Source organism: Brachyhypopomus gauderio, unplaced genomic scaffold, assembly GCF_052324685.1.
Source record: "Brachyhypopomus gauderio isolate BG-103 unplaced genomic scaffold, BGAUD_0.2 sc61, whole genome shotgun sequence".
Taxonomy (NCBI): domain Eukaryota; kingdom Metazoa; phylum Chordata; class Actinopteri; order Gymnotiformes; family Hypopomidae; genus Brachyhypopomus; species Brachyhypopomus gauderio.
Window position 1 is genome coordinate 1,944,527 of NW_027506882.1, and position 144,179 is coordinate 2,088,705.

Consider the following 144,179-nt stretch of genomic DNA (forward strand, 5'->3'; position numbering starts at 1 on the left):
AGATTTACCATTAATTAAATAAAGTGAATATTTCCCACTCACAATAATTCCTCAGACAGTATTTTATTGTAGGTGTTGTGTGTTAGAATATAAATGGGCAACAGCATTAAGGATGGAACAGAATGCAGGGAAAGCAGAACAGGGCGCGCGCTACTTCACAGCCTGCTGGCCATGTTTCCCCTTCATACCAGTTTCACCAAAATCCCCGGTTATATTCTTTTCCTCCCTTTGTGGACACTTCACTTGTTTGATGTTTAAATTTGGTCTCGGTGGCCCTAATTCCTTAGTTGCTAGTTTATCTTGATTATTCCGACGACAGAATGGCACTTCTCTTAATGAAACGACTGAGTTGTTGTGAGGTGAAGGAACGCTGTCCGTGTTCAAAGAGCCGGCTCTTTTAAGTGAACGACGAGTGCTGGTTCCCCTCTAAGACCGAGCCGGTTCCCCTCTAAGACCCCCCCCCCCCCCCCCCCCGGTCAACCAAAGTACGTTCGCCACCCCCCCCCCCTCCCCCGGTCAACAAATTACGTTCGCCACCCCCTCAAATAAGGAGCCATTTGGGAGCCGAAAGAGCCGGCTCTTTATGAGGAGCTGAGCCAAAAGATCCGGCTCCCTAAAAAGAGCCGAAATTCTTCTAGCTGCCGTTATTCTCTCTACGTTACGTCTGATATCTATCTATCTATACTTGTAATGTTTAATAAATAAAGAATTACACAAGCATTTCCCTACCTTGCAATGTAAAGTGAATAATGTCAGCTATATCAATCCACTGACTAACAGTGTATCATAATGAAAAATACATCTTAATCATTAAAACAACCCTGTTCTCTGCAAAATGTTTTCAAGACTACAATTTATTTAGGGACACAATATGATATGGGGGAATATTTCATGTCATATTTAATTAAAGACACATTACTTCTGTTTCTGTTAAGAAAAAGTTGTGGATTTAGGCCCTGGTTGCCCACTAGATGTCACTGTAGCGTGTGCTGATTCGAACGTTTCACACGATTGAATCATTTTCCGAATTAATTGGTTCATTTGATTCGATCTCCCAAAAGCCCCACTTTTACCATCACTACTCTAAAACATTAGAGAAAATGTTGGTAAATACCTTTATTTGCTTGCTCACTTTATTGCAATAAATTGTGTAATCCTCTCCTCTGCTGAGAACAACAAACAATTCTCGACCACTCAGCGACATTGCAACGTTATGTTATGTCATCTTTTCTCAAATTGCAAAGCTGCATCTGTTCTGGTTTAAAATTTGTTGTTTTTATTGGTCTGGAAGGAGGTAGTGACTTTGAATGACAGCTTTTCTCACCTCTGCCTTGCGAGGTGTGAAAGGGGGAGTGGTAGTGGGTCAATCTAGAAGCCTCGACACCGACCAGCTGACGCCAGAGAAGATGCTCAACACCCACTGATGTTTATGAAACACAGATTTCTAACAAGGCATGACATGCAAGAGATATGCAACGACATACTAAATATGACTGCTTTAATGTATCTATCATTGCCATTTATCCAAAATAATATGGTGCCTTGAAATGAGGGGGAACTGGGTTAAAAAGAGTTCTAATTTCAACATAGTGAAACCGAAATGTAAGTCTGGAATGTGTACTTTACTTACATCTGATTTGTTTGAGATCATTTGAACTGTGGAGCAACAACTACAGAAGGTCTTCAACTTCTTCAACAAGAGTGGTGCATCAAACCATCAGATGTTCATGGTATAATGCAGGATGTATTTAAATAAATACTACAGCATCTACAGCACAAACCATCAGATGTTGATGGTATAATGCCTGGATGTATTTAAATAAATACTACAGCATCTATAGCACAAACCATCAGATGTTCATGGTATAATGCCTGGATGTATTTAAATAAATACTACAGCATCTATAGCACAAACCATCAGATGTTCATGATATAATGCCTGGATGTATTTAAATAAATACTACAGCATCTATAGCACAAACCATCAGATGTTCAAGGTATAATGCCTGGATGTATTTAAATAAATACTACTGCATCTATAGCACAAACCATCAGATGTTCATGGTATAATGCCTGGATGTATTTAAATAAATACTACAGCATCTATAGCAATATATTGCATCTATGGCACATGGCCAATTGCCATGAACAATCATTTAAACGATTTCCTGTTGTGACAGGCAGGGTGAGCGAAACAAAATGGAAGCGATCACGCCAAGTCTCATGGAAAATGTATGGTTTAATATAAAAGTGCGCAAACCAAAAACCCGTGACTTGATCCAAATTAAGCATATAATAACCAGCAACTGGTACAAAGACAAGACATATATAGGCAAACAAACGACCCTCAGGTGAGATGGATCGCGGGCTCTACCCACCTGAGGGACGAACACAACAACAAAAACAACGACAACTGCCACTGTGGACGGAGGCGACCGGTAGGGGGCTGCCGTACCGTGACACCTGTAATTATAAAAAGCACTTATAAAATCCAAGTAAAATCCTTGGATAATCAAGTTATTACAAGAAAGTACAGGAAAGCAGATCAAAACTACTTAGTAGCCCAACAGTAATACAATATATGCTTCTTTAAACAACTAAGCAAACAATGTCAATTTATAGTATGGCAGTTAACTTACCAAAATTGTTTGAACTTTAGCCCAGGACAATCAGCAGGGAGACAACATTTATGCAGATCTGTTAAATATGCAAGATAATACCAATCATTAGGTAACATTAGAAATACTGAGATCATCAATATTAATCTGTATATGTTTGGAGTGTAGTCACAAAAATATTACTTACTAACAATATATTTTAACATTATGTTTAGGAAGGCTTGTTCATGTTCTATCTCTCCATCTGTAACCCTTATTCCCTAATAAATAAGATATTAACTGATTTTAAATAAGAACCCTGATTACAAAATGCAAAACAAAATGTACATTTCCTCTGACATGTTATGAAGGTGCAGTTGGTGCAGTGAGATTGCTGTTTATCCATTTCTATTCTTATTGTGCATTATTTCAGACCAACATGCTGTCACTAAGTGGATACTAACGCAATGGGGTGTTATAGAATTGACAAAATATAATTGCTCAAAAAACTTGTTTTACGTGTAATAAAAATTCAAGTTTCTCGCCCGTTCACTTACATGGGAATGGGCGGGGTTAAAAGTTGTACTGCAGCCAGCCACTAGAGGGCAGCTGACACACGGAGTCTTCACTTTTCACTCGTGTCGGTCAGTCGTCCACTTGTATATACGGTCTCTGGATATGACACAAATGACATGGTGTGTGTAAAAATTGCATTTATTGAACAGCACAAAACAACATAGTGCCTTACACGTCAATTTACATTGATGTAGAAACTGAAATGTTTATTAATGTGCACTGTCCCTGATAAATAAATAAATAAATAAATAAATAAATAAAAAATAAAGCACTCTGCCTCATACGGATCACGACCTTGGCGAAAGCACGGGAATTTTTTCTCTTCGCACGCCAGAGAGCATTTTTGCTCGCGCGAATAAGCACTCGCGATTTTTGAATTGGATTTGACGTCATATCTCACCCTCTGTGACATCGATGATGCCGGGGGCAGGGCTTGTACACCGGGTACCGCTGTATGGAGACGCTGGAAGTCGTCATCGCAGCACCTATGAATATCGGGCACCCTGCTTGACCAAATTTTCATGTAGTCTATATTTTATAACGTGTATCAGTAACAGTTGCCTCGGAAATGTCTCTTTTATTGAAACAGGATTGTTAATTGTTAGTAATAAATCAGCGTTTTTTTGTGCAGTTTCACAACTCGCCAACGTATGAACCGAGGTAAGTTTACTCTGTTCACTCTACAAAAAAATTTCAGGTACGAGATGCCCACACGTAGACTAATATCGTAAAGTAAATATATTTCACACGTTAACGACAACGCACCCTAAAGTTCATTGCAGTAAGGAACTGTATAAGAGATGTTACGTGTAAAGCTGTTTGGTGGCTGACAAGTGGGAACCATGGGAACGAATACCTGAGTCTGTGTTTTACCTTTACATAAATGCTTGAATGACTCATTCCAAAATCATCTGTAATTTCCATTTTAAATAGGCATATTTGGCATAGTTTGGCGTTTCTTCAACGGAGTTAAAATGAAAACGGCCTCTGAGGTGAATATATTAATAGCACGCCCTTAAGCTCAGACTCGTGCGCAAGTTGCAGACCAACTTATTTGCATCGACGGTAAAATATTATCTGTTCTGTATAATTGTGTTAACAGTCTGTTTTATTTCTTATCATGCACGCGCATGTGCAGGCAGTTTAAACTACGACAGGACATGATATTTTTTAAATAAGGATTTTCCCAAAACATTCGGAATCCCCATTAGCCTAGTACATGTCGATTACGTGTAAAAGTATAAAAGAAGGAATTTAAGTCTCGACATACCTGCTTCCTCGAGTTCAAAATGTACACGCGACACATTTGCATTGACGAACTAGCACATAGAGCAAATAATACGTATTGATGGTGTGCAAAAAACGTGGGTGTTCTTTTTTTAATTATGTTTTCAGTAATTCTGTTATACGTAATTCTAAATTTGAAGCCTTGTTTCCAAAAATACATAGAGGGGTACATTTTGCAGACAAAAGGGGGAGGGGAGGTCTCAGGCCAGAATGTCCTGATTATCAGGAGAGATTTCACTTCCTCCTTCCTTGTGGCCGTGACCCTCCATATTTTGTATTGATTATATGTAAGGCCAGAGGTAAGGGCCAGGACAAATGATGATTTCAACTGTTTATCTTTGTCCTATGGCTTAGTGTTTGGTGTATTTGTTCTCAAAGTGGCAATTGAATATATCAATTTACTAAAACAGGAAAGAGCAGTTATTTAGAAAACTGATTCAAAATGTACTGCCGTAAACAAAAAGGCAGGGCTCCCAAATTGCAACTTCCCAGGAGGAAATCAAGAATGTAGCATGATTTCACTGAACACTACTTACTCCTTGGAGAAGTAGATTATCCTGTTAGTACTTACATACTTTCAATAAGTCAGACTCAAAGGGTCTGTTTAGTGTATCCTAACTGATATTTGAATTTGTAATTGTGTAATGTTTTTCATTTCTGTTCCTGGCATCACACACATGATTGCACTTACATTTGTTTTTGTAAACCATACACAAGAGAGCGTTCGGGTTAGAGATATAGGGATATAGTTATAAACTATATGCTACATTAGGACAAGCATGTCTTGCATAGTCCAATGTAGCGAGAGTGTCTGGCCAGTTTCACTGTCTTCTGATAATGTAGTACAGGTCTGAATGTGATTGTATTTTAATTGCATGTGGAAGTATCTGGATAAAGTCAGGTCATAAAAGTCACTCGGTTTACCTGGTATTCTGTGTCTGTCTCTTTCTTTTTTTACTTACTTGCTGAATAGTAGCAATTCCAGTTCCCCCCAAACCCTGTGTGTGCCTTTGCTGTAGGGGCACACAGTTGGCCTGCCAAGATGGTTGAATGAGAACCAACATACCTCAGTAAAGGCCCTATAATAATTTCCCAGGTCCCCTTTACTGTGTGTGTGTTTGTGTGTGTGTGTGTGTGTGTGTGTGTGTGTGTGTGTGTGTGTGTGTGTGTGTGTGTGTGTGTGTGTGTGTGTGATTGTGTGTGTGCATGCACATGCACATGCAGTATTGTTTACTCTCATTTCATGCTGACTAACAATGTGAAACAAACATGAAATGGTCTCGACAAAGGCTCTCATGTTTCATCTAACTGCATTTTAAGGAATATCAACAGTTTATTATTTTCATTAATTGAGGTGGAGCCAAATTTAAATGTTTTCTTTCATGTTGTGTTGCTCTTAACAGAAGGGTCAACAGCTTTTACACAATGTCTGATTAAAGAATAATCTTTTTCTAAGCCTCAGCCTGAACACTGTAATTGTTCAGTAACTCTGAACAATTTAACTCTGTCTCTCTTTTTTCTGTTTAACTCTTTTTGTCTCTTATTCTCTCCTATTCTCTCTTATTCTCTGCTTGTTTATCTAACCTCCTGGATTTTTCACCTGTGCTAGTAATATTGATCACATGCTGCATCATCATGCAGAAATAATGAGATGGTTGGGCTGGAGAACTAGAGTGTGTGCACAGAGCGGTATGTGAGTGGCTATCGTATAGAGTTACATCCAGGTGTCAACAGATACGTTTTACTAAAAAGGTACTCTGAGGTAAAAATATCAATGTGACAATAAACAGCCTTTTTAATTCCTATTTATTTAGACTTAATCTTACTGTTTACTAGTATCCAATTAGGAAATTTATCTAAAAGGAGATGGGGCTGCTCTGCATGTTAGTTATTTTGAACCTACATGGGCTGCACTAAGGCAGGGTCTGTGAAGATACCTAACTGGTGGTTAGTGAGACCTGCCGACATCTCGGACACTGCAGGCAATCTGTAGAGTGATGCATAATGTCCTGAAGCAAATTATGATGTTTTCAAACAGGTACGCAAAATGGGACAAGCCAGACCTTTCAATATCAGGTATCTTTAAAGTATGTTTAAAATTGGCATTGTGGTGCCTGAATGTTACATCAGACATTTAATCATTTGCAGTGATCCAGCTACCCAGGTGATTGAGTGAAATACTTCAAATACTGTAATAGGCAAGGCAAGCTTATTTGTATAGTATGTTTCATATGCAGTGGCAATTTGAAGTGTTAATTACTACAGAGATTGTAGTACTGCTTATAATAAGATTATTGTATTGTATACAAAATTATACTTAACAGTATTTTGGTTGTATTGAAACTGATTTAACAGTAGCCAGATATGCTGAGTGTCTGGATCTATTTTGCTTTGGGAATTTGACCTAATTAAAGGGAATGCCATACAACCTGGTGATTCAGCAAATAATATTGAAGCAATGGGTGATCATAGAGAGTGGTTTTAGATACTAAACTGTAAATACTTTTTACCTGGAAAAATACTTTGCCTGTGGCTGTACTAGGCTTGTCACGATACTAAGAATTACAACTTCGATACGATACTTAAAAAAAATTGAAATTCGATACCATTTTCGATACCAAAGTCAGATACGGTGCTAATTTCCGTTTTAAAGCCTTTTTAATTTTTTTTATAAACAAATGAATGTTGCTTTGTGTTTGAAAATGCTTGAAATTGTAACTTCATTTCACAACAAATATCTGTCTGACTGAACAATTATTTTGTGTTAACAAATACGAGCATCTTGTAATTCCAGGATGAAACATGAGAGAACATGAAGACGTTACGATTGGGCGTTTTGAAAATAAACAACCATTAAATAATGTGATAAAAAAGCGAATAATTTCTAGTATATGTATAAATATTTAACTTATCCCAACCAACATGCGACGTCAGAAAGACGTTAAAATCAAGTCTGTATCACGTCGGTCAGTCCAGACCCATTTTTGCATGTCTGGTGGACGTTCAAAACTGGTTCAAAATCTGACAGTGTGACTAGGACCTTAACCTTTTAACTTAACATGAACGTCTATGACGAGTTTTCTATCTGAACGTCTGACTAGGACCTTTATTGGATGTCAGGACGTGCAAAAACTGCAACTGAACGGCAGTAATAAACGTTTAAAAAAGACGTCGCTAAAACTTTCATTCTGGCTTTTCAGTGGACGTCTTTTGAACGTCTGACAAAGTGTCTTTGCTTGTGCTGGGAAATATTGAAATGGACCTTGAAAGTGACATACAAGTGTTTGAATTCCACAAGGTGTATGAACCCTGCAAACATGACTGTTCATCGCGCTGAAGCGCGTCGCATGCGAGGTCGTGCACCTCTCGAATTTTGTAACTTCGCGCGCGCTGCGCCTCAGCGCAATGAACAAAGTTATGTTTGCAGGGTTCAATTCAAGCGCTTGTACCAATATTTCCCAGCACGTTAAACTTAATTAAGTTAAATATTTATACATATACTCGAAATGATTCGAAATATTGCGCTTTTAATCACATTATTTAATGGTTGTTTATTTTCAAAACGCCCAATCTTAACGTCTTCACGTTCTCTCATGTTTCATCCTGGAATTACAAGAGGCTCGTATTTGTTAATGTAATACAAGAAAACTGTTCAGTCAGACAGATATTTGTTGTGAAACGAAGTAGTTACAATTTCAACATTTTCAAGTACTTTAGCCTAAATTGCAGCACTTTTCAAACCTGAAACAAACTGAAACACAAAGCAGCATTAAAATTCGTCAGGTAAGTGTTCATTCCCCTGTTTTGAGGGATGTTTCTTTTATACTACCACATATAGTTTCGGACAACACTGCAAAGCGGAAAGTATAAAGCCTCCACCGCTCGCAGAGGTTCGCGCGAGGTGCGCGCAGAGTCGAGCGCTATGGTCACTCAACCAGGCTTTAGCGCCCTTCGTTGAAATGTTCCAAAAGCACCGCTTGCAAACGGGCTTGTTCATGTCCTTCGGTTTTCCATCTGTATCTGCTTCAAATCCAACAGCATTGCACTTGCTTTAGCTGCCATATTAGCATTACAAACTGTCCTGTGCATTACGGCAGCTTGGGTGGGTCAAACGAAAGCGCATTTTATGTAAAAAGAATTGATACTTAAGGGAAACGAGTATTGTACCGTTTCAGAATGTTCAGTATCGATACGTATCGATATATCGATTTTTTTGACAACACTAGGCTGTACAAGAAGCAAAAGTTCTTTTGTGCCTAACCAAACTAACCAAAAGTGCTTTTGTGAATCTTCCCACTGTTTATAGTGAAATTCAGCCCTGGTTTCTGCTGCACCCCTTTTGTTCTTTTGAGTACTATTTGCATTCTCTCTCTTTCTCCCTCTCTCTCCTCTCCTCATCCATGGTCCTAGTTGAATGTCATGTTTTGTTTTTGGTGAATAGACATTTGTCCTCTCTGTGCTTTCTTAACCAGTCTCTGTGTGTGGAAGGCATACTGGCACACTGCAGTTGCACATGGCCTGTGTTTAACTAAAACGTGTATGGTTAAGCAGGTATTTTTGCAGACATACAAACTCCTCTCTGTCCCTTTCTACTAATAAGTGTGCTTCCTTTGCAGAATAGAGTATTATGATCTGATGGAGCTGAGCAGACAAGAAGTGCCTTTTTATGTAAGTATCAGAGATGTTTTTAGTTATTTTGCTTACATCTATTTCACTCTCTCTTGTATGGGAGACAGTTAGTAATTTTTAAAGATATGTAAATAAATAAAAAAGAGGACTATCTAAACACGGTAGGTGACAATGAAGTTAGTAAAAAAAATGTCTATGGCATCCAAATCTTCTTAAATTGTCTCTGTTTGTGCTCTCTCTATCTCTCGGTGAGTGTGTCTCTCTGTCTCACGTGAAATTGTATCCTTTTCATTCTTTTGTTCCTTTGTTCTCCTGGGATCTGTCCTTTCATTCTGTCAGCTTGCCAAATGACAGTACTCATTTGAGGCCTTGCCTGTTCCTTCCCTGTGTGTTTGTATATATCAAGGACATTAAGAGAGTTTCATTTTCTCAGATCCACTTTTTCCACCTCTGCAATCACTGGTAATAAAATTCTGATCTGTGCATTCTAACAGATTAGTATTCAAATGGAATGGAAAAGACCTATATAATAAAGACCTATATAATAAAGACCTATATAATAAAGACCTATATAATAAAGACCTATATAATAAAGACCTATATAATACGTTTTTGCCCAATTAGCCCAAATAATCTTACTGCTAGCATTCAAAGCAGGATGAAACCAGACGAAAACTAGCAACCTTTATTTGCTGACATTAAAGTAGACTAGTGTTTGCATAATTTTGGCAATGCTAATTGGTAGTCATGAGCTTGCATTACTTATTAGCAATATTAGCCTTGTAACTTGAGTACCAAACATATTTTGGTTAATCTCCTACATTAGAGGGAAGTAAAATAATTTTTATATAAATACTTTTATAGTATTCCTTTAAATACTGTAAAAATAAACATGCAAATATGTAAATCTTGTGGACCTGAACTAATATAACTGAACAGAAGACTTCACTGGCTGTTTAGATACATTTTGGTGTTTGCATTTTACATTGAACACTTTTATTTGTAATCATATTTAAGGCTGAGCAAGAAAATGTGCAGAAGAGTATATGGCCTGTGGTTGTCCTTCAGTGTGTGACCAGTTATTCCAACTGGGTTTGTTTAGGGTTTATGGTGCACTCACATTACATAAGCTTAAAAGCTCTGGCTCAATAGACACATGGACTCATTCATGTGGAGCTAAAAGCACTTTTGTGTTTGTGTTTGTGTGTGTGTGTGTGTGTGTGTGTGTGTGTGTGTGCGTGTGCGTGTGTGTGCGTGTGTGCCTATGGGAGTGTGAATAATAGTCAGCCTATGTCGTGTTAAATGTTTTCAGGTGTCCTTGAGTGTTCACCAGGTCAAGTGTTCTTTTTTAGGACTACATGGTTAGGTTGTGCTACTTTGTGTAAACAAAGAATCAAGCAGTAATTGAAACTATTCATTAATTACGTTATTGCACTACTTGAAGTATAACTATATGTACAATTGGCATAGCTAAATGATGTTAGTGTTTTGAAGTTTTCATTTTCACATGGATCCATTTGCTTGGCTGGGCAGCATTATTAAAATGTTCTTCTTACTAAATGTCATGCCTGAAACTGTAACCCCTATTCCAAAGGCCTGCTGAACTGAATATTGAACATGTTAACAAAGCTATTAATTAAACACCATTTTTCTTTTCTTTTTATAAAATTACATCCTTTTGGCTGAATTCTGTGTTAAAGTTTGTTGGTTTATTTACCATAGTTGTTTGTAATGGCTAAGCAAAGAAGTCTGGCTGGAAAAAAAAAGTGTATTAGTCATCATTAAATAATTCTTCATTAATATTCTTTAATACACTGGCACTATTTTGCCATTTGTCACGTTACTGTTTGCAAGCTGTGTAGCTTCATATTTAGGCAAGAAGTTTGAAATTTTCAAGTCTTTTCAATGTAAATGTTGTTTGACATGAACAAATACCACAAAGGAAATAGAGTAGTATGCATTTCTCCATGGGCAGAGAAACTTTGTGTTTGGCTGCATACACAAACAGCTCAGCTTTGGTCAAGATAAAGTCAAACTGATTAGATGTGTAAGCATTGCAAATTGTTTTAGGGTGTATAAGCTGTATGATAAAGGTGGTTAGTTACTTTTCCATTTTAACATCTTTTAAAATATGCTTTGAATCTTTAAAAAATCTTTTAAAAGGTTAATAAAATGTGTTGTTGATTTCAATAGTTCATTTACCTCAGGACAACATGGGCAGATTATTTTCCCTTCAAAACAGAGCTAATGCTGCAGTGTGGTAACACCAACCTTAGCCAAAATACCAGACACCTCAAAACTTAGGCAAACACAGAGAGAAAGCCTGGGGCATCGGGCCGTTTCAGCCATTAGCTCCCTTAGCCAGATATTGTTCCTGGACTTCCCTGAAATGGTGTGACTTGTGGGAAATATCTGAAACATCTCTTTATGCATCACTGTGATGACAGGAGCTTACTAACACATTTCCCTGTTTGAACTCCTGGGAGTCAGTTTCTCAATGTTATTTAGCAGTATCTCCTTACTAGATTCAAGCATTTCTTTTGCTGATTAAGCAGTAAGAACCCAGCAAGCTTACTGTTTTGGAAACTTAGCAATGTTTTTGGCTGGTTAATTGTTTAGATCAAGAGCTACCTGTAATCCTGAGAGACCTGGTGTAACAAGTCACTCAATCTAATAATTCATTTTGGTCCAGGAATGCCTGAAACCTGAAGCCTAAAGTGATTCCATGCTTGGGAAAAAGCACAAAATGTAATTTCCACAGGATATAATGGAATATTTACACTACTAAACAGGTGTAATTAATAAACAGGCCATCCAGTTTACATTATGTAAATTATGCAGTTCTATTATGAAGTGAATGCAAACTATGTAATACATCTCAACAGTGATAGACATTAATGTCAGGTTCAATGAGATCTTGTGAAATTCTCAGTGTTCAGTGCAGCTGCAAGTTCTACTTATGACCTAGCTGGAGCAGTCATACTGCAGAGTGACAGTGAGTTTTGAAGGTACTTTGTGCCTAAGGACTAATAATTCCACTCTGTAATTGTTCCCATTTTTCATCCAAGTGCATGGTGCTGTATGACAATTGGTTATCAATCAATCAATCAAATGTTATTTATATAGCGCTTTTTACAACAGTTGTTGTCACAAAGCAGCTTTACAAGTGCCGAGTCCTAGCCCCCAGTGAGCAAGCCAAGGGCGACAGTGGCAAGGAAAAACTCCCTAGTTTTTTGCATGAGGAAGAAACCTTGAGAGGAACCAAGACTCAGGGGGGGAACACATCCTCCTCTGGCCGACATCAGCCACCATGACAACAACAACAATTTAAACAGAAAGAAATAAAGAAAAGGAAAAGATGTAGTAATGTCCATCATGGTGTAGGCTCATCCGGTCAGGCAGTAGGTGGCTGGCACTGGATGAATCGCTTGAGTCTCCTCATCTCATTTTTCCTCGAGCAGGCGGGCAGCCATGTGGAAAAAACAAAACAGGGAAAATTAGCTCTATATGAGGACATATACAGGACAGATGAAATTAAACACATTTCTGGAGTGTGGCAGCAACTCCGGCATTAGTTAAACTATTACAGCCTAGCTAAAAAAGGCAGAACCAGAAGGTAACATAGGCTTGGGGGCATTCTGAGACAATGGCATCCATCCACTGCACTGTCAACAAACTTGAGTGACCACGAGCAGTGACAGGACGACAGCACCAGCGCCCCAGTCTACCATAAAACCCTTCGTCAATGAACCCCTGGATCTGTACCTTTATCTAAGGGGGGATGTTAATTATCAAACGCTAAACTAAATAAGTGGGTTTTCAACCTAGACTTAAAGATTGTGACTGTGTCAGAGTCCCGGACGCATTTAGGAAGATTATTCCAAAGCTGGGGGGCCTTACAAGAAAAGGCTCTTCCCCCTGCTGTTACCTTATTAATTTGTGGAACTAATAAAAGACCAGCACCCTGTGATCTTAGTTGACGTGGGGGTTCATAGTAGGAAATTAGTTCCTGGAGGTATTCAGGAGCAAGCCCGTGCAGTGCTTTATATGTTAATAATAGAATTTTAAAATCAATACGGAATTTAATTGGGAGCCAATGCAGGGCTGCTAGGACTGGTCTAATATGCTGAAATTTTCTAGTTCTGGTCAGAACTCTGGCTGCGGCATTTTGAACTATTTGAAGTTTATTTAGATTCCTATTTGAACATCCTGACAGTAGTGAATTGCAGTAGTCTAATCTAACAAAGGCATGCACCAATTTTTCTGCATCATCCTGTGATAATGCATTTCTTAACTTGGCAATGTTGCGGAGATGTAGAAAAACTATCCTAGTAGTATTATCTATATATTTATCAAATGATAGGTCGGAGTCGAGTATGACACCTAGGTTTTTGGCTACTGTGCCAGGTGTAATGGGGTAGCCTGCAAGATTAAGCATTAGATCTGGAATTTTTTGTTTTGCGGCCTTAGGGCCCACAAGGAGAACTTCTGTTTTGTCCTCATTTAGTTGGAGGAAGTTTAGAGACATCCAGCATTTAATATCTCTTACACAGGCCTGATTTTTTCCTAAACTGAGTTTGTCATCAGGTTTGATGTAAAGTTGAGTGTCATCTGCATAGCAGTGAAAATTGACACCATGTTTGTTTATAACTGTGCCCAATGGTAGCATATATAATGTAAATAATAGTGGTCCTAAGATGGAGCCTTGCGGGACCCCATATTTAACTATTGTACGTTTGGATGGAATATTATTGAGCTCTACAAACTGATGGCGATTTGTCAAGTAAGAATAAAACCATGAAAGGGCTGTGCCTGAGACTCCAACCCAACGTTCTAACCACTTTAGCAATATCCTATGATCAATTGTGTCAAAAGCTGCACTAAGATCGAGAAGCACTAACAGTGATACATAGCCTTGATCTGAAGCAAGGAGGAGATCATTTGTTACCTTGACTAATGCTGTTTCAGTACTGTGATGGGGCCTAAAGCCAGATTGGAACTTTTCAAATATGTGATGCCTATGCAGATATAGGCATAATTGCTGGGCAACAGCTTTTTCTATGATCTTAGATATAAATTATGTGTTTGAAATGGGTCTATAATTAGATAGGACAGTAAGATCAAGATTTGTTTTCTTGATCAGAGGTTTAATAACTGCTAATTTACATGATTTGGGCATGTGACCTATTGTAATGGATGAGTTAACTATAGTTAGAAGAGGTTCAGTTACAGCTGGTAATACTTCTTTTAATAACTTTGAGGGAACTGAGTCTAATGTGCAGGTAGTACAATTTAAGGAAGAAATTATTTTCTCTAATTCTGATTATGGGAGTGGATGAAAAGCATCAAGTTTTTCTCCCAGTTTGTAATTTAAATCAATATCAAGCAAACTAGATGACATACCAGTTTTATTGCTAATAAAAGGTTTTATATTTTGTCTAATATTCTCAATTTTATTATCAAAGAAATCTATAAATACATTACTAGTGAGGTTTAGTGGAATCTGAGGTTCTGCGCCTGCTTGATTTTTTGTAAGTTTGAAAATAGTATTAAAAAGAAATCTAGGATTGTTTTTATTTTTCTCTATCAGTGAGGCTAGGTATGCTGAGCGTGCTTTAGCAAGTGCCCATTTGTAGTTAATAATGCTATCCTTCCAGGCACAGTAGAATACTTCCAACTTAGTAGATCACCATTTACGCTCTAATTTACGTGCTATTTGTTTTAAGTTTCTAGTTTGGTCAGTGTACCACGGAGCGAGTTTTTTTAGATCTAGTCTTTTTATATTTGAGTGGAGCTACTATATCTAGAGCTGATCTGCAGGTATTCTCTATGCAGTTGGTTAGACTGTCTAACTCTCCTGGATCAGATGGCGAGTGGGCTAGAGCAGTTAAATCAGGGAGGGCTGCAATAAACTGTGTTACTGTTAAGGAATTTATCGAGCGCTTTATACACTGCCGAGGAGACGGGCGGGTATTTATGTTAAGATGAATCTCAAATTGGACTAAATAGTGATCAGAGATAGCTACGGTTTGCGGGAGTATATTTACATTATCTACGTCGATACCCAACGTTAAGATTAAATCTAGGGTATGATTTTGATAGTGTGTGTGTCCTACTACGTTTTGTGTAATGCCAACAGAGTTCAATATAGAAGTAAAACCCCTTGTCATTGGATCCTCCACATTATCAAAATGTATGTTAAAGTCTCCTACCATTATTATTTTGTCACTACTTACTAATAATAAATAATAATACATTTTATTTAATAGCGCCTTTCTAACACTCAAGGACACTTTACAATTACAACAGCAAAAAATAAATAAACTCATACATAAAATACAAGTAAGAGAAACAATAAAATATGACACAGTAAAACATGGATCAGTTAAACATTAAAAGCAATCTTGTACAGGTGAGTCTTTAATGAGGATCTGAACTGTAGAAGTGAGTTTATGTTCCTTATGTCAGGTGGCAGCGAATTCCAAAGCCGGGGAGCAGAGCGACTAAAAGCTCTACTCCCCATGGTGGTGAGACGGGCAGAGGGGACAGTCAGGTGAACAGAGGAGGAAGATCTGAGAGTGCGAGATGGAATAGCGACAGTGAGAAGATTAGAGAGATAGGGTGGGGCAAGGTTATGGATGGCTTTGAAAGTGAGTAGAAGAATTTTATAGTCTATACGGAATTTGATTGGGAGCCAGTGGAGCTGAGACAGTACAGGAGTGATATGGTGGAATGAAGGGGTTTTTGTGATGATACGGGCAGCTGAGTTTTGAACCAATTGAAGCTTATGGAGAGATTTGTGTGGAAGACCAAAAAGCAGGGAATTGCAATAGTCAAGGCGGGAAGTGACGAGGCTGTGCACAAGGATGGCAGAGGTATGTGGTGTAAGGGCACGACGAAGGCGACTGATATTTGTTACGGAACAGCTCCGGACCCTTCCCTGTGGGCGTGCCGCTATGTTGTCTGCGTGTCGTTATGTCCATGTTTGTACTTCCGTGGGTGTGGGTTGTTTGTGAGCGTGTTCGTGGTTACACCTGTGCCTTGTCTCGAGGTCACGTGGGTCTGTGTACTTCACCTATTTAATGTGCGTTAACGCGGTGTCTTGTGCTCGTCTTTGTCTAAAGTTCATGCCTGTGCAAGCCACCGCAATTTGCGTGCTTGCATCATCTGTGCTGGGCTTTGCGTTTTTGTATTTTCATTAAATGTTCAGTGTGCACCACAAGACGTCTGTCGCGTTTCCTCCTTGCTCCCACACGCCAGCGTCACAGAAAGACGAGCCGAACAAGACGACGTATGCCAGGATACGCCACCCGAGCACCAAGGGGGAAGAGAAGGAGCAGGCGTCACCACGGCTCTTCCCCAGTCCGGCGCCAAGAAGTCCCCATTACCGAGCAGCAGATGAAGCAGGACCCTGTCTGCACGTACCTGCTCTGTGCCGCTCGAGAGACGGAGGATGTCGAGACGGCGGAGTACTTCCGCCGATCCGCGGCACGCGCATGGGAGGAGAGACACCCCCACGCGTCCCTGGAGCTTCCACCCATGGCTGTGAGCAGCAGTAAGAGGGAGGAGGCAAGCGCACCGCTCCTGGTTCTCCCTGAGGAGGAGGAGACCAGTGAGCCGTTCATGGTGGGTGCGGGTACCTTTGCCCTCACCCCTCCCGAAGTCGAGTTCGGCAGCGACGAGTCCGGAGAGGAGGAGAGCCCCCGCTCCTCCGTTCGTTCAGAGGAGAGTGAAGGCGAAACCAGCTGCGCTCCCTCTATTCCCGCAGCTCTCCGGACGGCCGAGGAGGAGAAGGTCAGCCCCCCGTCGTCGTTGTTCTCCGAATCGACGGTCTACTACGGGGAGGGTGACGAGGAGACCAGCTCTCTTCCCTCCAGCCACACATCCTCCACCGAGCGCCACGATGCGGAGGAAGACGTCAGCCCTCCCCCTTCCCTATTCTCGGCTCCTACCGTGTATTATGGGGAGGGGGTGGAAGTCAGTCGCCCTCCGTCCGCCTGTTCATCACCCTTGGGGCGCGAGGAAGAGAGCGAGGGGGTGGACAGCGCCTCTGGGTGTTCGGAGAGCACAGTCCACCTAGGGAAGGAGGTTCCTCAGTCTCCCTCAGCGGCGAGCAGCATGGACTGCTCCCGCTGCCTGACCCCGGAGGAACCCATGTCGCTGGGTCGGAGCGTCTCCGAGAGCGAGGAGGAGATGGAGACGTCGGGGGGCGAGGCGACGGCATCTCCAGGAGCGCAGGGGGGTCCTGGTGTGGTCAGCGGTCCAAGGTGGATGTGTCACGCGCCCTTGGAGCCGCCGCGGACACCAGCCGGCGCGCGGCAGAAAGCCAGGACTCCAGCCGCGCCCAGAGGGAGAACCGAGGCTCCCCTAAGGAAGCCACCGGGAGCGCGGCCAGCGGGAGTTGCGAGCGGCGCAACGCGCGCGAGGAGTCAGAACCCAAAGACCGGAGGGACTCCGCCGCCTGTTCCGCCTGCCGCGCCCGCCCAGCCTGCTTTCCCTGGAGGGATAGCAACACCGTGTGCGCTTTGGCAGGCAGCTGGAGCGGTGCCATGGCTGCCTGTCCCTATATGTTTGTCCATTCCCCTATGTCTCCCTAATCTCCTTTTCCCGTTCGTTCCTCTTGTGTTTCATGTTCCCGTGTGCGTGTTTGTGACTGTGCCATTGTTTAATGTTTTCTCCCCTGTCTTCCCAGGGAGGGTGTGCTAGAGCTGTCCGCGGCGGTCCCCGCCGTCGGGGGTGACTGCTCTCGGAGGCTCGTGATCCCGGGGGCTCCGGACCTGCCCGTTGGTGTTTGTTCGGGGCTCTCCCGCTACGCGGGACGCTCCGGGAGTAGCGAGCCCCTGGCGGGGGGTTCTGTTACGGAACAGCTCCGGACCCTTCCCTGTGGGCGTGCCGCTATGTTGTCTGCGTGTCGTTATGTCCATGTTTGTACTTCCGTGGGTGTGGGTTGTTTGTGAGCGTGTTCGTGGTTACACCTGTGCCTTGTCTCGAGGTCACGTGGGTCTGTGTACTTCACCTATTTAATGTGCGTTAACGCGGTGTCTTGTGCTCGTCTTTGTCTAAAGTTCATGCCTGTGCAAGCCACCGCAATTTGCGTGCTTGCACCATCTGTGCTGGGCTTTGCGTTTTTGTATTTTCATTAAATGTTCAGTGTGCACCACAAGACGTCTGTCGCTTTTCCTCCTTGCTCCCACACGCCAGCGTCACAATATTACGTAGATGAAAGTAGGCGGACTGGGTAATTTAATTGATATGTGATTTAAACGATAAAGAGTTGTCGAGGATGACACCTAGGCTTTTTATCTGAGAGGAAGGGAAAACAGATGTATTATCAATGTCAATGGAGGGACTGTTAATTTTAGAGAGTGTTGATTTAGTGCCAACAAGTAGAACCTCGGTTTTATCACTGTTTAATTTGAGCAGATTTGCAGTGAACCAGGATTTTATTTCCGTCAAACAATCAGTAAGGGTGGAGAGTGGGAGAGTGGGAGTGGGTTTACAGGAAAAATAGAGCTGGGTGTCATCAGCATAACAATGGAAACTAATGTTGTGCTTACGAAAGATATGGCCAAGAGGAAGGAGGTAGATAATGAAAAGAAGGGGCCCCAAAACAGAACCTTGGGGCACACCTGAAGTAACAGGGAAAGGTTGAGAAGTAAATGTATTTATATGAACGAACTGAGTGCGGCAAGAGAGATATGATTTAAACCAGTTTAGGGGAGTTTGAGTGATACCAATGGAAGATAGTCTGTTTAGGAGGGTGGTGTGGCAGATGGTATCGAATGCTGCACTTAAGTCAAGGAGGATAAGGATGGAGAGTAATCCTGAATCTGCCACCATAAGGAGGTCATTGGTGACTTTTATAAGGGCAGTTTCCGTGCTGTGTAGTGGACGAAATCCAGATTGGAACAGTTCATAGAGGTTATTATTTTTTTAAGTGATTATGAAGTTGCGAATCTACTACCTTTTCGAGAATTTTTGATATGAAGGGTAGATTAGAGATGGGCCGTAGGTTATTAAAATCAGTGGGGTCTGCGCCAAGTTTTTTCAGAATCGGAGTTATTACAGCAGTCTTAAGATGAGCAGGAACAGTCCCAGTGGTAAGGGAAGAGTGTGTGATGTTGGTGATGATAGGGACTAGTGAAGGCTGACAGGCTTTCACTAGAACTGAAGGGAGAGGGTCTAGTTTGCAGGTGGATGGCTTCAGCTTCTGGATGATATCAGAGATTTCTGAGGCAGAAGGAAGATGAAAGGCAGACCAAGGATGAGCAGGAGGAGAAAAGTCAGGGAGAAAACTGGGAATGGATTGTAAACTAAGAGAGTGGTGGATTGTATGGATTTTATCAGTGAAGAATGACATGAGTGAGTTACAGAAATCAGTAGAGTACAGGTGAGATGGGATAGAGTCCGGGGCTTGGGTTATATTTTTATATAATGAGAAAAGTGACTTGGCATTTCCTTCATTAGAGCAGATTATATCAGTATAATGATTTGTTTTGGTATGAATAATGTTTTCCTTATATTGTAACATATGATTTTTATACATTTCCTTATGAGCAGAAAGTCCGGTTTTCTTGTAGAGCCGCTCTAGTTTCCGTCCTTTGGCCTTCATAAGCCGAAGTTCGGGTGTAAACCAAGGGGCTGAATTTGTGAAAGTTACAGACTTAGTTTTTAGTGGGGCTAGTGAGTCAAGTACAGAGTGAAGTCCAGTATTATAGTGAGTAGGGCTGAACGATTTTGGAAAATAATCTAATTGCAATTTTTTATCTATAAATTGCGATTGCGATTTAAAATCGCGATTTTTTCCCATTGTTCCACTTCAGGAAACTCTGTTTCGGCATTTTTTATACAGCTCAGATACAGGGTTGCGGGAGGGGGGGGTGTAAACAGAGGCGGTCTTTGCATAGAGGCGTTGCTAGGCAATTGCCTTGGGCCCCTCCCACTGTAGGGCCCCCTTGTCTAGCTAAAGCCAGGTTCACACTACACGACTTTTCAGTCATCAGGTTTTTGTGCCGTTCGCACTACACGACTGGTTGTGCTGTAATCGCAAGTCTTTCAGTTGTTGTGGCTTTCACACTACATGACTGATCGGTGACGTGGGCTCACGAATTAAACGACTGGGGAATCGCCGACTCATCTGGCTGCCGTCCAAAAACACGAGAACACGAAAATGAAACACTCGCGAGAACCAGCAACACCACGAAGAAAATAAAAACAACGTACATGTACTCCACATTTTCGTTATTATTATTATTTTTTTTACCGTTTAACCACCCCATAGTCCCAAATTGCCAGAATTATTTCATCTCTCCGTTGCAGTGAACATAGATATAGTCAATCGCACTATTTCTCCAGTGCTGTCACAATAACTTAAACACAGTCTTGTAGTAAAGTTGTATGAAGCTAGACGCTGCTGTTGACTCACAGTCGCCGACTGGGCTAGATATGAAACATGCTAGATATTAAACATGCTAGATATCTGCCGGTCGTCTGCGATGAGTTGGCGGCCACTCGGCGAGCGTCTTTCAGCAGTTCACACTACACGACTGAGCGAGCGCCGAATGATCCCCGATTTGCGTCCGACCACAGTTTCTGTCGGCGATCTACAAAAACAGTCGGCGACTGAAAAACCATCCTAAAATCTTGTAGTGTGAACCTGAACTTATTTCTCGCATATTAATGTTGATGGGCCCCCTAGCTAAATTCGCCTTGAGCCTCCAAATTGCTAAGTCCGCCACTGGGTGTAAAATGGACTAAATTTAAATATTATTATTATATCGTGATCGATCGATCGCCATGTGGTTGGCGCCAGAGCGAACTACTAATTTTTTAGTCTAAGACGCTCAATGCGTGAGAGTTGGCAGCCCTGCAGGTATAGCAACATGGCTAAAATATGTGCGTGAGGGCATTTGGTAGCGCATATCCAGTGTGTTTAACAAAGCCATGAAGCCGGGCTTGTTCACTATATTAACGGGCATCATGTCTTTCACTATGAACTCCGTTACTGCCCGAGTTATTTCAGCGTGCCGCTTCGAATGACATCCATAAGGAGTTACACTTTCAAACGGTTCGGTCAGTGAACCCTCGGTGCTGGACCGCGGTCAAGCTATTCGCGCTTTCGCGATTCATCCGTGCTTTAAATCTTATTGCGCCTATATGCGTGATTTTACGGTATTTCGCTGCTCACCGCATACTAAAAAGCTGTATAAGCGCAGAGAAACACTTTGGCGTATTTGAAGATGCAGCACTGGTCATTGGCATTTTAGCCTTACAAATATCATACGAGGCTTTGTGGTGTTTTTTTAATGCTGAAGGTTTGTAGTGTTACCTCGCGTCGTAGCATCAGTAGCAAGGCATGTTTTGCAGGGTACCTGACGTTGAGCAGCATCTTTTTAAAAGCCAAAGTAATTTCACACAACTTATGTGCTGCCCCTCTTTGGTATTAGACTTTCAGTTGTGTCAGCTTCTGTCGAGCCTGAAGCCATTGTGCAACAAGTTAAAGTGCGCTGTGTTAACTTCACTTCTCCAACTCCCTGCCTCCTGCTCGGGTTTGCTCCGTTCGTCCTCGGCTCGGCTCGCTCCCAAGTCACGTGACCAGTTTAAATCGCAGCCTGTGCGATTAGACAATCGCGTTTTTAAAAATCGCGAAATTATCGCAAATGCAATTAATCGTTCAGCCCTAATAGTGAGCAACAAGATCGTCGGGGGTGGTTAGGTGATGAGTGTCAGATATGGAGTTAATACTGGAGGAGAGAGAATCCAAATTAATGTCCTTAATATTACGGAAAGAAATGAGACGGGGAAGTTTGGTGACATTTATCGAAAGACTGACATTGAATGAGAGGAGGAAATGGTCGGTTATTGGGAGTTCATCAGTTGTAAGGTCGAGAGGAGAGACACCTGAGCAGCAAATTAAGTCCAGAATGTGACCCTTAGAGTGAGTGGGAGCATCGGTGTACTGCTGAAACCCAAAACCCTCAAGACAGCACATAAAATCTTTGGTGAGAGGGTTATTTATGTTGTCCATATGAATATTAAAGTCACCCAACACGATGTTATTTGGTGACAGGGTTGACAGGTGTGTGAGTAGAGTGGCGAAGTCATTTAAAAATGTACTGTTGGGTTTTGGTGGGTGATGGATGACTGTAAATATGGTCGGGGTAGATCCAGACAGTTTACATACTATCAATTCAAACGAAGAGAAGGTCGGGACAGATACTGGCGAGACTTTCCACTTCTCGCTGTGAATTATCGCAATACCACCTCCTCGACTGGTGTCACGTGGTTAGCAGGTGTAAACAAACCCCGATGGAGTCGATTCATTGAGTTGTGTATAGTCGTTGGTTACTTGCCAGGTTTCTGTTAAACAGAGAAAGTCAAACTTACGGTCCGTGATGAGATCTCGGATGAGATGTCCTTTGTTCGTGAGTGAGCGGATGTTAAGCAGACCGAAGTTGACAGTGGAGTTGGGAAATGATGTAGCTGGGGTGTTCGCCGACCAGGCTAGGCAGGCTAGCACCCTGTGGTCAGCAGTCCGACCTGTGTTGCGTCGGGGTCGGCGAGAGATGGACCAGATAGATTTTATTGCCTTTGATGAGTCTTCAAGAACATTCCGACGAGACCCGCGGTGGATGTATCTCCGCAGAGGAGTGAAGATTATGTCCGGGTGTAGCAGTAGATCCGATGGAGCAGCAGACCGACTGAATCGGTAACGGAGAAGCTCAGCAACAGAATACTGAAGCGAGACCATTACAGGTTTGTGAATAAGTTTGTGAGTAAGTGCCAGCAGAATCCAGACAAACGCTGACTAGGTGTGGATCTTACTAGTTTGCATTGCAGTTAAAAGACCACGGGGTCGCGTTTGACATAGGTGTAAAACTTCTTCTAGAATAGCAATAGCAATAATCCAGCAATAGTCCAGGCAGACAATGTAGGCTTGCTTTAAAATATTTAAAAGATAAGGAGAAAAAACTTTGGACACAACTTAGTTAAGCGTTAATAAAACTAGCAATTTTTGGGTGAGCAGCGGCAGCAAGTCGCGCCAGCGTTCACTCAGCCCTCCAAGGGTCAAGCTGCCTCACAGCTTACAGCTTACATAATTTTGCTCAATTGCATACTGCTAAATTTGCTGTAAAATCGGTGAAATCTTTTAAGAAATCTGAGTAAGGCCCTGGTGGTCTATATACATTTGTTAGGGAAAATGTACTTTTATTTTCAGATGGACTAATTACATTAATAGACTGCATCTCAAATGAATTAGAGATATCTAAGTATTTCTGATGAATTTCTAAACAATCACGATATATTATACATATTCCTCCTCCTCTGCCTGACAATCTAGGTTTATGTATATAACTATATCCCACAGGAGTGGCTTTGTTTAGAGATAAATAGTCACCAGATTGAATCCACGTTTCAGTTAGACATAGAATATCAATTTTCTGGTCAGTTATAAGTTCATTCATAAAAACTGCTTTAGAGTTGAGTGATCGAATATTGATTAATCCAATTTTCAGATCGGTCATATAGGTAATAATTGGATGTGAAGTTTGAATATTAGTCAAAAACTTAGGACGGACTATTTTCTTTTGATTCAGTTTAACCCGGGGCACAGACACAGTCTCAATCCTATGGGAACTTGGTGACGCCTCTAAGCAGCTCGCAGACAGGTTTAGCCCGTTAGTCTGCGGCCTGGTCGCGACTCTGGTTAGTCAGCAGCTCCTAGTGCTACTCTGCTGACTAACTAACAGGCTATGGGCTATGCTGCAAGATAACAAGGCGGCGCCATCCCGGGTGGGGTGGACACCGTCCCTGCCCAAAAGACCAGGCTTGCCCTCGAACTCTTTCCAATTATTAATAAAGCCCACTTGATTTTCTGAGCACCACTTGGACATCCAGCGGTTTAGCGACGTGAGCCTGCTGTATTGCTCATCACCGCGCCGCATTGGGATGGGGCCAGAGCAGATTACGGCATCGGACATCGTCTGGGCTAATTTAACCACCTCTTTAACATTAGCCTTAGTAACCTCTGACTGCCGCAGACGTATATCGTTGGCCCCTACATGAATCACTATCCTAGAAAACCTCCTATGAGCTAACAATCTAAGGTTATGAATGAATACATGATTACATACCATGGTGTATTTGTTGAAGTTGCATTTGTATGTACCTTTTGTCCCTGACTAGAGGAGCTCAGGACACCTTGACCTGTGTTGTGAAGAACTTTGATTTAAAGACCAAATGTTCAATTTGTTATGAAGCTCAACATGGAGGTGTGTGTGTCTCGTGTGAGAGCATGTGTGCATGTGCATGTGTGTATATGTATGTACATCCGTGCATCCACATGTGTGGAGAGGATTGATTTCACTGAAGTTAGGATCAGATCGTTGTGTTATTGTTGAAAGGACCTCACACACATTCATCATACTTGAATAAATCTTAAATCTTAAAACATCCACAAACAAAGATGCATGCACACAATCTGACACTGTCCTCATCTATCCCCTCAGTCATCTCCCTGTAGTGAATCTTTCTATGAATTTAAATTTTCTAACCTGTCACTTGTGCCTTTAGTTTACGATTTTTGTAATAGCTTATGTGTGCATGTCTTTCTGGTTTAAACATATGAATAGCAGGCCATTTACAAGAGTGTAAAAACATAAATCAGGACCGACAATACCCAAGAGGTGGACAGGGATTCTTGTCAAATTTGGATCATTCTTGTTTTATGTCTATATGTCACATGTCAAGATTTAAATGGTTTAAATGGCTCAAAGAATCACAAAATGTACAAATGCATTGTGTTAATGTTTGATTGTTCTTACTCCAGTGTCTAGGAAGTTCTCTCTGAAAGTTCTCCCTAGACAGGATTTATTAAAGAGAACAGCTTAGTCAACAAACACTGTTTGTGTGCATGCCTGTATGTGCGTATAGGAGAGACACAGAGAGAGAGAATGAGAGTGAGAGAGATGAATGTAACAGAGAGGAAATGGTGTAGAAGTGTGTTTTTATTGAAAATTTCACTTGGCTATGTTGATAACAGAATACACATATTCACTGTTTATCCACCACAGTCAGACTCCAGCATAGTAATAATCTGTGCAAACAAAAACATTCTTCCTTCATGGTACTTAATCAAGATTTTCAGCAACCCGGAATGGCCTCTTTGATCATCAGCATGTTCGTTCATGCTGCCATTACATTAGTGAAAAGTACAATGTACAACTTGTGCTTTGCAATGTCAGATATCTGTATTAGACTTTTCTCCACATATAAATCAACTGTGTTAAGACCTAAATCAAAGTACTTGCCAAAAAAACTTTAGTAAGAAATGTGGTTGTGGAATTCAGGCTGTTGTGGAATTCTTTTCAAACAGAGAAACTGGAGCTGAGGCTCTTTGCCATCATATGTTCACTTTATTTAACCCTTCTTGCCCTTTTAAAAGTTGAAAGTGCTCTGCACAAGATTTGAACGCATGTTTTTGTTGTTATTTTTTATTTATTTATTGTCAGAGAAGTCAACGTCGGACTCGAGCTCTGCTTTTCAGCCCCACCCCACACTCACAGCTGCTGCCAGACTCACCGCCATGCCCAACCACACCAGAAAGGTTTGACAGCTATAGGCTGTGTGGGTGTGGGTATGTCTGTATCTGTGTTTGTGCGTGTGTGTATGGGGGGGTGGTGTCTGTATCTGTGTGCATGAGCATCTGGGTGTGACTGTGTGTCTGTGTCTGTGTCTGTCTGGATTTGACTGTGTGTGCGTGTGTCTCTGGCACGTTAATGAGTGAATATCCATTTCAGAACAGCCTCATGTTTAAATGCAGTCTGATGAAATCAAATTTACATGCTCTTTTGTTATAGAAGCGTAACATGCTTCTGGCATGTTTCACCAATCAACATTTTTATATTGCTGGAAAGGCTTTAGGCTATCATTGTGATGTTCACAACAAGCATGTTAAATTTCCATCTATTCCATCATTTATGTTTTTTTCTGGTTTATAGGCCAATGACCTAGACAAGAAATCGCACACTGCCGAAGGGACAGTAGACAGCTCTGGGATGGACATGGGGGACTGGTCTGGCTCAGAGACGGTGACTCTTTTGTCAGGAGTGACGGACGCACCACCACCCATCCAAGAGGAGGAGGAGCTCAAGAAGAAGCAGCCATGGTCTCACCCTTTCTCTCCCAGCTTCTCTCAGTTCTCACCCACCTCCCCTGCCGGGCTAGTGCTGGACAGGTTTCTTTGTACAGCACGGCTTGCGGAACAGGCCTATCACAGCACAGGCTTACCACCAGAGCCCTATGAGCTCAGGTAAATATGGTAACACCTTCACTGCTCAAGTCTACCAATATACTCTAATGATAACAGCAAGAATGGCATACGTGCACATAGCCAAAGCCATTTCCATTCAAACAAAGAGGCAGTGTGAATAAAGACTCCTGGCAGAAAAAAGTGTTTGGATTAGTTGTGCCACAGGGCATGGACACACTTGTCTGTTGATTTTGATTGCAAGTAAGTGCTATTGCATAAACCTCAAAGAGCGCAACTTCTGTTTTGTTCAGTCTTTTAAATAAAATTTCTTATATGTATTTAGGAATGACATTTTTTCCATTCTTATAAGCCCAAGTCTTGTGGCCTTGGAAATGAACAGTGAGGAGGAGGACGATGACTTCCTTATGAAGAAACCCCTCCCCCAAATATCCCTTGATCACAAAAGCAATGGAGAGGATGAAGATAGAATTAAAGGAGCCTCTGACTTCACCTGCATTGGCTCTCACTCCAATGCATTCCCCTTTAACCACACCTCTTTAAAGGTATAGACCAGCTGTCTCCCAGTTCATTCACACCTCATGATTTGGGGCATGTCACTAATTCAGTTTAATAAAATCTGGTTCATGCTCACATAGTGTGACCTCACCCAGATTTATACAGGATTTCTATATATATATATATAGAAATATATATATATTAGGGGTGTCACGATTTCGATATTTAATTGAAATCGATTGAAATTATGTCACGATCTCGAGCCTCGAAGTCAAAAAGAGGACATACACACCCACACTACGCAAAGTAAAGCCTGGTTTATACTTGACGCATCGCAAAAATGACGTAATCGCTGTGGCTCCGCCCATGCGCGAGGGCCTCGCGTGCTGGCGATTCGTGAGGTTGTGCACCTCTCAAATTTTGTAACTTTGTGCGCGCTGCGCTTCAGCACAGTGAACCAAGTCGTGTTTGCTGGGTTCATACACCTTTACAAGGTAGAATTAAAGCACGTGTACGTCACTTTCAAGGTCCATTTAAATAATTCCCAGCACGTTAAACCTAATTAAGTTAAATATTTATACACTGCTCAAAAAAATAAGGGGAACACTTAAACAACACAATGTAACTCCAAGTCATCCACACTTCGTGTTCAGATAGGAAGCAACACTGATTGTGAATCAATTTCAACTGCTCTTGTGCAAATGGAACAGACAACAGGTAGAAATGAGAGATTTTCAACTGATTTCAAAGATTTTTATTAATTGAGATCTATGATAAGTTATTTTAGTGTTCCCTTTATTTTTTGAGCAGTATACATTAAAATTCAAGATTCAAAATAATTCGCTTTGTCATCACATTATTTAATGGTTGTTTATTTTCAAAACGCCCAATCTTAACGTCTTCACGTTCTCTCATGTTTCGTCCTGGAATTACAAGAGGCTCGTATTTGTTAACGTAATACAAGAGAACTGTTCAGTCAGATAGCTATTTGTTGTGAAACAAAGTAGTTACAATTTCAAGCATTTGCAAGTACTTTAGCCTAAATTCCAGCACTTTTCAAACCTGGAACACAATGCAACAGTAAAATTCATCAGGTAAATGTTATTTCCCCTGTTTTTGAGGGGTGTTTCTTTATACTACCACATATAGTTTCGAAGACCACTGTAAAGAATTTGACGCGCCAAGTATAAATGCCTCTGCCGTTCGCGCAGGTTCGCGCGAGGTGTGCGGAGTCGCGCGCTAAGGTCATTCGCGAAAGTATAAGGTCGCATATAACAACTAAAGTGTTACCCTCCATGTATGAAGACACTAAAGAAATTGTTTTTTAAGAAATTTTGTAGGATAGAGTTTAGTTAAGGCTCTATTTGTTCTATTAGTTTGTACATGACTGTTCCTGTATTTTTTTATTATTTATTTTATGTTGCACATTGCTGTTTTAATAGTGCACATTGTTGTTACCAAAAAGCCACTAGATAGCAGGTACCCTCTGTGACCTCATTTTTGTTATTATTTGTTTGTTTTTGTTGTTTTCCACTGAGAACAAGATTGTTACATTTATCTTAATTAAATTATTTAAACTTGACCACTAGTGCCTAATGTGGTGTAAAGTTGTGATCAAATGTATTCAACCCCCAATGCTGTGAAGGGTTTTATGGAATTCAGTTCACATTTGTAATTGTGTTCATAATAAAATCTTACAAGGACTTGTTAAAGAACTAAATGCAACTAAAATAGCATCAGTTGTTTTTATCATAAAGTATTACATGGCCTTTTTGTGATTTCTTCATTGACACAATTATTCAACCCCTTTACGACTACCACTCTTAAGAACAGAGGTTCATTTCAATCAGGTATTAAAAACACCTGTGGATGTCAACGAGCAGCAATCAAGCATAATAAGCACCAATTAGGCAGATTAAAGAGGACTGTGATACTCAGCTCCTTCTAGACATCTACTGGTGTGTTTACAAGCATGGTGAAGGCAAGATAATGGTCCCAGAAGACACGAGAAGAGGTTATTTCTCTTCACAAGTATGGCAATGGATATAAAAAGATTGCGAAGAATATTCTAAGAGACACTACGGAAGTATCATTCGCAAGTTCAAGTTAAAGGGCACAGTGGTAACGGTACCTGGTCGTGGCAGAAAGAAGATCCTGACCATGACTGCTGTGCGCTAACTGAAGTGTAATGTGGAGAAAAATCCTTGCGTGACTGCTAAGGAACTGAGAAAAGACCTGTCAGATGTGGGCACCAAAGTTTTAGCTCAGACAATAAAGCGCGCACTGCATAACGAAGACCTCCATGCCAGAACTCCCAGGCACACCCACTTGCTGTCTCCAAAGAACAAGAAAAGTCGACTAAATGTATGTCAAAAGTCATGTGGACAAGCCACAAATGTTTTGAGACAGTGTACTGTGGTCAGATTAAACTAAATTAGAACTGTTTGGGCCAATGGACAAGCGCTATGTTTGGAGGAGGAAGAACCAGGCTTATGAACAAAAGAACACCTTGCCTACTGTGAAGCACGGCAGGGGGTCAATTATGCCTTGGGGCTGTTTTGATTCTAATTGTACAGGAAAGCTTCAACGTGTGCAGGGTACCATGAATTCTTTTCAGTACCAGGAGATTTATATAGTGCTTTTTACAACAGTTGTGTCCGAGTGTCCGAGTCCTAGCCCCCAGTGAGCAAGCCAAGGGTGACAGTGGCAAGGAAAAACTCCCTGACATAACAACAAAACTCCATGACAACAATTTAAAGAGGGAGAGAGAAAAAAGGAAAAGATGTGAGTGATAAAGTCCATCTTGGTGTAGATTTATAAACATGAGTTCTTTATGTAATTCCTGTACAGTCCCAAACGTCTTGATAGTTGGTAATGTTATACATGAGTCCTTTATGTAATTCCTTTTAGTCCTATCCATCATCCTTTATCCATCATCCACACTGGTTAGTCAGGGCAGTGGGTTGATCCTCCATCATATCTGGTTAGTCAGGGCGGTGGGTTGATCTTCCATCATATCTGGTTAGTCAGGGCGGTGGGTTGATCCTCCATCATATCTGGTTAGTCAGGGCGGCGGGTTGATCCTCCATCATATCTGGTTAGTCAGGGTGGTGGGTTGATCCTCCATCATATCTGGTTAGTCAGGGCAGTGGGTTGATCCTCCATCATATCTGGTTAGTCAGGGCAGTGGGTTGATCCTCCATCATATCTGGTTAGGCAGGAGGTGGCCGACCCAGGATGGATCTTTGGAAAGGCTCGTCTCTCCTCATCTCGGTGTGCCTCGAGTAGGCGGGCAGCCATGTGGAGAAGATATAACAGGGAAAATTAGCTCTGTATAAGGACATATACAGGACAGATGAAATTATAAACATTTCTGGAGTGTGGCAGCAACTCCGGCATTAAGTTAAATTATTACAGCCTAGCTAAAAAGGCAGAACCATAAGTTAACATAGACTTGGGAGCATTCTGAGACATTGGCATCCATCCACTGCACTGTCAACAAACTTGAGTGACCACGAGCAGTGACAGGATGACAGCACCAGCACCCCAGTCTACCATAAAACCCTTCACCTATGAACCCCTGGATCTGTACCTTTATCTAAGGGAGGAAACCTGCGGATTGGGAGAAGTTGGACCTTCCAACAGGACAATGATCCGAAGCATACATCCAAGTCCACTAGAGCATGGTTGAAGATGAAAGACTGGAACATTCTAGACTGGCCATCACAATCACCAGACTTAAATCCAATTGAGAACCTCTGATGGGACCTAAAGAAGGCAGTTGCAGTGCGCAAGCCCAAGAATGTGACTGAACTGGAGGCTTTTGCCCATGAAGAATGGGCTAAGATACATAGCTTGACACAAGTGTCTTGCAGCGACCTTGAAAGATGTCATAACTGGAAAAGGGTGTTCTACTAAGTACTAAAAAATAATGTCACTAGGGGGTTGAATAAAACTGATAATGATGTGAGCACAGAAAATATATTTGTGGTTATTTCATCATAAATATTATGTTATATTTGTCTAATTCACAAGTGCCTCTTTGATATAATTGTAAATAAGATTACTGAAATTATCAAAATCAATGTCAAACTGGCCAAAACACTTTATTTCAGTGGGGGTTGAATAAATTTGATCACAACTGTATTACAGATCACTTGTATCAAACCCACCTTTTGAAATAAGATATTGTAAATTTGATTAATCAAACCAATGACTGACCATAGACTAATCTGATCTGGCATAGGCCTCTCTGCTGTAAATCAGGAATCGAATCGGATCGTGACCCTAAAAATGGAAATACAATTGAATCGAGGATTTAGAGAATCGTGACATCCCTAATATATATATATATATATGCTTGTGTGTGATGTCATCAGTGATCCCTGTTTGTCTCCATCAGGACTCTGGTGATCAGGGAGTTCGCCTCCGTTCGTACTCATATTCAGCCCCCAAAATCAGCCTGTTGCCCCCATGCTTCTGTCGTGATGCCCAACCCCCGCCTAATCACTTCAGCAACGGTCAGCCCCAAACCTTTCACTTTTCCTTTGACTAAACTAAAATGATACCACCTGTCTTAGTATACTGTTTCTATGTTGCTAATAGCTCATAGTGTAATTACATGGCTAACTGGTTAATTAATAACTTCACAGATTCATATCAGAACATTTTGAAATTACAGTAAAGTACACACAGTCCTAATAGAGCTTGCTGTGACTGTATTTGGCCCCTTTCTTGGAGATCTACGACTTCATTTGACCTCTGTGTTCTTGTGGCTCCAGAAACATTAGCTCTGAGAACACAAGCTAGAGGAACAAGCAGATAGCATCACTGACATTTCCTGTCTAGTCTGTCCTTGTATGAGCTTCCCCTGTCAGGCTTCTGAATGATTAGATGCAGCACCAGTTTAAGCAGGCCCAAATGTCAGAACATAGTTGGCTCTGATGTCATTGCTGTTGCCACCAAACTTGTCCAAGAACACACAAGCCCTACAGTGGTAATTTCATGCATTCTGACAATCTGGCTTTAAAGATTTGTTTCCTGTCAGGAACTTATTTGAAACTGTTTGGTAATGTCAAAGTCAAATTTATTTATAAAACGCTTTTCACAACACATGTTGTCACAAAGCAGCTTTACAATCGTATGGGTCCAGATCCCTAATGAACAAGCCAAAGGCGACAGAGAGAAAGCGAGAGAAAGCTCTGCCTCTGGCTTTTTTTCCTCTGCCTCTGGATGTAGTCTTACAGATTTTTGGAACTAGGTGAAATCCAGCATTTTGGGAGCGCAAAGGGCGAGATGGGAGCGCAAAGGGCGAGAGAGTTGTAGTAAGCAATGAGTTCACTCAGATATTGTGGGGCAAGACCATTTAACACCTTATAGGTCAACAGAAGAATTTTAAATTCAGTTCTATATTAAATAGAGTGGGACTAATACAATAGAATTTTCTAGCCTTAGTTAGGACTGTAGTGTCTCAGCTTGGTGATATTTTATGTAAATGGAAAAAGTCATTTTAGTGACATTGCATATATGTCAAATGAAAGATCCGAATCAATAGTAACTCCTAAGCTTTTTGTGGTAGATTTAGGTGTTACTGAAAAACCATCTAGGGTAAAGGGGAATATCAATTGCTTCTAGCAGCTTTAGGCCCAACAATCAGCACCTCAGTCTTATCGGAATTTAGTTGAAGAAAATTAGACGCCATCCAGTTTTTAATGTCCTGGACGCAGTAGAGAGTAGTGGTGATATCATCCGTATTGGATGATATATACAACTGAGTATCATCTCTGTAGCAATGGAAGCTAATACTATGCCTATGAATGATGGTGCCCAGTGGTAGCATGTATAATGAGAATAATATGGGGCCCAGTACAGATCCTTGTGGGACACCATATTTTACCTTAGAATGCTCTGAGCATTCGTTATTTACTAGTACAAATTGGTAACGATCTGTGAGGTAGGACCTGAACCAGGAGAGTACTTGACCTCTTATGCCAATGAGGGTTTCCAGCCTATTACTAGTATACTAGTATAAGGCAGAACATAGCAACAAGCACTAATAGACCATCAACCCTTACATCAGTTACTCAGCCTAACTTTAATATGTCTTATTTCCAAGAAGTTGACATGGTAACACTACTTGATGTGGTTTCGTCACTAAAATCCTCTACATGTGAACTGGACCCTTTACCAACATGCTTTTTCAAGCAGGTTCTGAGCTCATTAGTTAATGACGTTCTAACGATTGTTAATCAGTCTCTGCAACTGGGAAAATTCCTTAATATTCTTAAAATTGCATATTCTTTAACCACTATTAAAGAACAGAAATCTTGATCTCACAATTCTCAATAATTATCTACCTATATCTAACCTTCCCATTCTTAGCAAAATCTTTGAAAAAGTTTTGTCAATCCAGTTGAATGATTATGTCAAAGTAAATAAAATAAATGACACTTTTCAATCTGGTTTCAGAGCTCTCCACAGCACTGAAACAGTCCTAGTTAATGTAATAAATGACTTGAGATTGAATAAGGATGCAGGCAAACTCTCAGTCCTTTTTCTGCTAGAGTTAAGCACCGCTTTTGAAACTGTTGATCATGAAATACTTCTTGATCGACTACAGAGCTGGGTAGGCATTAGAGGCTTAGTCTTAGACTGGTTTAGATCATATCTAACTGGGCGTGATTACTTTGTAGCATTAGGTACATCTTCTTCCACACGTCAAAAAATAACTTGTGGCGTCCTCCAAGGATCAATTCTTGGGCTGTTACTATTCAACCTATATATGCTTCCGCTACAACATATCATTAATAAACATGGTATTACACTGTAAAAAAAAAATCGGTAAACGACTGGCAGCAGTGGCTGCCAAACAAAAAATTTAATTTTAATGTAAAAAACCCTGATTTAAATTAAGTGGAAAAACAATAAATTTACAGGAAAATTCATTAAACATTCTGCAGAGAAATACCATAATTTTACAGATTTTTCCTGGATTATTATGATTTAGTGTGACGGGCAGGGTGAGCAACTCAAAAAGGAAGCGATCACGCCAAGTCTCAGGGAAAGAGGATGGTTTAATAGAAAGTGTGCAAACCAAAAACCCGTGCATTGTTCCAAATGAAGGAAATAATAACCAGCAGTCAACTGGTACAAAGACAAGACATATATAGACGAACAAACGACCCTCAGGTGAGACGGATCACGGGTCCCGCCCACCTGAAGGACGAACATCACGTGACAAAAAACAGGACCGCTGCCGCTGTAACCGGGGGCGACCGTGACATTTAGCACTTTTAATAAAGTGACAGCACTAATATTTTTGCAGAGAAATACCGTTATTTTACAGATTTTTCCTGGATTATTATGATTTAGCACATAATTAGTATGATTTTACAACTTTTCCCTGAATTAGTACAATTAAGCACTTCCAATAAAGTGACAGCACAAAAAGTTCCTGTCCATATTCATCGTGACTTCCAGGACAAACTCAAATGTGGAATGCAAACTGCAAAGTTATTTTATACAAATGAAAAAGTATATTATACCAATGTTGAGCACCTCAATGTCCTCTATCATTACTTTTAATCATTTAAATCCCCAGGAATGTACTCAGTGTCTTTCTCTATCACCAATATCAGTAGCCTGAACACAACTACAAACACATAACACTGATGTGACATGAAAGATACACTCCTTCTCATTTACATGTAGGGCATTTAGCAGACGCTCTTATCCAGAGCGCCTTACGAAGTGCTTTGCCATCTGTTCACAGAATTAATTCTAAATAGTACATAGATAGGTCAGAATTCAAGATACCCTCAAACCAGAATACTACTAAACTACAAAAATCAATGCAAATACCTAGAAGTACACAAAAACATAGGCTGAATATTGCTAAACTACAGAAATTAAAATGGATACCTACAAGAAATGCAAACTCACATAGGTACTATATCATACAACGGAAACAACTATGACAAGTGCTAGAGTTTTAGTCTTTTCTACAGAAGAGTCTTCAGTCATTTGAAGACTGCTAGGGACTCTGCAGTCTGGACAGTCAATGGAAGCTCATTCCACTATCTCGGCGCCAGAACAGGTCTTGAAGTTTGTTTTCCGTGAGACTTTAAGCATGGCGTTTTAAGCCAAGCCGTACTTGAGGTTCAAAGTACTCAAGGTTTGGATGGGGCTTTGACCATGGCCATCATGTAGGGAGGGGTTGGTCCATTTTTGGCTTTGCAAGCAAGCATCGAGGTTTTAGATCTGATGTATGCAGCTACTGGAAGGCAGTAAAGAGAATGCAGCACTGGAGTGACATGTGAACTTGGGGAGATTGAAGACCAGTCATGCTGCTGCATTCTGGATCAGTTTGTACAGGTCTGATGACCCATAGAGAAAGATCCATAAGTAAGCAGTTGCAGTAGTCCAGCTTTGAGATGATGAGAGACTGTACAAGCACCTGGGTAGCTTCCTGTGAAAGAAAGGGTTGTATTCTCCGTATGTTGCAGAGAAGAAATCTGCAGGATCTGGTCATTGGCCTCTCAGAAGTGAAAAGCTGAAGTCTGCCTGTTAAAAAGTTGCAGACAAAATCCAAACTTAGCTGCTGTTAATTTTGTCCCAATAAGATTACAAATATTATAGTTCTTATGAGCTGAAATATTTACCATTTACTTGGTTAGATTCTGAATCTTTGCAGGTAGAAAATTTATTGATATTGAAATTACTACTCAAAGTTCATCCTTGGAAAACAATTGATGTCTAGGGGTACAAGTGTGCAGGTTAACAAAGCTCTTTTTCAGAGAGACAAAAATGTGATATGTTCACCTTATCGGAGTCCCTTTGAAAACCTACAGAGCTTTGTTAAGCTTATACATCTGGACATCAGTTTTCATCCAAGAATGAAAACTGCAAAGCCATTTAAAAAAGGGATGCTCTGTACAGTAAACAAAATGTAGGACAAACTTGGTGCATATTATTTTTTTGCTTTACATATTTAACATATGAGAAAGCATATTTATTCCCTAAGGGTTAAAATGCAATGGACAAAATCTTCACAATGATCCCAATAATGGTGTTTTAATTTTTTACACAAACCATACCTGGTCTCCTTCACCCTTTCTTTCTTCAGTGCAGATCTGCATTAGCTTAACTGAGAAGTGGTCCAGCAGCAACATGAATTTTAATTGCATAGGATTTTCTCCATTAATCTGGAAAGGTTTCGACAAAAAAAATGCTGCAGTTTTAAGTCTATTCATATTCATTACATATTGTAACGGTGTCGAGTCAGAAGGACCAGAATGAGTCATGACACCAATGTTAGCAAACTGTTATTTTATAAGCAACACGCTAAAAGCATAAACAAGTGCCAAATACACTGATTCTAAGGGGAAAAGGGAGGGGGAACACTAACACACACTAACACACATACAACACACATTCAGGGAAACGGGGAACTCACCGCAGGGCCTGCCGGGAGGCCTGTAGACTCCACCCCTCGACGCTGCCCATTGGCGGACGGTACAATATTCAGCCACGCAGAACGTGATGGAGGTGGATTTTTTAAACCCCATTAATGTCTGTCACCCAAAATCAGATCCAGAGTGCTAAAAATGTAGAAATTATGTCAACTACAACATGCGACATGAGTGGCATATGGAGAAAGCTGAACTGTTAAGCACATTGATTTGTACATCATTTAATGTGAATATTAATCATTAGCGATAGAATAGTCGGCAACGTTCCTAGCAAATTAGACTTAACGTTACCTCAGAAAAATACTCAACTATTTCAAGGTTCACCTCGCATTTAAAACCAATTCAAAATGAGACCGAGACCGAATTTGAGTAACTAGCTATGTTGCTAGATTTAGTTATGTCCAATGAACCTTATAACAAAGACTTGATTACCACATAGAGCATTATTTAACCCATTATGTATTTAACAGTGACCGAATTAAAGTATTTTAAAGCATCGGAAAATATTAGATATTAATATTTTATTGTTTTCATCTTTATCGAATGAAACATTCAAGTGAAATAATAATTTGGCAGGCAGATGTACAATAATCCAGGTAGCTATCTAGCCACCACAGCTCATAGGCTGACCCACCGTAATGTCCACCGTCAGCACACTCGCTGAAATTTTCAAACATGACCTGAGAGGCGCGGACAGTTGTCATTGGCCAGTTTCCTGAATGACAGTCAGATTAACCAATTATGGTTAAAAGCAATACGTTGAGCTCAAATCACGTTTATGCCCCTAGCCTAGAGATAACATTTATATTTAAGTGGTTGTTCAACTTGTATTTTTATTCCAGTGTGTAACTATAGGCACACACATTTTTAAGTTTAAAAGCCTGTTCCATTACAATGTACGTCTACCAGTATATCAGTTAATCTGTCTCTCAGTGTGTTACAGGTTATTTCCTTGGTTATGTTCAAGTATAGACCCAGTGTTTAGAAATGTTTCTTTTAAAAGTCCAGCACCCAAACAAACTGCCATTTTCTATTGCCATTGACTGCTCAATAACTAAAATGAGAACAGACATCAATAGAGATGGAACAATCAACAGAAATCTCCTACAGCCATTACTACAGTTACATACTTTAGATATGCCAATGTAAAAATCTAATGTCTGAACTGACATTAGGAAGTCACAATTCATTCTGTAGGCATCATAAAAATGAGCATCTTCAATTGCAGAAATTATTTTCTTTTTCGTCAAATCAATTACCATCACGTTCTGTGGCATATTAATATGTCTGAACCTATATATTTTGTTCTGTGTACATTTTTCTCCTGAACATCAATGGATCCTCTGAATTACGAGGACGCCTAACAATCAAAATATGAGTATTGATACATACATAGCTAATACTATGAAAACCACATTCATTTCTGACATTGAAAATCATGTTTAAACCAGCAGTGCCAAAAGACATAAGATTTTGATTAAAATGACAGAGGAAAAAACTTTTTAGTTCTTACAGACATAAACCTTTATATAATCAACTGAATGTTTAATTGCAGATAATTGCTGTAATTATACATGAATCTGTATATAATTTAAGAAAGCAGAAAAATACTGTATAAATAATACTGTATTATTTCCGTAAAAAAACGAGAAAAGCATGTAACTTGTAATTATTGTCATAATACTTAAAATAAAAGACATTTTGTCAAATTACAAATAATGTCTGTAATTTTACAAAGTTTTGCATACTATTGGAAATTTTTTTTAAATACATTAAATATTTACAGTTATTTTCCATAAAATTAGGATTTTTTTTTACAGTGTAGTTAATATGCAGATGACACTCAACTTTACATTTCTCTAGAACTTAAAGCCCTAAAATCAATTTGCTCACTGTTTGACTGCATAGATGATTTACAGACATGGATGTCTGACAATTTTCTGCGATTAAATAAAGAGAAGACAGAGGTTCTTGTTCTTGGCAGTGATACACAAAGGAATTATGTCTAGACTTATTTAAATCAAATTAATCTGAATGCCAGACAATGTGTTAAGAACCGGGGCGTCACCTTTGATAATGACCTCAGCTTCAAACCACACATCATGACTACATGCAAGACAGCTTATTGTCACCTCCGAAACATCGCTAAGGTCCAAGATATGCTCTCTCCTGCTGATAGTGAAAAACTTGTCCATGCATTTATCACATCAAGGCTAGATTATTGTAACGCTGTTCTATTCCAAAGAGTTCTATTTTCTCACCTACTGCGAGTTCAGAATTCAGAACTGCTGCAAGGGTTCTGACCCGCAGGAGAAAGAGAGATCATATTACACTTCACTGTATTACATTATTTTATTGTTTTGTTTCCTTTTTATCTTTAATTTCTTAATATTTTCTTTTGTCTTTTTATCTTTGCTTCCTTTTAATGTTTAATGTGCCGAATTACGACTTCCCCTTGTTTATCCACATAAAGATGCTACAGATTATATTGTCCATTTACGTTTCTATGCATAAATATGAGCTAGACTTTAATTATCCATCACAGAAAACGGCACGGCATTATCTATGTCCAAAGACTCACTGGCTCAAGGGTGTTAATTATTTTAAATAAAATACACACTGGCTATACCGAAGTTCACCTCTGACCATGACTTCGCAGTATTACAGCAGTATTATGTCTAAATATCTAGTTGGGACAGATATTTAATGTGCCGAATTACGACTTCCCCTTGTTTATTCACATAAAGACGCTACAGATTATATTGTCGATTTACGTTTCTATGCATAAATATGGGTTAGACTTTAATTATCCATCACAGAAAATGGCATGGCATTATCTATGTCCAAAGACTCACTGGCTCAAGGGTGTTAATTATTTTAAATAAAATACACACTGGCTATACCGAAGTTCACCTCTGACCATGACTTCGCAGTATTACAGCAGTATTATGTCTAAATATCTAGTTGGGACAAAACTAGAGTGCTCAATGAATTAAGTTATAATCACTGTAACTCCCGAATATCATCTGTAGTGTCTTTATGCATGTGCAAATGACCCTGATAGCACATATATGTCTCCAATACGTCTGGAAAAGGTCGTAACATCCTAAATGCATCTGTTCCATTTGGATTGATCTTACATTAGTCTTATTATCATGCTGCAGATGTCTACGCATATACAGTGTTTTTTTTTTTTACATTTACACCTGATCTGCAATTTGAAAGCTCAGATTCTGTGACTGTTTAACATTGACATATGATCGCGACACGCAAAAAGTTATGTCCATCCAATAACTGCCTTTCACCATGCCGCTGAGTTTCATATTGTGAGTCGAAATTCGGCACAACACATGTTGGTTTGAAGAAACTTCTCTGTCGTGCCTGCTGCTTGCATGTGCCAAATGAAAATGAGCACTTTCTTCTTTGATTTACAACTTTGTCCTACCACCTGATTAACTTTCTGCTCCGCCCCTGACGGGTGAAGAAAAATCTACAGAAAAGCCGCACCTCTATATAAGCCGCATGGTTCCAATCATGGGGAAAAAAGTAGCGGCTTATAGTTCACAAAATACAGTATATTACATTAAACTAGTTTCTCAGGTAAATTGTAATGCATTTTCCCGTTATTTTCAAATCACCTTGCTAATACAGCTAGTTAAACAATGGATGACAGGGGTGGGGTGGGTTGTAACACAGCTTTAAAGAGTGTTACAACTATTACCTTACATACACCTAAGAAAACTTTCTTGATTTTTTAGAATTTTAAAGAAATCAATCAATCAAATTTTATTTATATAGCGCTTTTTACAACAGTTGTTGTCACAAAGCAGCTTTACAAGTGTCGAGTCCTAGCCCCCAGTGAGCAAGCCAAGGGCGACAGTGGCAAGGAAAAACTCCCTAGTTTTTTGCATGAGGAAGAAACCTTGAGAGGAACCAAGACTGGCACTGGATGGATCGCTTGTCTCTCCTCATCTCATTTTTCCTCGAGCAGGCGGGCAGCCATGTGGAAAAAATAAAACAGGGAAAATTAGCTCTGTATGAGGACATATACAGGACAGATGAAATTAAACACATTTCTGGAGTGTGGCAGCAACTCCGGCATTAAGTTAAACTATTACAGCCTAGCTAAAAAAGGCAGAACCAGAAGGTAACATAGGCTTGGGGGCATTCTGAGACAATGGCATCCATCCACTGCCCTGTCAACAAACTTGAGTGACCACGAGCAGTGACAGGACGACAGCACCAGCGCCCCAGTCTACCATAAAACTCTTCGTCTATGAACCCCTGGATCTGTACCTTTATCTAAGGGGGGATGTTAATTATCAAACGCTAAACCAAATAGGTAGGTTTTCGACCTAGACTTAAAGATTGTGACTGTCACAGTCCTGTACGCATTTTGGGAGGTTGTTCCAGAGCTGGGGGGCCTTATAAGAAAAGGCTCTTCCCCCTGCTGTTACCTTATTAATTTGTGGAACTAATAAAAGACAAGCACCCTGTGATCTTAGTTGACATGGGGGTTCATAGTAGGAAATTAGTTCCTGGAGGTATTCAGGAGCAAGCCCGTGCAGTGCTTTATATGTTAATAATATAATTTTTTAATCAATACGGAATTTAACTGGGAGCCAATGCAGGGCTGATAGGACTGGTCTAATATGCTGAAATTTTCTAGTTCTGGTCAGAACTCTGGCTGCGGCATTTTGAACTATTTGAAGTTTATGTAGATTCCTATTTGAACATCCTGACAGTAGTGCATTGCAGGTGTCTAATCTAGAGCTAACAAAGGCATGCACCAATTTTTCTGCATCATCCTGTGATAATGCATTTCTTAATTTGGCAATGTTGCGGAGATGTAGAAAAGCTATCCTAGTAGTATTATCTATGTATTTATCAAATGATAGGTCAGAATCGAGTATGACGCCTAGGTTTTTGGCTACTGTGCCAGGTGTAATGGGGTAGTCTGCAAGATTAAGCATTAGATCTGGAATTTTTTGTCTTGCGGCCTTAGGGCCCACAAGGAGAACTTCTGTTTTGTCCTCATTTAGTTGGAGGAAGTTTAGAGACATCCAGCATTTAATATCTCTTACACAGGCCTCAATTTTTCCTAAACTGAGTTTGTCATCAGGTTTGGCTGATATGTAAAGTTGAGTGTCATCTGCATAGCAGTGAAAATTGACACCATGTTTGTTTATAACTGTGCCCAATGGTCAGTGATGTCAGTAACGCGTTATTCTAATCTTACCACTTTTTTCGGTAACGAGTAATATAACGCGCTACTATTTCCAGTCCAGTAATCAGATTAAAGTTACTTATCCAAATAACTGTGCGTTACTATTTATATTTTCCCTTGTAAAATATATATTTTTGCTTTCTTCTTGGCTCAGTTCTACTTTTGCGTCTGACTGTAGCGCTCGACTCCGCACGCTGCGCGCGACCCTGTGAGAGCGCGAGCACGTTTTACAAGTCATTCTGTGCAGTGTCCTCCCGTAACGATATGTGGTAGTGTAAAGAAACACCCCTCAAAAACAGGGGAAGGAACATTTACCTGACCAATTTTAATGTTGCTTTGTGTTCCACGTTTGAAAAGTGCTGGAATTTTGACTAACGTCGCCTACTTTAAAATGCTTGAAATTGTAATGGTATTTCGTTTCACAAGCTGTCTGACTGAACTGTGGTGGGTTTCCCGAAACGTTCGTAGCGCTAAGTACTTCTTAACCTCGTACATTTCATACGAGGTTACGAAGTATTTGGCGCTACGAACGTTTCGGGAAACCCACCCCAGTTCGCTTGTATTACGTTAACAAATAAATTTACAAATACCGCGCAGCTACACAAACGTAATGTCAGGAGATACTGTAGCGACTCCTACTCCTCACGGCGAGTCTTGCCCTTTAGGTGACACTGGGGGGGCGGAGCCTGCGCGCGCCAGGGTTGCGTTATCAATAAAGTTTCCCTCCTCTGGATTTTTGGATTAAGCAGTTTCTGCCTCGGTTACCGAACCTGCTTCAATACATTGTTACTGTTAAAAATGCACTTCCAATAAAGTGAGTATTGGAAAAATTTATTTTGCTGCTGAATGTAACTACTAAAGTAACTTGTAATCTAACGTAGTTACTTTTAAAATCAAGTAATATGTAACATAACTAAGTTACTTTTAAAAGGAGTAATCAGTAATCAGTAATCGGATTACTTTCTCAAGGTAACTTAGCCATCACTGCCAATGGTAGCATATATAATGTAAATAATAGTGGTCCTAAGATGGAGCCTTGCGGGACCCCATATTTAACTATTGTACGTTTAGATGGAATATTATTGAGCTCTACAAACTGATGGCGATTTGTCAAGTAAGAATAAAACCATGAAAGGGCTGTGCCTGAGACTCCAATTCAGCATTCTAACCGCTTTAGCAAGATCCTATGATCAATTGTGTCAAAAGCTGCACTAAGATCGAGAAGCACTAACAGTGATACATAGGCTTGATCTGAAGCAAGGAGGAGATAATTTGTTACCTTGACTAATGCTGTTTCAGTACTGTGATGGGGCCCAAAACCAGATTGGAACTTTTCAAATATGTGATTCCTATGCAGATGTAGGCATAATTGCTGGGCAACAGCGTTTTCTATGATCTTAGATATAAATGATGTGTTCGAAATGGGTCTGTAATTAAATAGGACAGTCGGATCAAGATTTGGTTTCTTGATCAGAGGTTTAATAACTGCTAATTTACATGATTTGGGCATGTGACCTATTGTAATGGATGAGTTAACTATAGTTAGAAGAGGTTCAGTTACAGCTGGTAATACCTCTTTTAATAACTTTGAGGGAACTGAGTCTAGTGTGCAGGTAGTACAATTTAAGGAAGAAATTATTTTCTCTAATTCTGATTATGGGAGTAGATGAAAAGCATCAAGTTTTTCTCCCGGTGTAACGTGGCTTGCGCCACGGAGCGAGGAGACGGACACAAACGCTTAGAGGAGCGAGATTTATTGCAGGACATTCCATAATCGTCGTCACTAAGCCAGTCCGGGTCGATAACGGGAGGGCAGTCCGAATAACAGGCGAAGACAGGCATGTTAAACACAGGGAACTACAATCAGGCAGGGAGACACAGAGAACTAGAATTAAATGAACGAAACACAAAAGCACGGGATCAGGTAACGAACCAACAGCATGAACAAACATACAATGAATCAAAATACCCAACAAAGGACAAGGGAGACTCAGGGGCTTATATACATAGGAACTAAACTTCGAGCAGGTGAAGACAATGACACGGGGTCGTGGTAATTAACAAGGGAATCACGAGACAAACGAGCGGGGCGGGATGAACAGGCACGGGACACAGACACAAGGGAACCCGGAGTGACAGCCAAGGGAGGGGGCGAGGCCATACGTGACACCCGGTATGTAATTTAAATCAATATCAAGCAACCAGATGACATACCAGTTTTATTGCCAATAAAAGGTTTTATATTTTGTCTAATATTCTCAATTTTATTATCAAAGAAATCTATAAATACATTACTAGTGAGGTTTAGTAGAATCTGAGGTTCTGTGTTTGCTTGATTTTTTGTAAGTTTAGAAATAGTATTATTTTTCTCTATCAGTGAGGCTAAGTACGTTGAGCGTGCTTTGGTGAGAGCCCGTTTGTACTCAATAATGCTATCCTTCCAGGCACAGTAGAAACCTTAGTGGATCGCCATTTCCGCTCTAATTTGCGTGCTATTTGTTTTAAGTTTCTAGTTTGGTCAGTGTACCACGGGGCGAGCTTTTTGGATCTAGCCTTTTTATATTTGAGTGGAGCTATTATATCTAGTGTTGATCTGCAGGTATTCTCTAAGCAGTCGGTTAGACTATCTAACTCTCCTGGATCGGATGGCGAATGAGCTAAAGCAGTTAAATCAGGGAGGGTTTCAATAAACTGTTGCTGTTGATGAATTTATCGAGCGCTTTATACACTGCCGTGGAGACGGGCGGGTATTTATGTTAAGGTGAAGATCGAATTGGACTAAATAGTGATTAGATTGCTACGGTTTGCGGAAATATATTTATATTATCTACATCGATACCCAGCGTTAAGATTAGATCTAGGGTATGATTTCAATAATGTGTAGGTCCTGCTACGTTTTGTATAATGCCGACAGAGTTCAATATAGAAGTAAAAGCCATTGTCAGTGGACCCTCAGGTGAGACGGATCGCGGGCTCTGCCCACCTGAGGGACGAACACAACGCCACACCCACATGACAAGCTGCTGCTGTAGACGGGGGCGACCAGTAGGGGGCCGCCGTACCGTGACAGATCCCCCCTCCAAGCCGCACTCCCCTCCACCGGCTGTGCGGCCTACAGCAGCAGCACACAAAACAAAGGGGCAGGCAGGCAGGGACAAGGGACACACCCCCTGTAGTCCCGGAGCTGAAACACAAAACACAAACAGGTTAGCTCACCTACCTGGGCGGGACCCTGGACCGACTGGGCCGTCAACAAGACAAAACCACGCCCCGGTCGGTCACAGGGCCCTCACGCCCTAACCGGCCTTAAGCCGCATAGCCCCACAGGTGCGAGGACGGCGGGCCACGGCTCCGTGTCCGTCCGGGGTGTATGTGTGCAGGTTACCTCCCTGGGGCGTGGCTAAGTCACCTCCTGGACCTACCTCCTCCCGGAGCTGGCCCCTGCCTTCTGCTAGGGGCCACCCCAGCCTCCTGGGGAGTCAGCCCCAGCCGGAGCCTGACTTTACGAGGTGGACTCCTCCACCAAACCCAGGAGCGCCAGAGACCGAGGCCCAGAGCACCCTTTTCGCGGGCTGGGGAACAGCCCCCAAGGGCCTCCTGGTCACCCCGAGCAGGAGGGAGGATCTCCATCTTCAGCAGGAGCTCTTCGGACCAGAGCCCTATCGTCCCCAAACATCCGGGGGCCCCAGCCCTCTAGGGAGGGGCTCTTTCCGACCGGGCTCCGGTCACCCCACAACATAAGGGGGCTCCTGCCAGCTGGAGACCCCCACAAGGTCCAGGACTGCCACGATCCACCGCCAGGGAGAAGCACCTGCACATAAAACACAAAAAGTACACACACACACCCCCACACACACCAACACAAAACAGACGCGCACTTACCCTGACCATCTTGGCACCCCGCATCCGGGGGGGAGGGGTCTCCATCTCAGCAGGAGGGGACACCAAACAACTCACCTGATGCATCAGGAGAGGGGCCCCTACCGGCTCCGGAGAACACCCTCGAATCCCTGGTCAGGGCCTCCCTTAGGAGCGATGCCCTCCGTGCCACTCCCCGTAGCACGGGACCATCACTGGTCCACCCCCACACACACACACTCAAGGGGGAGGAGCATGTGTGGAATTACATTAAACATATCACGGGCACGCGAGAACAACACACACGCAAAGACTAGACAAACAAAAAACAGTGTACAAACAATGAACGAACGGGACTCTTACATGCGCACTCGGTTTAATTTTGTGACGTGCCGCTCAGGTTCGCAGTCGCTCCCCCACACAAAACACAAGACGACAGGGGAGCGAGGCGACAGTGACGAGCGGCACCCGCGTCACACACGAAACACTAAACATATAAACACCACGAGCACGCACACTGGTCCACACGCCCATTCACACGTACACTTCACCCACACAAAACATGAAGAGTATAACAGGGAAGACGCCCTGGTCCTCGCCGTGCAACACACAAAACAAACGCACGGCGAAACTCTTCAGACAGACAAACAACGGACATGAAGAGCTGTCTCAGGGCAGACTGCCCTGGTCCTCGCCGTGCCACACACACACAAAACACAACACAAAAGCACGGCAGAGCTCTTCAAACAAAACACCACGCAGACAAACACTTACCACGAGACATGACCACGAACGAAGGAGAAAGCAAAGGAGACTGGCGGCTTCCGAAGGTGGCTGGTTATTCTGTGACGGGCAGGGTGAGCGAAAATAAATGGAAGCGATCACGTCAAGTCTCAGGGAAAAAGGATGGTTTAATATAAAGTGTGCAAACCTAAAACCCGTGCAATAGATCCAAATTAAGGATATAATAACCAGCAGTCAACTGGTACAAAGACAAGACATATATAGACGAACAAACGACCCTCAGGTGAGACGGATCGCGGGCTCCGCCCACCTGAGGGACGAACACAACGCCACACCCACATGACAAGCTGCTGCTGTAGACGGGGGCGACCAGTAGGGGGCCGCCGTACCGTGACAGTTTAGAGTTAAATAATCACCAGATTGAATCCACGTTTCAGTTAGACAGAGAATATAAATTTTCTGGTCAGTTATAAATTCATTCACAAAAACTGCTTTTGAGTTGAGCGATCGAATATTGATTAATCCAATTTTCAGATCGGTCATATAGGTAATAATAATTGGATGTGAAGTCTGAATATTAGTTAAAAACTTAGGACGGACTATTTTCTTATGATTTAGTTTAACCCGGGGCACAAACACAGTCTCAATCCTATGGGAACTTGGTGACGCCTCTAAGCAGCTTGCAGACTGGTTTAGCCCGTTAGTCTGCGGCCTGGTCGCGACCCTGGTTAGTCAGCAGCTCCTAGTACTACTCTGCCCACTAACTAACAGGCTATGGGCTATGCTGCAGGATAACAGGGCGGCGCCATCTCGGGTGGGGTGGACACCATCCCTGCCCAAAAGACCAGGCTTGCATCTCGAACTCTTCCCAATTATTAATAAAGCCCACTTGATTTTCGGAGCACCACTTGGACATCCAGCGGTTTAGCGATGTGAGCCTGCTGTATTGCTCATCGCCACGCCGCATTGGGATGGGGCCAGAGCAGATTACGGCATCGGACATCGTCTGGGCTAATTTAACCACCTCTTTAACATTAGCCTTAGTCACCTCTGACTGCCGCAGACGTATATCGTTGGCCCCTACATGTATAACTATCTTAGAGAATCTCCTATGGGCAGATTCTAAGGTTGATTCTAACAGTCTAAGGTTGCCACTAATGTCCTGCGCTCTGGCTCCCGGTAAACAGCTGACTGTAACCGCTGGAGCCCCCACAGGTACAGCTACTTTCACGTGTCGGACTATAGAGTCTCCTATGACCAGAGTCCGTGAGACAGGCTCCTCAGCGGGTGTAGCACTGAGCGGGGCAAACCTGTTGAACACGTGAACCGGGGAGTGGTGCTCTGGTGGACTAGCGCTGGCGTTAGCGGTAGCTGCAGCCCTCGCTCTCCGACTACGCCGCCGAGACGTCACCCATTCGCCCCGCTGTGAGGGCTCTATCGCCGGAGTCGCGGAGTCGCTAGTTCTCCCTGGCGTGTCCACACCTACTACTGACTCTGTCTCTCTATCCCTCAATAATGAGTGGACGCGGCGCTCTAAACTTTCCACTTTCGCCACGAGAGAATTTACTAGTTTGCACCTCTCACAAATGCTATAACTATTACTATCAGTGGTGAAAGGGTCTAGACTAAACATGCCACACTCCGAACAAGGAAACAAACCCACACCAGCCATGAATAAATCAAAACACTTACCGCGTCTAGCCGATTTATACAAACTTACGCTAGCTGATGAAGCAGAAAGTTTGTCAGTGGCCGGAATAGTCAACTGCCCGTCTTGATAGTGGAAGTACTATCTGTAAAAAAATATCTAGGAAGGCAAAAGGTAAAGATTAGCAAGTAAACAGATTAATACACTTTAGAGAGACAATCAAAATTCGCTCTGCAGCAGCGTCAGCAGGAAGCAGCGTCAGCAGTGTGTCAGCTAAGAGGTAACGAAAAAAGAAAGACTGACAGTTGTGCCTGCAAATGGTGGGAAGGAGTGAGATTAGGAGCTTTTGCTTTTTTCAACCTTTTTATGTATGGACTTTTCACCAAAACTTGTCGAATAGTCTCCCGGCAAACGTTCAAATTTAGTTCTTGCTTAATCTGCTTCACCGATTTTTGGGAATTTGAAGCGTCATTTCAGTTGAACAATTTCACGTTTCTCCCGTCTGGAAAGCTTTGTTTTCCGGGATTTCTTTCGATTTTTGCTAATACACACTTGATGTGAGTGACCAATCCGCCGAGCTGTTCCTCTCATTTCCACTTTTTCGGGGTGAAATGCTTCTATTTGGCCTTTCTCTTTATCTGTGAGTGCTTTTCCCTTCGACATGATGGACTATTTTGTTTTTTTTTTTTTCCAAGCACGTGAACACACGTGGTCTTAACTGGACAACGGAAATATATATGAAAGAGGAATAAACACTGTCAACTGTCAACTAATTCATCCCACTGCTTAGCATAGTATTGGTGTCATAAGGGTGTTATGGGTGTTATTTTCTATCAGATCAGACAAATATCAACCTAGCCACTAGGGTGTACACACCAGTGTATTTTAGTGCCGGTCCCAAGCCCGGATAAATAGGGAGGGTTGCGTCAGGAAGGGCGTATAAACTGCGCCAAATCAAATGATGTGGATCAAAAATAGAGATTCCATACCGGATCGGTTGAGGCCCGGGTTAACAACGACCGCCACTGGTGCTGTTGTTCAACAGGGCATTAGCAGAAATTGGACTACTGTTGGGACAAGGAGGAGGAGGAGAGGGGGGAAGAGGGTTCTGAAGCTGAAGGAGAGGAGGCAGAGCAGGAAGGTGGAGGTTAGAGTTGGTATGTTGAATGTGGGCTCTATGACAGGTAAAGTGAGAGAGCTAGCTGATGCGATGGAGAGGAGGAAGATAGATATACTGTGTGTACAGGAGACCAAGTGGAAGGGGAGCAAGGCCAGGAGCATTGGTGGTGGCTTCAAACTCTTCTATCATGGTGTAGACAGGAAGAGAAATGGAGTAGGGGTAATCCTGAAGGATGAGTTTAGTAAGAGTGTAGTGGAGATAAAGCGAGTAAGATATGGTGTTAAAGAAAGGAATACACAGAAGGACAAATGGTGGTAGATTTTGCTAAAAGAATAAAGATGGCTGTAGTAAAACCTACTTTAAGAAAAAGGAAGAGCACAGGGTAACGTATAAGACACTAAGGAAGGGGATCTGTACAGATTGGCCAGACAGAGAAACTGTGATGGGCAGAATGTGCAGCAGGTTAGGATGATGAAGGATAAAGATGAAAATGTGTTGTCTGGTGAGGAGAGTGTCTTGGGAAGGTGGAAGGAGTATTTTGAGGAACTAATGAATCAAGATAATGAAAGGGAAAGAAGTTTAGAAGAGGTAGAGGTTGTGAATCAGGAAGTGCCTCAGGTGAGAAAGGAGGAAGTAAGGGCTGCAATTCGGAGAATGAAGTGTGGTAAGGCAGTTGGACCGGATGATATTCCAGTGGAGGCATGGAAATGTTTGGGAGAGACAGCAGTGGAATTTTTGACTGGGTTATTTAACAGAATCTTGGAAGGTCAGAAGATGCCTGAGGAGTGGAGACGAAGCATAATGTTGCCGATTTTCAAGAATAAGGGTGACGTTCAGAGCTGTAGTAATTACTGGGGAATAAAGTTGATCAGTCACAGCCTGAAAATCTGGGAAAGAGTAGTGGAAGCTAGGCTTAGAGGAGAGGTAGAGATCTGTGAGCAGCAGTATGGTTTCATGCCAGATAAGTGCACCACAGATGCTATGTTTGCTTGTATTAATGGAAAAGTATAGGGAAGGACAGGAGGAGTTACATTGTGTGTTTGTTGACTTGGAGAAAGCTTATGATAGAGTACCGAGACAGGAGCTGTGGTATTGTATGAGAAAGTCAGGAGTAGTAGAAACGTATGTGAGGGTAGTGCAGGATATGTACGAGAACAGTGTGACAGCAGTCAGATGTGCGGTAGGAATGACAGATGGGTTTAAAGTTGGGGTAGGACTACATCAGGGATCAGCCCTGAGTCCCTTCCTGTTCGCAATTGTCATGGACAGACTGACAGACGAGGTTAGGCAGGAGTCCCCTTGGACTATGATGTTTGCTGATGACATTGTGATCTGTAGTGAGAGTAGGGAGCAGGTGGAGGTGAGCTTGGAATGATGGTGATATGCTTTGTAGAGCGGGGAAATGAAAGTGAGCAGGAGTAAAAGAGAGTACATGTGTGTGAATGAGAGGGCAGACGGTGGACAGGTCCAGTTACAAGGAGTTGATTTGGTGAAGGTTGACGAGTTTACCTACTTAGGGTCGAGGGTACAGAGTAATGGAGGAAGTGAAAGAGAGGTAAAGAAGAGAGTGCAGGCAGGGTGGTGTGGATGGCATAAAGTGTCTGGGGTGATCTGTGATAGAAGAGTGTCTGCTAGAATGAAAGGAAAGATCTATAGGACAGTCAGTACCACTGTCTCCAGTCCATACAACATAGAAGGTCTCACTACTAAGAGACAAGTGAGGGTGTTGGAGGTGTCTGAGATGAAGATGTTGAGATTCTCATTTGGAGTGACTAAGAAGGATAGGATCAGAAATTAGTTTATTAGAGGATCAGCACATGTAGCATGTTTTGGAGATAAAGTTAGAGAAGCAAGATTGAGATGGTTTGGACATGTACAGAGAAGGGAGGAGAGGTATATTGGTAGGAGGGTCTTGAGGATGGATGGCCTCCAGGCAAGAGGAGGAGAGGTAGACCTAAGAGGAGGTTTATGGATGCAGTGGTAGAGGATATGAGAGTGGCTGGTGTGTCAGTGGAGGACACTCAGGACAGGGCCAGATGGAGGAGTTTGGTCCGCTGTGGCAACCCCTAAATGGGAATTGCCGAAAGAAGAATGATCAGACAAATATCAAATGGTCTTAAACTAACTGGACAAAGTGTGTGTAATATATATATATATATATATATATATATATATATATATATATATATATATATATATATCCAAAAGTATTCCTAACTCTTCTGGGAGGGCTGTCTACAAGGTTTGGGAGTGTGTTTATGGGGATTTTGGACTACTCTTGACTATTCTTCCAAATGTCACAGCAGAAATCTAGACTCAACAGACCAGGCAACATTTTTACAGTCTTCTATTGTCTAATTTTGGTGAGCCTGTGTGAATTGTAGCCTCATTTTCCTGTTCTTAGCTGACAGGAGTGGCACCCTGTCAGGGCAGGCCCCAGGGTCCTTCAGTCGCCACCAGGAGGAGCCCACGAGCCAGACCTCAGGCTAATCAGCGGTGATGGCATGCACCTGTTGTCCTGGGGTCAGAGTCCTGCACAGGTCCGTTTTTTGAGACCCGCACCCACCCATATCCGCAGAGTACAGCACCCACCCACCCGCGAACCCGTGGCTATTTCAAAGTTACATCCGTACCTGCCCGGACCCGTTAAAATATTCTACCCGTTACCCACCCACGCCCGTGAAAAATCACACAAATCAAAAGTATTCCTATAGAGCTCTTTATTTTTAAATGCGCCTCTGAAAAAACGTCAGTACAACACAAAAAAAAACCCTGCACAGCAGATATGGTTGCTGTGCAGCAACAGTATTCCTATCTAAAAGTAGTCACTGGTAAAACGCAAGAAAATGCAAAACGAGAGGGAACAAATGTCAGTATAACAACTAAATAAAATCGCATAGATTCACACAGGCCCATTGACAGTCTTGCTGGGGCCCTGGACAAGAAAGTTTCATGTGCCCCCCCCCCCCCCCCCCCCCCCCCCCCCCCCTTACGTCATTTGAATTTTCTCTGTAGCAGACAATCCTTGCGTTAGGTCATATAGTATATAATATAGCCACACATCAAAGCTGTTTCTGACAGCTGACTGGTTTATACTTGACGCGTCACAAGAGGCGCGAGGGTCCGCACGGCGAAAATGACGTAATCGCAGTGGCACCGCCCATGCGCGAGGACCTCAAGCGCTGTCAATTTGCGAGGTTGTGCACCTCTCGAATTTTGTAACTTCGCGCGCGCCGTGCTTCAGTGCAATGAACAAAGTCAGGTTTGCAGGGTTCATACACCTTTACAAGATGGAATTAAAGCACTTGTACGTCACTTTAAAGGTCCATTTCAATATTTCCCAGAACGTTAAACTTAATTAAGTTAAATATTTATACATATACTCGAAATAATTCGCTTTTCATCACATTATTTAATGGTTGTTTATTTTCAAAACGCCCAATCTTATTGTCTTCACGTTCTCTCATGTTTCGTCCTGGAATTGTATTTGTTAACGTAATACAAAAGAACTGTTCAGTCAGACAGCTATTTGTTGTGAAACAACAAGCACACTGTCACGCAACAAGCATAGTACTTTAGCCTAAATTCCAGTACTTTTTAAACCTGGAACACAATGCAACATTAAAATTCGTCAGGTAAATGTTTTTCCTTTCTTTTCTGCACTCCAGATTTCTGTTTTCTTTAACTATCCATCACTGTATTTCCCGTTGTTGGACGGGTACCAGCTGGCTACGGTCGGTGCTAGATCAAGCCATTTTTTAGTGGGAGGCGGGGGTGTATGCACTTAATGGAAAATATGCAGATAGGTAAAAAAAAACATATATATTCTAGCTATTGAGCTTATTTTGAGTACAGAATTTTATATTTATGAAAGATTTCAAGATTATTTAAAATTATAGACTTTAAATAAAAAATTAATTGCTGGGCTCTTTGATGGGCCCCTGGGGCCCGGGACAACAGACCCAGTTGTCCCCCCCCCCCTGTCGACGGGACTGGGTTCACAGTGGTAGTAGTTGCCTATCTGCTGTGGCGGGAGCAGCACACTAAGTTCTCTCTCGTCATTTTTCTTTGTTCTAGCACGGCCACCCATTTAGCTTTGTAACCACCAAGCAAGCTACAATAAATGCCCGGTACTGCATTATAACCAGCCTCTGCTTATGTTTCCACTGGAAAAGAACCGAAGTTTGGGTATTACCCCAGAAAGGGTGAAGAGTAAAGTTCAGCCCGCTCTGGCCAACGGAGCTATGGTATAAGTAAGCTCCCCCTGAGCTTCGCGACCACGATCGGGAGGCTGTAATCAGGCAAAAGGTAACACTATGTTCATTACGTAGCAAATAAAAGCCTACTAAAAATTACCACTTATTCATGTGCTACCCACCCGTACTTACCCGCCCGCATACCCACCCGTACTTACCCGCCCGCATACCCACCCGTACAATTGCAGTATGTGTAAAACCCACCCGTTTCAGCATCTATTTGCCCGTACCCGCGGGTACCCACGGGTAACCGACCCGGTGCAGGACTCTACCTGGGGTTATAAGGAAGACAGACTCAATGCCTCACCACTGAGTTGTCTGCCTTCTTTGTTGCCAACCTCCAGGCCTTCTCTCCATTGTCTCTACAAGGTGTCTCGCCACCCTGCCTCTTTCTTGTTTAAGATTTTTTGACTGTTTTACTGTCACTTCGAGTACTTACCTCCTGCACCGCTCCCTGGCCTCTCTTAAGTTTTCCTCCTGCTGTCTTTCTTCCTATCCGTTTGGTTTTGGTTTTTGCAAAGGGTTTTTTGTTCTTCATGGCGTTTGCCAGTAAGCAAGTTACTTCCCCTGGCGTCCTTTGTTTTTCTTTGGTTTTTTGTTTGTTTTTTCGTCTCCCAAATCCCCAAATACTGCATGAAATACTTAGACCAGCACCAACAACCATGCCACGTTCAAAATCACTTCAATCGTCCTTTCTTCCCCATTCTGATGCTCAGCTTGAACTGCAGCAGATTGTCTTGGCCTAAATGCATTGAGTTGCTGCTATGTGATTGGCTGATTCAACGTAATGAGCAGTTGAACAGGTGTACCTAATAAAGTGGCTGGTGAGTGTACATCTCATTCCTCAGTTAAGGGAAATGATTGTGTCTAAAAGGTAAATAACAGGGGTGACTTGGTTAAAGGTAGGATTTATACCAACAGTTTCAAAATTGTTTCTTGAAGAGTACCATTACTAGAATGTAAGGAAAATTCTTGCCCTTGTCCCTAATTTTTTAAGGAGGTTTTTTTAAGGATGTTTTCAACATAATCCTTAAATCCTTAAAAAATGTTTACATTTGTGACTCTTTGAACAAACCTGTAAAGTACACATTGAGAAATACTGTCATAAACTGTTCTCTCTTCAACAGAGCAACAAACATTCAGCTTAACCGAGCAGCCTCAAGAGAAAAGGTAATGACACTCCTCTCACTTTTACCATCTACTATCGACTAGTATTATAGGACTCTCCAGTGTCACTGTCACAACAGGGTTGCCAGGAGACAGAGTGCTTCTTATCGTAGATTTGATGGCTGCAACTTTTCCCCTCAGTAAAAAGCCAAGACCTTTTCAATCAGGCCAGAGGTGGGGGAGCTATGTGTTAGAATAAACCGGAGACAAGACCTCGTGTGTTCTAATGGACATCAGATTGTACTTAATTTAGCATACTTTACCTTACTCTCTCTTTCCTGCACAGTTGCACCATCTAGTGGATAATCTGATCATTTAAGAGACTGGGGAAGCTGTAGTAGTAGTAGGGGTGTGTGTAACATTCTGCGTGACGCAGAGCAAGGAGGCGGACACAAATGCTGAGAAGAGCTAGATTTATTCAAGGGAATACCATAAACCGAGTCGTAGTCACGGGTCATAACGGGAGGGCAATCAGGACAAGAGATATACACAGACATGAGGAATAACAACAAGGAGGACTCACAGACCAGGCAGGAACACACGGAGATCACGGGGGAAACAACGAGGCATAGAAAAACAAAACAATCGATACAGACATGGGCAATACAAGGACTATAAATACTTAGAACTAGACTAGGACCAGGTGACAACACTGATGACAAGGGCGTGGCAGACGAGGGGAAACCAGGGCAACAGACAAGCTGGGTGGGATCAAGGAGCAGGGAACAACACAGACACGAGGGAACAGGAAAAACGGAGTGACAGCTAGGAGAGGGGGCGTAGCCCTACGTGACAGTGTGCTTGTGTGTGTGTCTCAGGTGTAAGAGAGGGAGAGAGTGAAATTGCAATATCCACTCAGACATATACTCAAACTCCACTGTAGGGAGGTAAGGCTCCATAGACGCTCCCAGTCAGCTGATGATGAGACCAGCGTCGAGCTGGCAGACTCCCTCCAGCATCTCACACTCTCCGAGTTCCTCAAAGAGTATGTTGCAGCCACGTGCCTGGCTCTAGGCCGCCATCTGTATCCACTGCAAGCTTAACCCCCTTATGCTTCTAAATAAACCATCCCTTTAGCTACCAGAATGCATCCTCTGTGGTAAAGGCACACCTAACCAATATGAAACCTTTCATCATCTTAAAATTAAGTTATACTATAATTGCTATTACTAAACCATTTAATGTTTGTACTGTGTTTGTAGCTTCATCTGTAAAACTAGTTTGACTTGTTTTTCTTGTCTTTATAGTATATAGTTATTTTTAAGAGTTATGTATGAATATTGAGAATGTTCTCACATAACGCACTTATTCTTAAAAGTGATAGGACAAAGATTAATATCTAATTGGCCTGCAGCATGTAAAAGAATGTACAACTCACACAGTGTAGGATTCACTTATGAATATAATCTCTGAACTAACCTCTTAATTTCTGATCTGCCTCTTCACCACTTATCTACTGAAAGATGTGCTTTCATTATATCACTGTAATGTGCATGTTGTTGCAAAGATGAGTGTGTTGGACAGTGGTAATTATTACCAAGCACGATTTATTTGAGGTAGCGAGCTAACATGGGTCTTTGATGAGTTTTGAAGAACTTTGATTGTCCTTAAGACTTCAGAAAGGAACAGCTTTTAGAATTGATCTCGGTATACAGCGTTATATAAAGACAACATACACAACACATCAAAAAATGATGTGAACAACTCAGAATGCACCCACAACAAGCTGATTCCAGTTCAGTAATGCTAGTCTGGGATCAAGAGCTCCTAAACCAAACCAGTTAACTCGATATTCAACAAATCCTGCTTGGCAGTGAAAGCCCAAGTTCTGCGCATGCATAATGAAAATGTGTTTGCAGAATGGAAGAGGAGGAGTGGGATAGATACATCATCCCATCAAACACAGAGTCAGAGAAACACAGAGTCAGTCGCACATTCAGCTTCATCAAGAGCTGCATGTACAGCACACGCAACAAAAGCAAGGTGAACACTCATGTGCACGCAGTAGGAATACATACACAACATCCCCTATATACACACTATCCCTTATATACACACCATCACATATATATACACACACCAGCCCATATATACACACTATCCCTTATATACACACTATCACATATATACACACACCAGCCCATATATACACACTATCCCCTATATACACACTATCCCTTATATACACACCATCACATATATACACACACCAGCCCATATATACACACTATCCCTTATATACACACTATCCCTTATATACACACTATCACATATATACACACACCAGCCCATATATACACACTATCCCTTATATACACACTATCCCTTATATACACACTATCACATATATACACACTATCACATATATACACACACCAGCCCATATATACACACTATCCCTTATATACACACTATCCCTTATATACACACTATCACATATATACACACACCAGCCCATATATACACACTATCCCTTATATACACACCATCACATATATATACACACACCAGCCCATATATACACACTATCCCTTATATACACACTATCCCTTATATACACACTATCACATATATACACACACCAGCCCATATATACACACTATCCCTTATATACACACCATCACATATATATACACACACCAGCCCATATATACACACTATCCCCTATATACACACTATCCCTTATATACACACTATCACATATATACACACACCAGCCCATATATACACACTATCCCTTATATACACACCATCACATATATATACACACACCAGCCCATATATACACACTATCCCCTATATACACACTATCCCTTATATACACACTATCACATATATACACACACCAGCCCATATATACACACTATCCCTTATATACACACCATCACATATATACACACACACCAGCCCATATATACACACTATCCCTTATATACACACCATCACATATATACACACACCAGCCCATATATACACACTATCCCCTATATACACAATATCACATATATACACACACCAGCCCCTATATACACACTATCCCTTCACACCATCACATATATACACACACCAGCCCATATATATATACACACTATCCCTTATATACACACTATCCCTTATATACACACCATCCTCTATATATACACCATCACATATATACACACACCAGCCCATATATGCACACCAACCGTTATATTCACACCATCCTCTATATATACACCATCATATATATATATATATATATATATATATATATATATATATATATATAGTAGTGCTGTCAATTCCAGGTGCCGCGATTAAAAGTCCTCACCAGGATTTTGCTCAAGCTTGCTAGATTTTCTAATTAGCAATCCAGGTAAAATTAGTGGAATCAACACAATCCAGAAAGCCTGAGCAAAATCCTGGTAAGGACTTTTAATCGCGGCACCTGGAATTGACAGCACTTTATATATATTTAAATATACATTTATATATATATATATATATATATATATATATATATATATATATATATATATATATATATATATATATATATAAATATATATTATATATAAATAAATAAGTATATATATATATCCCTTATATACACACCATCCCCTATATCAGGGATGGGCAACTGGCGGCCCTCGTCCTCACTCAGTGCGGCCCGCAAATAGATCAATAATAATTTAATAATTATAATAATTGTTCTTGTCATGTAGGGCTACGCCCCCCTCTTTCGTGTCGGTGTTGTTCCTTGCCCGGTTATCCCGCCCTGCGTGTCTGTTGTCCTGGTTTCCCTCTGTCTGCCACGCACGTGTCGTCATTGTGTTCAGTTGTGTCTAGTTTAGTCCTGTGTACTTTAATCTCTGTGTTTCGCCCGTTGTCGGTTATTTGTGGTTTGTTCGGTTTTGTGGATTATCTGTCATCGTTGTGTTTCTCCGTTGTGAACGGCTCTCCTGTTACGACTCCTGCCTGTCCTGTTGACCACTTGGACGGCTCTCCCGTTTTGACCTGTGCCTGTACAAACGACTTCGCCTATGGAATTCCTCTTATTAAATCTCGCTCTTCTCAGCGTTTGTGTCCGCCTCCTCGCTCCGCAGTGCGCTACGCGTTACAGTTATTTGATATGAAGTTCAAATTCAGTTCAAATTCCTTTTTGCACTTTTTTATTAAGCAAATGTTTTGTCTTTGTTGCTTATCAAGGACATGTTAATGCATTTATATGCAGAAAATAGATGTATGTTGGTGCAATAAACATACAAATCTGAATTCATTTAAAATGTGTTCTTATTGAGAATAATTTGTAGTGTCTTTCATATCCAATTATTTGAAGTGCGTGGTCATGTGGCCCTCCAATAATAGTGCTGAAAAAATGTTGGCCCTCTTTGTCATGGAAGTTGCCCATCCCTGCCCTATATATACACCAGCCCAATATGGTTCCGCCCCTCCAATTAGTCCTGTCCATGTCTTCCATTTAACCAGGTCTGGATTCGTTCCTTCAGTCCTGTCCATGTCTTCCATTTAACCAGGTCTGGATCCGTTCCTTTAGTCCTGCCCATGTATTTCATTTAACCAGGTCTGGATCCGTTCCTTTAGTCCTGTCCATGTCTTCCATTTAACCAGGTCTGGATCCATTCCTTTAGTCCTGTCCATGTCTTCCATTTAACCAGGTCTGGATCCGTTCCTTTAGTCCTGCCCATGTCTTCCATTTAACCAGGTCTGGATCCATTCCTTTAGTCCTGTCCATGTCTTCCATTTAACCAGGTCTGGATCCGTTCCTTCAGTCCTGTCCATGTCTTCCATTTCTCCTCACCTCCTGGTCTATTTTGTCATGTTTGTCTGGCCCCTTGGTTTGCTTTCAGGTGTTTCTTGTTAATGATTTGATTTGTTTGGTGTATTTGGTGTCTGAGTTCACTATTTGTAAGTCAGTATGGTTGTTCCCTTGGTTTCTATGCTCATGGTCCTCTAGTTTGTATTCACTGCTATGTTGTGATTTCTGTCTGGTTTAAGGTTAAGGTTTCTGTTCTCTCCCTGTGTAGTGTCCTAGTATAGATGTGTGTTCTCTTGCTTTTGTTGTCCTTTGTTCTTTAATTCCGTTAGTTTGCCTTGTCCCACCTCTCTGTTTTTCCCAGTTAGCCTCCTGATTATCTGTATGGTTATTATTGTCTAGCAGAGTTAGTTGTACTTTTTGTCCTAACTAAACTGTTGTTCTGTCTGGTTCTTGGTCTCTTGCTCCGTTGTACGTTTATATAAAAGCATTATGTCTCGTCGGGCTTGTACCCTCTGGGTACGTTCGGCTCAGCTAGAAGAGGCTACTAGGGTTATATATGTTAGCACCCCAGTCAATAAATCTTGCTCTCCTCAGCACTTGTGTCCACCTCCTAGCCCCCCAACATTACACATATATATATACACACCATCCCCTGTATACACATACCCTATAATACACACCAGCTCTTATACATATCAGTATACTATATACACACACCAGGCCATACACACCCAGCCAGATAGGCAGATGTCGGGCTATATACACACACCAGGACATATACATATGTCAGGGATGATTGGCCATATATGTTGATAAAGTCTCTTAGTCATATACACACAAGCAGTCACAGCTATATATGAAAGGCCCACAGTGTCTGCCCAGTCAGTCCTTGCCTTACGCTTGTAAGTGCCAGTATTTCCAGAATGTGATGACTAATGCCAGCTTACCTGTTATCCTAAGAAAAAATGCACAGTCCTGGCTCTCGTGGCCTTCTCTCCTTTAATCATTAACCCCACCGACCCCCACTGGCACCTGATTAGTTCCTGGACCCAAATTGCCACAGCACTCACTGAGCAGTCCTCGCTGCCCCAGACCTGCTGGCCTGGCCTGGCATGGAAAGGGGAGTGGTGGGGAATCATGGGCAGCTCTTGGGTCAGCGGGACAGCTTCTCATGCTCTCATGGCCCTGTTTTCTCAAAGGGCAAATCGAAGGACAAAGAGGCCAAGGAGAAGCAAGCAAATGATGAGCAGCCTGCAACCGGAGGCGCTCCAGGGCCTGCAGCCTGTGAGGTCCGTGACCACCTCGCTGCTGGTGAAGAGTCTCTCCACTCTTCCAGTGAGTCCTTGTCTTCCTTCTCTTCTTCTCTTTCTGTAACAGTCATACACTCTTCTTGGCTCACTGCATGACGCAGCTGAAGTAGGATTATGAGTGTACTTTGGATCCGATGTGTTTGTGCCTTGGCATCTTTTTACACTTGGCATCTTGTTTTCACTTAAAAACAAAGAAGTACTCATTTGGTACAATAATCAGTGCTTTTGAATATGCCATGTGTCACTTTGTGCCTTGGTTTGGACTTGTCTTCCCAGACTGTACTGTGACCTTCCATAAAGGCTGCAAAGACTCCGCATTACAGTGCCTCAAGGTATGCCGTGTGTGTGTGTGTGTGTGTGTGTGTGTGTGTGTATGTATGTGTGTGTATGTGTGTGTGTTTGTGTATGTTCCTGTCTATGTAGAAATATCTATTTGCAAATGTGGTTAGGCTTAGAAAATTTATTTTATTCATCAATGATATAATCTGTGTGTGCTTCAGAGATATCCCAAGTAAATGGTTAAACCCAAAGCAGTAACACCTTTGCCCATTCTTGGTCAGAAAAGTGTGCGGGGGGTCTATGTGTGTGATGCACTTGTCCTATAACTATGAGGAGAAGGGGGCCACTCCAGGGGAGGGCTGACATATTTCTTTTCCATTGCAGAAAGTTCAGGAGAAGTATGCAGTGTCCACAGTGAAGACCAGAGCAGCCACCCTCCCTCAGAGTAAGTCTGTTTACTACAGAAATGCCCAACAGGCTTCTGGGAGTGTCTCTCTAAATGTGTCATGTCTGTTTGAAACTTCATGCCTCTCCTTTTTCTCTCTTCTCTTCATGGAAAGACTTTATAGTGCGTGAAAGTTCTTCATCTTCAGTGATGCCTGTTTCAGCCTCCCTCCCTGTGATGACTGTAAAGGACAGCAAAGACTCTGTCCCCATGCTCAGTCCTCTGTCCAGGAGTGTCCCTCTAGTTCCTGATCGGTTAGAAAAATCCTCAAACACTTGATTTTCTTGACTGTTAAAGAAATTAAAATGAAGCATAATTTTTTTTATAATAAAAAACTTTATTTATAGATTTGCCTTTCATACGTTTGTAACTTTTATTTAGGTTTACTGAGAGCACAGAGAGGAAGAGTCACTCCTCTGCCTGGAGGACTAATGTCCAGACAGACGAAATCTTGCAGACTATGGAATCCACCTCCACTGACTCATCTCTCATGGAAGGTAAAGACGGTGACATTATTTGTATTGACAGTGAACAAATAGCAAACCCAGGACCTGGAACCTTCCCTGTTTGTCCCTCCTGTTTTTCCATAGATGCAGTTGATGTTTCTCTACACATTATGGTGGGGGCAGACACTCTGGGTCTGGAGGTGGAGTCTTGGAGTCTGGCAGTGGAGTCTTGGTTCTGCCAGGGACAGGAAAAGTACACCATCAAGAGACAAGATATCATCTATGGTTAGTATAGGGAGCCAGATTACATAATTACATCTAATGAGAAAAACACAGGGCTGAGGCAATCATTGCAGCAAAACTAGATGCAGATAGAAATGTGATTGTTTTTAATGGGTGTCTTCACATAGCTACCCCCATGTGAAACTCCATCTAGCTATGCCTGGCAATAAGAAAACAAGCACTAAGATAAAGAGTGTAGCTATACTCTTGTTTATAAAAAACATTCAGAACCCAAAATGTAAATTGTCACATTTTCTCCCAGTGCAATTACATTGTAGTGCAAATGGTGTATAAATTGCCAGTTGCATAGTGTACTACAAAGTGGATTACAAAAATCTTGGCATCTGTGTCTGTTTAGAGCTCATGCAGACAGAGTTACACCACCTGCAAACATTGACCATTATGGCAGAGGTCTTCAGGCGGGGCATGCGGGATGAGGTGGGGTTGGATGCACACACCATTGGGCGGATTTTCCCATGCTTGGATGAGCTCCTTCTCCTGCACAAAGACTTCCTATCAGCTTTAAGGGATCGACGGCAGAGCTCCACCCAACCTGACAGTGACAGGAACTATCTCATCCACCGTGTGGGTGATGTCCTCATGCACCAGGTAGGCAACAAATGTACCACACATACTATCCATGGTTACATATAGCACATGACATATTTAATCTAAGCTCTGTGGTTGCTTTGCATCCACTGATCCATGTTAAATCCAGACAAAGTGAAATTTCTCTTCAGAATACAATTAAACTTATAGACAGCTTCTCTTCTATATCAGAATATTCCATCAACTGGGGTAAATCAATAGTTTTGCCTATAAATTGTAGTTTCCAGAACACGACCACCGCTCCACTACAATCAGGTAATATTAGATATTTAGGCATACATATCTCTGCTAGACTTTTAGACTCAGTGCAGTTAAATCATATCCCTCTATTAAAAACAATAGAAGATGATCTCACATGTTGGAACGCTTACCCAGGGGCGGTTTGTTCATTAGGGCAATTGGGCGACGCACCATGAAAGGATGAAAAGGAAGTTTTTTTTCTCTCTCACATTCTGTCACGGTATTTAACTAGCTATGTCTGTTCTGGACAGCGTCTCTTGCCTCTGAATGCCATTGTCCAATCAGCATTGAGGTGCATTCCCTGTAGTACCGCCCCTTTTGGGGGTGTCCACAAAGGGAGGAAAAGAATATAACCGGGGATTTTGGTGAAACTGGTATGAAGGGGAAACATGGCTAGCAGACTGTGAAGTAGAGCGCCCTGTTCTGCTTTCCCTGCATTCTGTTACATCCTTAATGCTGTTGCCCATTTATATTCTAACACACAACACCTACAATAACACCCCCCCCCCCCCCCCCCCCCCCCCCCCCCCGGAGTGTAAGTTGTTGAGTGGGGGGGGGGGGGGGGGTGGCTGTCGCTCGTGTGCGCGTTTGTGTGGGTCACTCGTTCCGGGTGAATTCCGGGAGATTATATGTGACTCGCGGGTATCAGGGAGCCACTACCGAAATGCGGGAGACTTCCGGGAGACTTGGGATGTCTGCAAGATCAAGGACAAATATGGTTATATAAGTATATAAAGTAAATTTTGACTCTACTCAATATTAGTCTTACAATATGAGGAACAGGGTTGCATTCACTGAGTGACACACACAACTTGGACAAACATATTTGGGGAAAAAAACCTTAAATTGTTAGAGCACTTACCATTTTTCTTGCCCTGTGGGCAGGAAATGTCCTTGTGATGCAAATTCCTTTGTGCTAGTACACAAATATTTTTAACCCTTTCTCTGCCAGATAAAATTCCTTATGGTAACAGGGCTGCGCGCATGTTCTGGGACATAATAGTGTAAAAACTGCGACATGCTGTGACGGTGGGTGCGGCGTCAAGGACGAGACACGAATCCTCTCTTGCGACAAACGTCACTTTTAATTCCAACACGAATATAGCGCACGTAGAACACAAACATACACAGCAACGTGCAGACTTAGACAAAGACGAGCACAAGACATTGTGCGAACGCACATTATATAGGTGATGAACACCTACCCTCGTGATCTCGAGACAAGGCACAGGTGCAACTACGAACACGCTCACAAACAACCCACACCCACGGAAGTACATACATGGACATAACGACACGCAGACAACGTAACGGCACGCCCACAGGGAAGGGTCCGGAGCTGTCACCGTGATGGACCACGGGCTCGCTACTCCCGGAGCGTCAACCAACACCGACGGGCAGGTCTGGAGCCGCCAGGACCACGAGCCTCCGAGAGCCGTCTCCCCCGACGGCGGGAACCGCCACGAACAGCTCTAGTACACCCTCCCTGAGAAGACAGGGGAAAACACGTTAGACATACAAAACGGAACAGTCACGAAAACACACAGGCACATTTACACACAGAGGCACGAATGGGAATGGGGGGTTTGGCAGACACACTGGAAGACACACGAAAACAGGAACGGACACACGACAGTGGCGCCAAGCTACGCGCCAGGAGAAGGGCGATCAGGGGAGAGAGACCGGGAGCCGTTGGGGCTGCGAAGGAGGGTCCGTCTCCTGCCTTCTTTGCGAATCCTCTCCCGGGTGCAGCGCGGCCGGCGGACGTGTCGGGTGCAGCGCGGCCGGCGTCTCTCCACGGTGGACCGAACGGAAGACCCCTTTCTCCTCGCAACCGTTCTCCGGAGCCGGCAGTGTGGACGTCTTCCTCAACCTCCCTCGCCTCACTGCCCCTACTCCATCTCATGGGCTGCTTCGGGCTGCCACCCCGGGAGTAGTCCATCTCGCTACCCATGGAGCGGTCGGACGGTCTGGCGGACGCGTCACTCTCCGGAGTCCTCCCCTCCTTTGCGGTCCCCGCGGAGAGCTCCGAGGGTGGAAGGCTCCCCTCTTCTTCCTCGGTGTAGGAGCCTTCCTCATCGTCAGTATAGCACCCCTTGTCTTCCTCCTCCCCTCCACCGTAGTCTGCGGAGGGTGCGGAGCCCACAGATGGAGGGTAGTCCTCTACTTCCTCGGAGCACACGGACGGAGGGTAGTCCTCTACTTCCTCGGAGCACACGAACGGAGGGTAGGCGTCTTCCTCCTCTTCTCTCCCACCATAGTCTATGGTGGGGGCGGAGCACACGGACAGAGTGTAGGCGTCTTCCTCCTCTTCCTCCTCCTTCCTCTGGTGGGAAGGGGATGTCGCTCCCTCCACATCCGTACCGCTGACTGGCGGAACTCTTCAGCCATTTCGGGATCCTCGGTCTCCCGTGCCGTGCACAGCATGTACGCGCATACCGGATCTTGTTTCAGCTGCTCGGGAGTCGGCGCGGTGGTGTTGCGCTGGTCAGGAGAAGAGGCATGGCATTGCTTGCTAGGGCGCTGGCCCCTCTTTGGCCGGGTGGTGTAGCCTGGCATTCTTGGGATGTCTCAAGTGGCTTGTCTTTCGGTGACGGTGGGTGCGGCGTCAAGGACGAGACACGAATCCTCTCTTGCGACAAACGTCACTTTTAATTCCAACACGAATATAGCGCGTATAGCAAACGTAGAACCCTGAAACATACACAGCAACGTGCAGACTTAGACAAAGACGAGCACAAGACATTGCGCGAACGCACATTATATAGGTGATGAACACCTACCCTCGTGATCTCGAGACAAGGCACAGGTGCGACTACGAACATGCTCACAAACAACCCACACCCACGGAAGTACATACAGTGGGGAAAATAAGTATTTAGTCAGTCACCAATTGTGCAAGTTCTCCCACTTAAAAAGATGAGAGAGGCCTGTAATTGACATCATAGGTAGACCTCAACTATGAGAGACAAAATGTGAAAAAAAATTGAGAAAATCATTTTGTCTGACTTTTAAAGAATTTAAATGTATTAATGGCACATATTTGAAGTCATTAACAGTATAAAAGACACCTGCCCACAACCTCAGTCACACTCCAAACTTCACTATGGTGAAGACGAAAGAGCTGTCGGAGGGCACCAGAAACCGTATTGTAGGCTGGGAAGACTGAATCTGCAATAGGCAAGCAGCTTGGTGTGAAGAAATCTACTGTGGGAGCAATAATCAGAAAATGGAAGACCTACAAGACCACTACTAATCTCCCTCGATCTGGGGCTTCACGCAAGATCTCAGCCCGTGGGGTCAAAATGATCACAAGAACGGTGAGGAAAAATCCCAGAACCACAAGGGGGGATCTAGTAAATGACCTGCAGAAAGCTGGGACCAACGTAACAAAGGCTACCATCAGCAACACAGTACGACGCCAGGGACTCAGATCTTGCAGTGCCAGACGTGTCCCCCTGCTTAAGCCAGGCACGTCTGAAGTTTGCTAGAGAGCATTTGGATGTTCCAGAAGAGTATTGGGAGAATGTCATATGGTCAGATGAAACCAAAGTAGAACTATTTGGTAAAAACACAACTCGTGTTTGGAGGACAGTGAATGCTGAGTTGCATCCAAAGAACACCATACCAACTGTGAAGCATGGGGGTGGCAACATCATGCTTTGGGGCTGTTTCTCTGCAAAGGGACCAGGACGACTGGTCCGTGTACATGAAAGAATGAATGGGGCCATGTATTGTGAGATTTTGGGTGCAAACCTCCTTCTATCAGCAAGGGCAATGAAGATGAAACATGAGGAGATCTGCATGGAGGAATGAGCCAACATACCAGCAACAGTGTGTGCCAACCTTGTGAAGACTTACAGAAAACGTTTGACCTCTGTCATTGCCAACAGAGGATATACAACAAAGTATTGAGATGAACTTTTGTTATTGACCAAATACTTATTTTCCACCATTATTTGCAAATAAATTCTTTAAAAGTCAGACAAAATGATTTTCTCAATTTTTTTTCACATTTTGTCTCTCATAGTTGAGGTCTACCTATGATGTCAATTACCGGCCTCTCTCATCTTTTTAAGTGGGAGAACTTGCACAATTGGTGACTGACTAAATACTTATTTTCCCCACTGTACATGGACATAACGACACGCAGACAACGTAACGGCACGCCCACAGGGAAGGGTCCGGAGCTGTTACCGTGACACATGCAATACAATGTAGACCAAAGAACTTGTTTTCATAAGTAAAAGAGATGCATTTCAACAATATACTAGAGGAAGTATATTATTTAGAGCAGGGGTACTCAACTGGCAGACCGCGGTCCGGATCCAGACCCGAACGCAGTACTGTCCGGACCCAATCTCATTCCTGATGAACTGGATACGGACCAAAAAAAAAACCGGAGCATTTATTTCAGGGCTATTGAAAAAACACTCCGTCACGAGTGTTACGTTTTCCACCCCCGCTCACCCCCAACAACTTACATTCGCACCAGACCTCAGGTCACAGGTATCTGCCAAAATTGGACCAAATTTAGTTGAGTACCCCTGATTTAGAGCTTATTTTAATTGTTAAATTTGGCAAAGGAGTTGTGTGTGGGATGTGTGGGACAATAGAAAACGGCCATTTTTTGAGGTGGTTCAAAGGTATTTAGTCTTTTGAATAATATATAAGGAGCTTATTTTCCCACCAAATTTTACAGTTTTTCTTATAAGTACATTGTTTAAAAAAAAAAGTCATTTAGATATTTTGCATATGTACATTTGAAATTTAAGTGGTGGGACAGTAAATGTACCAAAATCCTGGAATGACCCAAAAATATTTTTTAATTTTGACGGGAGAATTAATTTTAAACCGGAGCATTTATTTCAGGGCTTTTGAAAAAACACTCCGTCACGAGTGTTACGTTGCACATTAGTATAAATTAGGGGTGGGATGTCTGCTTCCTCTAAAGACCAGTTGGAGGAATTTTATTCTCTCTGGATCCCACTGATAGTCGGGGTGGTTGGCTGGGGCTTCAGCTCCCGGGTGGCCTAGTTGGTGGCTGGGGGTCGACTCTGGGGGGACTGCTCGTGCCGGCCGCTGCCAGGACTGTTTGTGTGTTTGCACTGGTTGGCTGTGGGGGGGCTCGGGGGGCGCTGGCTCTGGGCTCCGGGGTGTGGGGCAGGGGGAGCAGGTGCTGGCCCTTAGCGGGGTGGCTGGCCTGGGTGGCGGGACCCGGGGCCCAGTGCCTGGGACCACCCGACCCCGTGCTGGGGCCTGTGCTGCTGCGGGCGCACCGCTGGGTGGGGTGGGTCAGTCAGCCTTGTGTCGGCGTGTCTGGTCTGGGCCTTGAGGCTCTGAGGTGCCTGGGTGGGGCGGTGGCTGTTGGGGGTATCTGGGGTATGCCAGTGGCACTGGGTTCTGGACTCAGACCAGCATATCTTCAACTCTGTTGATGTTTGTTGTTGTTTGATTTATGATGCGATTTGTATGGTTTTGGGTGCCTACGTGGGTGTGTTGTGCATATGGGATGAAGGTGTATGGTTGTACAGTTGTGATCAAATTTATTCAACCCCCACTGAAATAAAGTGTTTTGGCCAGTTTGACATTGATTTTGATCATTTCAGTCATCTTATTTACAATTATATCAAAGAGGCACTTATAAATTAGACAAACATAACATAATATTTATGATGGAATAACCACAAATGTCTTTACTGTGCTCACATCATTATCAGTTTTATTCAACCCCCTAGTGACATTATTTTTTAGTACTTAGTACAACATCCTTTTCCAGTTATGACAGCTTTCAAGCGTGAAGCATAGCTTGACACAAGTGTCTTGCAGCGACCTATGGGTATCTTAGCCCATTCTTCATGGGCAAAAGCCTCCAGTTCAGTCACATTCTTAGGCTTGCGCACTGCAACTGCCTTCTTTAGGTCCCACCAGAGGTTCTCAATTGGATTTAAGTCTGGTGATTGCGATGGCCACTCTAGAATGTTCCAGCCTTTCATGTTCAACCATGCTCTAGTGGACTTGGATGTGTGCTTCGGATCATTGTCCTGTTGGAAGGTCCAACGTCTCCCAAGCCGCAGGTTTGTGACTGACTCCATCACATTTTCCTCCAAGATCTCCTGGTACTGAAGGGAATTCATGGTACCCTGCACACGTTGAAGCTTTCCTGTACCATTAGAAGCAAAACAGCCCCAAAGCATAATTGACCCCCCGCCATGCTTCACAGTAGGCAAGGTGTTCTTTTGTTCATAAGCCTGGTTCTTCCTTCTCCAAACATAGCGCTGGTCCATTGTCCCAAACAGTTCTAATTTAGTTTCATCTGACCACAGTACACTGTCCCAAAACCTTTGTGGCTTGTCCACATGACTTTTGGCATACTGCAGTCGACTTTTCTTGTTCTTTGGAGTCAGCAAGGGGGTGCGTCTGGGCGTTCTGGCTTGGAGGTCTTCGTTATGCAGTGCGCGCCTTATTGTCTGAGCTGAAACTTCAGTGCCCACATCTGACAGGTCTTTTTTCAGTTCCTTAGCAGTCACGCGGGGATTTTTCTCCACATTACGCTTCAGGTAGCGCACAGCAGTCGCGGTCAGGATCTTCTTTCTGCCACGACCAGGTAACGTTTCCACTGTGCCCTTTAACTTGAACTTGCGAATGATACTTCCGATAGTGTCTCTTGGAATATTTAACAACTTCGCAATCTTTTTATATCCATTGCCATTCTTGTGAAGAGCAATAACCTCTTCTCTTGTCTTCTGGGACCATTCTCTTGCCTTCACCATGCTTGGAAACACACCAGTAGATGTCTAGAAGGAGCTGAGTATCACAGTCCTTTTAAATCTGCCTAATTGGTGCTTATCATGCTTGATTGCTGCTCGTTGACATCCACAGATGTTTTCAATACCTGATGGAAAACACTGGAATGAACCTCTGTTCTTAGGAGTGGTAGTCGTAAAGGGGTTGAATAATTGTGTCAATGAAGAAATCACAAAAAGGCAATTTAATACTTTATGACAAAAAAAAATTGATGCTATCTTAGTTGCATTTAGTTCTTTAACAAGTCCTTGTAAGATTTCATTATGAACACAATTACAAATGTGCACTGAATTCCATAAAACCCTTCGCAGCATTGGGGGTTGAAATAAATTTGATCACAACTGTATATGTGTGTGGAGATGTATATATGGGATGAATGTGTGTGGAGATGTATATATGGGATGAATGTGTGTGGGTGAGTATGTGTTTAGGTGAATGTGGATGTCCGGACCGGCTGCTCTCTGCAGTGGAGGTGGTGGGGGTCTGGGCTTTGATGCGGTGGCGGAGTGGGGAGTCTCGCCGGTCTCCCCGGGTTGACCTCTCCCTGGGCAGTGAAGCACGGTGCCCAATGAGCCAGCTAGATAGGTGGCTCTCCTCTTCCAGAGGATCATTTCCTCTGGACCCATGCATTCCCACCCCCCCACACATACAAACACACACACAGCACTCGTACATTTAGGATCCTGGGGGACAGGGATGTTACCCAGATGCTCCTCACCACTGTCTGTCCCTTAGTTTTTACTGCACTTTAGACATTGAGGGCCTTTGAGGGGACGGTGGGGACCAACACTGACCAGTTGCCAGGGGCTTTGCCCACGTTTGTCCCAGCACCTGTCCCCTCAGTTTTAACTACACCATAGTATCACACACTACCATACATGCATATACATCCAAGACATCCAAGTCGTACTCTTGTAAAAACAAGGCACAACGCATTAATTGTTGGTTGGTATTGTACGTACGATATAAAAACACCAGGGGATTGTGATCCGTAAAAACAAGAAGAGGTTTGACACTGGAACCAAAATACACATCAAAATGTTTTAACACTAGCAATAAAGTGTTTCTTTTTCTAGATCGAGTAATTCAACTGATAGCGAGTAAATTTCTTCGAATAAAAAGAAACAGGATGGTCTATGCCAGAGTCATCTTCCTGCAGCAACACCGCGCCTGCACCTGACTTACTAGCGTCAACCTCCAATTTGAATGGAAGCTCAAAATTAGGAGCAGCAAGCACAGGCGAACAACACAGTAAAGACTGTTATCAAAGGCATGCTGACAGTCTGACCAACAAAACACAGAAGACTTCTTTAATAAATCAGCAAAGGGAGACACCACAGATGAAACATTTCGACAGAATCCGCGATAATACCCAACCAGTCCTAAAAACCTACGAAGTTCGCATTTGGTGGTCGGTGCAGGAAAAGTCACGATGGCTTTGACTTTTGCATCTACAGGTCGCACACATCCGTTACCTACCACTTTACCTAAATAGACTACCGTTGCTTTTCCAAATTCGCATTTGGCCAGGTTTAGGGTCAGTGAGGCATCCTGTGCCTAAACACAGCCTCTAAATTCTTCAGATGTTCTGACCAGGTATCCGAGTACACGACGACATCAAGATAGGCTTCACACTTGGGTAACTCACTCAAAACGCGATTCATTAGTGCTGAAAGGTTGTAGGCGCGTTTTTCATGCCGAAGGCCATGACCGTGTACTGCAAACAATTGTCTGGTGTAACAAAAGCAGATATGTCCGATGCACAGGCCAATAACGGGACCAGCCAGTAACCCTTTAAAAGGTCCAGTTTGCTTACGTAGGTGGTCAAGTCTATACACAGTCGTCCACTCGTGGCAAAGGAAAAGCATCTGACCACGGTAATCGGTGCAAAAACGAGATGTACCATCGGGTTTAGGAACGAGAATACAAAGTGAACTCCACGGACTGGTACTCGGGATGGCAAAACCATTCTCCAATAAATACTTATCTTCCGCTTGCATACATGCGTGCTTTACAGGTCTAACTTGATATGCATGTTGCTTCACAGGAGGATGGTTACCAACGTCAATGTCGTTAACGATCTCAGTAGTCTGTGTGGGAATATCAGAAAACAAACCATCATACTGGGTAATCGATGTTTTGATATTCCGACTCTCACTGGGCTCCAAATGTGACAAAAAAACATCTAAGTCTTGTAACAGCAGAATTCAATAATCGCGCAGCTGTTATTGACGTAGACGGGCACAAGTCATCTTCTTCCTGAGCAGGCATCAACGACAGCAGTAGGCACAACTGTTTTTGATGGATCTCGTGAAATGTATCGCTTTAACATATTCACATGACAAACACGCGTTTTTCGTTTTCTGTCAGGTGTCCGTATGACATAGTTTGTCTCACTGCGTTTTTCAGCGACCTGATACAGTCCAGAAAATTTCGCTTGCAATGACGACCCAACTAAAGGCAACAAGACCAACACTTCACCTGCCTGAAATGTACAAGCAAGGGCAGTTTTATCATACCTCTTTTTCATTTTGGTCTATGCTTTCTGTAACTCACTCGTAGCGAGTTTACACACGTTTTGTAAATGAGCCTTAAATCTACTGACATAGTCCAGAAATGTGCTCTGCAGAACGTTTCTTACCAACCACCGATCCTTCAATAACTTCAGGGGTCCTCTAACCGTATGACCGAAAACCAGCTGAGCAGGGCTAAAACCTAATGACTCTTGAACCGTTTCAAGAACAGCAAATAAGACCAAAGGCACGCCGTAATCCCAATCTCGACCTGTCTCAAGACAGTACTTTCGCAACAGTACTTTTTAGTGTTTGATGCAACCTTTCTAAAACACCTTGTGACTCTGGATGATACGCACTCAAAGTCTTGTGTGTTATCGATAGCTGTTTCAAAATCTGAGCGAAGATTTTAGACATAAAATTAGAACCTTGATCGGTCTGAACGATTTTTGGTAAACCAAACGTTGAACAAAATTTCAGCAAAGCTCTGACCACAGCTTTCGTTTTCAACGTGCGCAAAGGTATCGCCTCGGGAAATCTAATAGTCGCACACATCACTGTTAACAAATACCAGTTACCTGATGTTCTCGGCAACAGGCCTACACAATCCAAGCGGAGTGTGACAAATGGCACGCCTACCACAGGTATCGGCTGAAGAGGAGCAGGTGGTATTTTCTGGTTGGGTTTATCAGTTAGTTGGCACGTGTGACAGAATCTACAATGTTTTTACGTCAGACTTTAATGCTGGCCAAAAGAAATGTTGCAAAATGCGTTTGTGCATTTTATTAACTCCCAAATGACCAGCTAACGCGTGTCAAAGACCTGTGCTCTATACTCTTCAGGCACTACAATTTGGATCACGTTTTCCCACTCTCGATCTGAACTGCTCACAAAAGGAACCCATTTCCGCATCAATATCCCATCGTCCCAAAAATAAGTGGCAACTGTCAGACCTACCTCTCCATCTCTATCCACACTCTCGTGGCATTTCTGTAAAGACGGGTCAACGATTTGTGCATGTTGAAGCTGTTCTCTGGTGGCACAAAGATCCACACCAACGAACTCTACAGGTTTACGATGCCTGCTCAACTCATCGGGCTTATCTGCGTCAGGCTTCGTAGCTTTAACTCTAGGTTCAGCAGACAACCAGTCAGCTTCACTCAAATCTATAACGTCATTCAGTTTTCGACTCTGTGCATGGATAACACATGCTGGGTAAATCTCCTCCGATGCTGCTTCTAAAGTCTCATAAGTGTCACATTCTGGTTTCTTAACCACTTCTGGAACAGGAAGAATTCTTTCATCTGCTAAATCATTCCCTAATAAAAATGTAACACCAGCAACAGGCAATACAGCACAAACCGCGACAGTTACAATTCCTGTGACAAGCTCTGACTGCAATTCAATGGAGTGCAAAGGAACCGACACATATCCAGATCCCATACCTTGTACTAATCGATCAACACCACAATAAGTGCTGTCAGACAACGGTAAAATTCCTTCTAAAAGAAATGACTGTGCAGCACTGGTATCTCGTAACGCAGTCACTGGCCACTTGGTTTCTACCTGACCTGGAATAGAAACCACCCCACTAGTCAGAAAAGGTATAAAAGAGGCATCCACACCACAATCCTCAACTGTTTTAATCGGAGCAACTCTCCTTATTAGACATCTGGGCATTCTTTCATTTTAACACTCGACAGTCAGCTATTAAATGACCCGATAATATACTTGAGTCTCAGAGCCCTTAAAATTGTCCATCTCTTTCTCTCTCTCCTCGCTCACAGAGCGAGGTACTTCATCAGAATTTACATGTCTAGTTCGATTCGTCCATACAGCAGAATTGTGAACGACTCGGTGCATAAGAACATACTCATCAGCAGCAATAGCAACCTCAGACAAACGTATTTCTGTTCATTTAAATACAGCACTAGTCTCTCAGACAAGCCACTCTTAAAATTTTCCAACAGGATTAATTCTCGAAGCTGCTCAAACGTAGTGACTTTACTTGCTTTACACCACTTATCGAATATCACACTGAGTTCCCTCACAAATTCTACATGGGTTTGATTGGCTGTTTTCCTCAAAGCTCTAAAGTGTTGTCAATAGGCTTCTGGTACCAACTCGTAGGCACGCAAAACAGCGATTTTAACCTCATCGTAGTTCAAACTCTTATCAATAGGTAAGGTGGTAAACACCTCTTGGGCTTTTCCTACAAATGTACATTGTAGCAAATGTGTCTACACGTCCTTTGGCCATTTCAAAGCTGTAGCAACACGCTACATATGAATCAACTTCTCTAAATTTAGGTACTAATGTGATTTGCCTACTAATGTCAAGAGGGCTCACCTGTATGTCCAGTAGGAGTTAGACACGGCGATGACACAGACGTTTCAATTCTCTTAGCTTCCAACTCTAGCTGCTTTAGCCGGACTTCTTTCTTAGCCTGTATTTCCAAGGCACGAACATTCTGACTGAATTTCCAGCTCAAGCTCTTTTGAACACAGCAGCATTGCAGGATCAGTAGTGCATACTGTCGGAGAAGCAAACGCAGTGCCTGGCAGTGTTAATTTCGTTGACGAATAGTTTTCGTCATAGTTTTCGTAAACGAACCTTTTTTCATGACGAAAACGAGACGATAACTAAATAAAAACTATACGAAGGGATAAAAACGATGACGAAATTAATGGACATTTTCGTCAACAAATAAAAACGAGATGAAAATATTGGCCAGCGACAACATTCAATCAGACCTGATTTAGTTTAGTGAAAGGTAGGGATAAGTTAGGAAGAGATCCAACCGTAAGTACTTTAGCGTACACGGAGAGGCGGGACAAACTGGGTAACCGTCCATCAGTACTAATATCTTCACATCGCACAGAACCCGGGAAGACCATACGAGCCTGTGAACTGTGGTCACTCATGAAATTCAACTTGAAGTTAACTCAACAATGTCAGCAGGGAGAAAGATAAGAGGCGATATATGGACACATTTCTCCTTTGACTTTGAGAAAAAGCAGACGGTGTGTAAACCATGTGGGACAATGATGTCGGGAAAAATACGACAAATGAAACAACATCTGCAGGCTACGGCATTGCTGTTTTTACGGCACCCAGTTTTATATAGAATGTAATATGTATTGTTCATAAATAACTCCATATGTTTTTAGGTAGAGCGGGCCTACTGGTCATCAATGTTTTGTTATTGTTATGCTCAATAACTATAAGTTCAGTATATATTCTGTATATATTGCACATATACAACAATAATATTCTGTAACTGGTTAATAAATGTTTCATTTTGTGCAAGTGTATATAATGATTATTACACCATTTATATTTTAGTCAACTAAATTCTTTTGATAATTAGTCAACTAAATTCTAATGATAGTTAGTCGACTAAAACTAGATTAAGACTAAAAACAAATCAATGACTAAATTATGACTAAAACTAAATGACATTTTAGTCAAAAGACTAAGACTAAAACTAAATCAAAAATTGCTGTCAAAATTAACACTGGTGCCTGGAGACCCAATCGCGGCTTCCGCTGTAGCTTTGGCCACAGTCTCGCGTTCTACCTCGACACCATCCACACTACCCAACACAGCACAAGTTGTCTCCTGTAAAACACCACCAACTGTCTGTACAGGTCAGCCTTAATCTCGACCTTAGTCACACCTCTAGTAAGCTTGACACTAAAAAAGTCCGCTATTAACAAGAGATCAGCTTTACGGCACAGGTCAAATTGTTCTGCCAACGGATCGCATGTAAACTTTTTTAAATCAAACATGATCAAAACCAGAAGCCTACAAACCCACAAACACACACACACACACACACACACACACACACACACACACCCCACCACAAAAGGAAAACAGCCAAGAAGCAAACAACCACGGAGGACGAGCCCCCAATTTATGTTACGGTCCATAGTATAAGATGGCTCGTGCTAAAAGGACGCAACATAAATAACCAAAACACCACACCAGTAAGGTTCTTTCATACATGGTTCTTTTATATTTGTTTTGTAGTTTCTGTTTTCCAACCCATCATACAAAACCAAACAATTTAAGAAAATAACATTGGATGGGCTCGGCCCAAAACAACAAACAAAAGCAAGTTAAATGCCCCCCCCCCCTTCTAAATAAATAGGCATTTATCCAAACAACAATACAAACGAAACAACAACTTAACGAGAGAACATGGACCCACACAATGTCTGGTTAGGTTTGTAACAACTCATAAGGTGCATTAAAACACCTCATTAGCTCTTAGCGCCCGAAGTATGGACTAACGTCTGAAATCGGTTGTACCCGAACATACACAATTTCACCATTCAAAAACCCTACTCTGCAATGCTTTTGGCAAATGCTCCTGGGGGGGGCCGTGGGCGGGTGGGATCCCGGGTCTTTCTCTGCCTGCCTCTGCCCTCTGGGGGAATGTTGTCACAGCTTTCTACCCTTGTCGTACATTTATACTATCGTCGTGGGGGTCGTGGTTCACAAAAAAAAACCTCGGGAGGACCAAGACTCAAAAGGGAACCCATCCTCCATTGGGCGGCCCGTTAGCACAAGTCCATGGTGCACAGGATGGTTCTATAGATAAAGTTTAAGATCCTTGTTCCCCGGCCAAGTAGTCACAGTCACTGCTCCAGCAGGCTAATCTATAGCAACATAACTAAAGGGAGGGGTTCGGAGGTGACCACACTTATGAGGGCTCACTGAGACATTGCTTTCCAGTAAAGTCATTGTCACGACTGAGTGATGCCATGACACAGCTGGAAGACAGCATCAACATCTCAGATTACCAGAGATCTCAACGTCTGGGGGCCCCCGAGCCCCACACCTTACAAGGGGAATATTAGCTAAAGGCTTGATTAAATAGGTGAGTCTTAAGTCTAGATTTAAAGATTGGAACTGTGTCAGAATCTTGGATTGGAGCTGAAAAGCTATTCCATAATTGACGGGCTTTAAAGGAGAAAGCTCTGCCTCCGGCTGTAGTCTTACAAATTTTTGGAATTAGGAGAAATCCAGCATTTTGGGAGAGCAAAGGGCGAGATGGTACGAGTTCACTCAGATATTGTAGGGCAAGACCATTTAATGCCTTATAGGTAACAGAAGTATTTTAAATTCAATTTGATATTTAATCGGAAGCCAGTGTAATGCCGCGAGAGTGGGACTAATATGATCGAATTTTCTAGCCTTAGGACTCTCTGTTGTTTTACTCCCTGTTTTGTTCCCTGCCTCGTTCGTTTTGTTCTTGTGTGAGTCATGCAATCTGTAACAATCTGTCAGGTAGGACCTGAACCAGGAGAGTGCTTGACCTCTTATGCCAATGAGTGTCTCCAGCCTATTAAGTAGAATATTATGATCAGTGGTGTCAAAAGCAGCACTGAGGTCTAGCTGTATGAGAAAAGAAATGTGTACTTTATCAGATGATATCTACAAGATGGAACGGGTGAGACCAGATGCTGTCGTGACTGCTCCGCTCAGACTATGCTTTATAATAGCTGTTTATTTAGTTTTTCTTAGTAATTTTACCACTCCATCACTGGCACTGATCACATATGACTTCAGTACACTTTTAGAAATAAAAACCAGGTCAGTTTACCTTGTCTCTGAGGACTTGTGCGATAGCTCGACTTGGCCAACAGGTATCCTCCGGAAGAAACACCGAAGGAGACGCGCTGGTGTTCGAAACAGACTACGAGAGAGTGCACATTGGCCTCCTCTGCCCAGTATTCTGCTCGCCAATGTACAATCGTTGGATAACAAGCTGAACAACATCAGGGCTCGAGTCCGCTTCCAAAGGGACATACGCGACTGTAACCTTCTTTGTTTCACGGAGACATGGCTCACTCCTACCATTCCAGACCATGCTGTACTACCTGCTGAAACTTTCTCCTTGTTTCGAATGGACAGGACGGCAGATTCTGGGAAATCTAAAGGTGTAGGTGTGTGCTTCATGACCAACAACTAAGAATATCTCAGTTCTGTCGCGCTCCTGTTCACCGAATATGGAGCACTTGGCTATTCTCAGTCGCCCTTTCTACCTGACTCGCGAGTTTACCTCGGTCATCTCTATCGCCGCTTATATTCCACCACAGGTGGACACGGACATTGCTCTAGCCTCACTACATGATGTCGTAAGTGCCCACTACGCTAAACACCCGGACACTGCACTCATTGTAGCTGGTGATTTTAACAAAGCAAACCTTAAGAGAGTTATGCCCAACTTGCATCAGCATGTAGCTTGTGCAACGAGAGGAACAAGTACTCTGGACCACTGCTACACCCCATTCAAGAATGCCTATAAAGCCATCTCTCACCCGGCTTTTGGAAAATCTGACCACGCCGCCATTTTCCTCATGCCGGAATATAAACAAAGGCTAAAACAAGAAGCTCCATCGACCAGAGTGATAAGACGCTGGTCCACCCAATCAGAAGCCACGCTTCAGGACGCGTTGAGTGACGTCGACTGGGACATGTTTCGGGCGAGCTCTGATGTCAACGAGTTCACGGAGGTAGTTACAAGCTTTGTAGCCAAAGTAACGGATGATATTGTGCCTATGGTGACTGTTAATATCTTTCTTAATCAGAAACCGTGAGTAGATAGAACAATTCATAAGGCCATTAAAGCTCGTACTACCGCATACAACACTGGACTGAGCACTGGGGATATGACTCTGTATAAAGTAGAGTCGTATAACGTGAGAAAAGCGGTTAAGGCTGCTAAAGGGAGATGCAGAGACAAAGTAGAGTGTTATCTGGGAGACCGCGACAACAGACAGGCAGGGTCTCCGGACCATCACGGACACACACCTCAACCATCACAGAACCCTCACTGGCAGAAGACTTAAACACCTTCTATGCCTGTTTCGAGGTTAGCACTGATTATGCTAATGCCGTTAGCCAGTGTTCTCAAGTCTCACGCATTGAGCGTGTGACACACGCATTTGACCGCCTTCACATGTCACACTTCCGATTTCACACGGCGGAAAAAAAAAAAAAAAAATCCATGATGCATATCTATGTCGCCCTCCACTGGCGATCGATCAACACCCCCCCCCCCCCCCCCTCAACAATTTACGTTCGCCACCCCCCCCCCCCCCGCTCAACAACTCACGTTTCGCCACCCCCCCGCTCTCACACTCTGAAATGAATTCTAAACTTGAGAGCCCTGCCGTTAGCATTGCTAGCTTAGCAAGTAACGCTAATGCTACAGTGGCGTGCAACCTGATCAGTGAGGATCATCCTCTTACTATTCCTGAGTCAGACATAAGAAAAGCTCTGAAACAGATAAATAGCAGGAAGGCAGCTGGTCCTGATGGCATCCCCGGGAGGGTACTAAAATCTTGCGCTGATCAGCTGGCCCCTGTGTTTACCACCACATTCAATCTATACCTGGCCCATTCTGTCGTCCCGAGATGTTTCAAAAAATCTATAATTATCCCTGTTCCCAAGAAGACTAACCCAGCCTGTCTGAATGACTACTGCCCAGTGGCTCTCACATCTGTGACATCTCGACAGCGGAAAAGGGAACTATGCACGCCTACTGTTTGTGGACTACATCTCGGCGTTCAGTACCATAGTTCCCTCAAGGCTGGTCATGAAACTCCATGATCTGGGGCTGAACCACTCATTGTGTTCCTGGGTACAGAGCTTCCTGACTGACAGACCTCAAGTGGTCAAGATGGGGAACTTTAAATACACATGACTGTACAGTCACCCACAGCTCCAACGCCATTGTGAAATTTGCGGATGATACAGTGGTGGTAGGCCTAATCTCCAACAATGATGAGAAGGCCTACCAGTGTGAGGTGGAACAACTGTCATCATGGTGTGGAGTCAACAACCTGGAGATGAACGTATCTAAGACCAAGGAGATGGTAGTTGACTTTAGAAGGGAAAAGGGGAGGACTTCATACACACCTCTCCAGATCAATGACACTCCAGTTGAGAAAGTTAGTATCTACAAATACCTCGGAGTCCACATCTCTGAAGACCTGACATGGTCCACACACATCTCCACCCAGATAAAGAAGGCGAGGCAACGCTTGTACCATCTCAGGAGGCTAAAGAAATTCAATATCTCCACAGCACTGCTGAAACTCTTCTTTTCTGCCACCATTGGGTCTGTTCTTTTTGGTAACATCACTACCTGGTTTGGTAACTGCAACGCCCAGGACAAGAAAGTCCTCCTAAGAGTGATACGCTGCTCTGAGCGCATCACCAGGACTGTACTGCCAAAACCTCAGGACATTTACTGCAGGCGGTGCAGAGCATCTGGGAAACGCATCAGTAAGGACATTCACCACCCAAACCATAGTCTGATTGAATGGCTACCCTCAGGGAAACGTCTACGCTCCATCAGGGCCAGAACTGAGAGGCTGAGGAGGAGCCTTTACCTTCAGATCATTCAGACACTAAACACACCGGATACACAAAACACATAACACACATGGAAAAATTCCATTCTTCATCAGACACACAACCACCTTATCAGACACTCAGTCACTTTATCTGTCACACAGTCACTTATAGATCCATTACATGTATATGGTAGATTATTTATTCTCTTTTTACTTCTATAGTTCTATAGTTTATATTGATATCTTATAAATACTGTAAATTGTAAATTACTTAATTGTTGATTTATCTAGATATTTAATTGTAAATTGTAATTATCTTTTTACTGCCGCATAGTCTAGGAACAGTCACATATTCATTTCACTGTGTATCTTGTATCGCCACAATTTATACATGTGACAAATAAAGAATCTTGAATCTTGAATGATGTTAAGAGATCGTTCAGTACTTTAGTAAGTGCTGTTTCAGTGCTGTGATAGGGTCTAAATCCTGATTGAAATAAGACATGTAAGAAGGAAGAGAGTTGTGAAGAAACTACTTTTGGATATGAATGACAGTGAAACCTTGTTATGCTTGTCTAGTTATTACTTTATACAACAGTGGATTGTTTGAACTTGTGGGGCCATATCCAACATCATAGAAAAGTACTTGTAAATACATGAATCTTTTTTTTTATAATTCTAGGATTGCAGAAAAAGTTTGAAAAAATTGTGCAGTTAAATGTTTGTGTGTGTGTGTGTGTGTGTGCGTGCGCATGTGTGTGTTTAGTTTACTCAGGAAAATGCAAAGAACATGAAGCAGGTGTATGGGGAGTTTTGTAGCCATCACAATGAAGCTGTCAGCTTCTTCAAAGAGCTACAGCAGCAAAACAAGAAGTTTCAGCTGTTTATTAAAGTAAGTGTTTTGTTCTTGCAACAATTGTTTTAAGTGTCATGGGATCCAAGTGCAGGCATGCAAGGTTTAATAAACAGGCAGTTTAATAAACAGGCAGCTTTATAAAGTGGTTCCAAAAACAGTAGTCTGGACAAGCAGACTGATCTGAACTTAACTGGCATCACAGTCTATAATAATGGAACATGGATGAGGATAACACCTCCTCCGTCTCAAAAGGAGATGTTGGGAAGGGGCAGTGGGTAGTGATTAATGGAGAACCAATTAAGGGGCAGTGGGTAGTAATAATGGAGAACCAATTAAGGGGCAGTGGGTAGTGATTAATGGAGAACCAATTAAGGGGCAGTGGGTAGTGATTAATGGAGAACCAATTAAGGGGCAGTGGGTAGTAATAATGGAGAACCAATTAAGTATGGACATGATGATGATTACTGTCAGATTGAGGGAGGTCTGTGATGGTCATAGTCAAACTTTGATCCATATCTAGTGATTGTACATTCAAGGAAAGAAGTGTCATAGGAGGCTAGAGGAGATGGAGAAGAAGTTCGAGGTCCTGATTGATTTGGTAATTGAAGACGTTTCCATCAACTCCTGTGTCTTTCAGTGTTAGGTGCAACATATCATCAGTGGGTAGTTTCAGAGTCACAAGCAAATGGATATAAATGGATTTATTGAGAAAGGAGAAAGCCTTTACCTGGGAAGTGCATGGCTGGGCAGTGAAGACAGCTAAGATTGAGTAGATTCAGTACAGTACAGACAGAATATGTTCAAGATTCACAGATGTGACATTATGTACCATGAACAATGTCAGTACAGACCTCAGAGGACAAATCATATTTCTTTGCAGTTCCACAGAATTACATTATTTAAGATAATTCTGAATAGCTCAGGTGGACATTGCAATTTACTAACAGGATTTATGAATTGGCTTGTTTTCTGCCAATTAGTTTTTTTTCCATTAATTGGTGAAGTATTATCAGTAATTAATCAGCACTTTCTTTTACCTCCATAGCAACAAAGTAGTAATTCATTAGTAAAGAGACGGGAAATTCCAGAATGCATTTTGTTGGTGACACAGCGGATCACAAAGTACCCTGTGCTCTTGGAGAGGATTCTACAGTACACAGAAGGTAGGTTCATACACACAGACTCTCGCAGTCCATCCCAGACTCATCCCTCGGGTTTGTATACAGGTACGTATACATTTGTGGGTGTTGTTTGTCTGTGGACATGTTCATCCGTGTCATTCTTCTCACCTGTCCCTTGTTTTGTTGTCGTTATGTGTTGCACTTAATGTAACAGTTAAAGTAACAGTATTTAATATGTGTCAGTGTTGTGTTAATTGCTCGTCTCTGTTCCAGCCTAGTTCCTGTTGCATGCTTTTGTGTGCTATCTGTTTAAATAAAAGCTATGTTGTAAACCATTGATCTATATTACTGGATTGGACATCGCCTGTTGCCGCTATAGCTAGCGATGCGCCGTCCTCGGAGCCATTACTATGCATTGAGTCATGTCAGCAAAGCAGTGTAGTTCCTATGTGGGATGTGCATCCATCTGTCACAAAAACAGTCCTAGCGCCCTTATTTCTTATCCGATTTTGATCAAATATGGCTTAAATTAAAGGTGGGAATATTGACGATGTTGTGATATGTAACACTTTGTATTATCCCAAACTTTATATTATAAATTTTCAATTTAGGTAAAATTTTAACAAAACCCTGCATAAAGCCCTTTTCTTTCACCTGGCTAAAACTAAATAACACATGTATGTCAGGTTTTTGATATTCAATCACAATTATGGTAAAAAGTTTTAAATAAATAACTAAGTTTTAATTATGATAACAGTCACAATTCTGATATTGAAAGTCAAATTTGAGTTTATCTCTTTATTTGTCAACTCTCCCCATTACAGCTGTGGTTTTCATAAATTCTTTAAGTTCAATACCTCTTATATATGTTCAAGTATAATATGAGATGGTATCAGTGTGGAGGAGCATCTTTGAGCACTACATGGCTAAATGTGGGTGAAATTAATAATTATGAAATTATGATAGAGAAAATAATGAGTTTGAATGTGAAATTTATAACAAAATTTGTCAGATTTTTTTTACCTTCAAGTAGCAGAAAAGAGCTTACACAATTCAGTTTCCCACAAATACACAATTAGATAAATTGACATTGTTACGGTGACAGTCCCGGACCCTTCCCTGTGGGCGTGCCGCTATGTTGTCTGCGTGTCGTTATGTCCATGTATGTACTTCCGTGGGTGTGGGTTGTCTGTGAGCGTGTTCGTAGTCTCACCTGTGCCTTGTCTCGAGATCACGCGGGTATCTGTTGATCACCTATTTAATGTGCCTTCGCGCAGTGTCTTGTGCTCGTCTTTGTCTAAAGTTTCGTGTCAGCGTGAGTGTGTGTCTGTTGTGCTCGCGCTCCGCACGGAGCTTTCACGTCAAGAGTTGGGAAATAAACGTTTTGTGTTGCACTGTTCTCGCTCGTCGTGCCTCCTCCATCGAGCGTAACAGACATGACACAAAATATACAATTTTCAAAATCATTTATTGCAGCCACTTCTCATTGGCTACAGAATTTCATCAACTTTAATAAAATATTTACTTTGCAGTTCAATTTCCTGACAATAACAACACAACTTTGAAATCCAACTAAAAAACAATATAATTCTTCTCAGAACTTTACTGGCCTTTAAAAAGAACCAGTTTTGTGCACTTCTGATGCAGCTTCTGCTTCTGCAGCAAGGAAGAATGTATCCATAATTATCCATAATGTATCGAAGTATCCATAATTTATGAAATTAAACTATTTGTGTTTTTCTGTATAAAACATGATTACACCATATATTGTGCTGTCTTTTAATGCTTACTGTGCAGTCTATGTACCTCTATATGACTGAAGCTGATGCTCCAGTACAGAGTTTATCAGGTCTTTCTCTGAAAGCTGTTGCAGCAAAGTCTTGCAGAGAGACTTCGCTCTTTTTTCTGTCTTTGGCATTTTTTGCCTTCTTCCTTTCCAAGTCTTCTCCCAGCTTGGATACCTGATTGCTGCGAACGGAATCTTGGTCATCATTTTGATAGTTATGTTCCTGGAAAAAAAAGAATACTTGATCATTAGTTGTAAATGCCAAGCTTAAAAGCAGCTCTCAGAAAGAGGTCTAATAAATGATAAAAATTCTTATTTGAAGTTCTAATTCTGGTGTCTGCCAATCTTTGATGCAGATCTGAGCACTGTCATGGACGGAGCAAAGGTTAGTGATGGGCTAACCATTGCTCCATCTAGTTGCTGACAATAAAACACAACCCTTACCACACATATGTATGACGTACTTGGCCCACTGCATTGAAGGGGTCTCAGGGCACATGCACTGTTATGGCTCCTTCTCTTAGCTGGTAGCTTTTGCTGACAGAAATATGAAATAACATCCTTAAGTTGTATGATAACATGGATGACGCCAGCAAAAATATTAATAGTTAAAAACATTACATATTACAACATTACAAAAACAAAAATATTAGGAATACCACCTGCAAATGGTCTGGAAGGTTGAAAATCTGCGGCACTGCTCCTTCTCTAACATGTGCCCTCTTCAGTGTACGGTTGATATCAGTGGGCAAGAAGTGAGCACTGCATATCCTTTCTGTAGATGACGGTCCTCTCAGACGTCAACACTTTTTTACCCACAAATTGTACAGCTGATATTTTCTTTGTTTGTTGGGAATAATGTGTAGAAAAATGGCATTTATTTAAAAAAAACCTGTATTAACCTGTTCATTTAAAAAATAATTGACAAATTTAATTGACTTAAATTTTCATTTGGTTTCATTATTTATTCAGTTTGTGTGAGAGAGTATCTATTGGACATAATGCCAACTGGACTGAACATCGGTCCCAGTAATACAGATTTAGAGATAATTTTAATGAACATCGTATTTACATTATCCTAACATGTGTCATGTTGAGGACCCCGGCCCCTCCCTTTTGGGCGTGTGTTTACGTTGTCCACGTGCATCGTCTGCGTCTGTGGATCTTCGTGGTTGTGGTTATGTCTTGTGATAATCTGTCTCACCTGTGGCTCGTCTCGTAATCACGTGGGGCTAATGTGGTTTGTCTAGTGTCCTGTGCTCGTCGTTGTCTAAGGTCTACACGTTGCTGTGTATGTTTCAGTGTTCTACGTTTGCTACACGCGCTATATTCGTGTTGTAATTAAAAGTGATATTTGTCGCAAGCGAGGATTCGTGTCTCGTCCTTGACACTGCACCCATCGTCACAACATGATAACAATATTAATAACAACACATAATAATTTCTTGGAACAGAAAACTTGTTTTTAAGTGGGTTTACTCGACATAGCTTTATCAAAATCAAGCTAGCATGGACAGTCAACATCCCTCATCTCCGCTATTATTTTTTAAAAATAAAAATTGTTTTACTGACCTGTGAAATGTGATACTGTGACGGGCAGGGAGTGCGAACAAAAAGGAAGCGATCACGCCAAGTCTCGGAAAAAGGATGGTTTAATGAAGAAGTGCGCAAACCAAAAACCCGTGAATAGATCCGAATTGAGGATATAATGACCAGCGGTCAACTGGTACAAAGACAAGACATATATAGGCAAACAAACGACCCTCAGGTGAGACGGATCACGGGCTCCGCCCACCTGAGGGACGCACACGACGTCACAAAACAACAACAGCAGCCGCTGTGGACGTGACAGACCCCCCCCACCAAGCCGCACTCCCCTCCACTGGGTGTGTGGCACACAGCGGCTCCACACAAAACACGAAGGGGCAGGAAGGCAGGGATAGGCAGGAACACACCCCCTATAGTCCAGGAGCTGAAACATAAAACACACAACATTAAACAGCTCACCTCCCTGGGCGGGACCCTGGACCGACCGGGCCGTTTAACAACACAAAACCACGCCCCGGTCGGTCACAGGGCCCTCGCGCCCTAACCGGCATTCAGCCCATGAGCCCCAAGGGTGTGCGGACGAGGAGCTACAGCTCCTTTATGTCCTTAGTGTGTGTGTGTGTGTGTGCAGGTTACCTCCCCGAGGTGTGGCTACTTCACCTCCTGGACCTACCTCCTCCCAGAGCTGACCCCGGCACTTGGCTAGGGGTCACCCCAACCCCTCCCGGGGCCCCTCATCGCAAGGTGGACTCCTCCACCCAACCCAGGAGCGCCAGAGACTTAGGCCCAGAGCACCCCCGACGCGGCAGGAGCTTCTCAGACCGGAGCCCCATGGTCCCCAAACATCCGGGGGCCCCAGCCCTCTAGGGAGGGGCTCTTCATGACCGGGCTCCGGTCACCCCATAACACAAGGGGGCTCCTGCCAAGGTGGAGACCCCCACAAGGTCCAGGAACACCACGACACCACCAGGGGGAAGCACCTGCACAGAAACAGAACACACACAAACACCCAACCACACCAACATACAACACAAACGCGCCACACCAACGCCCTCCGTGCCATGGCACGAGACCACAACCGCCCCCCCCCAAACACACATTTAAGGGGAGGAGCAAGCGTGGGATGACATATAACAACGACATTTCACGAGCACGCTAGGACAAAACGAACACACAAATACTAGACAAACAGAAAACAGTGTGAAAACAGTAAACGACCGGGACCGATACGTACGTGCTCTACGCATGGACAAAGGTGACGCTCCGCTCAGAGTCGCAGTCGCTCCCCACATTAAACACACGACACATGGGGAGCGAGGCGACAGTGACGAGCGGCGACCACGTCACACACACGAAACACTGAACATATAACGACGAGCACGCACACTGATCCGCCGGTCCGTTCACCCTTACACACATATCACACAACAAGAGTTTTCCCAGGCAGACGCCCTGGTCCTCGCCGTGCCACACACAAACAAACACACGGCGGAACTCTCGCAACACACAACGGACATGAAGAGCTTTCTCAGGGCAAACTGCCCTGGTCCTCGCCGTGCCACAAACACACAAAACACATAAGCACGGCGGAGCTCTCCAAACAAAACACCACGCAGACAAACACTTACCACGAGACATGACCAACGAAGGAGAAAGTAAAAGAGACTGGCGGCTTCCGAAAGGTGGCTGGTCATTCTGTGACGGGCAGGAAGTGAGAACAAAAAGGAAGCGATCACGCCAAGTCTCAGGGAAAAAGGATGGTTTAATGAAGAAGTGCGCAAACCAAAAACCCGTGAATAGATCCGAATTAAGGATATAATGACCAGCGGTCAACTGGTAGGGGGCCGCCTCACCGTGACACATACCCTTTGATCTTGTGATCTTGTTGTGGTTTTGACAATTTATGGAAAAACAATGAGTCCCTCTTTGCGTGACTGTCTGCTAGATCTCATTTTTATGTCCATCCATGGATGCTCCTCAATGCACGACTCAATACATAGTAATGGCGCCTGTGCGGCGCATGCTAAGTCAATGTTGATGTCCAATCCAGTAATATAGATCAATGATGTAAACAATGATTCAGCATCCTGCTTGTACTTACTCGCACAAGTGCTCATGACAGTTGCTCCCAAAAATGAGAACTAATATTAAAACATCTGCCATCTCATTTTTACTTAAAAATCACATATTTATATACTATATATACACTATATTGCCAAAAGTATTCGCTCACCTTCCTTGAGTTCCTTCCTTCCTTCCAAATATGAGCTTAAGTGACATCCTATTCCTAATCCACAGGGTTCAATATGATGTTGGTACACCCTAGAACAGCTTCAACTCTTCTGGGAAGGCTGTCCACAAGGTTTAGGAGTGTTTATGGGGAATTTTGACCATTCTTCCAGAAGCGCATTTGTGAGGTCACATACTGATATTGGACGAGAAGGCTTGGTTCTCCATCTCTGCTCTAATTCATCCCAAAGGTATTCTATTGGGTTGAGGTCAGGACTCTGTGCAGGCCAGTCAAGTTCATCCACCCCAGATTCCATGTTTTTATGGACCTTGCTTTGTGCACTGGTGCACAGTCATGTTGGAAGTGGGAGGGGCCAGCTCCAAACTGTTCCCACAAAGTTGGGAGCATGGAATTGTCCAAAATGTCTCAGTATGCTGAAGCATTCAGAGTTCCTTTCACTGGAACTAAGTGGCCAAACACAGCTCCTGAAAAACAACATAATCCTTCCTCCACCAAACTTTACACTTGGCACAATGCAGTCAGACAAGTACCATTCTCCAGTTAACCGCCAAACCCATACTGGTCCATCATATTGCCAGATGGAGAAGTGTGATTTGTCTCCAGAGAACACACCTCCACTGCTCTAGAGTCCAGTGGCAGTGTGCTTTACACCGCTGCATCCGACGCTTTGCATTGCACTTGGTGATGTATGGTTTTGGATGCAGCTGCTCGACCATGGAAACCCATGTTCCTTGAGCTAATCTGAAGGCCACATGAAATTTGGATGTCTGTAGTGATCTGTAATGGCAACCTCTGGATGCACTATGCACTTCAGCATCCACTGACCCCGCTCCATCAGTTTATGTGGCCTACCACTATGTGGATGAGTTGCTGTCGTTCCCAAACCCTTCCATTTCCTTATAATACAGCTGACGGTTGACAGTGGAATATTTAGAATTGAGGAAATTTCATGACTGGATTTGTTGCACAGGTGGCATCCTATCACAGTTCCACGCTGGAATTCACTGAGCTCCTGAGAGCGACCTGTTCTTTCACAAATGTTTGTAAAAACAGTTTGCATGCCTAGAAGCTTAATTTTATACACCTCTGGCCATAGAAGTGATTGGAACACCTGATTCCAATCATTTGGATGCGTGAGCGAATACTTTTGGCAATAGTGTGTGTATGTGTGTGTGTATTCATTAAGTGCAATTATTTGATAATATAAATAATTTACATTTTAAATATTTTCTTCATTTTTTGAAACATTTCTTTTCTCTCCCCTCTATTTCTTCTCTTTTACTTTCTCTCCTCCTGTTTCTCTCCCTCACTCTCACTGTCTCTCTCTTCTCTCACTCTTTTCTCTCTTGCGCCTGGTCAGAGGGCACAGTGGAGCACAGGGAGTTGCGGGCTGCTCTTGCTGGCGTGCGGGAGCTCCTCTCGGCTGTGAACGTGCAGGTGAGCGAGCGAGAGCAGAGCCAGCGGCTACGTGATGTGCTGGCGCGCATGGAGGCTAAGAGCATGATGCGACTGGAGGGTGGCCTGACCTTCCGCAAGCAGGACTTGGCTAGTGGCCGCACGCTCTTACACCATGGTCCGCTGCTCTGGAAGACTGCCACAGGCAGACTCAAAGGTGAGGGGAAAGGAGGTGGTAGAGCACTTGTTAGCACCTGCACTCACAAGTTTTAGTGGCCCTCTACCATGTAATTTGCTAAAACCACACGTGTGTGGGTGGAGCTGATGGAGTTTAATATGGAGAATGATCTAAGGTTCCAAACGCAGTGACAAACCATGGCTCAGGGGATATCGCTGCTGGTTCAGTGTCTTTCCTTCACTTTACTTGCAACCTATATTTATTCCTTATAATCAACTGGGATTTCAGCCATCAGCTGAAATCCTGAATTGGGACTGAGCCCAAGAATCACTGTTCTGGGCAAAATGTTAAAGTTGATTCACTGGATCTGAACATCACTAGATGTTGTTGCATGTTTTTTATATTTTCATGGTCTCATGGCTTTCCCCAGATGTGCTGGCCCTCCTGCTCACTGACCTGCTGATCTTTCTTCAGGAGAAGGACCAGAAATTTATCTTCGCTGCCGTGGTAATGTCTCCACTTGCTCTGTCACTACTAATCAGTTCTATCAAGAAAGACATAACAGTGAAGAATTCAGATAAATTAAACTATTCTTTCTGTGTCAGTGTCAGAATTCAGTTACTGAATGGTGTAGTTTCATTTGGTATGTCACAGCCTGCCTGATCCTCCTCACTTTAAGCTACTCACGCTTGTCCCACATGAATGGACTCTGTCCTGTGTCCCTGCATTCATCTCAGGACCAGAAGCCACCAGTGATATCACTTCAGAAGCTAATTGTTCGGGAGGTAGCAAACGAGGAAAGAGGCATGTTCCTCATCTGCACCTCCTCTGCCAGGCCTGAGATGTATGAGGTGCACGCTATATCCAAGGATGAGCGAAATGCCTGGATGAGCCTCATCCGAGAGGCAGTCATGATGTGGGTAACAGCTTTACTTTGGTTAATTCAGTGTGTGTGTGTGTGTGTGTGTGTCTGTCTGTCTGTCTGTCTTGTCTGTCTGTGTGTGTGTGTGTGTGTGTGTGTGTGTGTGTGTGTGTGTGAGAGAGAGAGAGAGAGAGAGAGAGATAGAGAGAAGATATCAAAATAAGTGAAATCCTTTCCTACTTGTTACGTTTTAAATAAGCTTTTAAAATGACTTTTAGAAAGCTTTTAGAAAGACTTTCAAGTAGAATTTTTAAGTGAAAGTGCAAAAAGGTGTGTGTATGTGCGTTTTCTTAGGATTAATGTATGCATAGTTTAAATCTTGGCTCCCATTTAGTCTAAGAATGCAAGCAATACAGAGCTGCAAAATATGTATGAAGACATGCAGTCTAGTCAAGTCACAAAAAAACAGGAGTTGACAAATAGAAAACCAAACAGGTAAAACTAATTGTAAGACTAAATTGAAAACAAGAAAACCAAATAAAAATGGAATAAATCCAGCAGATCCAAATTCAGTAATAGAACATTAAAACTAAATTAGGAGTGCACTTGACAGAAAGCCATGGGACAACTTTAGACTGAACTAAAGCAAGACCAAACAGGTGGATCTATACATTTGATTGAAACTTGTCAGTGGTGGGACATGACTTAATGTCAGATGGAAGACTTTCCCAGAACCTGGAGCCAGTAATAGAACAAGCCGGCCTACCATTTGAGGTGGGAGTGGGGGTTGAGAGTATGACCTAATGACAGTTAAATACCAAACATGACATGAAAAAGCTAAATTATATATATTCAGAAGCCTCAATACTACCTACATGCAATGCAATGTAATGCAATCTTGGAATTAATTATAATGTAATGAGATTTTTTTTGGTTCAGATTTATTTGAGCAAGATGCACTTCTTCACCCGATTAAGACATCATTTTTCTCACACATCAATGTAAACACTGATATTGGGTACATCTGATTTTTGGAAAACAAGAATAGAAATGAGCACTGATGGTTTTGCCATCTCCTACTCCTGGGAGCCTGTACAGCACAGTGGTTTGAATCATCCACATTAAATAGGGTGATTTCTAAATGTTTACAGAATTTAAAAGACTCAAATTATCCAAATAAGGCTATTCCACATTTTCAAATATATATATTTGATAAAGTGCGTCAACCAAAAATATTTGGGAGGAAAGAAACAACAATATTCTGATATATTTTGAATAGATCACAAAAATGATAACAGTTAGGAACACCGTGTTATTTATGATAGATTTAAATCCTAAACATTAATCCTGTCAGAGTCTTAGGTCAATAACCAACTCAAGCAAATGCGTGGGGATGTATGATTGACATCTGCTAAGTGTTTACATAGTGTTTACTGTACTTATATAGGTGTCAATATAGACGGGGCCAATAGTGTTTACTCCACTTATATAGGTGTCTTTAAACACAGAGACAATAGTGTTTACTCCACTTATATAGGTGTCTTTAAACACAGAGACAGTAGTGTTTACTCCACTTATATAGGTGTCTTTAAACACAGAGACAATAGTGTTTACTCCACTTATATAGGTGTCTTTAAACACAGAGACAAAAGTGTTTACTCCACTTATATAGGTGTCTTTAAACACAGAGACAGTAGTGTTTACTCCACTTATATAGGTGTCTTTAAACACAGAGACAAAAGTGTTTACTCCACTTATATAGGTGTCTTTAAACACAGAGACAATAGTGTTTACTCCACTTATATAGGTGTCTTTAAACACAGAGACAAAAGTGTTTACTCCACTTATATAGGTGTCTTTAAACACAGAGACAGTAGTGTTTACTCCACTTATATAGGTGTCTTTAAACACAGAGACAATAGTGTTTACTCCACTTAAATAGGTGTCATTAGACAAGGGGCCGATAGTGTTTACTGCACTTATATAGGTGTCATTAGAGACAGGGCCTCTAATGGGCCTGTTTTTATGTACAGATCAAATGATAGCAATTCTGTATAATATAGTGCAGAGGTGACCAACTAAAATTAACCAAGGTCCAAATCTAAAAATGTACCACAAGCAAAGGTCCGGAACATCAAATTTTATTTTATTTTCAGCAAAACAGCAATTATATATAAAGATGGCACTTTTAGCATTTTTTAAATCAAATTAAACTATCTTTAGTTTTTAATTTGGTTTGCAGTGAAATCAAAATAAAGTGCTGTTCTTTTAAACATATTTCACCTATAATAAAACTTCTTAACATAAATCTAAAATAAAGTGCTTGTCTTACAAAACATTGTCTTTTAAACATATTTCAAACAATGAAACTTCTCAACATGAACTGAATTCACAGCGTGTTTACTTTGTTTAATGAGAGAATTTAGCTGTCCAGCAAGGGTTTTGAATCTGGGCTTAAATGGGGTCAGGGCCATCCTTAAGCACATGTGGAGGTGCTCGTTCATGAGTCTGGAACGATTTTTAGTTTTAATAATGTTCATGGTGGAGAAAGCTGCTTCACAGCAGTATGTTGAGCCAAACATGCTCAAAATATACAGGGCAACCTTCTTCAGACTTGGGAAAGCTGTATCTGAAACTATCTGGATCCAAGAAGATGCAGCGTCACCACCTCTCTGTTGCTCCTTCAGGGCCACATCTGCCTGCAGACCTGTTCTAGTTGCAGAGACCCAGCACTTGCCCACTTGAAGGTTTCAGTGGCTTCTTTTGAAAACTCCCTGATATCCGTGATAAGGAATGGGTTCTGAATGAAGAGGCTGAGCTGCTGTCCAAGTGTGAAACTGTCAAAACGTTTTCCAAAATTCACAATCAGTTTGTCAACAAAATTAACAAAACAGGACTTGTCAACTTTAACTTGTCCCTGTACTGTTGGGAAGTGTGTACACTCCTCCTGAAGGTCTTGCTTAAACAGCTCTAGTTTTTTTCTGGAATGTATGCACAGCTGTTATCAAATCAACAACTGAGTTTTCTTTGCCTTGTAGTTTTAAGTTGAGTTCATTCAGGTGTGAGGTGACATCAACTAAAAAGGCTACAATATCCATCCTCTCCACATTTTCTAAAAATTCTGAAAATTGGATATTTAAATCGGAATGGACTGATAAGTACTTGTTCCCATTAATGTAGCTGACAGTGGAATTTGGTTTATTTTTTCACAAAGCACATCTTTTTGCTTTCCCTCCAATAAGCTCTCTGCAACTGCAGTCATACACTCCTTCACAACCACTCCATCACTAAATGCTTTTTTATGTTTGCCCAAAATCCACGTAACTCTAAGGGAGCACTCGTTAGCACGCTGTTGGGCAGTAAGTGACTGTGTTAATATCCTTGTCGAGCGATCATATTGAGCTTTTAACTCTTTTATTTTCTGTACCCTCACTGCTGAGGAAAGTGGGTATGTTTGGGAAAAAGTGTTGTGCTTCGTCTCGTAGTGCCGCTTGATATTGCTGCTTTTGACGATGACGACAGTCTCTGAACAAATGAGACATAGAGGTTTTGTCCTGCTGTCTGGTAGAACGAACGAAGTACTTATCAGTCCATTCCGATTTAAATATCCTATTTTCTGTGTCCACCTTTCTTATTTTTGAGCATGCCATACTCCTTTTTTTTCCTTGTCTTTCTTTCTGTTCTCTCTGCTGTGCCATGCGTATATGTCTCACTCGGACCAAAGCCAGCGGCTGTGCATATTGTCTTCCGCATGTGAGCAGATGGGCGGATTTGATTGGCTGATTTACACCACGTGTGGCGTTCTGATGTTTTACCGTAATGGTTGGATGATCTGCACCCATTAGAATAGAAATTTGCAGAGTTAATCAGGAATGAGATTGGGTCCAGACAGGACTGCGTTCGGGTCCGGATCTGGACCGCGGTCCGCCTGTTAGTGACCTGATATAGTGCAATAGTGATAACAATAATTGGGGGTAGGTGGACCATAAGAAGATAGAATATAGGAAAGAGGGGAAAAGAAAACGAGGGAGAGAAAATAAAAAGGGAAAAGACCCTCCCACCAAGGGGCCGTGAGCCGCCCCGGACCACAACCGCCCAGGGGAGCGGGCCAACCGCCATGCCGGAGCACCAAGCTGGGCCCCGAAACCCCAACCCCAGCGGGCAGGAGAGGGAGACCCCAGACAGCGCCCCCCCAACCAAGGAGTGCAGGTCCAGGGGAACCAGAGGTAAGCCTCCCCCAAGGATGCAACCCCCACCCCAAAGGGGCCAGTAGCAAAGCCCCAGCGCCATGCGCCCCCGAGAGCCACCCACCACCTGGCATGGCCCCCCTCCCGCCAAGGAGCCCCGAGCCGCCCCGGACCACAACCGCCCAGGGGAGCGGGCCAACCGCCATGCCGGAACACCAAGCCGGGCCCCGAAACCCCAAACCCACCACCACCCCCCAGTCAACAGATTACACTCGCCACCCTGTGTCAGTATGACAGTGTCCTTGTTTTTTGTTAGACCTAGGTGGCAACCCTACCAGTAGGTCTATGAAATTATCTTACCTCTACATGCTTCCTTAACTTAGATGGGAAAATTTTAGAGGAAGAAATCGTATGATACAGAGGCAGGCAGAGAAGGCACTTGAAAACAAATCAGTCTTTTTTCTTCAACTACTTCAAAAAAAAAAAGAGGCCATGGATTGTGTGGCACGTTACAATCAGTATATTCATCCATTTTAAGTAGATATATTTTCTTTCAAACTGTATGTGTCAGAAATGTCACTGACGGCCGTGACCGCCAGAGGGCGCCTTCACCGGAATATTGACCTGCACATCTGACTTTAATGAGCTACTCACCACACCCTACATAAGGACTCTTCTTTCAACAAACCAGTGCGAAGTATTGCCTCCCTATGTTGCATACCAAGCCGTGTTTCTGTATACTCTGTCTGATCTCCTGGTTACTGATTCTTGCTCTGCCCTTTTGATATTCTCCAGTTTGCCCAGCCCTTTTTGTACCTCTGCCTGCCGCTCTTAGACTGTTCTGGTTTTTGACTCTCCGTTTTTGCCCTTTTTGTGCTGCTGCCTGTTAACCCTATGGGGTTGTCCCGTGTTGGGACCTCTGTTTTTGTGTGTCTGTAATAAATACCCACATTATTACTCACCTGCTAATGGATCCTTCTCTACCCTTGGGTTCGCCTCTGTTACAGTATGCTGTTGCATCAACATTGAACCGAATGCTGATTGGTTCACGTACTTTGCCTTTTGTTTTGACGTTACTTTGTTGAACACAAAGCCTGTAGTAACGACAGCTTTCGCATAATGTAGTGGAGTATAGTAAGATATTTCACTTTCAAATGTAATGGAGTACAAGTAAAAATTACAAAAAAGGGAAATACTTGAGTAAAGTATAAAAAAAAAAAAATACACAAAAAATGTACTTAAGTACAGTAAACGAACATTTACTTCATTACTGTCCACCACTGAAAAAGCGCTATATAAATAACATTTACTTGATCTTCATAATAAATTAGGCAAAACCTAATGAAAATGTTTTAATTTTGATTGGATTTTAACACCTGTACTCCTGATGGCAAGTTCACCTCTTCCTGCGAGAGCAAAATCAGGCAAATTATTGCACAGTGTGAACCCACCTTGTTATTTTCATGTTTGTCTTTGTTTTCATTTTGGTTTCCTCTTGCATTCCAGTTTTGTTTCCTTCTCTGTCTTCTCTGGTTTGGTGGCCCCGGACCGTAAAAACACTAACTACCAATAGATTGTAGTGTGTACCAATTGTAGATACACATTTAATAATCATCGCTCATCTCAGCACTTGTATCCTGCCTCTGCCCATTCACCGGATGCCTGGAATTTGTCTTTTATCTATTCTGCCTTCCTACAAGCTCAATAAGATCATCAGTGGACTCATTTAGTCAGAGGATACTAACAGTAACAGCCTTGGAGTGTTTTTTTATTCGATTGAAAGGATCTAGCTCCTAGCTCCTCAGTGTTGGAGGACATCTGAGATCTGAGGTAAATAAATGAGCATGAAGGTATTGGAGAAGAGTGTGGCTAAAGGGTGGTTGGGGCTGGGACTGGGTGGAAAGGGGACATTTAGATGAAACTTGAAGCAATAAAAGATCAGAGACACCAGTGTCGTCAATTCCAAGAAAAATCTGAGAAATCAGATGACAAGACATGTGACTTTTGTAATAAGTTAAACACAATACTTGTTTAATGATATTAAAAGTATCCATAAAGAATAAAATACCAAAGGATTTATGGGGCAGCAGATAATGAACATTAAAATCGCCTATAAATCAACAGTTTATCAAAGCGAGAGGCTGTAAAATTACAGGTCAGAGAACTTTTGAATGAAATTAGTTTTAGGAAGTCTGTACACCAAATGCACACTGAACAGGGATAGAAATGTTAACATTAAAAGTAAAAAGGCATCTTATTCTGCCTTCTTCACTGTAGTTGTCACGAAAAGGAGGACGAGACTGCTAGTGAGTCCGAGGAAGAGAAGAGAGCAGCAGAGGCCAAGGTCCAGAATATCCACAAGCTGCAAGGTGCCACTCAGTCCTCCCAGTGTGAACTCTAAAAATGGATTGTGATCAAATGTCACAAAGCCTAACCAGCAATCCTCTGTGGCTTTCCTCACCACTTATTATTATTTTGGAACTGTATTAATGCTCTTGAAGGTCCTTGGTATTTTTGTTTATACAGTGTCTGATTCAGTAAACTGTATAAGTATGCATAAACTGTATAAGTAATGCATAAACTGTATAAGTAATCACTCAGCATTTGTGACCTCCTGACACCCTGTTGCTGACATTGTGCATGTGTGGTAATGGCTGCTGGCCACGCTGTCTATGTCCATGAAGTTCTATACCCATGACCGTCCATCTGGCAGAGACACTATGTGGCCAGGACCAGTTGATCTGCTCCAGCCTGGAAGAGAAGCTGCAGATCTATGCGGAGCTGTCGGCCATGTCAGGTGGTGGGACTACAGGGTCTGAGCCACGCCTGCTGGTGCGGCCTGGGGCTGGTGAGCCCCCGCATGCTACAGCCCTTCTCACCGCGGCACTCAGAGAGGGTGAGGCTCGCCAGTTCCACCATTTGCCCCTGGCTCTAATGCATACCACTCTAGTGAAGGGCTTGTTGATGACTTGGTGACTTGGATGGACCATGTGGGCAGTGCTGTGGTACTATAGGATTAGAGTCAGTGTTCTACCAACATTGGACTGGTTTTTACCACTGCCAGATAAAGTAAATGTTTATAACATGATAACTTGATGATAACTTGATATCTCTATATCTTTCTGTCTCTTTGTCTCCCTGTTACACACCATGTCTCACTCTCCCTGTTTCTGTCTCTCTGTCTTCTGTTTGTTGAGCAGCGGAGACTCTGAGAGCAGCACTGCTGGCTCGCTGCACCTCCTCCACCAGTCCTTCCTCCATGCCTGTCCTCAGGGAGCCGAGCACACTCGACACCTCCACCTCAGTGAAGACACTTCCACCGGCTCCTCCACCTCCTCCTCTGTCTCCGGAAAGAGAACCCCAACTGGTGGACACTCCAAGGGATGAGGAAGAGGAGATGGTAGAAGAGGAGAACACAGACCTCCAGGCCCAGAATCACAGCTTCACCCCCAATGATCATAATTTGCACCTTAAGGTAAGAAAGCTGTGTTAACTGTGTCTCTGTAATCATTAAGGCATCCATTTGCATTTATAGCATTTGGTAGACAATCTAGAGCAATTTGCATATATGAATTTGACCCATTCAATTTGACCTGCCCTACCAGGTAAGCTAAAGTCAAACTCAAATTTATTTATATAGTGCTTTTTACAACACATGTTGTCACAAAGCAGCTTTACAATCGTATGGGTCCAGATCCCTAATGAGCAAGCCAAAGGCGACAGTGGCAAGGAAAAACTCCCTATAGGGTGGGGATTAGGAAGAAACCTCAGGAGGACCAAGACTCAAAAGGGAACCCATCCTCCATTGGGCGGCCCATTAGTACAAGTCCGAGAGAGCTAAAGGAGAGACAGCCTTAACTTGACCGTGATACATGACCCTGATTCATTGCTCTAACCATCACTGTAATCCTAACCCATGTTTCAAAAAGTATTTTGTGTTTTATAGGAAAAACAAGTAAGAAGTAATAACCAGCATAACAGTACTGCTCACACATTAACATTAACCATTTATAATCTTACCTTCATTGTAACTCCTACTCAGAGGACATTATGTATAGAAGAAAGTAGCAAATTCCTGCAAGTTTGAGAGAACATATTTTAAATAACATTCAGACGCATAGCCTTTCATTCTCCTGGAACAATAGTTCCACACAGCTGCATTAATAATTTAGATCACCCTGCTAAAATCACATCCCAGCCTTTATATAATCAAACATTAATGGGTTCAAAATAAGGCTGGAGTCCATTTCACTGCCTCCAGAGCACCATTTCATTAAAAATGAAAAGTGATAATTAGACCTTCGTTTCCTTCAGTCTCTTCCTTTTTCTGTCACCGCCATCTTCTGGAAATGCTTTGTGCTGCATGGTACTCTGATAAGGCACAGCACCGACCCAGGTATGAGCTGGAACATGCACCATGCTTATGAAGGAGATCATTCTCTCAATTTTCTGCCTTTTTGCAAGAACAATTATTGGCTGGCTTTTTCAGGCCACAAATACACTTGCAAAATCAAGTTTTAGGTAACCTGATCGGTTTTGGACTTATAATTATTTAAGCAAACCATTTGATCAGCACAAAATAACAGACCAGGCCATGGTCTGTCCCAGTTGTATCAGGCAGATTTCTCATTGCGTACATCATCACTTGATCTTCTAGCATCCTTTGTTGGTGGTTATGAAAGGTTATAATTAGCTTTGAATTCCTGTTTGGTTTCATTGTCAATACTTACACATATATTCACTGATGGCAATCTTGGAAATTACTGTAAAGTAGGTAAATGAGAGTACAAAAGATGATTAAGTGAAAAAGCATTGTTGACTGCTATGTGGTCTGAATTGTGACATCACATAAACAGGTAGGATAAGGGTAGGATTTTTTTTTTTTACTCATTGCAGAATAGATTTGCTTTCCAGTATATTTGTGAAAGCATATTGAAAAAATTCTAGATACACACTAGATAGTAATACAGTTGCAAAACAAGTTAAGGCCACCAGATGACACTATATACCAGAAATGGACTAGAATGAACCGCTCACATAGTCTTAATCGGGCAATATTATTTGTCTCTAAGGATGGTAAAGAAAGAGTCATTCTTCTCTACTCCATTCTACTGTAAAGACCAGATTAAGTTGGTCATATTAGTTCAGAATGAACTATAAACAGTAGATTTCTGCTTTATTCAGTACTGTATAATCATGTCTGTATAATTTCTGACTTAACTCTAAATTATTGATAAAGTGATGGTTAATTATTAAAATGTATAAACAGGTTACAGTTTTTACGTTGACACTCAGGTGTTTTTTATATCTTTTTTTCTATCTTCATATCCAGGTGTGTCAAAGTGTCCAGAGTTTGACACAGTTGCTTTACAGTTTGCAGGTGATCTCATCTTTCTCATCATACATACATAAACACAATAACAAAACCCAAAACACCTTCATGAGGTCACATCATTTCCTGTGGCTGCACACACACACACACACACACACACCATGACTCATACATAAACTGCATGACTGCACACACACACAACATGACTTGCATGCAAATTGTTTCAGGTGCAGCCTCGTGTCCATACCACCTCAGACATGGTCATGTAAAAGTCCAAATTCTGCCAGCCCTTCAGAAAGACCTTGCATATACGACCCATATCAAAGTGAAAAAAACAGAATTTAATGTTGAACTGAAAGGAACTGTGTTGAGAATTGACTACAGAAACTGCATTTTTATCATGCTCCTTGAGATTCAAACATTCACTGTGGGGTCAGGTAAATCTAAAAAAGTTTGAAAAATGTAATATGTACTGAAATGCTATGTGAATAAGACTTCAACTGGCTGGTAAATTGGCAGGTAAAAGCACACAGTATCTTATATTTGTGCTACCTGATGATTACTATAGTGGGAGATCACTGAACAGTACTGTCTGCATGCTCAAATAATGAGTCAGTGCATTATTTCACATAGTCTTAACTTAGTAAACATAGTGAAATATCATCTGGCAGTGATGGTACAGCTACATGTTACAGTCATTGATTGCCTTGTTGAAACTGCATTCAACTTCATCCACTGAGGGCATATTTACCTTTGTCCCTGACAGGCTGCCATCACCATCCAAGACAGCTGCTATGAGGTGGAGCGGCTCCTCCTCCTCCTGCTGTCCAGCCCAGCCCACCCCCACCCTTGCGCCGGCCCCGACCATGCAAAGAGCGCCAGCGGGAGGTGGTTCTGGGGCGCCAGCGGGAGGTGGTTCTGGGGCGCCAGCGGGAGGGGGTTCTGGGGCGCCAGCGGGAGGTGGTTCTGGGGCGGCTGGGGCGGCGACGGCACGAGGAGCTGGAGGGCACTGCGGGGGCGTCCCTGGTGGAGGGCACCGCGGGGGCGTCCCTGGTGGAGGGCACCGTGGGGGCGTCCCTGGTGGAGGGCACTGTGGGGGCGTCCCTGGTGGAGGGCACTGCGGGGGCGTCCCTGGTGGAGGGCACTGCGGGGGCGTCCCTGGTGGAGGGCCCTGCGGGGGCCCTGGAGCGTCACCGTCAGCACGGCGAGCGTGAGTGGCAGGCGTGGCGTGTTCAGCAGGGTGCCCGTGAGGACGCCCTGCACCTGCGCGAGCAACACTGCCACCTGGAGGCGCAGCAGCTGCAGCGCGAGCACGAGGAGCTGCGTGAGCAGCTGCACGACCACCAGCAGAGCCTGGAGCGCCTGCACGAAGGCCAGCGCAGTGTGGAGCAACAGCGCCGCATCCTCGACGCCCAGCGACGTCTGCTGCAGGCCTGTCCGCCCACCACACTTATCTCACTGGATGGCCAGCAGGGCCCGGTGGGTTGACCAAGTGTGTGTATGCCTATGTATGTGAGCAGGTCTCTCCCTCTGCTTGAACTGGGCCTTTCTCTTTCATGCCACTGGGCTGTGTGGTGCGTGTCCTTCATGTGTTAGTTTGTGTATGTTTGTAAAATGATTCCTGTTGCCTGCAGCTAAGAGCTACAAGTCATAAACCCAGTGTGGGCTTTGACATGCAGCTGTCTTCTGAAGGCAGGAACTCCTACTCTGTCGCCCTCCTTGCTCAGCTCTTCTTTTCTTTGTTGCCAAAACACCCAACTAGGGATGTGAGAGTTGCGCTCCCCCAAACCTCTCCCTGTTTTGAAGACTGTATAAAGCTGTCGCTGAACTATTCAAAGAAATGCAGTTCACAATTTCTTACTCTTTATTCCTTTGTCCCATGTTCATCATCATCCCCCTCTCTCTCATTAGTTATTTGAAATGTCCTTTATTATTTTTAGCCTGACTTTTTTGACTGCACTACACCCTGAGTTTCCACCCTGCAGACCCTGTAACAAACCCAGCAGTGCTCATTACTCTCAGCTCTGCGACAGCTCACAGCTCCCCTCATGGTCTCAATGTGCACAGACACTGGGTGGGAAATCATTTCTCTTCCTCTATAAACAGAAGTGGCCAGGCCCTGTCTGACACACACACACACACACACACACACACACACACACACACACACACACACACACAAGCACTCACAAACATGCACACACACACACACACACACACACACACAAACACACAATCACAAACATGCGCACACACACACACACACACACACACACACACACACACACAAGCACTCACAAACATGCACACACACACACACACACACAAACACACAATCACAAACATGCGCACACACACACACACACACACAATCACAAACATGCACACACACGCACACAAACACACACACATATACACACACACACACAAGCACACAAAACCAAAAACACACACACTCGTACACACACACACACACAAACACACACACAAATACACAATCTCTCTCACACACACACACACACACACACAAACACACACACAAATACACAATCTCACACACACACACGCACACTTCAACATGCACACATAAACACACACACACACAAAACACTCACACAAAACAGATATACACACACAAACACACATGCACACCACATTTATTCTGGTGACTGGTGTATGGGCATGTGTTAGATTCTGTTTGTTAAATTGATCTCTCAGACATGCTGGGTTCATGCTGAAATGACAGGGGTCATGCTGTTTGATCCAAGGTGCACCCTGTTATCATTCAAAACAGCCAACACTGTTTTTGGGCCGGGGCATGAGTCAGAACTGAACTTGCTGTCTCCTCCTTCCAGAGCTTCAACCACGGTCACTTCAGTGGCCAAGATGAGCAGAGTTCCAACTTTGTGAATGAAGCAGTGATGGTGACTATGAACAACAGACATCTTCATCGGCACCATCAACGGTGTCATCCCAGCTCCAACCACGGTTACGGTGACTCCCCCAGCGCTCAGAACAGTCTGAACTCACTCCTGGCCTGGTCCAGCTGCACACTGGCCACCTGCGGCATGGCGCACACCCTGGATAAAATTGAGGGAAAGGCAGGACAACAAGGTACAGGGGACCCTAGTGATGGAGATGACCAGCTCAGCTATTTAATGATCATCACGGAAATAACTGGATCTCAAAAATGCCTTTTTGTCCTCTACTGTTTGTCTACATCTGTTCTTTGACTGTGTCTTTTCCCTAATATAATATCGATACTTGCCGTCTGGTTGTGAAATCGAGAGTGCAGCAAAGTGAGTAAGGCTGGAGGAACTCACTGGAGGCATATGTAAACATTGCTCACTTACCTTTGCTGAAATGCAAAACCTTAAACCTCATGCAGGTCTCAAGTGGCCTCTTTCTGCTGTTAATCTGTCTGCTGACAAAAACACACATGCTCTTCCATCTCTCTTTGTCACGCATCTACTCTCACAGCAGACATGCATCCATCAGGGAAATCAATCGGCCCTGTATGTGCTCAGTAGAGAGGCAGGCAGCAGCCGTGTGGGAATCAAGGCAAGCAAGCCAGCGGAGACTGATTGGAACATTGATCTGAAAAATCTTTACCAAACTCATTACAGGGTGACCTGTCAGAGAGAGAGAGAGAGAGAGAGAGAGAGAGAGAGAGAGAGAGAGAGAGAGAGAGAGAGAGAGAGAGAGAGAGAGAGAGAGAGAGAGGAGAGAGAGAGAGAGAGAGAGAGAGAGAGAGAGAGAGAGAGAGAGAGAGAGAGAGAGAGAGAGAGAGAGAGAGAGAGAGAGAGAGAGAGAGAGAGAGAGAGAGAGAGAGAGAGAGAGAGAGGTCCAGAGTTGCACAAATCTGCTGTTTCTGTATGAGATGTTAGGGCCGAATTGTGATTTAAGCACACCTACACAGACACCCATCCTTAACCAAGGCCATGACTTGTTGAATAGGATAAAAGCACACTTTAATGTAACAACTGAACAAGTTAATAAGTTCTTGCTTTTCACAAACATTTCTTGTCACATTTAAGTTCAAGTTCAACATTTTGTCATAGACAGATGTGTATGCCACACTTAAACTTAAGAAGCCAAGTGCTTTGAGGAGGCATTTTAGTAGTTCATAGATACTAATTTAATAGATTGGTAATAATTGTAAGTTCATGACTGGGACACTGATCAGGGCTCAGGACAGGCAAATTTTTGGAGCTTGGTACTGTGTAAACCACTTCTTGCGTCTGCACATGGTGAAGGCCCTGACCTGTCATTGGGGCAATAAATTGGTTATTTACCGCTTCAGAGATTACAAAAAGGATTTAATGGTTTAAGTCCATTAGTATTACGTAGGTCCCCAACATAACCGTAAAAAAATGTCAGTTCTCATATTAAGATATACTGTGTTGTATCCCTAGCAAGGTCATTATTTAATTACTCCTTCATTCGTGATTGCTGACCTTCTGAACTAATGTTTCTGATGTTTCAATGCTGAAAACGACTTAAGACTTTGATATTAAATTGTGAAGTACTGACCATGGCCAATTCTCTCTTTTTCAGAGGTCGCTCTACCAAACCAGGCCCAAGAAGCTTGGTCTCCAGAAGTCACAGGGGTGGGGTTTTATCAAGGCACCACCCTCTCTGTGCCAACGGCCTCGTTTTCCATGGAAATGGAGAAACGAGATGCCGAAGGAGAAGATAACATTGTGTATCTCTAAGTTCTAACCCCGACCCCCAGCCCCACCTTGCCTCCAACTGTTGTGGACATCTGCTTAAACTCAGAACTCAGAAAACTCAGAAGAACAAACACAGAATTCATGTTCTGGACAGCAAACTATTGTAACTACATATGCAGATAATCACGGGAGTTTGGACGTTCACCACTCGGGCATATAATCATGTTCAGTGTGTTATGGATTCTCAGACCACATTAGCATTTGTACTTTTATATTCAATCCTATCTGCTCTGAGTTAGTGATCTGAAATTTGATCATATTCAAACAGACAGATATTATTACCGATCATATTCAAACAGACAGATATTATTACCGATCATATTCAAACAGACAGATATTATTACCGATCATATTCAAACAGACAGATATTATTACCGTACCCTGGTCCCTTTTTTGGTACCAAACCAAGATAATTGTTCAACATGTGTGATTCCTGTTCTCCTCATTTCCCCTTCTGTGACGGGCAGGGTGAGCGAAAATAAATGGAAGCGATCACGCCAAGTCTCAGGGAAATAGGATGGTTTAATATGTAAAGTGCGCAAACCAAAACCCGTGAACTGATCCGAATTAAGGATATAATAACCAGCAGTCAACTGGTACAAAGACAAGACATATATAGACGAACAAACGACCCTCAGGTGAGACGGATCGCGGGCTCCGCCCACCTGAGGGACAAACACAACGCCACACCCACAGGACAAGCTGCTGCTGTAGACGGGGGCGACCAGTAGGGGGCCGCCGTACCGTGACACCTTCAAGCTACCAGACTTTGAGGTTTGAGAACAATAACTTTTTTAAAATTACTTTTTGTTTTTCCTTTATCTGCAGCTTCTTGTATTATCCTGTTTTTGTGTTTGTATTCACATGCATGTTTGTGTGTGTGTGTGTGTGTGTGTGTGTGAGAGAGAGAGAGAGAGAAAGAGAGACAGACAGACAGACAGACAGAGAGAGAGACAGACAGACAGAGAGAGAGAGAGAGAGAGAGAGAGAGAGAGAGAGATGTGAAGATCTTCTCTAGGGTCAGTGTTATGTCTCATAGCCTGAAGCCTGCAGAGACATAATTAGGTTACACTGTTTCAGCTCAGCCATTCGGCACACCCCCCTTCTGTAAGCCTGCTTTGCTTTCCACTGTAACTGAAGCTCCCTGCCCTTTATCTCAAAACTAGGCACTTAATAAATGTTCTGTTTCTTGCTGCGGATGGGAAATATTTAGTATTTTCAGTAAGCATCCAATCCCCTTATTTATGAATGTGTACACCTCCTGTGTCTGTATATGTCTGTTTATGCAAGTAGTAGCTTGGAATGAGGTTAATATAAATTCTGTCTCAGAAAGTGTCACTCAGGTTAATGGGAGAGGACGTTTCTGTATCTGATTTTCAAGTTTGTTACATTCGCTTTTAATACTGAACTAACTTGAAGACTGCTGATGAGGAATGCACAGGGCACATTGTTGTCACAACACATATTACAGCACTGGAGTAATGTGACCAACAGGAAGTGGGCACAAATGTGGGTTTATATCCACCAACATGGGACATTGGGAAATGTTAAGGGAACATTTCATTGCTGTAGAATCACATATAACTGAATGTGCTTCTAAAAAACAAGAATCAGAACCTTGCTCAACCTTGTATTAAGACTGTAGTGCTTCAGTGATGGGGATCCAAAGTGCAGGTCATGGTTTCCTACATTTGTGTCGAGGCAAAAAACAGGAAACCCCTCCAGAAGTGGAGCTAACGTTGACGTCAGCCATATTACAGTGTGATTTCTGTAAAGAACATTAATGAACATGAAACCCCTCCAGAAGTGGAGCTAACGTTGACGTCAGCCATATTACAGTGTGATTTCTGTAAAGAACATTAATGAACATGAAACCCCTCCAGAAGTGGAGCTAACGTTGACTTCAGCCATATTAGTGTGATTTCTGTAAAGAACATTAATGAACATGAAACCCCTCCAGAAGTGGAGCTAACGTTGACGTCAGCCATATTACAGTGTGATTTCTGTAAAGAACATTAATGAACATGAAACCCCTCCAGAAGTGGAGCTAACGTTGACGTCAGCCATATTACAGTGTGATTTCTGTAAAGAACATTAATGAACATGAAACCCCTCCAGAAGTGGAGCTAACGTTGACGTCAGCCATATTACAGTGTGATTTCTGTAAAGAACATTAATGAACATGAAACCCCTCCAGAAGTGGAGCTAACGTTGACGTCAGCCATATTACAGTGTGATTTCTGTAAAGAACATTAATGAACATGAAACCCCTCCAGAAGTGGAGCTAACGTTGACGTCAGCCATATTACAGTGTGATTTCTGTAAAGAACATTAATGAACATGAAACCCCTCCAGAAGTGGAGCTAACGTTGACGTCAGCCATATTACAGTGTGATTTCTGTAAAGAACATTAATGAACATGAAACCCCTCCAGAAGTGGAGCTAACGTTGACGTCAGCCATATTACAGTGTGATTTCTGTAAAGAACATTAATGAACATGAAACCCCTCCAGAAGTGGAGCTAACGTTGACGTCAGCCATATTACAGTGTGATTTCTGTAAAGAACATTAATGAACATGAAACCCCTCCAGAAGTGGAGCTAACGTTGACGTCAGCCATATTACAGTGTGATTTCTGTAAAGAACATTAATGAACATGAAACCCCTCCAGAAGTGGAGCTAACGTTGACTTCAGCCATATTACAGTGTGATTTCTGTAAAGAACATTAATGAACATGAAACCCCTCCAGAAGTGGAGCTAACGTTGACGTCAGCCATATTACAGTGTGATTTCTGTAAAGAACATTAATGAACATGAAACCCCTCCAGAAGTGGAGCTAACGTTGACGTCAGCCATATTACAGTGTGATTTCTGTAAAGAACATTAATGAACATGAAACCCCTCCAGAAGTGGAGCTAACGTTGACGTCAGCCATATTACAGTGTGATTTCTGTAAAGCAGGGGTGCTCATTACGTCGATCGCGATCGACCGGTCGATCGCGAAGGAAGTGTCGGTCGATCGCGAAGGAATGTGCGTAGATCGCGTCACATAAAATAGTAGTAGATTAATCGCACATCTGCACTGACGGTTGTATTTTGATTGACATTCACGGTAGCCAATCTGCAATCCACTCAACAAATTACGTTCGCCACCCCCCCCCCGCTCAACAAATTACGTTCGCCACCCCCCCCCCCCCCGCTCAACAAATTACATTCGCCGCCACCCCCGGTAGATCTTTCTGACTTGGTCACCTTATAAGTAGCTCGCAAGCTTAAAACTGTGGGCACCCCTGCTGTAAAGAACATTAATGAACATGAAACCCCTCCAGAAGTGGAGCTAACGTTGACGTCAGCCATATTACAGTGTGATTTCTGTAAAGAACATTAATGAACATGAAACCCCTCCAGAAGTGGAGCTAACGTTGACGTCAGCCATATTACAGTGTGATTTCTGTAAAGAACATTAATGAACATGAAACCCCTCCAGAAGTGGAGCTAACGTTGACGTCAGCCATATTACAGTGTGATTTCTATAAAGAACATTAATGAACATGAAACCCCTCCAGAAGTGGAGCTAACGTTGACGTCAGCCATATTACAGTGTGATTTCTGTAAAGAACATTAATGAACATGAAACCCCTCCAGAAGTGGAGCTAACGTTGACGTCAGCCATATTACAGTGTGATTTCTGTAAAGAACATTAATGAACATGAAACCCCTCCAGAAGTGGAGCTAACGTTGACGTCAGCCATATTACAGTGTGATTTCTGTAAAGAACATTAATGAACATGAAACCCCTCCAGAAGTGGAGCTAACGTTGACGTCAGCCATATTACAGTGTGATTTCTGTAAAGAACATTAATGAACATGAAACCCCTCCAGAAGTGGAGCTAACGTTGACGTCAGCCATATTACAGTGTGATTTCTGTAAAGAACATTAATGAACATGAAACCCCTCCAGAAGTGGAGCTAACGTTGACGTCAGCCATATTACAGTGTGATTTCTGTAAAGAACATTAATGAACATGAAACCCCTCCAGAAGTGGAGCTAACGTTGACGTCAGCCATATTACAGTGTGATTTCTGTAAAGAACATTAATGAACATGAAACCCCTCCAGAAGTGGAGCTAACGTTGACGTCAGCCATATTACAGTGTGATTTCTGTAAAGAACATTAATGAACATGAAACCCCTCCAGAAGTGGAGCTAACGTTGACGTCAGCCATATTACAGTGTGATTTCTGTAAAGAACATTAATGAACATGAAACCCCTCCAGAAGTGGAGCTAACGTTGACGTCAGCCATATTACAGTGTGATTTCTGTAAAGAACATTAATGAACATGAAACCCCTCCAGAAGTGGAGCTAACGTTGACTTCAGCCATATTACAGTGTGATTTCTGTAAAGAACATTAATGAACATGAAACCCCTCCAGAAGTGGAGCTAACGTTGACGTCAGCCATATTACAGTGTGATTTCTGTAAAGAACATTAATGAACATGAAACCCCTCCAGAAGTGGAGCTAACGTTGACGTCAGCCATATTACAGTGTGATTTCTGTAAAGAACATTAATGAACATGAAACCCCTCCAGAAGTGGAGCTAACGTTGACGTCAGCCATATTACAGTGTGATTTCTGTAAAGAACATTAATGAACATGAAACCCCTCCAGAAGTGGAGCTAACGTTGACGTCAGCCATATTACAGTGTGATTTCTGTAAAGAACATTAATGAACATGAAACCCCTCCAGAAGTGGAGCTAACGTTGACGTCAGCCATATTACAGTGTGATTTCTGTAAAGCAGGGGTGCTCATTACGTCGATCGCGATCGACCGGTCGATCGCGAAGGAAGTGTCGGTCGATCGCGAAGGAATGTGCGTAGATCGCGTCACATAAAATAGTAGTAGATTAATCGCACATCTGCACTGACGGTTGTATTTTGATTGACATTCACGGTAGCCAATCTGCAATCCACTCAACAAATTACGTTCGCCACCCCCCCCCCCGCTCAACAAATTACGTTCGCCACCCCCCCCCCCCCGCTCAACAAATTACATTCGCCGCCACCCCGGTAGATCTTTCTGACTTGGTCACCTTATAAGTAGCTCGCAAGCTTAAAACTGTGGGCACCCCTGCTGTAAAGAACATTAATGAACATGAAACCCCTCCAGAAGTGGAGCTAACGTTGACGTCAGCCATATTACAGTGTGATTTCTGTAAAGAACATTAATGAACATGAAACCCCTCCAGAAGTGGAGCTAACGTTGACGTCAGCCATATTACAGTGTGATTTCTGTAAAGAACATTAATGAACATGAAACCCCTCCAGAAGTGGAGCTAACGTTGACGTCAGCCATATTACAGTGTGATTTCTATAAAGAACATTAATGAACATGAAACCCCTCCAGAAGTGGAGCTAACGTTGACGTCAGCCATATTACAGTGTGATTTCTGTAAAGAACATTAATGAACATGAAACCCCTCCAGAAGTGGAGCTAACGTTGACGTCAGCCATATTACAGTGTGATTTCTGTAAAGAACATTAATGAACATGAAACCCCTCCAGAAGTGGAGCTAACGTTGACGTCAGCCATATTACAGTGTGATTTCTGTAAAGAACATTAATGAACATGAAACCCCTCCAGAAGTGGAGCTAACGTTGACGTCAGCCATATTACAGTGTGATTTCTGTAAAGAACATTAATGAACATGAAACCCCTCCAGAAGTGGAGCTAACGTTGACGTCAGCCATATTACAGTGTGATTTCTGTAAAGAACATTAATGAACATGAAACCCCTCCAGAAGTGGAGCTAACGTTGACGTCAGCCATATTACAGTGTGATTTCTGTAAAGAACATTAATGAACATGAAACCCCTCCAGAAGTGGAGCTAACGTTGACGTCAGCCATATTACAGTGTGATTTCTGTAAAGAACATTAATGAACATGAAACCCCTCCAGAAGTGGAGCTAACGTTGACGTCAGCCATATTACAGTGTGATTTCTGTAAAGAACATTAATGAACATGAAACCCCTCCAGAAGTGGAGCTAACGTTGACGTCAGCCATATTACAGTGTGATTTCTGTAAAGAACATTAATGAACATGAAACCCCTCCAGAAGTGGAGCTAACGTTGACGTCAGCCATATTACAGTGTGATTTCTGTAAAGAACATTAATGAACATGAAACCCCTCCAGAAGTGGAGCTAACGTTGACTTCAGCCATATTACAGTGTGATTTCTGTAAAGAACATTAATGAACATGAAACCCCTCCAGAAGTGGAGCTAACGTTGACGTCAGCCATATTACAGTGTGATTTCTGTAAAGAACATTAATGAACATGAAACCCCTCCAGAAGTGGAGCTAACGTTGACGTCAGCCATATTACAGTGTGATTTCTGTAAAGAACATTAATGAACATGAAACCCCTCCAGAAGTGGAGCTAACGTTGACGTCAGCCATATTACAGTGTGATTTCTGTAAAGAACATTAATGAACATGAAACCCCTCCAGAAGTGGAGCTAACGTTGACGTCAGCCATATTACAGTGTGATTTCTGTAAAGAACATTAATGAACATGAAACCCCTCCAGAAGTGGAGCTAACGTTGACGTCAGCCATATTACAGTGTGATTTCTGTAAAGAACATTAATGAACATGAAACCCCTCCAGAAGTGGAGCTAACGTTGACGTCAGCCATATTACAGTGTGATTTCTGTAAAGAACATTAATGAACATGAAACCCCTCCAGAAGTGGAGCTAACGTTGACGTCAGCCATATTACAGTGTGATTTCTGTAAAGAACATTAATGCGTTTGTTTTTCGCTATAGTTCTGCACTGTTATTTTTAGAACCTACCTGCCTTAACACACCTGATTCACTGCACAAGCGAATTACCAAGCAGTTTGTGGGTTCGTTCATGCATATGGAGGACAGAAAACACCGGATAGTAAAGTGCAGAGGAGCCCAGAGACCAGAATCAAGACATGTTTCTTGAGAAAACATTCAGATTCATTTAAAATGTCATGTGCATGTCAGATTAGCATCTCCAATTAAAATTCATGGTGAAGAAACTTGACCTTGGGAATCTGAAAAAATGGCAGATTGTATCATCCTAAATTTGTGGTGTTTTCCTGAAGTTCAGTACATTTGTTCAGTTCAAAGCATAGACACTGGAAATTCTGCATAAATACACTAAACTACATCTGGTTGTCGGACATAGCCTTTATTTATCAACAATTATTGTGTAACTCTCATAAGGATGTACATGTGAACTATTTTACACATTTTTCATACATTGCCATGTGCCCAATGTATTATATTGGAATATTCTTCACTCTGTGCAGTGTGATATTTTCTTGTGTCTTTTCTCCCTCAGGTAATCCCTGTGATTTTTTGTAAAATATGTAAGTTGCGTGTGTAAGGTTTATACAGCATGCATTCACAAATGAACTGAAATGGGTGAGAGCTGGGAGGGGTGGGGGTCAGGGATGAGTAAGGTGGAGGGAGGTGGGTGAGATGGTAGGGGTTTTGGCAGGGGGGTGGTGAGGTAGAGAGGGTGGGGGTGGCTTAGAGGTTTAAAGTTGTGGGTCTTCCCAGAATTAATGAGGCTGGAAGATAACTTAAGTTTGCCTGGAAGTCGTTGCTCTTCTGCTTGGCCGTGTATTGTTTTCCGCAGCAAGATTCGGACGAGCGGGAAGAAGGCTGCTGTCCTGAATCTCAGCTCATGTGGTCTGCCATTAGAGTGACTGCATTATCAACTCAGCACCTTGATAACAGAGCACAAGGGAAGGGAATCCCCAGTTCTGAGGGACTTAACGTTGATATGTTGCTAAGGAAAATGCATGCGATGCTTCCATTTCCCCAAAGCAGCAAAGCTGCATGAATTGTAATGGAGTAGTAGTAATTAATTTCCATATGTGCCTATATATTACATTTCTTTTTCACAAGAGCTCCTTGGACATAAACTGTACAACAGACAACACTACACCATGGAGAAACATGACACATATAATAAAAAGAAAACAATAAAAAAGTGATAATAAATATTCAATGTTAGACCAAGACACTGGGTAATAACAGCTAGCTGTTTGGGACACATCAGTTCTTGCAGGCCTGAAATATATAATACTGGCATCTCACATCCTTCCAAGTGCACAGGGGAAAGACAAAAAAGCTGTACAATAGGAAATTGACAATGAACCATCAGCAACCAAACCCCTAAGCAGTGATGCATTGGGGACCATCTATGTAATGCAATTTTAATGAATGATGCATAGATTAGTTATAGATCACCAAGTGACATGCAGTTGGGTACCAGATCATTATCAATTAAAATTATTTAGCTGTTTGCTCATTACAATGTCCAAGAAGCCTTCTTTCGTTATTCTGAATATACACAACCCCATTAAATCTCTCAACTTCTGATTTAGAAACCTCTAAAGATTATACACACACCAATGGAAAAGCCTAGAAGAAGTCAAAACTAATGCTGACTAGGGCTTCTTAGATGTGACACTAACTGCAAACACCCCCATTCCCTGGGGCAATGTAATAGCTTTAGAGGCTATTACAGTATAAACCTGTCAAACCTCTGGTACAAATAGCTGCCATTAAACATCCCAGCTCACACTCTCTTGGGGAAGGGAGAAATTGAAGGTATCCTAATCCACATATGTACTGTGTGCATAAACCCCTGATATTTACAGAGCATCTTACAGTCTGTCTGTGTTCTGTGTGTTCCTTTGATTACGCTATAATACTGGAAGGTGTGTTCTTTTTTAAGAATTCTGTTTCTGCTGATTTAGTTCGTACTATACTGGGTGTATTTCCTTCCATGCAGCAGTCGAAGGTTTGCATCTGCACCCCAAACTGTTTATGAAGTATGCTGCGTATTTTCATGCACATGGCCATGCAGTGCTGCCGAGAGCTTGGAAGAAGACTCTCCTGCACCAGCATGCAGCTGCTGGCCTGGAGCCTCATACAGCGACTGTGAAAGAAGACATTTGGCCTTCAATCCCAGTTTGAATGCAGCCGCATGTCCTTAGAGGCCCATAATGAAAAAAGTGTTCAAGATGATTGTATGCACACACACACACAGGCACACATACATGCACACACATACATGCACACACACACAAGCACACACACACACACACACACAGGCACACATACATGCACACACACACACACACAGGCACACACACACACACACACACAGGCACACATACATGCACTCTCATACCTGCACAACAAAGGAAGGGCGTAGCTTTGTTTGCTAAATACTCTGTAATTACATACATGTTAACACTCTTTGATGTAGGGTAAGAACCTCACTGTAATCACACAGAAGCAGGTATTTACAGTTCAAACACTCTTTCATTTTCTGAAAAATTCCTCCTTCCCTCCCATATTCCTTTCATTAGGTGTCTTCCCTTTCTCATGTCCTTATTCAGTTGACGGAGCAGAGTAATCCCTGTACTGCTCAATTACACCACTCATTTCACAGTGTCAAATAAAGGTGCCTAAATAAGATGGTCAGCAAAGAAAACATTTCTTGACATGACACAAATCTACGTATTCTGTTTGGTGGTTATATTAAAGGAACAATTTGACATTTTTTAAACACAAAAAAAAACCCCATATGCTGTCAACAACAATTGTAAGCAACATTGTAAGCTTCTGAATTTCTTACATAACACGTGTTAAGACTAAAGGTAATTTAGGCTCTATCTAAAATTATAGAATATGTTAACATAAAGATTGCACTTTAAAAGATCTGGGAAATGAGATTGATGACAATTGCTAGAATTGCTATTATTAGCCAATGAATAGTAGGTTGACTGCAGCCTAAATCTGGATTTAATCATATTACCCTGCCAGATAGCTGTCTGCTTCTAAGGCAACAACAGAACATCTGTGATGTGTTGTATTAAACGCCATCACACAAATTTCGTAGAACCCATTCAGATTGCCAGCGTTATTTTTATTTTCAAAGTGGTTCGTTCAGGTGTCCTTTAGCCTCTTGTGTTAAAAAATGTAGGAACTGCAGAATGTACAAGATGATGTTGGTAGCATAAAGGTCTCTTTAATGCACATTACTCAGCCACTTACGGCCTATTAACAAAAAAAACACAGATGTCCTTTTAATCTTATCTTTCAACTCACGCAATTGCAAATAGTCTATACATTTAGAGGATGAGATAACCTCAATGAGAAAGACAGAAACCATGACAATGAGATGACAATACATGCTCTGCTAAAGGTCCTAATCTGGTATAAATAAGGTAAAAACCATAAAGCTTTACAGTCTCTCCAAGTTAATGTTTCATCTAGGCAGCATTCAATTTGCCATATTGTTGTTCTCTAACCTAACAAAACAAGACACAAACAGAAATGTTCAATTATAGTACAATTATGATGTTAAATATTTGCTGACTGGCAAATGTTTATTGAAACCATAAATAAAGTCATAATGATCTCCTTTAATTTTAAAAAGAGAAATGTATTTATTATCTTAATTATCAAGACATGTAATTGCATCTATCTGAATAATACATACAATACATTTGAAAAATACATTTTACATAGGCTGTTTTAATGTGGTTAGCCCTACTTATCCAGAAAGTTGACATGACATCATCTTTCTTAACCATAATGTTTATATCAAATACATATTTCCTTTTAACAATTCATGAAGCTCATTATTTTCTTCATGATTTTGAGTCTTACTCCCCCTTTTACTACCCCTGCCCTGTGTATATGTTCCCATACCATCCATCCATCCATCCATCCACTTTCATCTGCTTATTCGGGTCTGGGTCGAGAGGGCAGGAACCTAAGCAAAGAGGCCCAGGTTTCCCCTCTCCCCAGCCACCTCTTCTAGCTCCTCCACTTGAGGCAAGGACTCATTCCCGACCCAGAGAGGACACTCCACCCTTGTCCAACTGAGTACCATGGTCTCAGTTTTAGAGGTGCCGATTCTCACCAGCCGTCTCGCACTCGGCTGTAAACTGATCCAGTGAGAGCCGTACGTCCTGGCATGATGATCCCAACAGGACCACATCATCCGCAAAAAGGAAACGTGGAATCCTGAGGCCACCAAACCGAACCCCCTCCACCACTTGGCTATGCTGAGAAATTCTGTCCATAAAAGTTATTAACAGAATTGGTGACAAAGGGCAGCCTTGGCGGAGTCCAACTCCCACCAGGAACCATTCTGACTTACAGCCGGACATGCAAACCAAGCTCCTGCTCAGTTTGTACAGGGACTGGATAGCCTGTAGCAGTGGGCCCTGTACCCTATACTCCCGGAGCACCCCCCAGAGGAATGCCCAAGGGACACGGTCGAATGCCTTCTCCAAATCCACAAAACACATGTGGAATAGTTGAGCAAACTCCCATACACCCTCTAGGACCCTCGCAATGGTGAAAAGCTGGTCCAGTGTTCCAAGACCAGGACAGAACCCACATTGTTCATCTTGTAATTGAGATTCGACTCTCGACTGGACTCTCTTATCCAGAACTCCTGCATAGACCTGAGGCTGAGGAAGCACACCCTCCGGTCCCCCCCTTAAAAACGGAAACAACCACCCCGGATTGCCAGTCCAGAGGCTCAGCCCCTGATGTACTTGCGATGTTACATAATGTGTCAGCCAGGACAGTATACAACATCCAGATCTCATCCACCCCCGGAGCCTTGACGCTAAGGTCACCTCAGCTTGAGTGATGGGCCAACCCCCGTCCGAGTCCTCCAGTTCTGCTTTCTCTGTATAAGGCATGATGGTGTGATTGAGAAGATCCTCAAAGTATTCCTTCCATTGCCTAATGACATCCCCAGTTGAGTTTAGCAGATCCACTGTATACAGTGTTGGTCGGGAACAGCTTTCCCCTACTGAGTTGCCTGACGGTTTGCCAGAATCTTCTCGGAGCTGATCGAAAGTCACTTTCCATGGTCTCACCGAACATTTCTAACACCTGAGTTTTTTCCTCTTCGGGATTGCCGACACTACAGGCACCAACAACCTTCTGGCCACAGCTTAAGTCCGCCACATTGACAATGGAGACATGGACCAAGGCCCACTCGCATTCAATGTCTCCAGCCTCTGCCTTCGGCCACCACCCGATTCACAATGCACCAGACCCCTAGTACTACCTCTCCCACAGGTGGTGGGCCCATGGGGGGCCAATGTTCCATTACAAATGCCTCTCTATATTTATTTATTTATCTACTCAAAAAGTTTATAGTAATTATTCATTTATAGTCCATACATTTATAGTAATTGTTTTTTTCAGTCACTGTATACAACAGGGGTCAGCAACCTTTGAGACATGGAGTGCCAACTTGAACATGCCTAGTCAATGAGTGTGCCACCATCAACAAATAAAATTGGAGCGGGAGGGGGGGTGGCGAGTATAAATTGTTAGTGGAAGGGAGGTGTAAATGGACACAAATTAAGTATTATATCATGATTGATCGCCAAGTATAAACGCCTCTGCCGCTCGCACAGGTTCACACGAGGTTTGCGGAGTCACGCGCTACGGTCACTCGTCCAGCGTGTCGCGTGCCAGTGATTATGCCTTGGCGTGCCAACGGTGGCACGCGTGCCATAGGTTGCTGACCCCTGGTATACAATATTGTTGAGGGGTGGCCAACTGTCAGAAACTTTTTTCTGTTTTACTTATTTGTACGTTGTACTTATTTGCCAGTTTTACTTATTTGTACGTTGACTGGCTGAGCACATTAACACATTAGGCTTGAAATACAGCAATGGCTGATTCATTACAGTGAAGAACATCGGCTTCATTTCCATCACCAGCTCCTGGGACCACAAGTCATTGGACAAATTAGAATATTCTTGAACAAAATTCTCATGCTTTGTAATGGGTTGCAGATACTTCAGGGATGCCTGTAACTCTGGGACATGATAGGTCTTGGGACTCTTGCTAATGTCCTCAGTGGTGCACCTCTGCAACTTATACTTGGCTCTTTGATGTTAGTGACGTTTACAAGTTGGGATATATTGTTTTATATATAGACAGACTTTTTTTGTTTTTACATATTACTAATCAGAAAGCATAATCTGAAATAACAAAACTTTTTTATATGTACAAATGTCAGGGCAGCATATAGTGTTGAAAACTTGAGTCTACAGTAAGTTGGGCATTATTTTGAGTTAAGAGACTTATTACTAAATGACAGCTGTGAGTTCTTTCATGCTGGTCTTCTCCAGCCCTGAAGCAACTGTTAATGGATGTAAGGTTGTCTCTTTGAATCATCATTACAGATGCTTTGCCATTGAAAGATCACACAGAACTAAGAGTTCATTTTAATTCAAAGAGTGTGTGCTTATCTCTAACTGGTGGTACTCATGTGCGCCTCTGTGTACATACAAATGCTATAAGGGTGGTGTTTTTGAAATATTCTAATAATGTGACTGGTGTGGGAGGGTTAAAAGTTATGTTTTAGCATGTCCACAGCTAATTGGACAGGAGGAGTTGGGGGTGAGTTTGTGTGTCTGCATTTATTTGTTAGTTCGTTTTTATATGGAGTCATAATCATAAAAAAGTGGATGATCCTCCAGTTTGATCTGTCGCAGTCATTATCAGCCCACCTGGTTTGCTGAGTGCACTTCTCCACAAGATGGTTTAATGTAATTACACCACTCAGTCTGTGCATGCAATCACATGAATGTGCACGTGTGAGACTGGGGCTAGTATTCGGGAATTTAAAGGTGCTGTTTTTTACTTCTCTAAGGCAAATATAGATAATTCACATCCTGGTCTTTTCAGCACCACCCTGTGGATGTTATCAGATAACACTCCACCTGTGTGTGTGTGTGTGTGTGTGTGTGTGTGTGTGTGTGTGTGTGTGTGTGTGTGTGTGTGTGTGTGTGTGTGTGTGACACAGACATGTCTCCAATTGACTGAACAACAAAGCTCCTCCTTTCCACTTTCAGTTGTCCCCTGATTTGAAAAGATCCTGTTGCATGTGTTCACAACCTTCAAGTTAGTTGGAATGAAATAAATCACAACCAGTTATTGCCGACACACTGGTCACAAGTCACAACACACATTTTCATACTTCAACCATTCATACCAAATAAAAGTTTGATATGCATTCTAAAATGACAGAATTATCAGTTTCGATCACTATGTAGAATCCATGGGGGATTAGGTGCAGTGCCTGGACTTGAGAATGAAGACTTAGCTGTTCTTCTATTACATATAGAAGAGAAAATGGTAAAAGCATTTATCCCAATTCAGGCAATAGAACAACCAGTACAGTGAGGTACAGTTTCTGAACCAAATAAGTAGCCAAATAAGTGGGAAAGAAAGCAAAGTCATAGTGCATAAATATGAAGTAACTACAATAAAAATGTTAATACACCCAAATGCTATATAAATGACCATATTTTAACATTAAAGTAGCCAGTATTTATTACTTAAAGCTTATAAACTTGTATATTTTTACTAGGGGTGGGACGCGATAAAAAAAAAAAATTGAATTAATTCGAAGCGTTGTAATTAATTAATCAATCTAAATTAATCACATTTTAATCGCATTTCAATATTTAACATGAGAAATATTAATTTAAGTTTGAATGATGAATGATCAATGAACATAAGCATAAACTTCAACATCTTGTTTATTTTTCCACCAGTCTACCAGTCTACTACACAGACCAATAGATGAGTACGGAGCCCGTAAGGTGACATCATGTAAAAAAATAATAACGCGTGGCCACGACTTACTAACGCGTGGGAACGAGATCATTAAGGCGTGGGAACGAGATACTAATGTTGCCTTTCACACGCGGCAACAAAATTTATTTTTTCACAGCAAAGCAAGCAGATCCCAGAGATGTTTGTGAACTGACAGCCAAGGAGGGGATGTGCACTAACTAACATTTCCACACGGGCCTGCTTGGCGCGGTACGGTTCGATTCACGACGGTTTGTGAGTGTTTCCATTAGTACCAGGTACAAGTTTGCCGATACCTTCAGGTACTTTTTTCGTACCTACTCGCTCGCGGTTCTAACCGTTCCAAAGCGGAAAACGTCTGTGACGTGGAGGAACAGCATGACACTGATTGGCCAGGGAGTGTCGTCACAGGAAAGCGACTCCTCCGATATCGCCATCTCGTCCATTGTTGTTCGGTGTTGTGGTCGCATACAAATGATGTCACGACACTACAACCCGCGCGCCAACAGCGACTCCACCCACATTGTGGTGGTCCACCATTGTAATGGAAACACAACGCGACCGTACCGCTCTGTTGCGAATCGATCCGTATCGAACCGTACCGCGCCAAGCAGGCCCGTGTGGAAATGCGCCATAACTGCCTGCCCAAGGAAGGTAAACCTGGCTTTATATAAAGTAATACTTAATTATCTCGTTCGCACACATTAATTATCTCGTTCGCACGCGTTAATTATCTCGTTCGCACGCGTTAGTAAGTCGTGGCCACGCGTTAATAAGGCGTTCGCAAGCGTTAGTAAGTCGTGGCCACGCGTTATTATATTTTTTACATGATGTCACCTTACGGGCTCCGTAAATGAGTGCAGAAAACAGAGCAAACAGTTTTCATAACACTGGAAATTCTGACCAAAATGTTGTTTAATTTTGGGAGTTTTGCTCAGGATATTGGAAGAATAAGAAGTAAATCAGAAGATGTTTTTAATACCATTTTAGATTTTTTTAATTTCCCAGGCCTCTGCCACAGCAATAAAGTCCTCTACACAGGCATCTCCATAGTGCCTAGAAGTAAGTGGTCTTCTGCATGTTCAAAGCAAATGACTGGATCATCATTCATCATCTATAATATGAGCTGTCACACCAAGATAATTCTTGTTGCTAACAGAAGTCCACTGATCCCCAGTCAGAGCCACATTTGTGGCGCTCTTCACAATAACCTGTTTTACTTCCCTTTCCTCATCATACAGCTGCTGGATTTTCTTCGACATTGTCTTTCTGGACAGCAGTTCGTAACTTGCATCAGTTGACGTAATTTGCAGCACTCCTACATAAACCGTAGCGCTCGACTCCACAAGCGGCGGAGGCGTTTAAACTTGCCGCGTCTTACTTAAGCCTTCGACCACAGAGAGCGGTCTACAGTCCACAGCAATCCATCTCGCCACTGAATTGGTAAATTTGTCTGACGTGGACTTTGACATTTTGTTTCTTAATTTGAACCCCGACATGTGGTCGAGTGTTGACTGGCGACACTGTTGGCTCGTACTAGATATACATTTAGCAGCTAAGTTATCATTACTGACCTGCGCGTTAGCCCCAACATGTTTTGCGTTGAGGTGGTAATGAAGGGTGGAAGTGCTCCTGTGATAAGCGAAATCCTTCCTACATAAAGTGCAAATAACACTATTTGTGTTTGTACTTCCATCTGGAAGTTTCTTATATTTAAATGTCCCATCCACCAGCGTAGCCTCTTCAGTCATTTCCATCATGCTCATCTTATTGTGCGTCCATATAATCTGTATGTCTGGAACTCGTGCACTGAGAAACATTCCACGGTGCAAAAGTGTCTCATGCGTTAAAATGCTTAAATTTTTTAGTTAGTTAATTTCCCTGTAATCAATTAATTGAAATTAACGCGTTGAAGTCCCACCACTAATTTTTACATTTTTGCCATTCTTATTCAGCGGAAGTGGAGGTAGGTAAATGTAGTGGCAATTGTAACGACCAAAGGAGGAGGCACGACAATCGACGTTGAAGTGAAAACATATACTTTATTACACAAACACGTGAAGTCCAGAGCGATTACGCAAGCACACAGAAACACGATCACTCACACAGGCACAGACTCAAGACAAAGACGAGCACAAGACACTGCGCGAACGCACATTAAATAGGTGATTAACACATACCCTCGTGATCACGAGACAAGACACAGGTGAGACTACGAACACGCTCACAAACAACCCACACCCACAGAACTACATACATGGACATAACGGCACGCAGACAATGTAGCGACACGCCCACAAGGGAGGGGTCCGGAGCTGTCACCGTGACAGCAATAGTCTTGCCCAAAGACTCTCGGTTCATCATTATGCAACTAACCAGACAAAAGATCAAACCACATCCCTTACATGGGTGTCAGCAAATTATACCAACTCCAAGTGGTTGTGTTAATGTCAGACATTATTCAGAACAGTAATCGCTTTTGTGTTGTTAGGTTATTGGAATGAAGCCAAGTGCTATTTTATTACAATATAAGGAATAGTGTCATTCAGATTTTGCAAATATTTGCTTAAAAGATGAATAATAAGCAACAGTCTCACTGATTTCCATATTTATGTTTTTTCCATATTTACTTTTAAAGATAACAGAACAATCTTCTAGCACAGTGGTTCCCAAAGTGGGGGGCGCGCCCCCTAGGTGGGGCGCGGAGCTATTGCAGGGGGGGCGCGGAGCTTGAAAGTAAAACGTGCACATGTGTCAATTAGGGATGCACCGATTCCGATATTAATATCTGAAAAAATTCTAGATCGGGTATCGGGGACAATGTGACCGATCCATAAAAACAGATCTATTCACTCTAATTATATGCTTGTATTGCTTGCTTTTCGGAGTTAGTTCAACCCTAATACTCGCGCTGGTGGTATTCCACTTAGTCCGTTTATTTGCTGGTTGACCAAAATAAACCTGGGCTCCAGCAATACTTCACTGTTCATACATGAACTGGTGAGTTGTCCAAAGCTCATTTAATGCGTTACTTACAGAAATAAATTAAAGAGCAGTGGTCTGACTCGGTCTACGGCGGAAAGCTAAAAAAACAATATTCCATACACACGCTCGACTCGCTCCCTTAAAGAGACAGTACACATATTTCTGGCCGTTACATGCTTTGTGCTCTGCGTGATGTCTGCGCTTGCAAACTAGCCGCATATGTATTGCTGTTTCTCTTATTTCATCTCCTTATTTATTTTAATATTTATATTTAAAATGTTTCTTGCAGTTAATTTTTTTCATGTTTGACCAAAGTTGTGAACCTATTGTTTTTGTAAGTTTTCAACACATCCCTAGTCAATATGGGGGGGGGGGGGGGGGGGGGGTGTAGGGGGGGCGCAAAAATATTCTCATCTACTAAAGGGGGGCACGGCAGAAAAAGTTTGGGAACCACTGTTCTAGCACATGTTGACCTGAGCTGTTCTGTATTGCATTGTAAAAATAACATTTCAGAATATTATGGGTAACTATGCAGGTAACTGACAAATACAACCATATTATAAGCTAGTGTCATTTTAAAAATAAACACATTTCTAACACATCCACCCACATGGATTTACATTGACTTCACATGCATAGCTGTAATGTCATGGCATTTATCATAAGTTAATTCATAATAGGCTTTAACCAATGAACAACCAATAGGGTCTACTGCACAGATCAATTATTCTGATTTTCTTTACCTCTATGTATACACACACACACACACACACACACACACACACACACACACACACACACACACACACACACACACACACACACCCAATACACACTAATACACATGTGAGAGAAAAAAAAAGAGGGAGACACAGGGCATGTTGTAATATTTTATTGATTTCTTGGTAGTAACCTGTGAGGCAGCAGCCTGGGCTGAATAAACATGAATTTGTCTTTACAACCATAGTTTATAGCCCACATAAATTTTAAAGAAAGTCCATCTACAGAATAATGTAGCAGAGAACTAATGCATGCTAATTTATTCAGTGTCTTTATCTTTATGTACATATGTACAGTTGGAATGAGTTAGCTTGGATAAATAGGGTAGGATAGAGAGAGCAAAGCAAATGTGCAATGTTTTATACCCTAACAGGTACCTCACTAAAGGAACAAAAGATGGAAACATTTGTGAAGCTCTCGCTCTATTTGTTTGTGTGTGTGTGTGTGTGTGTGTGTGTGTGTGTGTGTGTGTGTGTGTGTGTACGCTAGAGGTGAGTATTATATTTTGATGGGAGTGAGGGTCAGTGAACATACACAGAATCTGGTCTTGGACTGCTCCCCTTGGCATAGTAAAGGTAGAAGTGTGAGAGATATGGAGCAGAGGTTAGTCGGTGCCTTAAAGAGTCATGGAGATGCCTACAGACAAAAACAGCAATCACTGACAGCCAGGAAAGACTTTGCTGAAGCACCTGAATCAATACAGCAATCTGAGTGAGGGACAGATGGAGAGAGAGATGGAGAGAGAGAGAGCGAGAGCACTGAGGCCCAAGGCAAGAGCTGGCTAAGAGCAGTTTTGGTTAATTTTATCTGTCAGATAGCCCATAGCTGAAAAATATGCAGGAAAATAATAAATGCAAAATTAATGCATGGCAGTCAATGATCAGTTGTCCTTAAACATATATCCTTACACATCACTGTCACTCACTGAAAACACATGTTGCATACAAACAAGTTTTCTAAAAGTTGATATGCAATAAAAAATCAGGCATCGTCACTCCTTCAGGTTTTCCGTTGGAATGCTGCATGCAGGTCTAGTTTAGGACCAAATGTTGAGCTTATTCTTCCCACACCTTGTTTTCACAAATGTTTATTTTAGACTCATTACTCCACAGAATGTGTATTACATCTCTTTAGCAGATGTTTTTAATTATACTGTTACTTTTATTTTTGAAGACAGAACTTTACTAAAACAGGACAAGAGTTGTTTTAATTTAATACTGTGAAACATGAGTCTTTTTATTGAGAGTGTAGGATGTTTTAATATGGAACTTTTACTGTATAATTCAAAAGACATAAGACATTTTTTAAACATAGTGCTCAATAATCCAACACATTGGAACAACCACTGGAACTTTCAAACAATAAAAACCCATAAAATACCACACCTCGTAAAACACTGCAGCTTCACATTTTTATTTTGCTGATAGCTCCAGTATGTGTTGTAATATGGCATTATGGTTTCACCTTATTCATTTTGTTTTTTTTTTTTTATATATAAAAACAAGGCATGTCCCCATTTAAAAACATTCTGAAGAGAAGAATTTTGCAAGAAAGTACTTACATGGGGACATATATATGGTTTTCCAGTACACAGCATCTCCAGATGTTTAAATGTTAAATGTTAAATGTTAAAGTGACCCCATCTAGACACCTCAGTGTGGCTCGGTTCTTTAAGAACTCTTGTTAACTCCTTGTGCAGTTCAATCTGCTTTGCACTGTGAAACAGTATTTGTTATTTCTATTCAGGCTGTTTATTTGATCTCTGATTTTTTAACTTATTTGTTTGCATTGTCAGCTCCTGGTTCCATACACCTTGTGAACAGCCCTGTAATTATTAATGCTCTACTAATTTTCATGGGTGAAAATTAGCCCCTTTCATAGATCTAGGTTATCAAAAAATATGAATTTCATGAATTTTGAAGACAATTCTGCATTTAAAGTCATTTGTTAAATACCACTTAAGTATATAATTAGCTAGCTAGGTTAGTAAGTTAGCCTTGCTAGGATGTCCTGCTGTGCTAGGTATGCACTGAACATCAGGAGACAGAGTAAAGCCCCCCAACTATGGAATAACCTTTCAGAATGTGTCCGGGACTCTGACACAGTCTAGGTTAAAAACTTACTTATTTAGTTTAGCGTTTGGTAATTAATGTGCTCCCTTAGATAAAGGTACAGATCCAGGGGTTCATGGGTGAAGGGTTTTATGGAAAACTGGGGCGCTGGTGCTGTCATCCTGTCACTGCTCGTGGTCACTCAAGTTTGTTGACGGTATAGTAGATGGATGCCATTGTCTCAGGATGTTCCCAAGTCTGTTACCTTATGGTTCTGCCTTTTTAGCTAGGCTGTAATAATTTAATGCCGGAGTTGCTGCCACACTCCAGAAATGTTTACATTTCATCTGTCCCACATATTACCCCATACATAGCTAATTTTCCCTGTTATATTTTTCCATATGGCTGCCCGCCTTCCCAAGAAATACTTAGACAAGGAGAGATGAGCCTTTCCCGAGATCCATCCTGGGCCAGCCACCTCCTGCCCAACTAGCTATGATGAAGGATCAACCCACTGCCCTGACTAACCAGTGTGGATGAAGGAAAAACCCACTGCCCTGGACCCTCTCACCACCCTGAATTCTGTCCTGCTATGACTACTATTACCAACCATCAATACATTTAGGACTGAATAGGAATTACATAGAGAACTCATGTATAAATACACACCAAGATGAGATTTATTTATCCTTTCCATATTTTCTTTGTTTTAGTATCTGTTTAATTGTTGTCATGGTGACCGGCATTGGCCAGAGGAGGATGGGTTTCCCCCCTGAGTCTTTGTTCCTCTCAAGGTTTCTTCCTCATGGTCTTAGGGAGTTTTTCCTTGCCACTGTCGCCCTTGGCTTGCTCACTGGGGGCTAGGACTCGGACACTTGTAAAGCTGCTTTGTGACAACAACTGTTGTAAAAAGCGCTAAATAAATAAATTTTGATTGATTTATTGATTCTCCCTCACTGCTTTTTGACTTTCCCCGTGTAGCAGAATTTGTCAATATGCTATGATAGTGACAGTTTAGCAAGATGATGGAATCTCAAACAATTCACAAAACACTCTTGAAATCCCAACAATCATTTATTATTAAAAAAGTAATGGCAGTGTTAATTACATTTAAATGTCAATGTCAAAGGCAAATAATTATATAGCGCTTTTCACAAAATCTTTGTCACAAAGCAGCTTGATACCTACAAGGTCAGTGTTGGGGAGTAACGAATTACATGTAATGACGTTGCAAAATTTAATTACAAAAAAAGTGTAATTTGTTACAATTACAATGAGAAAATATGTAATTCAGTTAGTTACTTCTGAAAATAATAAGAATTACAATTTTAGTTACATAAATTTTTTTTTAACAAAAACCTTTGCGAAATATTTAATGATATTTTTATTGCTTTGTGCCCTATATCGTCGTTTCCTGCTTGTTTCTGTTCAGTTTCGGTTCAGTTTCAGCTCAAGCAGCAATAATGACAGATGCCTTCAAGCAGTACCGCAAAAAGGGGGTATGCAGCGTATGCGACGCATAGGGGCGCTGCACTAGAGGGGGCGCCAAATCGATGCCAGAAAATTATTTGCCGAGTTGGTGGGGGTGGAGTGTGGGGGCGCCGATAGTATGTTTGCATACACCTCAGAAAGTATGTACAGTCATGTGAAAAAATAAGGACACCCTATGAAAACATGTATGTTCTTTAGCATATTTGGACATGTGGATATTTAATATCAAATTTAACAGTACTGAGATATCCAAGTAATATGACTAAACAATTAAAAATTAAGAAACACCTTTTTACAACTTTATATAAAATGTAATTCAAAAAGAATGCAATTTCTGTTGAGGAATAAATTAGGACACCCCTATATATTGGGCCACTTAAAATAGTTTATATTACACACAGGTGTATCATATCAGGTGCACATGATCAGAACATCGTTACCCAGCATTTTGAATAAGGCTTACCTTATTTAAACCTCAGAAATTTAGTTTGGTGTGTCACTGTCTGTTGAAGTGACACACCTTCTCCACCTTCCTGCAGGCTGCAGCGAGACATACTTGTCCAAGTCATGTCACTCGAGTCCACACGTCTGGTCTTTTTATGTATTCGAGGCAGTGGGGAACCGTCAGGGCCCTCTACGCCCTCTCAGAGGGCCTAAAATATTATTAAAACATTATATATATGTTACGTGCATGGTGTGCACGTTGTGTTTTCTGTCTTCATCCATAGGTGGACTCGTTGTTGCTGCTGATCGCCCTCTGGCCATGGACAATCACCTTTGGCGTGTTCCACCAATCTGGTGATGGGAAGGCTTCATCAGCTAACCAACGGGATGCTGTGGAGGGCGGGCGTTCTGGCTTAAATGATGGATGCAAGGATGGAAGATGGAGACACCTGAATGCTGTTTGACAGAGTTGGTGTGTAGCTAATGTTGTGTGGTTGATGTGTGGCCGAGTTGTGTGTGTTATGCAGAAAACCAGTCTAGTTTTATGTGAATGTTTCATGTGGTATGTGTAGGTGGTTATCAGGTCTCCTGAATATCCCAGTGTGTATTGTGCTCACTGTTCATGTGTGAGGCTAGGGTGGGGTAGGTTAACTCTTTTCTCTTGTTTGTAGTATTGTTTTGTTGTATAGGTGTTAGGAAAGAAGGCGGGTGTCACTTTTGTATGTTTGTTAGGTTAGGGGTTTGTTAGGTAGGGAAGAGTTTATATTTCTTTCATTGCTTTGATGCCGCCTGTGACCCACCATAGTCAGGTATGTGTACGTGGCATATGTACGGTAAATGGGCATTGCCATCTGGCCCGTTGTGAGACGTTATAACTTTTGTCTAGACGTTTGTCTATGTGCATCTGTTTTGTGTGTTGGCTCTCTGGACCAGTAAAGATCCTAGTCGCTATCTGCTTGACTCCGTGCCGTGTATCTTATTCCACCCTACACCCAACAACAGTCCTGTGCATCTGTAGAGGGGGACGTAACCGCCGCTAGCTAGTTTCGATTCGGCCCTTTGATGTCCTCATTTACATATTCCGCTTCCGAGAACCACGGAGCTGTGAAACCTTATTTTGTTTGGAAACTTATTTTGCTTATTTTTGGGGGGGTGGGGGTGTAGTGGGCCCAGGTTTAATGGTCACGGTTATGATTTTTAGGGACGATTATGATTTTAGGGAGGCAGTCCAGTCCATGCTCCACTCCAGAAAACCCTGATGTCCCTGGGAACATGACGTCTCGGCCCTCGGCTTCCTGGGAAAAAAGGAGGAAACAGGAGAATCCCCAGTTGCGAACCAGCTTTGCCAACCTTGTGTTAGAGTTTGTGGAATTTAAGATATTGATATACTGTGTATGACCTTGTGGATTTGGATTTGCGTGCCCCTTGAGTATATTTTTATTTTGTATAGAGTTGTGTGTGTGTGTGTGTATGTATGTGTATATATATATATATATATATATATATATATATATATATATATACACACACACACAAACACTGGTATCAGTACATTACTACATTACATAAGTCAGGGTTGCCAACTCTCAAGCAATGAGCGTGAGACACACGCATTTGACTGTCTTCACACGCTCTCACGTCAATAATTTGACACCACACCCCCCCCCCCCCCCCCCCCCGCAAATAAACATATAATAATGAATGTGTCCATTTGACAACACCACCAACCCCACAAAACAAATCTTACTCCAAGTGATTTTGAAAAGTTGACAACCCTGCACAAGTTCATATTGTATATATACGCTCACCAACCACTTGATTAGGTAGACCTGTCCAACTGCTTGCACAATCACTATCCGGGCGGCCATTTTTAAAATTCCTCACATTGTTTTCATAGTTCATTTTAAAACTAGATATCTCATGAAAAATTATCATTCAGGGCTCAAACTGAAGTGGACAGTTTGGGCAACATATTGATTCACTTCAATATCATATTCCCATAACTTGGTTTCATTTGAGAGCCTCTGTTACAGATGCTAAAATGTCCAGATGTCCAAAAATGCAAAAGTTTTGCAAGTCCAAAAGTTTTTCACATAATTATTCAAATCCAGGTATAGAATATAAAATAAAATTCACTAGGGTTGAGCACTTACATGCAAGTATTGAAAAGTTATTCAGCTTTGTTCCAAGGAATCTCAAGTGCACCACACCCATGTCCAAATATGCCACACCCGGTACACACCCTTAGCCAACTAAGCTAACATGCTAACTAATTCCTTACTGAGGACTCAGGAGCTATTACAAACAATGTTGCACATCTTACAGAAAGACCAGAATATTCCAGCAAAGAAATGTTATGTTATATTATAAACGTTATGTTATGATATTTATGTCTAAGATAGTCCGACAGGCTAAGCTAAGCTAACATAGCCAACTACGCTAGCATCCTACACGATACTGAGTACCCCAGTACTTAAATGCTCTAATACTGTTTATAATCTAATGTTTAGTATTAGATAATATAATTTGTATGAATTCGCATATGTAAATGTAACGTCTCATGACATGGGGGCGGACACAAATGCGATACAGAGTGTGTTTTATTTTGAACTGAGAGCGAGACTGGTTGAATCGCGGTAACGCCGATTCGTATTGTACGAGATCGACACGGCATGTTGGTCTTCTACACAGTGCATGAAAGACTGGGTTATACAAAGCAGTAAACTAACACAATAACGAAGGCTGAAATAAACTTTGATACATCGATATACACACAACACAGTGCATGAAAGACTGGGTTATACAAAGCAGTAAGACTAACACACATGAGCAACACAGAAACAACTGTGACCAGGTTAACTTAACTCTTCCACTAACCTAACCGTTTTACTACCGATGCAAACAAGAAAGGACACACATAATTGTTCACTACCGAGACATTACTTTGAATGCAACGGCCACAGCAACAATCACTCATTCAGGATCAAACTACACATACGAAAACGGACGTTTGATTAACACCACCATATAGAAAACCAGGATACAAGCTGATAGACCATCCAAAGTACGATTCACAAACACGACCTACAACACTGACACTCGCTAAATACCAAGAAGCACAGAAATGCGAACACCGCGGAGAAATGCTAAACATGGAAACACAACCGAACTGCAGAACCAACATGAACACTTAACGACTTACAACAAAGAACTAAACCCAAGAGAATTATAAGCCTAACTAATCAAGAAAACCCCTAGGAACAGCTGAACATTAATCAATAGGGGCGGAGCTAAGAACAGAAGGCATAACTACCAAAACAAACAACAAGGAAATCAAAAAGGGGCCGACCCTAGCAACCACGGAGGTGTGGCTCGTCAAGGAGGGGGAGATAGAACGTAACAGTAAAATTGTTCATTTTTACTCACAAGTCCGTCGTATCATTTACATTTACGGCATTTGGCAGACGCCCTTATCCAGAGCGACTTACATTTTTATCTCATTTTTTATACAAGTGAGCAGTTGAGGGTTAAGGGCCTTGCTCAGGGGCACCTCAGTCATAGCCTCAGGTCTGAGGATCGAACCCACGACCCTCCGGTCACAAGACCAGTTCCCTAACCACCAGGCCATGACTGCCCATCGCGTCATAGCGGTTGTTCAGGCTTACTTCTGGGTTGGCGTCTGAAATGAAATGACAAAAAATGTATGTTAAGGACTAGACAAGACTAACATTATTGTTAGACATTAAGGCTGTGTCCCAAACAGCACACTCTGGAATATTACATACTGCACTACTGAAAACACTTCAAACGGTGGTGTCCTTTTATTTATTCGTTTGTTTATTTTTCTTATTTATTATATTTTATTTTTTACACATTCAGTGTAGTAGCAGTCTGCAGTTTGGGACGTGGCCAGAGAGTAACGTAACTACGTTTCAGAGAGCTTTCTGACAAGCGTTAATATAAACGTTAGCTAACCTAAACCCTCCTAGTCTGTTAACAGCATGTTACAATAAAGCTATTTTATTGTCATATATATGGTCATATGGTTGGCTATTCATTGCTCTTATCACTGACCTCGTGTTTAACGCGGGCGCAAACTACCCGCCGCAGCAGCAAGGCGAGAGCTCGAGTCAGTGACGCTATGAGTGCGGGATATTTCTGAACATCTCAACACAAGCCTTAAGAAAGCAAAAGACCCAGAGAGCACCTGACAAGTTGCTATTACAACAAACACAACGCGTGAATTGCGAACGCTGCCAAACTGCACTTTTAGAATAAAAGTTTTTTAACAGTTTCCGCTGTTTCTGTGGTTTAATTTTTGGGTGGGACAAATCTACTTGTTTCTAATATTGGGTGGGACACGTCCCCCCCATCCCCCCCAGTTCCTACACCAATGCCTACACAGTAGTGGCATGCAAAGCATGTGTCAGCCCATTTGAGGACTTTCTGGATTTTAAGTACCTCTTCCTAGGTACTCAAGTTTTCACAAGGCATTAGTAAATGTATGTAAAATGGACGCAAGTTAAGTATTATATCGCGATCTATCGATCGCCGGTGGTTGGTGCCAGAGCGAACTAGTAACTCATTGAATCATAGATGTGGATCAGAGATAAATAAACTGGATTTTTTTCGGCGTGAGTTATCGGATGTGTGGCGTGAGAGCGTGTGAAGACGGACAAATGCGTGTGTCTCACGCTCAATGCGTGAGAGTTGGCAACCCTGAGTACACCAGGAGACATGGAGAGGGCCATAGGAGGGCATCAACCAAGCATAGACCACAACTTCCTCTTTTGTGCAAGGACGAACAGGAGGAGCAATGCCAGAACCCTGCAAAATGCCAGCAGGCCACTAATATCCATGTTTCTGCTCAAACTGTCAGAAACAGACTGCATGAGGGTGGTATGAGGGTACGGCGACCACAAGTGGGGCTTGTGCTTACAACATCGTGCAGATTGATTGGCATTTGCCAGAGAACACCAAAAATTATCATTGGGGCCCTGAGCTATTCATGGATGAGAGCAGGTTATTATGGATATGAATATCTCTATGGTGAGAGAACTGACAAAATGCCAAAGTGACCAAAACATCAGCCAGAAAGGATGAGAACAGAGACAACATCTGTGGTCACCACCTGCAGAATCACTCCTTTACAGGGTGTCTTGCTATTTGCCTCTCATTTCTTCCTGATGTATGTTCCATTTGTACAACAGCAGGTGAAACTGATTCACAATCAGTGTTGCTTCCTAACTACTGAACAGGTTGGTTTCACAGAAGTGTGGTTGACTTGGTGTTATATTGTGTTGTTTAAGTGTTCTCTTTATTTTTTTGAGCAGTGTATATATATATATATATATATACTGCTCAAAAACATAAATATATATATTGTGTGTGTGTGTGCGCGCGCACATCAAGATTAAGCCATCAACTGCAAGAGATGGTATTAAAAGGAAATGCATACTTGAATAAATAAGTTCTTAATTTAAAAAATTAATAAAAGATTTGAGTGCGAGGAAGCAGGAAGCCAAGTCGAGGAGCAAGTTACAGATTACTTTATTAGCAGAGCTACGGTACAACATTAAACACAAAACAACAGAGCGGGAGACACATTCAGCCACATAGATAAACTCGCATGCTTAAATACATGAGACTAAACAAGACACGAGTGCTACATATAACGTAAACAGACAAGAGACAGGTGCAACAAATAACAAATGACACAGATGAACACCAAGAAACATATATACGACAGACGGACAGATGTAAACACATCCGGAGGGAGGGTTCAGGGGCTGTAATGTAACAGAGAGATAAGCGAAAGCCATTATAATCATTTTGAATTAAAAGATGACTACACACAAGCTACAATAAGCTACATGAGGCCAATAGCCAAAAGCTATAATAGCCAAAAGCAAATTTTCATCCACCACTTCAAGAGGTTTATGGGTAATGTGGGTATGGCAGGGTTGCGTAATGTGTTGCCACTCATTCTTTCCTGTATGTATCCTTCGGTTTCATCAGTGCAACCCCCCTTTGCCCAATGTCTCGGCTCTATTTTTGAACCTTTGCTTCATGAGCAGAGATCAGATGGAGAGAGCACTTCACTGTTATTAGAGGCTTCTCTGGTATTTTAACTTGTCACCTTATCAGTAAGACACATGCATGAATGTGCATAACTCTCACAGAACCCACACACGCACACACACACATACATGCATGCACGCACACACACAGCCACATATACACTTGAAAGCAACATCCTAGGTGACAGGCACCATAGTGATGAGAGATCACTCCTCTTGTCACTGTGAGGACACCCCTCATTATTGTGGATGTTTTGTTTGTTATGTTTTGCTGCAATGAAGCTGTGTTGATGGCCATGCTGGCAATGTTCTGCTCTGTCCTGTATGTCCTTACAAGTTTGTACCTATCTGTAGTTGTTTATTTATTTTTCTCTGTCCTCCTACATCTATACCACACCTCTTCTGGGTCTCAGATTATACTGCCATAATCTATCATTTTATAATTGGGAAATATACAAAGGCTTCATGAAGTGCTGGACGAGGACAATCTGCCTTCCTCACCTGCGAATTTTGTCATCGGCTCATCCCAGATCAACCTCTATCCTCACCTCCCCTATTTCCAGCACCTCCATCTCTCTCCCTGGACACTTTAGGGTCTTTCTATGGCACCATCAATCTCTCCATGCCGCAGGCATTGCAGACCTGAACAGTAGATCACTGCTGGGGCTGTCACCCCGATGCAGCTTAATGAGGCGATCTCAGGAGAGAAGAGGACGGTACATGGTCTGTTAGCCAGGGGAGTGTCAATCACTCGCTCGCTCACACACACACACACACACACACACACACACACACACACACACACACACACACACACACAGACACACACACAGGAAGAGGCCATTATCAGCTAGACACAGAGTGAAAACTCTGAAGGTGGGATACAAGGAGAGTAATATCATTCCATTAACCCCAAAGAGCAGTTGAGGGACAGTACTATTTCATACACACACACTCACACTAATATGCACTGGCCTAGGCCGATTGGGGACATCCCTCCATGGGTGTCAATCCATGCGTGATAGATTTTGGTCTTATTACAGGACTTATAGTCGAGCTCATACTTTATACACTATCAGCTTTCATATTTGGCCAGCTCTCCATACTGAGCTATACATGAGTGACAAGAAGCACATATGACAATAACCAACTACTGCAGGGTACTGGCATCTCTGTTTTACTGTCCTGCCCAGTAATACAGGTCACACCACACTTCAGAGCATGGTGGAGTGTCATTAACAAACGTCTTTAAACTAGACACACAAAATGTGTGCATGTCTCACCTATTTGTTGTTTAAGTGAAGAAATAATTGTATCTTTATATACTACAAGTAGCCTGGCTATGAAACAATGCCTTCTTATATCTCATCTAGATACAAAAACATTATCTGCACTCTTACAATCTCAGACCAGATTGGTGTAACTGCTCTTTAACACCTCAGCCATAAAATGCTAAACTTAATGAAACTGCACCCAGATGGCAGGAGCATTAAACATGCTACATGTACACTATTACAATTAGGACGGGAGGCACTCAGCATTCAGGATTTAATGTAAAATGGCTATGAAATTCTCATTCAAGGAGGGCACAGACTAAGTCTTTATTTGTGGGTGAAGCAAGCTTTCAAATTCATTGTTAATATTATAGCTTTTCTCTAACACAAAGCTGTAGACATTACAAGGCTAGTATTACCATATAATCAAGATCAATGAAAGATTTAATTGTATAATGATTTAGAAAACCAGACAGCAGTTTCACAAATAATATCACTCTGCAGTACACATGAAATCTTAATTCAGCTGTTACGTCTTCATCATCCACTCCTTCTGTCTTTTATGTTTCAGTTCATCTTTGCATAGTGGTAGCCCCGCCCTCTGTCGTAGTTCACTCACTGAAGTCATTCAGTTGTTTTGAGTTTGTCTATTGACTAAGTCTGGTTATATTCCCTGATGTTGGATCTCCTGGCGTGAGTCATTCTGTCCGTTACCCGTGCTTTAGTCTCGCCTCGTCTCCGTGGTTAGGTTTATTCTGTCTGGTTGGGTACAGTCTTTGTCTTTTGTCCTTGGTCGTTTATTTATACTCACTTATTGTTTCCGTCTTTCTTAATCCCCTGCCACTAAGGATTAGGTTAAGTAGACGATTGCTTTTGTCCTTGGTTTGTTTGGTTGTTGAGTTAACTTGGCTGTTTGATATTATCGTTGTTTCTGCTGTATTTCTGAGGTTGTGTTGATGTGTCTTAGGTTCTTCGGTTTGGTTGCGTATCTGTCAGGTTTGTTAGATTTATGTCCTATCGAGTTTATATTTGCATTCCTGTAACTCTGTGCTCCTGGGGTTTGTTCTTTGGTTTCTTTTTTTTTTTTTTACTTCTTGTTTTGTTTGGATTGTTTAGCTTTCAGTGCCTATGTGAGTCCTTTGATGTCCTGGTTTGTGTAGTATATGTATATTGTTTTGTTCATTGGTTGTGGTTGTGTTTTACGTTGTGTCACTGGGTCGGCACGGTTGGCCTATACGAGGCTCAGAGTCGTACTGTTTGTCTGTTAAATCAGAGTTGTCTCGTGTTAAACATGCCTCGCCGCTCCCATGTGGTATGGGTCGGTACAGTTAGCCCCCAAAAGGCTCAGAGCGTCTCTCTCAATAAATTGAGTTATCTCTTTCATTTGGGTCCGTCTCCCAGTTGTGAAACGTTACAGAATGACTCACCAATTAAAGATGCAGCGAGTGAATTCAATGTGGGTCCTCCTCTCGAGGAGGGAGGTTGTAAAGAGCCTACATTGGTGGCTATTGGTCCAGAAGTGAAGCCTTCTAATGTGAGCCTTGCTGAGAGCAGGTTAACGTTTAAGAACCAACTTGATGTGTTGCAATCAGAGTTCTCGTTAGACCGAAGGCAAACCTGTTATCTTACCTTCAGTTGGGCCCTGCCCTTGTGAATTTTGTGGCGAAGGAGACAATATTGATTATTTCGTTATGCGATGTGAGGTGTATTTGCAACATTTAACTTGCCCTAGACCTCCAGATAATGTAATTCTACTTTTTATGAGATCTCTCTTACGGAGTGTAGCTCTCGAGTGGGCGGACCTCGTTTTGTCTACCAGACCGGAGGAGGCCTAGACAGTTGATGGATTTTTTCATTTTCTTAAGTTGAGGTTTTCTAGAACTAAGGCTCTGTGTAGTCCAGATGCCAACGGGGTTCCTTCCATCAGACCTTTGAGTCCCTTATCTACAACTAAGTCGAGATGTTCTGTAGCGGGTGTACCTCCTGATTGTAAATCTCTCATAACCCATCTTTTTGACCCTATTTGTTATGTGGGGAAGGAAAAGAGAGTAAGAGGCCGCACAGCAGAGTTCCCGGTCTGTCTCGGAGGCCGCACAGCCGTGCTTTCACTCTGTACCGGAGGCTCCACAGCCAGAGTCCCAGCTTGCCCCGGGGGCCGTCCAGACCGACGCTCTGTCTGCCCTGGAGGCTGCACAGTCCTATGTCCGGTCTGATCCAGAGGTGGGGTTGTTTCCAACTTCTGATCCTGTGTCCTGGATGGAGTCGGCTCCAGTTCGTCAAGCCTGCCAAGAGCCCCTATGTGGTGCCTCCGCCACGAACTCAACTGCAGAAGAGTCTTCTAGAAGTATCCCCTCCATTTCTGAATTATTAAATGGGTTTGACCCTAAGACGATACCCTTGCTCCCTGCCCGTTCCTGGTTATGTTTTGGTTCCCGGTGCCTGTTGTAATGTCCTTACCTGTACTGGTTCCTGTAGTTCAAGAAGTGTGTAAACATTACGTTTCTGTTCCTATGCATTTGTCTATGCCTTGTTTGCTTACATATTGGGTACCGGTTCATATGTCTGTTGTTTTGTGTGTATTGTCGTCTGTTGTTTCTGCATTTTAATCTGGTTCTAGTTTTGTTCCCCATGGCCTCTTTTCATGGTCCCCATCGGATTCCAGTTAAGCTATGCCTGTGCCTGCTGGTCCAGTGTCTGTTGGCCCGGATTCTGCCCGGTACCCCAGAGACCAGCGACCTTTCCATTCTCCTGGAACAGATGCCCAGCCGGTCGGGCCAGTGTCTACGTCGGCTAGAGTCTCTGTGCCATCTTTTGGTTGTCCTGTGCTCTTGTCCTCCAGTCTTGTTTCGGGTCTTCCTTGTCCGTCTTGTGATCGGTCGGGCCCACAGTCTGATTTGTTGTCTGTCTTTTCTGCCCATGTTCAGGCCCCTTTTGACCCAATAAATTGAGTTATCTCTCGCATTTGCGTCTGACTCCTAGTTGTGAAACGTTACATCAGCATTAAAAAGGAATCTTTTTAGTTCCCTTTCAAAACATTACATCTGTGTTCATGTTCTGTTTGGGCAGCTCTAACTGGTCTTCATAAAGTAGGCCGCAGGAAGTAATGGAGCTGCAAACAACATGTCGTTTGGATTCTGGGACTCATCTGAGAACACACATGTAGCTGCATCCAGGAAAGGTAAATTGACGTTTTGCCATTTATGTGAAGAGTCTGAGAACTGGGAGCAGTTGGTGGCTGTTTTGATAAATCAATCAATCAAAATGTATTTATATAGCACTTTTTACAACAATTGTTGTCACAAAGCAGCTTTACAAGTGTCCGATTCCAAGCCCCTAGTGAGCAAGCCAAGGGCGACAGTAGCAAAGAAAAACTCCCTAAGAGCATGAAGAAGAAACCTTGAGAGGAACCCATCCTCCTCTGGCTGATGCTGGTCACCATAACAACAATTAAACAGATAGTAAAACAAAGGAAAGATGGAAGGGATAAATAAATCTCATCTTGGTGTGTATTTATATACATGAGATCTCTATGTAATTTATATTCAGTCCTAAACATCTTGATGGTTGTAGAATAGTAATCATAGCAGGGGAGAATTTTTGGCAGTGAGAGGGTCCAGGGCAGTGGGTTTATCCTTTATCCACACTGGTTGATCAGGGCAGTGGGTTTATCCTTCATCATAGCTGGCTCGGCAGGAGGTGGCTGGCCCAGGATGGATCTCAGGAAAGGCTTGTCTCTCCTTTCAACAGAAATGAAATGCTCAGGTTAATTTTATATAATCTTAATTTGTATTTGATATATTTATTTGAGACTTGGATACAAATAATTGTGTGTGTTTTGTATTTGTATTTTGATATTCTTATTTTAATTCTGCCTAGCTAAAAAGGCAGAACCAGAAGGTAACATAGACTTGGGGGCATTCTGAGACAATGGCATCCATCCACTGCCCTGTCAACAAACTTGAGTGACCACGAGCAGTGACAGGATGACAGCACCAGCACCCCAGTTTACTATAAAACCCTTCACCCATGAACCCCTGGATCTGTACATTTATCTAAGGGGGCACATTAATTACCAAACACTAAACCAAATAAGTAAGTTTTCAACCTAGATTTAAAGATTGAAACTTTATCAGAGTCCCGGACACATTCTGGAAGGTTGTTCCATAGTTGGGGGACCTTATGAGAAAAGGCTCTTCCCCCCCCTGCTGTTACCTTATTCATTGTGTAATAAACACATTCTGACCAATAGAGAGGGAGATGACAGAGGCGTGGTTGTGTGCATGATCTATATTCACAGTGCTTCTGCTTTTATATATATATATATGGGTCATTCCTTGGAAATGGCACATTTTGAGTCCCTATCTCCTCTTTAGGTGTATTTTATCTATCTGGTCACAAAAATCTATATTTTAACAGCTTTACACATACATTGAAATATCTCCTTTAATACAGAATAATTTTTTTTGTTTGATCTTTTTATGAAAACTTTATTTATTTATTTATTTTTGCTGACACCCCCTATTTTGTCATGTCCCTCATGGCCTTCAATGAAAGTATAATTAGAATATACCAAATACAACTATAAAAAAGTTGATATATTTTGCTATCAACCTAAACAACTGTCTGTGTTTAATTGTTTGTGATATTTCTTTTCAAAATTAATTGATAATTATTCATTAAAAACACATTATTTAGTTCTGTACCTGAGTAACCCCTCAACCCCGTAACACAAATGAATCTCCCCCACAAAATCAATGGTATGATCCGTATGAGCATGTACATCAAGAAGTGACATCACTCAAGTATTTTGGACAACAGGACATCAAAGACAGGTAAGTGGCTTCCTTCTTTTATTAAATTTTGGTCATTTATCTTGTGATATTGTGGTCACCAAACTCAGTGACTCAACACCGTCACATAAAACAAAGACAGAAAACTATTACTTAAAAAAAAAGTTGGGTTTTTTTCAAAATTATATGCTAATTCTGAATCTCATGCATGCCTTGTGCTATCTCTCTGGTATACAGTATGTAGAGCAGTTGCCTTTTTGTGCAAAAATCACAACCCCGTCACACTCAACCCCGTTACGTTTGACAGTAACGGGGTTGAGAGATTGTGATGGGGTTGTGATTTTAAGATTTTGGTTGTTGTTACCTACTTATTTTAAGAATTATTATATTTGATTAACATTCTTTTACCAATACTAATACTAGGGGCAGCCATGGCCTGGTGTTTAGTGCACTTGGCTTGTGATAGGAAGGTTGCCGGTTTAATTACTAGAGCCAACAGGTCATGACTGAAGTGCCTTTGAGCAAGGCACATAACCCTTAACTTCATTGTATTGTTTTGTAGGCAACATCTGGTGGCACAGAAGAGGAACAGAAAATAAAGAAACAAGTTCAAGAGGCAAATAGAAGAACTCAACGAAAAAGTTGAAAAAGAAAGAAAAATGAAGGAAAATTTAAAAAAGGTGCCAACGTTTAAGGCAGTGGTTCCCAAACTTTTTCTGCCGTGCCCCCCTTTAGTAGATGAGAATATTTTTGCGCCCCCCCCTCTAGGGATGCACCGATTCACGTTTTTCACTTCCGATACCCATTCATATCTATCTGAGGCTTGGTATCGGCCGATACTGATCCGATACCGATCTGATAAAACAGTGCTGAATCGACTTAAAACATTTTTTTTTAAAACACAGACATACTGAATTACAAGTTTATTGAAAACTCTGCACCAGTATAGCACACTTAAACACACATAAAAACATGTAAAAAAAAGCACAACTTGCATTTGTTCAGTCAGGGCAATTATGAATATAACATTGAATGTAAAATATCAAAGAACCTGAAACAGACAAAAACAATAAGTTCACAACTTTGGTCAAACATGAAAAAAATAAACTGCAAGAAACCTTTGAAATGGTTCAAGAATTCTAAATATCATTTTAAATAAATAAGGAGATGAAATAAGAGAAACAGCAATACCTATGCGGCTAGTTTGCTAGCGTTGACATCACGCAGAGCACAAAGCATGTAACGGCCAGAAATATGTGTACTGTCTCTTTAAGGGAGCGAGTTGAGCGCGCGTATGGAATATTGTTGTTATTTAGCTTTCTGCCGTAGAAAACCACTGCTCTTTATTTTATCTTTATTTTATTTCTGTAAGTAACGCATTCAATGAGCTTTGGACAACTCACCAGTTCATGTATGAACAGTCAAGTAATGATGGAGCCCAGGTTTATTTTGGTCAACCAGCACATAAACGGACTAAGTGGAATAGCACCAGCGCGAGTACGAGTGAGTGATTCACCTCTTCTCTGCTTCGTGTTTCACTCGCCTGTTAACTGTCCAAGTTTTCTGTCCGTGTCGGAGTGTAACTCCGAAAAGCGTTACAAGCATAGAATTAGACTGAATAGATCTGTTTTAATGGATTGGTCACATTGTCACTGATACCCGATATAGAATTTTTTCAGATATTAATATCGGAATCGGTGCATCCCTAATATTGACACATGTGCACGTTTTATTTTCAAGCTCCGCGCCCCCCCTGCAATAGCTCCGCGCCCCACCTAGGGGGCGCGCCCCCCACTTTGGGAACCACTGGTTTAAGGAAACATTCTGATTCACCATGGTCAAAAATAAATCTAATAACTGCAAAGTGCCATGTTAACCCCAAAAGGAGGAGATGGGTAAAAAGAAAGAGGGAGAAAAGGCAACTGTCAATCTGGAGAGCACAGAAGAAGACCTCATGGAGCTCTTCCACAGATTTAAACAGCATCACTAACATTAAGCAGCAGTATACCTTCTGTTGTGAACTGAAGAAGAACATGTCAAGGGAAGAGGCTTTGATACATGTTGACTTTTCAGAAAATTACAGCTGTAAATACAGCTGCCAAGTTCAGGCGGTCCACTTTGGGCCTTCACATCAACAGGCCTCCCTTCATACAGGTGTGTTGTATGTTGGCAGACACCACGTCAACAGGCCTCCCTTCATACAGGTGTGTTGTATGTTGGCAGACACCACGTCAACAGGCCTCCCTTCATACAGGTGTGTTGTATGTTGGCAGACACCACATCAACAGGCCTCCCTTCATACAGGTGTGTTGTATGTTGGCAGACACCACATCAACAGGCCTCTCTTCATACAGGTGTGTTGTATGTTGGCAGACACCACGTCAACAGGCCTCCCTTCATACAGGTGTGTTGTATGTTGGCAGACACCACGTCAACAGGCCTCCCTTCATACAGGTGTGTTGTATGTTGGCAGACACCACGTCAACAGGCCTCCCTTCATACAGGTGTGTTGTATGTTGGCAGACACCACGTCAACAGGCCTCCCTTCATACAGGTGTGTTGTATGTTGGCAGACACCACGTCAACAGGCCTCCCTTCATACAGGTGTGTTGTATGTTGGCAGACACCACATCAACAGGCCTCTCTTCATACAGGTGTGTTGAATGTTGGCAGACACCACGTCAACAGGCCTCCCTTCATACAGGTGTGTTGTATGTTGGCAGACACCACGTCAACAGGCCTCCCTTCATACAGGTGTGTTGTATGTTGTCAGACACCACGTCAACAGGCCTCCCTTCATACAGGTGTGTTGTATGTTGGCAGACACCACGTCAACAGGCCTCCCTTCATACAGGTGTGTTGTATGTTGGCAGACACCACGTCAACAGGCCTCCCTTCATACAGGTGTGTTGTATGTTGTCAGACACCACGTCAACAGGCCTCCCTTCATACAGGTGTGTTGTATGTTGGCAGACACCACGTCAACAGGCCTCCCTTCATACAGGTGTGTTGTATGTTGGCAGACACCACGTCAACAGGCCTCCCTTCATACAGGTGTGTTGTGTGTTGGCAGACACCACGTCAACAGGCCTCCCTTCATACAGGTGTGTTGTATGTTGGCAGACACCACGTCAACAGGCCTCCCTTCATACAGGTGTGTTGTATGTTGGCAGACACCACGTCAACAGGCCTCCCTTCATACAGGTGTGTTGTATGTTGGCAGACACCACGTCAACAGGCCTCCCTTCATACAGGTGTGTTGTATGTTGTCAGACACCACGTCAACAGGCCTCCCTTCATACAGGTGTGTTGTATGTTGGCAGACACCACATTAACAGGCCTCCCTTCATACAGGTGTGTTGTATGTTGGCAGACACCACGTCAACAGGCCTCCCTTCATACAGGTGTGTTGTATGTTGGCAGACACCACGTCAACAGGCCTCCCTACATACAGGTGTGTTGTATGTTGGCAGACACCACGTCAACAGGCCTCCCTTCATACAGGTGTGTTGTATGTTGGCAGACACCACGTCAACAGGCCTCCCTTCATACAGGTGTGTTGTATGTTGGCAGACACCCAGAGCCTGTGTGCTTTTGCACCATCTCCCCCAGTAGACACAAAGACTCCAGCAGTATGGCAACACCTACATCCTGTGCTGGATTACCTTCATGCCCAACATCCACAAGTGTCTGTGCTGCACTTTTTAAGTCACGGCCCGCGTACTCAGTACAAACACCGAGGCAACTTCTTCCTTTTCACTACAGGACACAAACACACACACAAAGACAGACAGACAGGCATACACACACACACACCCATACACACACACACCCTCACGTGTACACACACACACACACACCCTCACACACACACACCCTCACACACACACACACACACACACACACACACACACACACACACACACACACACACACACTCCACTTTGTCAACACAAGTTATTCGGTTTAGAATGTTTTCTAGATTAGATGTTGTCGTAGTTGCCATTGTTTTTATTTATTTGGGTTAATAAAACTCAGTTCAACTGCAATTTATATCTATTGTCCTTCTTTGACATTGATGGGAACAATAAAGTCCTCCATCCAAGGCAGCACTCCTAAATGTTGATGTTTTTTTCATCATTTTATGTCATGTAGAACTGATCAAACAAACAAGAACACCACTCATTGATTTGATTTCAAAGCCACATGGGAGACACATTGTCATTCAGATCATCATCACACTAACATTAGTCACAATGCTTAATCTCATGACTAACACATCAATCATTATTTAACCTCACATGTGAATTTCCAGCATCCTGTCCTCTAAGCCCCGTTTGTCCCTTCAACCCCGTTACCATCTTCAACCCCGTTACCCTAGTCTCAACCCCGTCACGCCCATATTTTAATACATTTTTTTTTTATGCTTTGAAAAGTAATTTAATGTTTGTTGACTTCTGTCTAAAATGTTGAGAGTTATTATACGCTTATTGATTTTGGTGAAGATTCTTTAGTTAAACCACACTTTTGATGAAAAATGACAAGAGCGCTTTCATGAAAATGAGCATTTCAGTACTTTACAGACTTTAGTCAGTACAGACTTTAGTATTGCAAAAAAGTGAGATTCTGTAACATTTTTGTATTCACAATTATTGAATTAGTGTTGGGGACATCTGATTAATATGAAAATATTGATTTCTTCAGAAATGCATTTTATGATCATATTCAGAGAGCCTCCACTCTGTACGTAATGGGGTTGAAGAAAACCATTGCCCAGATCTTGAAAAAATGACCAATAATAATAAAGCGCTAATGCCTGAGATGGGAAAATATGATTTTCTGATAGTTAAAAATATCCTTAATGCTGTGAGGTATACATAGAAATGATACATTTAATCAAAAAAATTGAAAATGTCAAAGTC

General features: G+C 42.4%; 2 protein-coding genes and 1 long non-coding RNA gene across 5 annotated transcripts; 2 read left to right on the forward strand and 1 right to left on the reverse strand.

Annotated features, from left to right (window-relative positions):
* Window positions 1-2,259: 2,259 nt before the first annotated feature.
* LOC143489320 (uncharacterized) lies at window positions 2,260-4,658 on the reverse strand. The gene is made up of 5 exons (XR_013124652.1): window positions 4,444-4,658; window positions 3,574-3,658; window positions 3,155-3,269; window positions 2,640-2,697; window positions 2,260-2,463 (listed from the first exon to the last, which is right to left on the reverse strand). It is a non-coding gene; the product is annotated as an uncharacterized LOC143489320 (long non-coding RNA).
* Window positions 3,603-102,919, forward strand: arhgef28a (Rho guanine nucleotide exchange factor (GEF) 28a). Of its 3 annotated transcripts, XM_076988260.1 has the most exons (27): window positions 3,603-3,833; window positions 9,077-9,128; window positions 25,601-25,695; window positions 26,090-26,400; window positions 26,711-26,903; window positions 31,259-31,376; window positions 54,307-54,349; window positions 55,230-55,331; window positions 56,206-56,329; window positions 60,302-60,437; window positions 60,689-60,744; window positions 61,076-61,136; window positions 61,252-61,390; window positions 61,518-61,633; window positions 61,727-61,867; window positions 62,223-62,473; window positions 81,175-81,300; window positions 82,310-82,427; window positions 89,331-89,582; window positions 89,974-90,050; window positions 90,281-90,459; window positions 96,870-96,961; window positions 97,306-97,488; window positions 97,793-98,067; window positions 99,925-99,972; window positions 100,691-101,403; window positions 102,780-102,919. In XM_076988260.1, exons 3-27 carry the CDS (start codon window positions 25,675-25,677, stop codon window positions 102,832-102,834), a joined length of 3,930 nt encoding a protein of 1,309 aa, XP_076844375.1. In that variant the 5' UTR covers window positions 3,603-3,833; window positions 9,077-9,128; window positions 25,601-25,674; the 3' UTR covers window positions 102,835-102,919. The 3 variants fall into 3 exon arrangements, with proteins under 3 accessions (XP_076844375.1, XP_076844376.1, XP_076844377.1); XM_076988261.1 differs by lacking the exon at window positions 55,230-55,331; XM_076988262.1 differs by lacking the exons at window positions 3,603-3,833; window positions 9,077-9,128; window positions 25,601-25,695; ... (1 more) ...; window positions 26,711-26,903; window positions 31,259-31,376 and adding an exon at window positions 51,428-51,463.
* Window positions 102,846-105,856, forward strand: LOC143489319 (uncharacterized). The gene is made up of 2 exons (XM_076988263.1): window positions 102,846-103,038; window positions 104,482-105,856. The coding sequence occupies exons 1-2, from the start codon at window positions 102,846-102,848 to the stop codon at window positions 104,637-104,639; spliced, it is 351 nt and encodes a 116-aa protein (XP_076844378.1). The 3' UTR covers window positions 104,640-105,856.
* Window positions 105,857-144,179: the final 38,323 nt, after the last annotated feature.

Bases quoted from the DNA above. Each gene is read 5' to 3' on its own strand.
- LOC143489319 (XM_076988263.1), top strand. From the start codon at position 102,846: ATGGTGACTATGAACAACAGACATCTTCATCGGCACCATCAACGGTGT. The intron at 103,039-104,481 runs GTACAGGGGACC...TCTCTTTTTCAG, and splicing joins GGGAAAGGCAGGACAACAAG to AGGTCGCTCTACCAAACCAG.
- arhgef28a (XM_076988260.1), top strand. From the start codon at position 25,675: ATGCCCAACCACACCAGAAAG. The intron at 62,474-81,174 runs GTAGGCAACAAA...GTGTGTGTTTAG, and splicing joins GTGATGTCCTCATGCACCAG to TTTACTCAGGAAAATGCAAA. The intron at 82,428-89,330 runs GTAGGTTCATAC...GCGCCTGGTCAG, and splicing joins GATTCTACAGTACACAGAAG to AGGGCACAGTGGAGCACAGG.